Below are 115616 nucleotides of genomic sequence, written 5' to 3' on the forward strand. Positions count from 1 at the left end.
TGATCATTTTTGTGGCCTCCTCTGGACCCCCTCCAACAGGTCTGTGTCTGTCTTGTGCTGGGGACCCCCGAGCTGGATGCAGTGACAGAGGTGGGGTCCCACCAGAGCAGAGTAAAGGGGAAGAATCACCTCCCTCAACCTGGATATTGTATCCTCGACCGGGATACAACTGGTTTTCTGGTCTGCGAGCTCACACTGATGGCTCATGTCCAATTTTTTATCCACCAGAATCCCCAAGTCCTTCTCTGCAGCACTGCTCTCAATCATTCATCCTCCAGTCTGTATGGATACAGGGGAGTGCCCCAACCCAGGTTCTGCGGTTCTTTAATGAAGGCAAAATATGATCCTAAGCAAGGTAAGCATTCTCCATGCATCATGAACCTGACAAACCTGAAAAAGCGTTCACAGTAAAATCATGTGAGCAAGGGTCAGCACAGTAGAGGAACCAGAAAAATCCAGATTTTTCTGTTAGATGATTACTCATGCCTGTAATTTCACTGGCAGTTTGAGTATCAGTTCTAACTCTTCAGAAGTGTATTGTTGTAGCAAGTGTAAATCAGTGAAGCTGCACTGATATCATTAAAACAAACATTTTGCCCCACAAATGGCTGGAACTTAGCTTTCAGGGGTTCTTTCTCCCCCAGCATCCTCAAAAATCAGTATTATTTCAACAGTGTAGGCCTACATTTACACACTAAGCATCTTTCCGTGATTCAATACACACTTCTTTCTGGTTTTTTTTTTTTTTTCTTGTTTTTTTTTTTTTTTCTGGAAGATGAGATGTCTTACAGAAGAAAAACCTCACAATGTTTCTCAGGAGCTTGTTTTTTTGTGTTACACAAAAGGGAGAGCTGGCAAACACTCTTGGAGTGTTGCAAGTCCTCAAATCTATCTATTCAGTTCTAAAATGACAAGCAAAACCCCCCTCCAGTAAACCACCAATACCCTGCAAAAAGCTGTCATGTTCCCCATCAGTACCCAAAAGAGAAAAATATACCTTAGAAAAAGTACTGACAAAGCTAAGAGGTGTGTATGGGGTGGTGGTGTGTATGTGTGAGTGTGTTTACAGATATAAATTATAAATATATGTATACAAATATACGTTATTCTAGTATGTATTATATGTATTGCAGCATATACATTAGAATAATCATGGTATGTTAGACCAAAGATCCATCCAGCCTAGTGTCCTCTCTCGGACAGCACACACCTAGAAACACATGAGAGAAGGGGCAGCACATCATGACATCCCCCAGAGTGTGGGGGTGAGAGATGCTGAGAGAGGCTCAGCTAAACGCTGATGACGCTGCAGATATTACAGCAGTTTCTTTGCAGCAGTTTACAGAAACCTTTGCTAGAGACAGAAAAACGCCCTCTGGCCAGTGAACGATGCCTACTGTTAATGTAGGGCTCTGCTGTTGCCAGTTCAGATGCTTCTGAGCTGCATCGCAGGACCCTGTAGCAAGTCACCTTCCACTCCTCCACAGTCCTTCGCTTTGCAAGAGACTCTTCTCTAACACTCCTTGTTTCTCTCTCTATTCTTGTGACCTAATTCTGCTTGTTTTAATTCCTCTGTGAATCTTAAACGTGTGGCTCTTTCTCTTAGAACCGTGACTCTCCAGAAGCTGCCTGTTAGCATGCTGCAGAGCAAGATTCATTTTTATATACTAAGGTACTGATCTCTAGGAGGCAGGCAGGGAACTTAAGAGCTCTCCTGCTTCTCCCCTTATTAAGGCTGACTTGTGCAGCTGACTTGAATATTTTGTGCCACTGTTACAGTTGTGAGGCTCTTGATCTAATGTGAGCATGGCTGAGAAAATGGGTGGGTAGTAGGAAGGCAAGGTGGATGGCTGTCACTGCTTCTTTGGGATGCATTTCTGTGTGAAGCATCTCTCTGCAGGCTTGAGCACCCAGGGAGGCAGCTTGCTTCTGCCTCTGCTTCCTAAAGTCTGCTATGTCAGCTGGATCCTTCCTGACCTCATCTGGCCCTGGCATCCTCTGTTTCTTTCTCCCATGCACACTGAAAGATGTTTGAGACTAGGCTGAAGTCCTCAGCACTCTTCTTTCCTACTGTAGATGGGCATGTTTGCTGCACCCATTACCTCTAGCGCTGAAAGAGGACTCGCAGAATCCTTCCAATGCTTTCTTTGCCTCAGTCTTTAATGCCAATGATAGACCTTGGGCTGTCTGGTCCTCTGAGTTGGAGGACCACAGCTGTGGGAACAGTGACTTTCCACGTGGACACTGAAATTGTAAGGGACCAGTTGTACCAGCTGAATGTTCATAAGTCTGTGTGGCCTGATGGGATTCATCCCAGAGTACTGAAGGAGTTAGCAGATGTTACAGCAGGGCCCCTCTCAATCATCTGCCAAAGGTCTTGGGGGTCTGGGGACATCCTCACTGACTGGAAGCTGGCCAATATTATTCAAATGTACAAGAAGGGTGTGAGGGAGGACCCACGAACCTGTTAGTCTAACATCAGTACCTGGAAAAATTAGGGAGAAGATCATACTGGGTGCTATTAAAAGGCATCTAAAGAACAATACAATTATTAGGCACAGTCAAAATGGGACCACAAAGTGAACGTCCTAATTAATTTGATATCCTTCTCTGATAAGTGCACCTGCCTAGTGGATGAGAGGAAGGTGGTGAATGTAGTTTTTCTGGGTTTTAGTATGGCTTTTGATACCATCCTTCAGAGCATCCTTCTGGCCAAGTTGTCCAACTGTGAGATGAGCAAGACATGGTGCACTGGGTGAAGATCTGGCTGAAGGGCAGCGCTCAAAGGGCTGTAGTGAAGGGGGCTACATCTGGCTGGTGACCGGCCACCAGCGCTGTGCCTCAGGGCTCAAGCCTAGGGCCAGTGCTGTTTAGCATTTTTATCAATGATCTGGATGCAGGAGTCGAATGCATTAGTAAGTCCTATGATGATATTAAACTGAGAGGTGCTGTTGACTCTCTTGAGGGACGTGAGGCCTTGCAGAGGGATCTAGATAGATGGGAGCATTGGGTAATCACCAATGGCATGAAATTTGACAAAAGCAAAGGCTGGATTCTGCCCCTGGGATGGAGCAATGCTGGGCACAGGTATGAACTGGGAGAGAAGTGGCTTGACAGCAGCCCTGCAGAAAGGGATGCGGGAGTGCTGACTGGCAGCAGGCTCATAGGAGCCAGCAGTGTGCCCTGCACCAAGAGGGCAAACTGCAGCCCTGGGGCATCAAACCCGGTACGACTAGCCGGGCAAGAGAGGCGACTACCCCGCCTTAGGGTGCGGCCTCACCTTGAGCACTGTGTGCAGGTCTGGGCCCCGCAGTGTGAGAATGATGCTCAGGTACTTGAACGTGTCCAGAGGAGGGCAACAAAGCTGATGAAGGGGCTGGAAGGGGGGTCCTATGAGGAGCAGCTGAGGACTATGGGTTTGTCTAGTTTGGTGAAAAAGAGACTGGGGGGCAACTTCATTGCTCTCTGCAGCTTGCTGGGGAGGGGACGTGGAAAGGGAGGTGCTGATCTCCTCTCTCTGGGATCCAGGGACAGGATGCCTGGGAACGGTTCAGAGCTGTGTTGCGGGGGGTTAGACTGGACATAAGGAAGTGTTTCTTTACAGAAAGGGTGGTCAAGCACTGGAACAGGCTTCCTGAAGAGGTGGTTGATGCCCCAAGCCTGGCAGAGTTTAAGAGGCATTTGGACAATGCCCTTAATGCCTCAATGCTTTAGCTTTGGGTCAGCCCTGAAGCGGTCAGGCAGTTGGACTAGATGATCGTTGTAGGTCCCTTCCAAGTGGAACTATTCTATTGTAATATAGAGTAAGAATAATATTTTCTGGTTTCATTACTGTCAAAGGTGAAAGACTCTTCTTAGCACTTTCCCAGGTCTGTCCCATCCAGTGTCCAGATCTGCGCTCAGAGACAACAAATCCAACATCACTCACCTAAGAAACACTGGGACATACAGTGGCTTTAGCATCCTCTGCCACGGCCACGTGACAGGGTGAACAATACGCAACTTTCAGAACCCTGTAATTCTGAGAAATATTATCCCTCACCTACATTACACACAACTACCGGTCTCTTGTTTTACAATTGATTCTTCATTTCTTAAACAAAGAAGCAAAATACCAGGTTTAAGGGTCATTTACAGAAAACCAACACATCTCACAGCACTTGCTTTGTGCCTGAGTAATTTTGTGCATCACAGGTTTTATGTCTCACTCGCACTGTATCCTGTAGCCTTGGAGGCTGAAGTCCTGAGCCTACTGTGCCGCAAACTCACCATTCATTGTAAAAATACCATCTACAAACTTCACCTTCCCTTCTAAAGTAAACAAGGGAAGAATCACATAAATTTTTTAATGCTGCACTTGAAATCCTCAGAACACGTTATGTGGGATTACAATAACAGAATAAAGTAAGAGATTTCTGCATTTGTGATGGGGAGAAGAAAGAGGAGAATAATGAAAGCAAGGCAAAGAGGTTATTTCTTGTGCCTTTCCCATGGGAGGAAGTAGAGAGCTCTTACAAAGAAAGAACTGAAAGCAGGAGGAGGAAAGAGTTTAAGGAATGATTTAAACAGGCTAAAGGAACCTGAAACTGAGGACAAGAAAGAAAGTAAAATCTTGAACCTTCCCATTTTAAATTAGGAAGCTGGCAAAATGAGAGTGGGAAGAAAGGCAGTGAAGTGGCAGAATTCAGACTGTTTATGGGAGTTTCTTAATACCAGTGCAGGAGGTGAAAGAGATCCCAGGAATGTGTAAGGGGTGAGGACTTCGAGGGCTGAGCTTGTAATGGATGAGAAGGGAAAAATGAATCAAGGGTGGAGGACAACACAGCATGAAGAGAATGAGCCAGTGGAGAAGCGTGAGCGATGACTGTGAGCAAAGAGAAAGAGCCAGAAACTGAAAGAAGGGAGAAAGGCTGGCAGGGTGGACATGGTGACAGCAACACTGGAAATCTGAACACAGCACTGCTGTGAAGAGGAAAAGAGGGAAGGAAGCAGAGTAGAGGAAGAGGCAGAAACAGAAAAGCAGCAGTGCAGCATTCCCCTGCAGCCTCACCTGGTTCAAGCAACAAGATCCATCAGTTTAGACTTTGAGAAATGTCAAATAAGGGCATCGAGGACTCTGAAGGACTCAGGACATAGACAGGGAGGCCATGAAGATGCCAGGGACAGGTGCTTTTTTTACAGAGGGCATTTCAGAAACAGCAGGAGAAGGCAAGGTGATAAAATCAGCAACATGACCTGGTAAGGGAGCAGAAAAGATGGAACGAAATACTAATCAAACTAAGGGGGAGTGAAGGAAGTAGCAGCTCTTGCAATAGGGATGAAGGATTTAGATTTATACTTATAATGGGAAAGCAAAAACAAGGCAGAGAAAGGATCTAGCAAAGGTAGTATGAACCACTAACAGATAAGGGTAACAAGATGGAGAATCATAGAATCATCAAGGTTGGAAAAGCCCTTGAAGCTCCTCCAGTCCAACCATGAACCTCACCCTGACCGTTCCCAACTCCACCAGATCCCTCAGTGCTGGGTCAGCCCAACTCTTCAACCCCTCCAGGGATGGGGACTCCCCCCCTGCCCTGGGCAGCCCATTCCAATGCCCAACAACCCCTTCTGCAAAGAAATACTTCCTAAGAGCCAGTCTAAAATTAGCAGCAGCAAGACAGGAGGAATAAAAAAGTATGAATGGCACATAAACAAGAACCCTCCCTCGAAGCATTTGAAAAATGCTGAGCAGATCATTTTCATAGCAGGACCCCAAAGTGCTGTACTGTACCAGACTACCCTGGAGGAAAAGAGCATGACTGCAAGGCAAGGCCTAAAAATGAAGACAGGAACATCTTCCACATGTTTGCAGCGTTCCCTGCTAAGTTATGAACAACAGGAGCCCAAGCTCTCCAGCAGTCCTTAGGACAGGTTAGAGGGACAAGGCCAGAGGGCCATTCTCCACAGTGCAGTGTCACCTCACGCAGAGTTGAGCGATAGGACGAAGGCAAGAAAACCCTGTTGTGCTTCCCTTCCATTTCTAATCAGCGTTTGCTTTACTCTATTGCTCCAAGTCTGGCAGAGGGAGTCCTCTCCTCTTGGGAAGAGCTCCATTCTGGATCTTACTAAGGATTGGTCTCATCCTCCAGCAAGGACTCCTTGCCCATGGGGTGAGAACACACTCCGTTCCTGCAGCCCTTCTCACTGTGACTGGACCGGGAACGCACTGCTCATCAGCTCCTGCGACTGCAAGCTGCCTGGCTGCTCTGCACTGATGGGAGATAATCAAAACCTTCCCTGGTACTGCTTTCTCCACTCAGAATAGAAAGTGCCTCCCTCTCCATTATGAAACCCTTTCCCAGCCCAGAACAAAGGCTAGAAGTTTCTGGCAAGTACAGATCTTACCACAAGAAAGCAGGGGCCAGCATAATTTATATTGTTTCCTCCCTTGCCATCTATGTGTGGGGCCCCAAAGTGATGACATCGTGGCTCAGATGCTATAAACAAGGCCCAATTCACGGACCAGAGACTCCTTGGAGTCTGGCTACATGTCTGTGTTAGGTTACGAGTTCCTGGGAGCAGAGATAATCGCAGGATGAAGCTGACAGAAGGGCAAGTTGCAGAACTGGAGGTTAGGACACTGGAGAGCTACTTTCCCTTTGCTAGTCCTGTTCATCTGAGCCTCCTAGAAAGAAACTGGTGAATGTGATTCTGGTTTTAACATCATGTGGATGAAGAATTCTAATTTGGGGAAAGCAGCACTATGTCTGCTGGCAAACATGGCAATATAATACTGCTGATCCTTGAAACAGCAGGAAATTGGTAAGAAATAATGTCACTTGCCAGAGGAACACAGAAAGCATCACGTACCTGGGACCCTGACAAAATGTACTCACAGTCCAAATACAGATTGGACTTCATTGTCGGGAAGTCCTGTTGTAGTTCCATACTGCTTAGTTTTACAACTGTTTTAAAATGAAAGAGACTCTGTGTCTTCAATCTCTGAATATAGGGGAGACCTCAACCCAGAACTTCCAACTCGTAACCAGAATGGGTTTGAAATGCTGATCCCAGAACACTGACATTATGCCAGTAATTATCATACTAATGAAATATGCATATGGAATACCAACCCTTCTTTGCAGTTGGACTAGATGATTGTTGGTAGGTCCCTTCCAACTCTCCTCTCCTCTCCTCTCCTCTCCTCTCCTCTCCTCTCCTCTCCTCTCCTCTCCTCTCCTCTCCTCTCCTCTCCTCTCCTCTCCTCTCCTCTATTGTCCTTTTTATATGTTCTTCAAAATAGCTTTTGGTCTAGCTATTTCATCAAACTGAGAACTCATATTCTATTGGTCATCTAATGCAATCAATAAATCCTTTAATTCCCGCTTTCCAGGACACAGCCACAATCTGTAACCATGAATAGCTTTGTGGGACTCTCCTAGAAACAATCCTGCTGGCTGACAATCATCCAATGTAAAATACAGCAACAGAGTTTAAATCAAAAGTTGATGAATTACTGCTCAGTGTTTAATCAGCTCTTCATGCACTACTAATAAATGTTTTGCAGAAATCCCTTATCTATCTCTGATGTGCCAAAATTCTTTTTTTTTTCCTCATGCTTCCTCCCTTGGAGGTATGAAATTTGGTCTTATCCCCATTTTACAGATAGGGAATTGAGACAGAGGTTTAGGAGGAAACAATGTAAGAGCCAGATTTTTGAAAGCTTTCAAGTCACCAAAGAAACTAAGAGACAGCCAGTGTATCATTTTTGCATTTGGAGAGAAGAACAAGGCATTTATCTCTAAAATACAAAGGGAGCTCTGAGAGGCTTGAGTTTGCTGATTAAAGCAGCTGGAGGAGCAGCACCCCCATACAACAGGCCCCTAGACACAGGCAGAAAGGCTCCTTTAGAAACTTCCCTCAGTGGAAGTTAAAGGCTCCTATCTTGCTCACATCTCTTTGAAAAAAATCCACACTGGACAATAACTCAAACTGGAGTTTGACCTGTTCAGAGAGCAAAAGCAAATTGAGATGGTGCGATAAGGTCTCTGAATAGCACGGACCTGAGTGTAACCCAGCATAAAGTGCCATCAGAAGTGTCACAGGTGCTTTACCCCAATCCGTGTTTATTCACCAAATGTAGAGAATCACTGAATGTAAATGCAACAGATACATCTGGTAATGTGTTACTTCAAATGGAGAAAGCAGCAGGTAGTACAGGAACTCTGTGGTGGGTAAAGAGATGAAGAGTGCCTCCCACCAAGCAGAGGAAAGGCAGAGTGGGGGTCAGTATCACTCGATGTGAAGCGTATGAGCATCCTCCTGCAAGGAGACAACTTCAAGACATTTTTTTGAAAGTCCTGGTAGTTTTTCCGAAAGAGTTGATCATAGCAGTGCCTAAGGTCAAGCTCTTGTCCTTCAACATGCAATAGACAACATCATTTAATGAAGTTTTGAGTTATTAACAAGGAGATTTTAAAAGACCGCAATATTATGTGGGGATAAAACAGGAAAGCAAACCTGCTGGGATATCAACAAATGTCCACTGGTGGTATTCCAAACAGACATATCATTATCTTGCTCAGAAATGTATGGTGGTTGTATCATTAGCGGCAATCATCACTCCTTCTTACAATGTGTGGTCAACCCTTCCACTATGTTGCCCGGGGCTGTTACTGTATTAAGTGTCCAACAATTTCACAAGACATGTCATTTTCATCCTATAAATATCCGTGCACCGGTAATTCCCCAGGATCCTTTGGTCCAAGATCCCTGCAAAACAAAAACAAAAGAAAAACAAAACCCTACCTCAACATTTTGTCCTCACATCTCCCCAGCTGGTTGTTTTCACCCTCCTTGTTGATTCACAAATCTAGGTCCATTATAGTACCGGTGCAAATGTGATCCCTCCAGGCCAGCACTTCAGCCATATCCTCACCCCAGTTCCCCCTTCTTTACTGCACAGTCTCTACAAGGCAATAAACCAAACTATTTCTTTTATCTTTTAAAAGTCCTCACAACTGTTTCCTGCACTTCCTAACTTCTGTGGCAAGACACAGGATGATTGTTTCTTCTCTCCATTTCCAACATCACTGCCATTAGTATCTAAGGATATCTTCTAAACTTCCTTTCCGTCACTCTTTTTGAAGAAGATATTCCACTGGATGGCACAGAATGAGAAAATCACAGTATCTTCCTTGACAGTGATGGATTTTTTTGAAGATGTTTACATTCTTAACAACGACTAGGGAAGGTGGTTCCTGTGATTGTGTTCAAGGCCAGGTTGAACGGGGCTTTAAGCAAGATGATCTAGTGAAAGATATCCTTGCTCATGGCAGGGGCTGTGGACTAGATGATCTTTAAAGGTCTCCTCCAACCCAAACCATTGTGACACTGTGATTGTTATCTTGTTCTGTTAAACACAGGCTCTTTGATGACACAGTTGTATTTTGCGAAGTATTTAGGTTGTACACTCAAGACTTCCGTGTGCATGTAAGACTTACAAGTTATGTTCTTTATCTCTACATTTTGCTGCACAGGCCTTATCCTGAGGAGGCCTTGCCCTGTCACTGAGGCCTCTCCGTGGTATCACATTACAATAAAATGATTGAGATCTGAGACTCATACCATATGTTCTCCTGGATACAATTCTTACCACACTGTCCTAGACTGGCAGATAAATCCAGCCCTCTACTCTTGCAGTGAGTGGGAGCAACAGGGCAATATCAGTAGCATTAGAACCAAATATTCTGGGTAGCAATATTTTTAAGGCACAGTCCTATTGCTCAGCACAACACAGATCTGTAACCTTCTCATCATTCCTAGAACTGTTTCCCAGGAGCCAGCTGATACAGAGACCGTGCTGCAACTGATAACCTTCAGCATGCATCCAAGTGGTTAAGAAAGCAGAACAGGTACAGGAAAATGCCTGTAGTAGATCAGAAGCACAGATTTTGTGTTGCTGAGTCAGCCCATAGAAAGACCCAAACTTCTTTGGCCCACCTTGAATTGAAGCCAGAGTCCTGATACTGTGGGTACAGAGCACCCTTCTGCAGGAATAGTACCTCCCAGTTTCTCTCTTCTCTGGTGCAGTGGTGCTGGTGTCTCACCTTCCATGTGGGCAGCCTGGCTGTGCTTCTCTCTCTGGAGCACTCCCTGTTATTCATTTGGGGTTCTCTGACGTCAGCTCTGAGGTCAGGCAGGCAGGGCCACGCCTGTCCCTTGCCCGCTCCCAAACACAAAAGACTATAGATAGCTGCTGCAGCAAATGCTTTTCATTACGTCTCCCCTCTCCTCAGACCGCCCGCCCAGTTGGGGGTGGGAGCAGCATGGGGCCCCTAGATGCCTGTGCTGCTCTACTGTGTGTTTTCTGTTATTTGGGGTGAGATGTGCATTCCTCACAAGCTTTGAATGTCGTGCAGAGCCCCAGGGGAATCCTCGGAGGAGTGGGAGGGGAAGGTTGCCTGTGCACACCAGGGAAGAGGCACCCCCTCCCCACGCCAGCCCTGAAGATGTCCAAAGCGGGGGACGTGCCAGGTCTATGACAGCACACACACAGCATCCATCCCCCTCAGAAACTACTGAAAAGCTTTCTACCTCCCACCAGCAGAGCTTGCTTAGCTAGCCTTAGTCTGCCAAAGCACAGACCAAGAGGTGATAAATCTGTCTGCTTGTACACTTGGAGTCAGTGCCAGAAAGGTAAAGGAACAATTTCAGTTTAAAACTGTGAATCAAGACTAAATGGATATAAATTGGCCATTAATACATGTGACAAGAAATCTGGAGGAGATTTCTAGCGATTACAGCAATCAGGCTCCAAAACATCCTTCCAAACTAAGAAGGATATAGAAGCAAAAATCCCATCTGCTTCTAAACTAGAGCCTGATAGAATAGTGATTACAGGTTTTTGAATCTGTGACAGCTAGGGAGTGGACACGCAGACCCCAGAACGGCTGCACACCACCTTCTCACCCCTTACCAAGGAAATGTGACACAGAGACTCCCCTCCCGGAGCACACATGCAGTGCCAAGGGCAGGAAACGAACCTCCCAGCCCCACCCCTGAAAGCCTGTCTGTGTTCTTGTGCTAAACCCAGGTCATGTTTCAGTGTCTTCCCACAGAGTTTGCACAGAAGATTGTTACGCATATAGAAACACAGGACCAGAAAGGACTTCTCGGGACAGCTGGATGCACTGAGTTCAGTGGCCACTCCGCGACTTGCCGCCATGTCTTTTGCTCCATCATCATTCTCAGGACACTGGTATAATTGGAAACCCTGCAGGATCTGAAGGGCCAGCAGGATGGGCTGGCATTCCCTGTCCGTCTGAACCTGACACTAAACCAAAACATCATTTCCACATCCCAGAGATGTGACAAGATCAACAAAATGATGAACAGCTAGGAAAAGGGAACCTGGAGGAAAAGGAAGCCTTGATCTCTGCAGAGACCGGGCACACATCTCGAATACAAACAGGAGCACAGGAGCTACCACAGCATGCTGTATCCTGCGCCAGAGCTGCAGCAGCTGGGGCTGCTACGTCAGCTATGCTGGGAATCACCTAAAAGGCAACACTAATAAAATACACCTCACAGAAAAATTTTCACGTGGCTGTCGATAAAATGCTACCACCAGGCTCAGGATTGAGCTTTACGGGTCCCAGTTAGCAATATGCATACTGACTATTCTCGGTAAAAGTGACATTCTGAGATTGTAACTTATTTAATGCACAATATACTGGTTTGCGGAGTGCGAGATGTGTTGAGACACCGACCATGACAGTCAGTGTAGTACTCGTGACACCTTACACAGCTCAGCTACCACAGCCCCTCTGCAGCCCCTGGGACAAATCCTGACGAGAAACAACAGGGAACAGCCACCTCCTCCACCACAGCGCCCCGCGGCCCGGCCTGTTTCTCCTCAGCTCGGGAGACCCCCGGAGCCGTGACCCGGAACACGCGGCCACCGGGGCTGGCTTCGCTCTCACCTGCAGCGCAGGAACCGAGCACGGGCAGAACCGCTGTGGGCCCCGCTGCAGAGCCCCGCACCCTGCCCCGGGCAGCCCCGCACCCTCCGGGCAGCCCCGCACCCTGCCCCGGGCAGCCCCGCACCCTCCAGGCATCCCCGCACCCTGCCCCGGGCAACCCCGCACCCTCCTCCGGGCAGCCCCGCACCCTCCTCCGGGCAGCCCCGCACCCCGCTCCTGACGCGCCGCTTCTCCTCCCGCCCCGCCGCTCACCGCGCAGAGGCTGCCTGTTGCCATGGCGACGTGCTCCTGGCCCTCCCTCGCTACCGGGCCCGGGCCCGGCACTGCGCTCGCGGGGCAGCGCTGGGACTGGGGCGGCCGGCCTGGGACCCCGGGGGCCGGGACGCCAGGGGCGGCCGGGCCGGGGTCCGCGCGGGGGCAGCCAGGCCGGGCCAGGCCGGTGGTCCGGGGGCGGGCGGGGCCGTCGGGGGGCGGGCCCGGGCCCGCCCGGGGGCGCGCTCCACTGGCAGCTCCCCGCCCCTGACGCTCCCCGGCCGGGCGCGTGGCGTCACTTCCGGCATCCGGCGCGGGACGTCAGTTCTGGCGCGCCGCGCTCGCATTCCCGTGGATGTGGCGCCGCGTCCCGGTGGGCGCAGGATGGGCCGCGGGCGTCCGGATGCCCCGCGCCCCGCCGCCGTGAGTGGCCCCCGGCGGGCACCCCGGGGGCCGCGGGTTGGCTTCGGGGACGGGGGGAAGCAAACGCGGGGTGGCGTGGGCGTGAACGGGCTTCGGCGGCGCTGGCGGGAATTGCCCTTCCCTCCCCTCGGAGCCCCCTCGGCTCTGCCCGGCCCCGCCGTTCCGCCCCGGTAGGGCGGGGCGCGGCTCGGCCCGCGGCCTTGCGCCAGCGCTGTGTCCTTGTTCCGGCAGGTCCAGGGCACCGGCGGCAGCAGCGCCGTCAGCAAGTGCTCGGCGGCGGCGCGGGGCTACATCCAGGACCGGTTCCTGCAGCTCCTGGTGGGGCGGCAGCGGCGGCGAGCCCCGCTTGTCCACCGGTGAGGAGCGGGCGCTGCGCGGGGCCCGCGGCTTCTGTGGCTGCCGAGCCCCGGTCGCTGCGGCACACGTGGGGCCCGCAGCCCCCTCCCCCGGCAGCAGAAGGGGGTCCCCCGGCTGTGCTCCCCGCGCCCCGGGAGCGGGCGCTTCCCTCTGAGGGACAGCTTTTTCAAGCGCGTGTTAAGGAGAGTGCGTGTGGTGGCAGAGTGGTAACTTGCGGAGCGCTGTCTCTCAGCGGTGTGACCTTTTTAGATAGGTGGTATCACTTTACATCGTTTATGGGCAAAAATTTAAAGCTTTGGCCTGAGTAAACTATCTCACCGGACCAGTTCCTAACACCAGTATTCAATGCTGCTGAAAACTACTTTAGATAAGATTTGAAAACTAATGTACTAAAGGTGTTGGCACATCAACAGCTTTCTCATTAATTCTCAAGAACGTTACAACTCCATTAGGGTATTTGGTGGCTCAGGGAAACAATATTGTCCTTTGACTCAGCGGGGTCTGACCACTGGGTCTTCTCTGGAGCTTTGCAGGGCACGAGTGTGAATGTTTTAATGTGTATGTGTGGAAGGTTCTGTGCTGATGTGGTAATTGGAGTTTAGGTAGTATGAGGCTGGAAACTCCTTGCCAAAGGAGTTTCATTCAGGGGAAAAAAAAGAAGTGATGTTCAAGCAGAAGCTTGCAGGCCTATGAAGACAAGTGTTGCTCATCAGGCCAGTGTTGACTTCTCACGTGACATTGGCATGCCAGACTAAATCCACAGAAACAGTTATGGGCTGCCATCACGAATTCTGGGACATCTTAGAACATGTAGTGTGAGGCATGGGGATGGTGACATGCTTGTTAAAGGGGGTGACAGGAACTGGTAAGCCTGGTGGGGCCACGATGGAACTAGCTAGAAGAGAATGCCAAGGAAAAAGAGGCACCAGTCCCTGCCAGACTAGGCAAATGGTAACACTTTCCAGGAGTTAGACTGACTTAGTTCCATTCATTCATTCAAAAACCAGAGAATTAAGTTCCTTTCCTGACTTTGCTTCTCTTCCCTTTTTTGTTCCCCTCTCACTGCATTTGCACACACTTTCATTCCCTTTGTAAGGAAAGGAGTTAAATTCATATTGTTATGGCATGTGATTTGGGGCAGGAACTCAGGTATTGGCCACCCACATTGCAGGGGAGCATCCTAACTGTTTGGATTCATGCTTTTTCATCCAGTGAATGTTTATGCAAAACAGAACAAGTCCAGCTGGGATATCTACATGTTTTCTCTGACTTATCCATAGTCTTGTTAGATAAATACACTGTATTTATTAACAAGCTCTAGGTATGACAAAATCATCAGACATCTCCCAGCGCAGGTATATAAATGTGGGGTTATATATATAAATGGGTAGAAGCTGAGAGAGAAAAAAATCAGTTTTTTGAAACAGAGGATGCCAGTGCTGGAGAAATAGTGTTCCTGGACAGTGAGTACAGCTGAATTTCCTTCCGCAGGGGTTACTACATCCGCGCCCGTGCTGTGGATCACTGTGTTCAAGACTTCCTGCTGAAGACCCAAGGCCACCCGAGGACACAGGTGCATTTTCTTTGTCTGGGTGTACTGGCAGTTCCTACTGTATGTGTGAAAGGTCTTTTTGGCATCTCGGCACTGCGTTATTAGTGCATCTGTCGTGATCCTTTGCTGGAAGAGCACAGGGAATCTGCCTGGCACTGCTGTGACTGTCCATTTGTCACTTCAACAGAGATATCTGGGAGGGGGCAGTACCTACACAAAATTCTTCTACCTCTTGCAGGAGATTGCCTGATTCTGTCACTCTATAGATGATGTTGTTGAATATTTGTCACACCTAGATCCTCAGAATGCTGCTGGAGTGGAGTATAACTTTCTCTGATATTTTCTCTGCAGATCCTGTCTTTAGGTGCTGGCTTTGACTCCTTATACTTCCGTTTGAAGGACGTAGGTCTTCTGCATCACACTGTGGTATATGAGGTGGATTTCCCAAATGTGGCGTGCCAAAAAGCTGCTCTGATCAAAAGAATGAAAGAGTTGTCAGCACTGGTGGGAGATACTGGAGGAGAAAGATTAGGTATGATATTTATGGAAGCTTTTATAGATACTAAATGTTTAGAAGAAGCAAACATAGCTTCAGCCTTTAAAAAGTGAGATATGGTAGGGGAACTAAGAAGTAGATGAAAAGTGTGTTCATTTTCTGAAAAATTTTGGAACAAGTATATCTTTCATAAGCACTGGGAGATGGCAAGAAGATGTATAGCTGCCAGAATGGATTTGTCAGGAGCAGATCGTGTCCAACCAAGTTCGGTTTCTTTCTGTCACAGTTTCTGCAGTGCTGTGTCCAGCCTGGGGCTCACTAGTACAAAGACAGTGGCAAATAGCAGCGTGTCTGCTGAGAGGTCATGGCAGGGATAAGGTAGTGGAGCACATGGCATAGGAGGGAAGGCTGAGAGATCCGGGTTTGCTCAGCCTTAAGAGGAGGAGGTTGGGAGGGAGGAAGGTGAGTCTTAGCCCAGTCTTCAGCTGCATAATGGGAGAGTGTAGAAAAGGCAGAGCCAGACTTTTGATGGTGGCACGAAGCAAACAGTCAAGGGGCAGTGGTTGCAAGCTGCAACAAAGGAAATTCCAGTTATGTATAATGAATTTTTTTTTTTCCTGCCGTGTGAGTAGTTACAAACGGGAACACATTGCCCTGAAAGGTGGTGGAGTCTCCAGTCTTGGAGATAGTTAAGAGTTTGACTGGACAAAGCCTTGAGCAGTCTGATACAGGTAACTCTGCTGTGAGCAAGGAGCTGGACTAGATGACCTTCAAAGACCCCTTTCAACCTAAATTATACTGTGATTTATGGGCTTTATGGGTAGGAGAGAATGTATGACTCTTAGGTGTCTTGACTGTAATAAAACATTAGTTGTTATGTTACCTGACTTTTTTTTCCCCCCTCTCCAAGGCAGGAAAAAACGAGCCTTTTGAAACTGCTGTAGAATATAGGCGGAGCTGAAAGGATTGTTACACCAGCTAAGGGACAGTTCAGTGGCAATATGGAGGAATGTAAAGTATGGGGTTCACTAGAGGTTTCTCCGGCGTCTGATTTCCTTCAATGTTTCCATTAATGTTCTAGATGATACGATATAGAAGGTGAAAATGTAATAAGGTGGCAGGAAACAGGGAGAGTTGCAATATGGTGGATGAGAGTGGGATTTTGACAGTGCATGAATGGTCTGGAAAATGTGGAATGAAATACAATAGGGACATATGTAAGCTGCCATGTTTAGGCTGTAATAATCAATTTAAATACAGCTGGAAGATGGCTGCAGAGCTCGAGTCCCCGGCCCCTGTGAGCAGTTGAACAAGTCTTAGTGAGTAGCTCTTCCATGAGCTTGTTCAGTTTCCTCTTGAATCCATTCACATTTTAAATATTGGCAGCATCCCAAGGCAAAGAATTCTGTCCATACCAATAATCTTCAAGTACTTCAACTAAAAGCGGGGAATACCCTGTTCCCTGTGTTCAGAGGGCAGGAAGTGGTGGCTAGACCAGTTACTTGTTAGAAGAAATGAACAGGGACGCTGAGGTGGGCTTCTGAAGAGGGCCGTCTTGCCTCCACTACGGATGCCTTTGAGAACAGTGTAGATTAACAGTTCTCAGGACAGGTGTAATTGTGGGATTGCTCTGGTACAGAGACATAGAGCAGGTGATTTCTAAAGGTACTTCACAGTTTGCTTTGTTAGATTTGGTTTTGGTTGAAACAGGTAAACAAGGTATAGCGTATGATATTTTTCTGGAGTACAGAGGTATGCCATGATAATGTTTGCAAATCATAAATCTGAACTTATTTGTGAGAACAGCGATCTGTGAGACTAGTCCTGGGGCTTACAGAGAGCTAGCACGTGCTGGTTCAGGATTCAGTGCCATTGCACAGAAATGAAATGTATTGAAAAAACCAACCAACCCCAAAAAGCTTGAGAATGGTTTTACGGTTGTGAGGCAAGCCATTCAAATTCTATCAAAGCAATGGGACTTTCTTAGCCTAAACTGAAAGATCTATAAATGAGAGCCCTTAAGATTTGATTCTGAATTATAGTGGTTCTATAAAAATGTTGTTAAAGGAAATATGGTAAAGCTTTGTTGTTGTAGTAAGTGTAATAATTCTGTGAGAAATCTGTGGGTGAAATTTGCATTAGGAATAATGGAGTTTTAGATCTGCAGTTAATGGCTCGCTTCTTGATGCTGTCCCTTTATGGTTCCTTTAGTGATGGGGATTTTCTTGTACGTGTCCCAAAGAAATGGAGTGGATGGGCACAGCCTTGTGAGCGACTGCCTGTGGGGTTGATTTTCTTCTTTGTCCCTTTTTGTCTCAGTATTGCATCAGCGCTGTAGTGAGATTGTGTCATTTTTGTCTCCTAGGAGTCATTACCTTTTCTGGAGAGGATTATAAATTACTGGGAGTGGATTTATCGGAGCTGTCTGAGCTGGAGAGAGCCCTGGAGGAAGCAGGACTGGACAATGAAATCCCCACCCTCTTCATAGCAGAGGTCGTGCTCACCTACATGGAAAGCAGCAGGTCAGTTGAGTTATCCTCTGTTACCTAAGTGGTTGTGGTGGTTTAGCCCCTGCCGGGGTCTGAGACCACGCGGCCGCTGCCCCTCCCCCACAAAGGGAGTGAAATACAAAGCCCCAAGACTGAAATAAGGAAAGGTTTAATACAACAGTGCAATAGCAACCCAACAAACAACAACAATAACAATAACAGTAATAGTGATAGCAATGAACAGAGCAAAATAGCTACCAAATACAGCAGTTTGAAGCACGATGTACAAAACCACGAGTGCACCGCGCTCCCCGTCAGGAAAAATGTGACCTGCCAGGATGTGATGTCCGCATGGTATCTGAATAACCCGGCTAGAGCTCCCCCCCCACTGCTGGGGAAACTTAACCCTATCCTGGCTAAACCAGGACAGTGGTAAAATGAAAAGAACAAGCTGCGTGGTGTGTCCGTCACCTGGGGCAGGGAGACCTGGGGCCTTATAGCTAAAGCCTCAGGAATTCTGTGGAAGTCCCAAACAGCTCCTTACATCGTAATTGTGATGGGGTAATTGATGTCCCCGTGACATCCTAAAAGGGAGGAAAGACAGAACAACCACCACCTCAAATGAGTAATTCTGATTTTTTTTCTTCTCATTCCCTGAATTCTCTGCACGGACTGGGGAGAAGACGTTTGTAAGTCACCAGCAGAGGATTCTCTTGTGTATTACCTCTGTCAGGATGCACTAACAGCATGCTTGGTGGTGTTGCAGGAAGATATACCGCATCTGCCATGTGATGGGTGGGCCCTCCATGGTTTAATCCTCATGCACAATCTGCCGACAGGTCCGACGCCTTGATTCGGTGGGCAGCAGAGCGTTTCCCTCGGGCGTGCTTTCTGCTGTATGAGCAGATGCGCCCTGGGGACCCCTTCGGACACGTCATGCAGCAGCATTTTAGCCAGCTGAGCTCTGCGCTTCGTTCTTTGGCACAGTACCCTGATTGTGAGGCACAGCAGAGGCGCTTTTTTGAACAGGTAAGTAGCTGCAGCTCTAGGGCACACGTGAAGCGTGGTTACCTGGGGAAGATGGTAACATCAAATCATTTTGTAAGTCATCAGCTGTGTCAGGTTTGGGTTGAAGCAAACGGGGCCAAGGCTGAGATGCTGCCTTCTCTAGTAGCATGATGAGGCACCTGAAGGTCCTTTCAACCAACTGGCGGCCTATTTTCTGGTATGGGATTAAGGCAAGATGGGTTCCTCTGAGGCTTTTGATACAATAAATTAAGTTCTTCAGCGCTTTACAGGTAAGGGATCTGTCTTCACCAGATTCTGGGCTGCTCTTGTTCCAGCTGGACAGTCTTAAAGGCTCATGCAGGTGTTTAATCAGGGGTCTTTGTTTTCTTGTGGGAAGTGAGTGTCTATCTTTTCAGAGGTAATAATTTTGAGGAGTTTCTGTTCTAGGGCTGGACTGAGTGCAGTGTCATGGATATGAATGAGTTTTTCACCTGTTGTACTCCAGAAGATGAGCAGCAGAGAGTGCAGGCTCTGGAGCCGTTTGATGAGTATGAGGTAACCCCCCTGTGAGCTGGCTTTGATATGATAAACTGTCTGCAATCCCTTGTGGTCACAGTTCTGTACAGGAGCTGCTGAGGCGTAGGTGTTAGCATCGGCAGAAAGGATCTTGAATCAGACTTAGTTAATGCAGAGCTCGCAGGAAGCTGCATGTGAAACTGGGGCGAGTAGCGTTGCAAGAAGATTCTCTTTGGTGTTAGAAAAGCCTCTTGTTCTTCCTCAGTGAGTGGTCTCTCAGGGAGACAGTCTTAGCAAACCAGCTGGTGGTGTAACAGAGGTAGACGCTAAAAGTTTGCATGGGTTCAAGGGGCAGTTATTTTGATGAAAGAGAAATCCACTGAGGATTACTGAATACATGAAAATACACCTGACGTGGGGTTCCTGACTGCGAGTGGTTGGGAGCATTCCTGGGGGAAGTAGATGCACTTGTCCTGCTCTCTCGCATTTCCGTAGCCCATTACTGTTTGTCACTGTTGTCACAGGTTACTAGTTTCAGGTATTTTTTGGTCTGATTTGTACAGCCATTCCTATATTAACGATTGAGATTTCGCTATGACTCTGTTCTTTGCCATTTTTGGGTTAACTGCTGGCAAAGTGTGCAACTATTTGAAGTCTAGGAGATAAGTCAAAGATAGCGAGTAACTTTGAGATAAATATCCTGTAGGATACTTACTAGAGGTTTCCCTTTTGATTTTGTGGTTCTCTGTTTATAATTATCTCTAGAAATCTTAACAGCCTGCAGTATGAAAACAGTTTAATGTGCTTGCATTTATTTTGCCAACATGCAGTATCTGCTCTGCTACATGAATGCAAAAGTGAAAAGACTGAAAAATGCCAGCAGATTTGCAAAGTGGTGTAGAAATGTCTACAAGAATTCTTGCAGATCAAGGCGATTGCTCATACAGTGAGAAAGCAAAGGTTTGTCATTTTCCTTATAGAGGAGCTTAACATGTACACAAGTCCAGGCTGAAAAATGTGCATAGGAGTAAGATGTGTGGTAGTAGAGCACTCTGCAATTAACCTTTGAGGGAAAGATAAAGTAAGATCCAGGTCTTGGTGGAAACAAGCTTGATCGAATTAGGTAAGAAATGTGAAATACACAGTGCTGAGAGTGACTGATTTTTAGAATAATTTGCCTCAGGACAAATAGTGGATTCTTCCTTTCTCAGTATTTATATTAGGTTTTGGATATCACTTTTCAAAAGATGCTTTTTTACTTCTGGTAGAAGTTGGGGTGATGATGCTAATATTGTGATTTATTGTGCCTTCCTTTTAAATTCATGTTTATGCCTTTTAGTCACGTAGATGACAGAATATATCCCACCCCATGGGAACAAACCTACTTAATTCCCTAAAGTCTGTAAAAGCCAGGCTGGACTCTGGTATTGCTGCTGACTCCCTGCACAGTCCTCTTGCTTGTGCTTCTGCCTCTGAGGGATTCCAAGGCCAGACTGGAAAACATGCTGATGTGTTACGGGCCGACAGAGACCACGTTGCACCTTTGAATGTTTGTGATTTCTTTGGGATTGCTTATATTCCATGACCTTTAAGAAATATTAATCCCTCTGGGGTACAGCCCTCACTCTTTTCTATGATCAGAACTGGGAAGCATAAAGGGGAGCTGATTCAAAAAAAAAAAAGAAAATTCCTCATGCAACGTATGATTAAGGTATGGAACTCCTTGCCACAGAATGTTACAGATGATAAAAGTTTATGTCAGTTCAAAGAGTGACGGGATATGTTCATAGATGAGAAATCCATCAAGGATTGTTCAAGAAAGACAGAGCTTCTTGCTTAGAAAATCCCTGAGCTGTAAATTTTTGAAGGTTGGGCTGAGGAAGGTAGTTACTCGCTTGCTCTTTCTCAGGTTCAACTTTAGTTTTCTGATTTTGGCCGCTGCTGGATACAGTGCTAGGCTGGGTTGGTCTTTGATTTGATCACCCTGGCCATTCAGAGATCCCTACTACTGCTTGCTCTAAGATTTTGAGGGGGATTGTTTTTGTTTTTTTCTTTGGGCTTGCTACAGGAATGGCACCTGAAATGTTCTCATTACTTTGTCTTGACTGCATCAAAGGGGATGGAACCTTCCTGGACTCCATTGTTATCCAACATGACAGGTACATACTGACTAGGTTTTGTAGTATTCTTTTATCTCATGCAGGCTTCTCTGAGAGCTTTCAGGAGACAGTAAAACCCTGGAAGGAACAGATGGGATGCTGCCGTCCAAGTAGCTTTCTTTCTCCATCCTTCTAACAATGGTGCCGCTGTCCGTAGCGAGGCCAGGGCCACGTCCTGACTCTGGTGGTTCTGATCAGCTTCATTCTTTCAGTTTATCAAACCTTCCAGTCTGGACGGCTCTTCCTTCCGTTCATACATGGGGCCCTCCAGTGCGTGGCTGCATCCCAGTCTACCCTGTTCCTCCTGTTGTTTTGGGGATCCCACAGGCCCTCTTGCCTCCATACATGACTCTCCAAGCCATTCTGTCCTTCCAGCTCCCAAAAGGTGGTTATGTTTTACTTACTGAACTATCAAAGTATTGTCCAGCAGAGCACTCAGGGGCATGTCACGTTTGTTATCCCCTGTGGGTGGAACTGTACGTGTAGCATTTCTGTTTCTGAAATGCTTTTAAATCTGTATGTTGCTTTTTTAGATGGGGGAAAAGCCAAGACCAAGACTGTTTCCGTGATAAAAAGGACTTGGCAGCAGTAGCAGTCCAAGAAATTCCTACTTTTGGCTGCTTGCTTCTTTTTCAAGGTGGAAAGCAGAGGGTTATTTATAACCTGTTTCACATCACTAGTCTTGTTCACAGTATAGCACCACAAGTATTTCTGTCTGCAACTGAAAGTCAAAATCTGTGTTCTAGGGAGCTGGAAAAGGATAAGGCAGGATGGCATTCCTTAAGCCAACAAGGTCACTGACTCCTCTGTGTTGTGTCTTGATTAGATTTGAAAATGTGCAGTGAAATTGCAGCTCAGTGAATTTGGATGTGGTTAAATATACTGTGTGATTGTTAGTGGTCATTATGTTAAACCTTAAGGGCTCCTAAATGTGTAGGATCTATCCTTAAGTTAAAAAAAAAAAATCTGACATTAATACAGTGAAGACACTTCATTCAATAGAGACAGGAATAGAGTCGTTCTGCCACTGTCTCTGTTGTATTCAGAACTGGTAGGAAGAGCCTTTGAAGTCTGGTGAACTGTCCATGCTTGGATATTTTTTACTGGGAATGGCAAAGGTGTGTCTCAGATACCAGTGTGTGCCGGCAGCCATCCTCTCAAATAAATTTGGGTCCCTGTTCAAGGGAGTGAACAGAATGTGGTAAGTATATTTTCTGGAATGAAAAAAACCCTCGTTCTTAGGAAGATCCATCTGTAGAAAGACATTTAAGCCCAAGGAGATGGAATTTTTTACTTCATCAAACAATAGAATGTAGGGTCTTGTACTAAACAACATTCAGTACAGGCAACTTTTCTGGGTGTGGTATACAAAAAGCAGAGGTGCTTCTCCTCCGCCTCATCATCTCCTATAGCACAAGAATAAGGCATTTGTTTAGAACAAAGAAGATGCAAATTCAAAACTGATTAAAAGCAAGCTATTTGTACAATATGTAGGTGGGCTGGAGTCCTGTGCTGAAAGCTTGTTTCATACTAAGGGATATAGTGCATAGAAGAGATAACTGAAAATACTACCTTATAGTAGGACCACTGGAATTGAGATTATTTGTCATGCTTTAGAAATTTATTTTGATGTGTTTGTGAAGGTAGGATCAAAACCTAGCAAGAAACTTTGAAATCCATCTTCCAAGGGTTTGTCCTTTTTCTGCTGTTCTTTGCTATTTAAGTAGCCAAATACTGTCTCCATCGGAAAGGTCCTCCTTTGGAAGGTATTGCAGTGATTCCTGTCTTGCTGCAGGAGTTCAGGACACTGCCGCCTCTTAGCCAGTCTTACCTCCACCCCATGAAAGCTGTCCCAGAACTGTGTCAGGAGCTGAGGGAGCAGCAGGCAGAAGTTGGAAGTGGGCACAGTGGTAGTTTAAACCATTACTGCTTGATTTCTGGGGCGTGTCAGATTGTCTGTGTGCTCTGTCAACTTGCTTCACAACCTTTTCGTGTAAAGCTGAACTTGCTTAATCTCTCGTTTAAAACGTAGTCCTTGGTTCTTGTTTGTGGGTAAGTTCTCGGGTTCTCTTTGGCTTACAGTTCCTCGTCACGATGCTCCTGTCAGGGTGGTTGGGAGTGTCACTGCAGCAGTGTGTGCAAGGCACTCCGAAGTTCCTGGCCTGAGACGTTACGGTCACCACTCCGTTCTTATAAAACCCAACGTGATTCTCACCACTGGAGGCTTTGGGGAGGAGGATGGGCAGCACTGCCGTATGAGAAATTTTCATGTGCTAATTAAGCACATGGGCTGCTGGAAAGCTGGCTGTGTGAAACAGGAAAATCCTGATAAAAGACGGGGTGAGTTTCCATACTGATAGCTAGTATAAGGAAGACGTTTTTGTGCTAACGACAAAGTAGTGTCTAATAGAAAAGTGATGTCACACTGGCAGTCAAAGAGATCTGAAGGTTCTGAACGCTCAGTGCTGGGTCCTGCACTTGGGGCACAACAACCCCCAGCAGCGCCCCAGGCCTGGGGCAGAGCGGCTGGAAAGGTGCCCGGCGGGAAAGGACCGGGGGGGGGGGGGGGGGTTGGTCAACAGCAGCTGAATATGAACCGGCAGTGTGCCCAGGTGGCCAAGAAGGCCAGTGGCATCCTGGCTTGTGTCAGCACTAGCGTGGCCAGCAGGGACAGGGAAGGGATCTTACCCCTGTGCTCAGCACTGGTGAGGCCGCCCCTCGATTCCTGGGTTCAGTTTTGGGCCCCTCACGCCAAGACAGACACTGAGGGGCTGGAGCATGTTCAAAGGGCAACGGAGCTGGTGCAGGGTCTGGAGCCCAGGTGTGATGGGGAGCGGCTGAGGGAACTGGGGGGGTTTAGTGTGGAGAAGAGGAGGCTGAGGGGAGACCTCATGGCCCTCTACAACTCCTTGACGGGAGGTTGGAGCAGGGTGGGGGTCGGTCTCTTTTCCCAAGTAACAAGTGATGGGATGGGAGGAAACGGCCTCAGGTTGAGGCAGGAGAGGTTTAGGTTGGATATTAGGAAAAATTTCTTCACTGAAAGGGTTGTCAAGCACTAGAACAGGCTGCCCAGGGAAGTGGTGGAGTCACTGTCCCTGTATTTAAGACCTGTAGATGTGGTGCTCAGGGACATGGTTTAGTGGTGGCCTTGGCAGTGTGAGGTTCATGGTTGGACTCGATGATCTTAAGGGTCTTTTCCAACCTAAATGATTCTGTGATTCTATAAATTTCATGGGAGAAAGGTTGGTGTGAACCATGATGTTTTGTATCTCTGCAGCTGAGCGGCTGTACCATACTGTGTCCTGTCTCTCAAGCAGTCTGGCCCTGGTGGTAGGAGGACGAACATCCCCGTCAAGTGCAGGCTTGGGAATGTTGTGGCTGAAGTTCCCTGAAACCTGTAACGCCTTGGACCCAGATGACATTACGGTGGAGCTTGTACGTCTGCAGCCTGCTGCTGAACCAGCTGCTCTGCGTTGGAGGCACAGTACGACTGAAGTGATATTCAAAGGTAAGAAGCCTGGAAAGAGTGGAAATGGCTGTAGGTACGCAGAGGTGTAGAAATTTCAGAATATATGGGGCAGTCCTGTCCAGACAGTGAGGTCTAAAAGGCACATTAAGATGTAGCCTTACTTTTTTATGTAGTACAGGCTACATAGTTAATGTTGGTGTGTTATATTCCTTGGTCTGAAACAACAGCTTTTTGCTGAATGTTTTGGAAACAGTATGATCGTGATAGATACATCACCACTTTAGAGAATCCAGTCACATTTCATAAAGATTTTGTTCCAATGGTGATTTTTTTTTTTTACCAGGATTAAAGACTTAAGGCTTGAACTTCATTTGAATGTATTTTTCTTACCGTGTCTACCCAGTTCTTGGTGCGTCTCTTTTTTGTTTGTCAAGTCCAAAGTATTTGTGAGAAGCTTTACTAAATCTGACAAAAGGGGAAGACTGAGCAGTCTCACCTGAGTTTCCTGAACTGAGCAACTGAATTGGTTGATCCAACAATTGAGCAGGATTTCAATTATCTATGCCATTAATACAGGATCGATTTGTTACAGAACCTATACAACAGATACCTTGTGACAATGACGTTTGTTATAGATGACCTTGTTAGTTTTCTAGCTGCAGAGCAGGAATCAAAAGATATCTGTGGTTGTGTGGTGCCAAGAAAATGCTCATAATGCATTGTGAAAGTGCTATAATACATACTTGCAACTGCAAGGTGGTTGGCTCCCCTCTCAAACACGCCCACCCCCAAGTGAAAAGTCTCCTTTTGAGCTGGTCCTGTTTGAGGTGCAGGATGTGGCCAGGCAGGCATCCTGACCAGCCATCTGTTGACATGTGACCAGTCCTTTTTATCCTTTTATGCCCTCAAAGGTGCTCCAGAGTTGTTTGATGGGTTTCACAGCTGGACATCGGGGCTTACAGTTCTCCTGGGACAGCCCTGGGAGGAGCCGGGACAGATGCTCTGTTTCTGTGAGCGTGTTACTGGGGTTCTCTTGCCTGCACACCTCCACTGCCTCTCTGTGCCTCTTGTGCACGGGGAAATGAGCCTTGTATGGCCGAACTGCTCTCCTGGGTCGGGTCTGGAAGTAGCCAAGGCAGGATATTCTTTGGGTTCCCCCACTCTGTTTTGTGTCTGTCTTTCTCTGTGGGTGTGCAGGTGAGCTTTTAGCACGTAACCTCGAACTGCTGGTGAGTGAGGCTTTGTGATGATAAACAGATGCTTACAAGGAAAGCAAAGCAAATGTTAAGAATTCTTAGTGTTAAGAATTACTGGTAATGGAACAAGAACTAGAATGGAGAATATTGTTCTGTCATTATGTCAGTCACAGAGTCACAGAATGGTTTGGGCTAGAAGGGACCTTAAAGCCCATCCAGGCCCACCCCCTGCCCCGGGCAGGGCCACCTTCCACTAGCCCAGGTTGCCCAAAGCCCCGTCCAGCCTGGCCTTGAACCCTTCCAGGGACTGGGGCATTCGTAACTTCTCTGGGCAACATACTCCAGTGTCTCATCACCCTTATAGTAAAGAATTTCTTCCTTATATCTAATCTCAATCTACCCTCTTTTAGTTTAAAACCGTTGCCCCTTGTCCTGTCACTACAGGCCCTGGTAAAAAGTCTCTCAGTTTCTCTCATAAGCCCCCTCTACGTATTGAAAGGCTGCAATAAGGTCTCCCCAAAGCCTTCTCTTCTGCAGACTAAACAATTCCAACTCGTTCAGACTTTCCTCACAGCAGAGGTGTTCCAGCGCCCTGATCATTTTTGTGGCCTCCTCTGGACCCCCTCCAACAGGTCTGTGTCTGTCTTGTGCTGGGGACCCCCGAGCTGGATGCAGTGACAGAGGTGGGGTCTCACCTCTCACCTCCCTCAACCCGCTGGCCACACTTCTTTTTCTGCAGCCCAGGATACAATTGGCTTTCTGGGCTGCAAGTGCACGTTGCCAGCTCGTACATAACTTTTCTTCTACCAGTACCCCAAGTCCTTCTCTGCAGGGCTGCTCTCAGTCCCTTCGCCCTCCAGTCTGTATGGATACAGGGGAGTGCCCTGACCCAGGTGCAGGACCTTGCACTTGGTGTTGCTGAACTTCATGAGGTTCATATTGGCCCAGTTCTCAAGTCTGCTGGTAGAAAAGAAATTAAAAGAGGCTTTGAGATTTCTTCTTGACACTTGAAATGCAAAAATTTCCTCTATCGTATAGCACATAATCCCCTGTGGTAAGTGGAATTGAAACCCGGGGATGTAATGTGTTCTGGAAGACTGGTTCTTTGAGATCATTTATGGCTGAAGTTATTCGTGCTTGATCACATCAGAAAGAAGTTTCAGAACTTCCTCTCTGAAGGATAGTATTGTAATCCTGGAACGTTGTGGAGCAGGATCTCTAGCTCTTTATCCGGGAGAAGTGCCTGGGAAGAGATGTTACCCCTGTAGTAGCAACTGACAAATACTCAGTAGTTCTGAACAGCCTGAATCAGGCCCAGCAGTGCCACACTGAAGGTCTGTCTAGTAAAAGATACTGACTGTAAGGGGCAAAAACTTCAGCAGCTGTTAGCAAGTCAGTGGTGGGACTTGTGGAACTCAGGAGGTGAAAGCTGTCCTTTGTTAAGCTGCTTTGTTCTCTGATTGCTGTCAGGGAACTGTTGAAGGACAGCACCAGGGAATTGTTAGGCAGTTGTTAGTCTGGTTTGGAGCATCCTTTGAGTTTGTGGAGCAGTGTTTAATTAACATCATAATGTAGTTTTTTGCCTTCCAGTCAAAAACTTATATCAAAGAAGCAAATGCTAAATGGGTAAAAACAATTTTATAAATAATAGACTGGCTTTCGTCTTTGTCAGACTGCATTGTGTCATCTTATTTTTGCCTTGATTTTTGCTTTGTAGCTGAGGTATGTGACCAACAGTTGTGTTATTGGCACAGTCCGTTACGAAGAAGTGAGCTGACGGGGTGCAGTGCGGTTAAGGCACAGCCTTGACATCTACCCAGAGTACTTGTGCACCTTTTGTGCCTCCTTTATGAGGCTTTTCCAGATTAATGCCTACAGACTTAAATTATCATTATCTCCCTTTTGTATGAAGAAATACACAGCCTTGTTGTCTTATGAGGACTTAGCTGTTTTCTTGGGATAAATAGATGTCACTGTGTTGCTTATGTACTTAGGGTTTTCTGGTTTTATTAGTTCTCCAGGTGTAATCTTTCCATTGCCTAAATTTTCACTCTGTAAGTCCATTAGGTATAGCAAAAACCATTTTTTCTCTTTTTGGTTTTGAGGCTGTACTGTGTGATTTCCATTTAGACCTTAAACATTCAGAAACTATATGATATAAGTGGATGATGGGGGTCTTCTGAATGACCACAAATATGAAGAATACAGCTTCTTAGTAAAAATATTTAGTCTTCCATGTGTCTTATAAAAAATCTAGATACAAGAGTAATTCCTGTATCTATGAAACAATTTTTTGCATTTATTGCTAAAGCCCGGTAATGTTTGTCCGGTTACAGGATGTCTTACTATAGACAGTATATAAAACCTCTGCCTGACTGCATTAATTTCTATATTTGGTCATCTTCCCTTCTATGCAAACAAATTTTTGCTTTTCTGCCATACCAAATTCTGCCTTCTCTTTTCACCTGGCTGTCTTTTTCTGTAGGCGAGAAGTACCTGTTTCTGTATGGCGGTCGCTCTGCGCTGGAGCCTGTGCTAGGGGATTGGTATTTCCTGCACACTCAAGAACTTTCCTGCAGTGTGGTAAGAACTGAGGGAGGCCCTGGGGAGTAGAAACTGCCTTCGCTTCCCAGGTTCATGCCGCTGTGTGGGAAGCCCGACTAAGTCACAGCGGAGTTGCCGTATTGAAGCAGATGGCATTGGCAGTACTGTCCCACTCTGTGGTGATCAGAGCTAGAGCTAACTTCTAAACACCTTGCTGCTTAGTGGAGTATAGTCTTCACAGAATAATTGAGGTTGGAAAGGATGTCTGGAGATCTAGTCCAGCACCCTTACTTAAAACAGCTCTAACTAGAACAGGTTGCTGAAGATACTGTCCAGTTGGGTTTTGATTATCTCTGCAGATGGCGACTCCCCATGCCAGTGCTTGGCCACCTTCACAGGAAGATGTGAGGGGTTTTGATGTGTAAGTGGGCTTGTTTTGTATTTCGATTTGTGCCCATAGCCTCTTGCCCTGTAGCTGGGTACCCCTGAGAGCTTTCTGTCTCTGTCTTCTTTCACCTCTGCAGTAGGCATTTATACACGTTAAGGTTTTGCCCTGAGTGTGCTCAGTCCCCAAGGTGAGCAGCTCAGGGCCGGCGCGATCCGCCACAGACGCTCCGGTGCAGTGTGCAGGGGCTTTCCTGAACCAGGGAAGCATCAGGGGAGTGCAGGGATGGAGCTGGGAGCAGCCAAGCCTCCCGCACCTGTAAAAGAAGCCCCTGGGGAGCACCGTGACCAGGAGTGGCAGCCAGGCCCTGGTTTGCGGGGAGCCGGCAGCCGTGAGCACACCCGTGGGAGAGGCGCCCAGGGAGGGGAGCTCCTCAGCTTCGTGGCAGAGCTCTGGGAGGGGGTGAGTAGGTTGAGGAGTATCAGGGAGTCTGAGGAGATTGTCTACTGGAATTGCAGCCTGCCTTCCCTGGGCCAGACCTGTCAGGCAGACAGGACACGTGATACGGAGGATTCCCTGTCCTCTCTCCGTCCCACAGAACGTGGTGATTTAAGGGATAGAGGAGAACAGCAACAAGTTCCTGCCCGGTGCAGCAGGCCCATCTCCTCCAGGACTATCTCACCTTCTCAGGTGGCCATGAGGCTCTGGAAGTGGAACCCAGCAATGGTGAGAATGGTGGTCCATCTAGGTTGGAGGTGTTGCCAAGGTTAAGCTGGCCTACGCCCTGCATCAAAACCAGTTCCATTAAGAAAAAAGATGGGTTGTTGTTATAGGAGAGTCTCTTCTGAGGGGAACAGAAGGCCCAGTATGCCGGCCAGACCCACTTGTTAAGGAAGTCTGCTGCCTCCATGGGGCCTGGCTCAAAGGTGTTACAAGAAAACTTCCTATGCTGGTGTGGCCCTCAGATTATCATCTCTTACTGATTTTTCATGTAGGCAGCAATGAAGTTGCAATGAGAAGTCCAAGGGTGATCAAAAGAGACTTCAGGGCCTTGGGACAACTGGTTAAGGGTTCAGGAGCACAAGTAGTGTTTTCCTCTGTCCTTCCAGATGCAGGGAGTGATGTTGGAATAACCAGGAAGACCGAAGTGATCAATACCTGGCTCTGTGACTGGTGTCCCTGGCAGAATGTTGGGGGTTTGATCACAGGTCAGTCTACACGACACCAGGCCTGGTGATAGATGGGGTGCACCTTTCTCAAAGGGGGAAAAGGATCTTGGCACAGGAGTTAGCAGGGCTCATTGGAAGAGCTTTAAACTAGATTTGAAGGGGGAATGGGGTAAAACCAGGCTGGCTAGTGATCAGCCACGGGATGGTACGCTGATGTTTGAGGGACGGTGTGCTAGCGAAGTCCTTCAGTCTGCTGCACAGGGTGCTGAGTGCACTGCAGCACATTTGAAGTGTCTCTGTACTAATGTGCATGGCATGAGGAATAAACTGGCCCAGCGAGAAGCTTCGGCCCAGCCTCGGAGCTACCACGTCACTGGCATAAGAGAAGCCTGGTAGGCTGAGTCCTGTGGCTGGTGTGCTGTGGGGGACGGTTGCAGGCTGTCAGGAGGGACGGGCAGGGCAGGCGAGGCTGGGGGTGGTGCTGTGTTTAAGGGAGGGGTTGGATTGTACGGTGCTTGCAGTGGGTGATGACACAGTTGAGAGCCTCTGGGTAAGGATTACGGGGAAAGTGGATGTTGTTGTGGGGGTCTGCTGTCAACCACCCAGCCGGGGTGACACCACCGATGAACTGTTTTATAAGCAATTAAGGGATCTCTCTAGATCAGCTGCCCTTGTCCTTATCAGTGATTTTAACTTCCCAGACGTCGACTGAGAACATCATACAGTGAAGTCAAACAGGTCCAGGAAATTCCTGAAGCACGTTGAAGATAACTTCTTGGTGCAGGTACTAAAGGAGCCAACTAGGAAAGGTGCCCTCCTAGATTTGTTGTTTGTAAAGAGCAAAGGACTCGTGGGCAAAGTGGTGACTGGTGGCTGTCTTGGTCACAGTGACCATGAAGTAGTTGAGTTCCAAATCGTTGGCGCTAGGAGAAGAACTGCCAGGAAAACTTGGACCCTGGGTGTGGGGACTTTGGGCTGCTGAAGGAACTAGTTAGTAAGGACCGTTAAGAATCTGCTTTTGAAGCATGGAGGTCCATGAATGCTGGTCTCTCTTTAAGAGCACGGGAGCAGGCAGTTCCAAAGTGTCAGTAGTCAAGTAAGCAGGGCAGAAGGCTGGCTTGGCTGAGCGGGGATCTTCTAGAACTTAAGCAGAAGAGGAAAGTGTGTGGACATTGGAAGCAAGGACAGGTGACACAGGAGGGATACAGGGATGCTGTTTGCCACTGTAGGGAGAAAATTCGTGCAGCCAAAGCTGGATTAGAGTTCAAACTGGACAGTACTGTGAAGGACAACGAAAAGGGCTTTTTAAAATTTGTTAACAGCAAAAGGAGGATCAGAGAGAACATTGGTCTGTTACTTGATGAGGTCAGTCGCCTCACAAATAGGGACATAGAAAAAGTGGAGACTTTAACGCTTTCTTCGCGTCTGTCTCTGACAGCAGTAGTGGGCTCTAGGACCCCTGCAGCCCCCTGTTGGAAGGCCATGACTGGGGGAGTGATAAACTCCCAGCTGACTCCAAACTTGTTTGAGACTTGCAGCTCTAGCTGGATGCACATAAATCTGTGGGGCCCGGTGGGATTCATACCAGGGTACTGAAAGAGCTGGCTGATGTTATTGTGGGACCTCTTTGCATTATTTTTCAACAATCTTTGGAGTCTGGAGCGGTCCCAGATGCCTGGAAGCTGGCAAATGTCCCAGTTCTCAGGAAGGATAAGAAGGAAGACCCTGGTAATTACGGGCCTGTCAGTCTCACTTCAGTACCTGGTAAGATTATGGAGAAAGTTGTTCTGGGAGTTACTGAAAAACACTTGAGACAATGCCATCATTGGTCATAGCAAGCCCAGGTTCATCGGAGGAAAGCCCTATTTAACTAACCTAATTGCTTTTTATGACAAGGTCACCCATCTATTTGCCCAAGGGAAGCCAGTAGATGTGGGTGGTTTTGATTTTATCAAAGCTCAGTTGTAGGGCCATTGCTCTTTGATGTTTTTATAAACCATCTGGATGCAGGAGTCAAAAGTACATTAAGTAAGTTTGCTGATGATAGTAAATTAGGAGGAGCTATGGACTCCCTCGAGGGTAGAGAGGCCTTACAGAGAGATCTGGAGAGAGCTGGGCAGTCACCAATCATTTGAAATTTAACAAGAGCAGGTGCCGGATTCTGCACCTAGGATGGAGTAACCTTGGCTGTACATACAAACAGGGACGAGAGGCTGGAGAGCAGCCCCACGGAGGGGTCTGGGGATTTGGGTTGATGGCAAGTTGAACATGAGCCAACAGTGAGCCCTGGCAGCCAGAAGGGCCAACTGTGTCCTGGGGTGCGTCAAACATCATGGCTGGCTGGTTGAGGGAGATGATTGTCCCGCTCTACACCGCACTGGTGCGGCCCCACCTCAAGTACTGTGTGCAGGTTTGGGCGCCTCAATGCAAGGACCTCAAACTATTAGAGTGTGTCCAGAGGAGGGCAACCAAGATGGTGAAAGATGCCGAGGGCAAGAGAAGTGACTGAGGTCGCTTGGTTCAGCTTGGAGAAGAGAAGGCTGAGGGGTGACCTCATTGCAGTCTACAGCTTCCTCAAGGGGGGCAGCGGCGGCAGAGACGCTGATCTCCCCTCTCTGGTGACCAGCGATAGGACGTGAGGAAATGGAATGAATCTGTGTCAGGGGAAGTTCAGATTGGACGTTAGGAAAAGATGGTTCACTGAGAGGGTGGTCGGTCCCTGGAACAGGCTCCCCAGGGCAGTGGTCATGGCACCAAGCTGTCAGAGTTCAGTGAGCACTGGGACAATGCTCTTAGTCCTACAGTGTCCCTGCCCGGGGCAGGGGGTTTGGAACTAGATGATCTTTAAGGTCCCTTCCAACCCAAACCATTCTGTGATCTTACATTTTTTCCTTCCTGTAGTGCTTGCACTAAAGGTTTTCTTTCTGCATATTAGTACTGCAGTTCAGCATTTTATCCTGCTCTGTGGTTTGAGCCACTGGTCACCTGCTTTGCTGGCCACTGCATTAGCCCGTGTGTTTGTAAACTTGTGGTTCTCAGGTGCATGTCTTGAACAGAAAGCAGCATGCAAGAATGCCAATAAAGTTACCTCTAATAAACACGCAGAAATAAAACCCTTTAGAGACTGAATAATATTAAATACACTGAGGGCCAGAGAAATATTGGAGCTAGAGTAAATGGAAACACTACTTAGCCATCCCTAGAGGACCATGGGTGGGTTGGGTTTTTGGTTGTTCCCTATCACACTTGCTCTGTTCCCCTCCAGCAACTGTTCCTGCCCTATGGCAGGGAAGAATGTTCCATCTCACGGGGTGTGCAATGGGGAGAGATCATTTCAGAGCCTGGACATGAAGACGACGCTTAGCTGGGCAAACCTCAGCCTTGGGCTTCTGTTTTCCCAGATTCCCGTGGAGGGCCCAGTACCGGAGGGTCGTCACTCCCACGGTGCCTGTAGCTGGAGAGGAGGAGTTCTCATCGCCGGAGGCCTGGGAGCAGCTGAGCGGCCCTTGGGCTCAGTTTTCTTTCTGAGGGAGCTGGAACACGGCTTTCAGTGGCAGAGGGTGGAGACGCACCCTCTGCTCATACCAAGGTAAGTGGGAGGCGTTCAGCAGTGGATCTGGGGCCTGTCTCTCCCTCTCTTACTAATGGAATTCAGTCTCATTTTGAATTTACAGGTATTCACATACCGCACACGTGCATGAGGGAAAACTTCTGCTTGTCGGTGGCGTGTGGCTTCACTCCTCCTCTGTGCCAGGTGTCACTGTCATTGACCTAATGACCGGTCTCTGCTTGGACTACACGATTAACGTGGTAAGCACCGAATCTTTTCCTCTAGGGTAAACGGTGCTGTGCGAAGGAACGTGGTGACTTTAGGGCTATTCCCTGAAACGGAGTAGGGAATGCAAAGTAGGCAAATTCGTGAGTGGAAGAAATATTCCCTGTTTGAGGCAGAGTATAATTTTGAAATGCTTTTACTAGCCCAGAGAACATAATAGCGTACAGAGAGGGAGAGTCTGAGTGTGCAGAAGATTGGAGGGCAGGGAGCTGCTCTGTTCCAGACAGGGGGAGCAGAACTGAGAGGGGCACAAGCATAGTAATTTCCGGATATCTGTGGAAGAAGAGAACAGATCAAACCAGAGCCTCAGTCACTCTTTATGGAGGTCTGTTGTATAATTTCATGAAGAACTTCACGGTGGAAATTGCTGTGTGCTATAGCTGTGGCCTGAAGTACAAGAAGAACGCAGCGTGGAAATACTGGAAACTTCACTTAAACATAAAACTTTTTCCTGCAAGGATGATTGAACACTGAGCAGTTGCTCAGAGATGCTGTGGTGTCTCCATCACTGGAGATGCTCCAAACCTGACTGGGCAAGGTACTGAGTAACCTGCTGTAGTTGAGGCTGCTTTGAACCAGGGCGGTTGGACTAGATGATACTCAGAGGCCCCTTCCAACCTCAACTATTCTGTGATTGTGTTCCGTGATTCAGTGAAGAACAATCATACGGGTGATGTCACATAGCAGGATTTTGGCATACTCTGGGCAAAACTTAGTGTAAGGTTCAGGGAGTACAAAGACATTCTCACTCATTAAAAATCACGGAATTGCAAGTTCTTGGGTGGGTGGAGTATACTAGAGGAGTTTCCTTGGTCCTGTGTTCTCTAGCTGTCTACTTTTGCCCACATTTGTGGGTGGTATAGTGGACTAAATGGTCCTAGATGGGACCCAGTGTGGCTGTTGTTAACGTTGTAATGAAGGTACCGTATGAAATAGCTCTCCAGCGCTGTATGATGTACACATAGGTTGAAGTCCTGTACGTTCAAAATCTCCTTTCCTTTTTTAGGAGCATCTGGAGTGGCCATTAATGCTACATAATCACAGTAGTGTCTTTCTGCCAGATGAGGAGGAGTTGCTGCTTATTGGCGGTGGTGGGAACTGCTTCTCCTTTGGGACACACCTGAACCCAGAACCTGTCTCGCTGAGCCTCAGCAGCATCCTGACCAGCTGCTGACCGGGACCGGACGGGACGGAACCGTGCTGCTGCGCTGCGGCGACACGTCTGTTTGCTTGCAGGTCCATGAGCAGCAAAATGTTTCCACCAAGTTTTTGTGTCCAGAATGCATTTGTAAAGGTGGGATTAGGAGGGACAGTCGTGACAAGGGGTGGCATGCCTCATCTGTCTTTTTTTGTACTGCCCTTTGCATCGCTGTAAATAAAGTATCTCCAAAGTAGCAGCAGAGCTTAGAGCTGACCTGGGGAACAGCGCTGTGCTCAAAAGGGACGTGGCTGCACAGTGCTCACTTGGGGGTACAGTGAAGTCCCTGAGTCAGAAACCCAGTGGAAGTGTTCAGTCAAGCATAGTTAAGTGAAAGGAAGTGTATTGAGTGTGTTTGTTAGGAGTTGGAATGGGCTGCCCAGGGCCGGGGGGGAGTCCCCATCCCTGGAGGGGTTGAAGAGTCGGGTTGACCCAGCGCTGAGGGATCTGGTGGAGTTGGGAACGGTCAGTGCTGGGTTAACGGTTGGACTGGAGGAGCTTCAAGGTCCTTTCCAACCCAGATGATTCTGTGATTCTGTATCACAGGTCGTACTTGAATGTTTCGAAAGGTCACGTCTAGTGTAGATGTGACAGACTCACGTTCCTCAGCTGCTTGTTGCGGATCGTGCAGCTCAGACCCTGGCAGCTGTAGGTCCTGCTTGTTTCCTGGGAGGGGGTGCTGTACCAGTAAGAGAGGGCGGGGGGAGGGTGTGAGAGATGACTTGTAACTCCCCCAAAACAGGACCTGAGAGAAACAGGCCTGTGAGAAAAAACAGCCTGAGAGAGATAAGGGATGGGGGAAGTGGAGGCCCCCCGCCCACCCCGAGCTGAGGAATGTCTCAAACACTTGCAAGTAGCGAAACTACAGCCCCGGGGTGGGTAATGTGGAGTTGTGGAGTTTGGCGCTGATAAGGCTGCTGGGATGGGCTGGGGGGGCCCTGTGAAGGCAGAACCGTTCTGCTCTGGGGCCTCTTGTGAAGTTTCCAGGGGCATCTGTCCAGTGAGTGACCTTTGCTTCATTATCCACAAAATGCATGTTAAAGTTGACACCCCTGGATATGCTAATAAAGATTAACAAGATCATGCTAATTGCATCCTCCCACGAAGCACCTCACCCCTCCCCAGCCATGGGATATGTAGGTATGGGGGTCGACCTGGGGGACGGACCCAAGGACAGTGGGTATAAATCGAGGGGCGGGGGGGTGAGGAGTGGAAGGGAGAAAGAAAAAAGATGTGAAGCAGACAGATGCATCCCTGACAAACTCGGGTAGGACCAACGCAGGAACCCCGACTGGTGATCTCTGATTCTTTACTTTCTCCATCTCCCCCCTTCCCTGTCCCCCTTTTCCTTCGCTTCCATGAAGCAGTGCAGGGCACACTGCATTGCTTGCCACAACTCGTTATATACTTAGCCAATTATCATGTGTCCAATTAGTACATTGTGGGAAGTTAATACACGTCTGGACTTGGGAGACTCGTCTCACCGTTGTCGACTCTGTTGGGGATTTACGAATCTGAGTCACTTGTTTCCCTCGTCTGAGCGGGACGTGACAGACCGTGTGTGAAATCACGACTCGGCCTCATTGCTGACATTTGACCTCTTCTGTTCCTGGGAAGGTGCCGTGGTGAGGATACTCTGCTCGAACACAGTGTTTGAGCACAAAGTTCACACTGGGGTGACTGTGGTGGGTTGACCCTGACTGGACGGTGGGTGCCCACCAAAGCAGCTCTGTCACTGCCCTCCTCAGCGGGACAGGGGAGGGAATATAATGGGAGGCTTGTGGGTGGAGATGACAGGAGACAACTCACCATCACAGGCAAAAGAGACTCAACTTGGGAAAAGTGATTTATTGCCAAGCAAATCAGTGTAGGGTAATGAGAAATAAACCACCTTCACCCCACCCCTCCCTTCTTCCCAGACTTACCTTTACTCTTGATTTCTCTACCTCCTCCCCCAGGGAACGGGGGTTGTGGTCAGTTCATCACCCCTTGTTTCTGCCGCTCCCTTCTCCTCGGGGGGAGGACTCCTCACGCTCTGCCCTTGCTCCAGCGTGGGTCCCTCCCACGGGGTGCAGTCCCTCAGGCACAGACTGCTCCCACATCGGTCCCCCACAGGGTCACGAGTCCTGCCAGCACACCTGCTCCAGCGTGGGCTCCTCTCTCCACGGGGCCACAGGTCCTGCCAGGAGCCTGCTCCAGCACGGGCTTCCCATGGGGTCCCAGCCTCCTTCAGCCATTCCCCTGCTCTGGGAATGCCCGAAGCAGCCCGGAGCAGAGACCCACCTGCAGCCCGTGGAGGACCCCCTGCTCTGGTGTGGGGTCCTCCCTGGGTGCAGGTGGGTGTCTGCTCCGCCGTTACCCTCCCCGGGTGCGGGTGGGTGTCTGCTCCGCCATTACCCTCTCCGGGTGCACGGCACAGCTGCCTCACCATGGTCTCCACCACGGGCTGCCGGGGAATCTGCCCTGGTGCCTGCAGCACCTCCTCCTTCTTCACTGACCTTGGGGTCTGCAGAGCTGTTTCTCTCACGTGTTCTTACTCTTGTCTCTGGCTGCACTTGAATCTCCCAGTTTTCTTTTCCCCCTTCAATACATTGTCCCAGAGGCGCTGCCACCGTCACTGACGGGCTGGGCACTGACTGCTCCGAGGGGCGGGATGGGGCGATGGCGCTGCCCGGCGGGCAAATGTCGGTACTGCAGCGCGGGGCCGGGAGTGCGGGTCGGCGCGGCTGTTTGCCGTGTTCTGTGCTTCCACCGCGTGGCCACACGCGGGTACTGCAGCCCTGTATGCATTGGTGTTAGTTTTTGGCTCCAGGTCTCTTTTTTACTGTCTCTCTGTCCCTGTTTCCTAATTCTTCCTTCTCTGCCCTGTAACATGTAGCTCTGTGGTTTGTTTTGTGTTCCTCCCCTGCCCTTTCCCTCCATCGTTTGCTGTCCTGACTCCCCATCGCTGTTGCTTTTTCCTCCCCCTGTGCCCTGTTCTTTGTAGCTTTTTTGTCTTTCACCATCTCTCTTGGTCTCGCTCCCCACCCCTACTCTTTTTCCCTCCGTGTCTGTTGTACTGCCCATCCCAGGTTTTTTTCTGCATCTCTGTCCTGCTCCTCATCCTTCTTTGTTGGTCTCTGTCCTGCTCCTTCTTCCTCTTTCTGTTGCCTCTTTTCTTCTCTCCCTGCTGCTTCTTTCTCCATATCTGTGTCAGGCTCCCTGTCCCCATCCTCTCACCGCCCCGTTCCTCGCCTCTTGTTTTCTCGCTACCCCCATACTGGCCATCCGGCTGCCCCTTTTCTCCTGTCTTCTAGTGTCCTGCACCCTGCTCCTCATTTTTGGCAGTCTCCAGCTCTGCCCAGCAGCCCGTTGCTCCAGGAGCCTACTGACTGACTGTCTGTTCCCTGCTGGCCGGAGAAGCATGGCTCTGGGAACAAGCGCCCGGGTGTGCTAGGGGCAGGGGGAGCATTAGGTGCCCTGAGCCCAGGAGCAGACTCCCTTCTGGGACTTGTTATGTGTGTGACTGAATAAACACTTGCTGTCTGCTGGCTGCCTTTTGTGCTTCCTTTGCACCAGGGGAGGGGTGATGATGCCCTGTGGGGGTGGGGGGATGGCCTCCAGCTGTGGGCTGGAGCTGGAGGGGCCCCAGGTGTGGGCAATGAGGCTGATGGCAGCAGCCCCTCCCTGTAAAGGGGTTGCTCCAAGTGGAGGGGTGGGTGCTGCTGTTGAAAGCAGGGAAGCCCTGGGAGGGGTCGGTGTAAACCAAGGGAGGAGCAGAGCAGTTGCTGAGGGTTGCTGGGCTGTGGCTGCACCGAGGGAGAAGGTGAGTGGAGCTGTGCAATCAACTGGGAGCTCCTGTGGAAGGAGCTTGTGGGGAGGATGGTGGTGCCTGCACGGTGGCGGCGGGGGGGCACTGCTCGGTGTTGGAGCCGGTGGTGGGGACACCGTGGGGTAGGGCTGCACCTGGTGAGGCTTCTGGGTGCGTTGGCGGGGTTGGGAGGGGTGAACCATGGTGTCCCTGCAGGGTCGGAAAGTAGGGAAAGCTGCCTCTCCCTACACAGCAGGAGCTGCAGTCCTGGTGTAGGGGGTTTCTGGTCACCCCGTCGGTTCCCTGGGGCACGCTGGGATGGGCGCTCTGCCCGCGCTGGGCTGCAGGCGGCCATGCTGAGTGTGCCAGCGCCTGCCAGGAGCTGCAGGGGGTGCAGACTTGGCTGCCAGGCAGCGGCATCGCTCACGGGCGCGTAGCACGGCCTGGTCCTGGCTGAGACACGGCCCCTGGGCGCAGCTCCAGGGAGAGGTTTGGTGACGCTTTCAGGGGGTTTCCTACGGGATCGGCCCCTGCCCAGTGCGCGGTGGTTGGCCCCGCCCCCGACGCTGCGTGCTGCCTTGGCCCCGCCGCGTTCCTGCTCGTTGCTGTCACCCCGTGGCCATAAGCCGGTACTGCAGCCCGGAGTTCACTCCCCCGCCGCGTTCGTGCCCGTGTTCCTTCAGGCGGAGGACAGCCGGGCGGTGGAGTTTCAGAAGAAGAGGAGGGACAGGAGGGAGGAAGGAGAAAGTAGCGTCTGACCTGTCCAATTCTCCCGGCAGTGCCGAGAGCTGCGGTGAGTCCCAGGCCCCCGGGACCCTCTTGCCCCCCTTACATGTCCCAGTCCCTTCCTGCCCCTCTCTTTCTCATTCTGTGATTTTTTTTTTTTTTCCTTGCTTCTCTATAACTTTTCTTCCTATTCTTCTGTCTTGCTCCCCCTTCCTGTCTCAGTTTCTCTCTCTCGTCCTGCTGCTCCCTTTTCTTTTTCTGTCTGCACTTTTGAGGATGAGTTATTTGACAACCTGGCAAACGGACTAATCAATTATTTAACTTGACAATGAAATAACTTTTGAGTGTCCTGACAGGGAACTGCCTTCATTATAAGACTGAAACCCCTGCCCAGGTTAAGACCCTTTCCCTGAGCATGTGTAGTCGCAGAAGCATTACGTAAGCCATATTATAAATGTATGTTAATCACTAGCAGTCAATACCTAATAGGTGTGTTTGGAAAAGCACTAACCTTTGATTTTTGTGTGTAAAAGAAGCATGAAAACCTGCTGTGGGTGTGCTTGATTTGTGGAATAGTCCCCCAAGCAGCCAGGCCTGAATAAATACACTACCTCTCCTGAGCGTGTTCAGATGGGTTCATTGCATGCCGGGCACAAATCCTCTTTTGGGAGAACAGTTTTTGGGCGACCCAGCGGGGACGGCTGTAATGCCCTGCCTGGAGCGACTTGCTGACTCTTGGCGGGGAGACCCCGCTCTCTGGACACCAGCACGCGGCGACCTCCTGATCAGGGACCCCATGAGTGCTCTCCCCGAGCAGAGTGGGTACGCGACGCGACGGTGCAACGCTCGGTAAAAGAGATGTTGTTTGATTTAAGGTTGCACGTGCTCTTAAGGGGGGATTGTTGGTAAAATAGGTAAATTCATGTACATTTGACAGTGACGACTGGAGGATATATGAAGTGGTGGGTCAGAATGGGCTTTTTGGGTAAAAATATGGGAGCTCAGCCATTTAAAATGTCTCCCTGTTCTCCTCTCGGGCCTATTGTAAAATACTGGGGAAAATACCCCTATCCTTCCAGTGAAAAAACTGCGTGATCCAGGATATAGACTGGCTCAAGATTTAAAAGCAATCAATCACTGGTGGTGGACATCCACCCGGTAGCTCCTAATCCATATCCATTGTTAACAATAACAGACTCAAATGGCTACTTTTCTATTTTAGACTTAAAGGATGTCTTCTTTTGTATACCTTTGGAAGAAAACAGTCAGCAGATTTTTGCTTTTGAATGGGAAGATCCGTCGACTGGAAAAAGAACCCAACTTTGCTGGACGGTGTTACCCCAAGGATTTAAAAACAGCCCGACCATTTTCGGAACAACCGTGGCTAAGAAGCTGGAGCAGGGGCCAGGTAAGGAGAATCAAACAACCCTTCTTCAGCATGTTGGTGATGTCTTGTTGGGGGCAGGTACTGTTGAGACTTGTAAAGAAAAGACCGTCAGCCTCCTGAATTTTCTGGGAACGGCTGGGTACCGAGGGTCAGAAGGGAAGTACAAGCCACAAGACAGACTGTAACCTGTCCTGGGTTTGAGGTTTTCCCACGAAAACTGGGCGATGACAGAAAAGAAGCCGTTTGCAGAATGCCCCCCCCCCCCTCAATCTAAAAGCAAGCTGAGAGGATTTCTAGGAATGGCCGGATGGTGTCGCCTGCGGATTCTGAATTTCGGCCTATTAGCAAAACCCTTGTATGAGGCAACGAAGGGTCCTGAGGAGCTACTAGAATGGACTCCGGAACGCAGGAAATTTTTTATTATATTAACCAGACTTTAATGAAAGCCCCAGCTTTAGGACTACCCACTCTGACTAAACTCTTTGCATTATTCATGAAAAGGGTCACGTAGCGTTGGGAGTTCTAACTCAGCTCTTAGGAGACTGGCAAAGACCCGTGACTTATTTCTCTAAACAATTAGCTCAGGTGAGTTCAGGATGGCCGGGCTGTCTGCGGGCAGTCCCAGCTGCTGTTCTCGTTATGCAAGAAGCCAGAAAATTAACTATGGTGCAGAAGACAACAATGCACGTCCCTCATGCCGTACTGACTGCACGGGAACACAAAGGACGTTATTGGCTTGCTCCAAGTCGTTTGTTACAGTATCAAGCCCTGTTATTGGAGCAAGACGACATCACCTTAGAAAAAAGTACGGTACTAAATCCTGCATCTTTAATGCCGACAGAGAGGAAAAATGACTCTAACCTTGATTGTTTACAAGTGATTGAACAGGCGTATGCCAGCAGACCAGACCTGAGAGATGCTCCCCTCCAAACTCCAGCTGAGGAACTGTATATACTGATGGAAGCAGTTGTGTTGTGAAGGGGATAAGAAAGGCTGGTTGTGCTGTGGTGACACTCACTGAGGATTGGGAAGCTAAAGCATTGCCTCCAAATATCTCTGCACTGTGGGAGGCATTGGCCTGTCAGCCTTGCACAGCCTCTGAGAAATAGCTAGGCTTTGATGAGAAACAGGCCTTGGAAGAAAGATAAACTGCTGACTTGTGCCAAGGTGGCAGGGAAAATCAACGGACAGCTGCAACACTGAGCTGTGGAAAAGTACTGAAGTGTGAGAAGTTACAGGGTGAGCAAGGTGAGCTGTGGGGAAGCGATGGGTAGGTCAATACCCTCAGAAGAAAAGTCAGTGCTTGCACTGATGGAAAGACTGTTAGCTAAATGTGATGCCCATATTAACCCGCATGCCTTGGAGAGACTTTTAAAGTGGGTATCAGCAGAAATACCGGGAGTTGACGTGGTTATTGTTCCGATATGGAATGATGCAGGAGTAAGATTGTGGGACTGTGCAACCCGAGGGAATGAGGTTGCAGCAGAACTCTTAGTGACATGGAGAACTCTTTTTGAGATAATAAAAAGAAAAATAATGAACGCGGCCAGACTGTTAACACAGAGAATGAGAACCCAGAGGGCAAGGACGCATATTTTGAACCCCAGGAGCAAGATTTATATGCTGGGTCTCTAGACTGTGATAATCTTTTAGACCCTGACACTGTAAATCCTAAAAGACAACCTGGGCTCTGTCCTCCCTTAGCTGGGGATGATCGTGGGTAAAAGTGAGGCAAGAAGCCCTGGCGCAAGGGGATATGGACATGGCAAGAAAGATTGTTGCTCCTGTAATTTATGAGCCAGGACGTCAGCCACGTTGTGAAGGACTGCATTTTTCTGTTATTAAAGAACTACAGAAGACCGTTAATGAGGACAGACTTAAACTCATTTACAACAGGTATACTGGAGGCAATCGCTCATGGATGTCAATTGGTCCCATGGGATTGGCTGGCACTTTTAAAAACGGTATTAACGCCGGCACAGTATTCTATCTGGAAAACCGACTGTGTGGATCTCTGTACTCAGCATTCACGCCCCCCCATCCGCAAGTGCGGAGTTGGCAGCGGCGGCCCTGGGCCTCCCCGAGCCCCCCCCTCCCGGCGCGGGGCGACCGCCTGTGGCGGAGCCCGGCACCGCGCTCTCACCACGCCCCCCCCCCCAAACGCCAAAAGTGGCAGTTTTTACAGAAGGTGCTGACACTGGGATGCGGTGTCCCTTGTCTGTCAACGCCACATAATCAACTGGCAATGGTTTTATATATTCTTAATGGTGTTTTGATGTTTGTAGTATTTGTCATTTTATGTTGTGTGAGTGATAAGTGTAAGGGCCCCTTTGTGTGGGTGTGTGACTGTTCTGCGGGTGTGAGACACAGCCCAGCTGCAGCTGTGGAGTGCGGAGTTCTCTGACCCGCAGTTCCGTTATCCCGCGAGGGAGGCGGCTGCAGAGGAACGAAGTGCAGGGCAGGCTCTGTACCGGTGGGAGGTAGTGCAAGGCCAGTGAACATTCCTTAGTACAGAGCACCCTAGTGCCCGCCTGTTGAAAGAACGCAGAGGGAGCCCAGCCATCATTTAATGCACAAAGGCTCAACTTTATTAGTACTCACACTTCTTTTATATCTACAATAATTAGTTCATACATATTGCAAAAAGCGAGCTCCTTATAGGTTGCTAAGGTTAGATACCTTGGTTGCTAAGGTTAAATACCAATCCCACCCCTTATGATTTCTGCAAGGCCTTCTACATAGTCTTGCTTCTGTTCTTTGTTCTTCTTTGATACTTTTCGGTATTTTCCCATCACGTCGTCGTTGTCAGCAGTTCCTCGGTGCTGTGCCCTTTCTCACGTAGCCAGTTGTTAGCAAACTGCTCTACATCTCCCCCGTTTTCTTTTTGCACTTGTGCTAAAAATATTGCAGAGGCAGTCTTCTGCAGGGCCCTTTGCAGAAGACTGACAATACATGGCAACATCAAAAGTACAACCACAATTACCAAGATCACTACCCCTATAGACTTGATCAGAGATATTAACCATCCTGAAAGTCCCCATTCTTTTAACCAGCTTTCAATCCCTAATCCATCCACTTGTTTCAAGCTGTGCAGGCCTTCTTGCAATTTCCTAATCTTTGCATGGACTGAAGAATAATTGTCTGTCAGGTTCATGCAACACATTCCTTCAAATTCCTCACATCCATGGCCTTGTGCTAAAAGCAAAAAATCAATAGCTGCTCTATTTTGTAATACTGCATGGTTAACACTTTCTACATCTGCTGTAAGCCGATCTAAAATTTCAGAAGTGCGATTAAGCTCATCTTTTGCCCAACATCCTATCTGTTTTGCTAAGTTCATGGCTTTATTAGCCGCTCCTCCTGGCAAAATAGTTGCAACTAACACCTGTGTAAATTCTGCCCAGAATCGTGGTTCTCCTATCCCACTACAATCTAGTTCATGTATGGACCGCTGCGTCCTGGTTCTGTTAGTAAGTTTCATCAAGGCAGACATATTTGGGTGAAATAAACTTAGTCGTCCCAGGTAACAGGGACCTCCCTGTGGATGTATCGGTATACCATTCCAGGCTCTGTCACCACATATTAAAAAGATTCCTGTTGGTAGCTCTCTTGCTGTTGTTATGTTGCTACCATTACAGCTTGAATATAGTTGCTCATACACACTACCAGGGTCTAATGCTGAATCTAATGAAGCCCACATCTTCCTGTGTGTATTAAGGTGTTCCTGCCTTTTTGACAGAAAGCTGACCCATTTTCCAGTTCTTTCAGTTGTTATGCTAGCATTTGCACTTCCAAAAAGTTCTAATTCCTCAGGTGGGGATTCTAATGTTGTATTTAGTGATAATATAAGCTCACACTGATGTTTCCCATCATCCTCTGTATAAGCCGCAATGCATAGTGTCTGATTCACAACATAACTACAAAACTCTCCAGGTTTCCACACTGGAAGTCCAACCAAACAAGTACGGAATGGATGGCTGATACTTCCTAAAGCCAAACAGAGTGATGACTGTCCTGTCAAGTTGGCCAACGTTACCCACACATTTTCCCTTGGCTGATTAAACCTCATCAATGCATCTATTGCTCCACTTAGTGTGAGGATGTAAAGACAAATTATACCTCTTTGTTTCATTGTTTTACCTTTTTCCCTATTGTTAGATGTCGTCTCTGCATCTGTCTCCACCTACGGGGAGTAACCTGCATCCATGTAGGGATAGTACTATGTATGAAACACTCAATCTGCAAGTGCACAGATTTTGATTCTTGCACTAGCCGCTGTTCGTGATGCTGTAACCACCAAACAGCCGCTGACAAGTATAATGACTCCTGATTTTCCCACAGATATAGACACTCTTGAGCTGGCTGTCCTGTTAACCTTGCAAGTGCCCTCAGTGGATTCTCATGAATCCATGCATTACGACAATTAATGCACCTTGACCCAAAATATAGCTGTGATTGATGTATCCAATATCTTTTCTCACACCCCCCACAGAATAGTTTTACCCAGGCCTTATGGTCTTGACTCTGGCAGCCTAAGCAAGCGTGACTAACACTTGTCACACTAACATTTAACCATTCAATAATTCTCCAAACGTCTGACAGCGTTGTCCAGTAAAGTGGATGCCCGAGTAGACTCTCAATCCTCGCTAGAACCGGCTGAATCTTCAGTCGCTGTCGATGAGCTTGTCTCTCTTCCGGCGTCATTGGGAGGTGCGGCAGGTTTCGCCCATCTCGCTGGAACCCATGCGGTGCCTTGAAATGACAGGTGAACAGTCTTTCTGGGTCTCGTACTCAGATTCAGTGTTAGCAGGGTCAGGCTTCCTGTGGATCCGAAGCCTTTGTTTCCGCGACTCTCCTCAGTCACTGGTCGTATTGTTTGAGTCACTTGTGGCAGGGGCACCAGCTGTGCAATCCGTTGTCCCTGTGCAATCTTTACTGGTGGATTCAGTGTATATGCCATAATATAGATTTCACCTTCATAATCTGCATCGATAACTCCCGGTAAAACAAATAGTCCACATTGTGATGCCGATGATCTTCCTAATAATAAAGCTCCCATGGCTCTCCCATTAATGATGATAGGTCCTCGTACGTTCGTAGATATTGTTTGAGGATTATTTGTTAACAGGGTAACATCTACTGCTGCTGCCAGGTCCAACCCGAGACTTCCCCGGGTGGCGGGTTGAAGGACTGCGCTGCGGCTGCAACTTTTGTCGTCGCGCGGCGGCCGGCGAACGCGCTCCATGTGGAGTTTCCCGACCGTCTGCGGCAAGCCCCCTCATTATGGGAGTTGGATCGGCAAGTTTGACACCATACATTTCTGGCTGTACAACTCTTTCGTACATGCCCTGGAGCTCCGCATCGGTAACACCGCAGCTGCCCCTTTTGAGGTGTTTGCACTCTAACTGCTGCCGAAGTCTGGAGAGGCGCAAGGGCTGCCATAACCTGACTTTGAGTAGCCTGAGCCTGTTCTTTCATTCCTTCCCCTAATTTCTTTATTGCCTCTACAAGAAAAGCCTGAGGTCCAGTAGGTATCGATGACGCCTTTTCAAGTACCTCCTCTACAGTCCAATTTGCCCCTAATGTATTCAGTAAACTCTTTGTAGCAGGATTGCCATTTTGTAAAATACATTGTTTTAAGAGAGTACCCTGCATGAAGTTAGGTACTCTTGCTTTTTCAATTGCATTTACCAACTTATCTACAAAACTGCCCAAAGTCTCTTCTCTCCCTTGCTTAATCCCCATATACATTGGAACTCCGCCTGGCTCTTTCACTTGCTCTATGGCTTCTCTCACTAACCTCATTGCCTCTCTCACCTTATCCGGACCGAGCAATGCTTGAGCTTCTACTCTAGCATAAGGTCCTAACCCCATTAATTCATCCATTGTGATCCCTTGTAATGGATCTCCTGCTTGCCGCTGTACCGCTACCGATTCTAATACTCTCGCTTGCCAATGCGCATTAAACAACAACCACTGACTAGGAGAGAAAATTAACTTTGCTATACCCCGACAATCTGCAGGCAAAAGAAGTTGAGTGCTCCAGAGATAATCTAACATTTGACGAACCGGTTCACCAGTAACACCATAAGAACTCACTGTAGAGCGCAATTGTGACAAAAGCTTCCAATCTAATGCCGTAACAGTAGCATTTATTCCACCAGCTGGGTTCGGCTGAAACTGAACTGGAAAAGCCATTGCTGTCGCCATCTGAGTCATCGCCTCATCCCCTTTTTCTAACCCCTCTCGTGCCAATGCATTCCAAGCCCGACACCTTTCTTTAGCGATCTCTATCCCCAGCCCATCTTCTGAGCCAGGAGTAGAATTCTCGCTTTCCGGCGTCACAGTGTGGCTGGACGCGTCAGGGCTACTCAGGGCGGGGGCGGGGGGAGCGGTAGGGAGAACTCGTTCTGAGCTTTCCTGTCCCGTCTCTTCGGAACGTAAAGGTGGTAAAACAAGCTCACGAAACGTAGGCGGTAATGGCCATCTAGTTTCCTCCTCCCCATATCTGGTGTTTTTCTCTTTTGCCGCAACTGCGCCCTGTGCAGCTCTTTTTTCAGCCTGATACCTTAGCAATTCATTATGAACCACCCTCCATAACTTTCCCAACTTTTTTGCTGTCTTATCATCGTTCAATGTTAATTCCCATAATTTATCTCCAAATTTTCGCCATTCCGATAACTCATGAACTACATGTGGATTAATAAAACAACCTTGCTCTACCCCATAAGCTAAAAGCCCCTGAAGATCCTTTTTTACATCTATTCCCTCAACCCGGCGTTGTGTCAGCCAGGATGCAAATAAATCATATGCTGCTTGCCTGTCCATACCTGAATTTTTCCGTTGCAGCCTTTCCAGGTCTCGGCAGCACGTATCAGCAGGGTTCACCTCTTATGACACCCAGGGCGCGGGCCTTTTCTCTTATTTCAGTCGCCTTTCGCCGTCCTCGCTGCTTAAGGACCTGAACCACTTTCACTGGTCTTTATCCTTCGTGGCGCCTTATACGTCCTTTGGCACGTATCACGTCGCGGTCACCATTTGTTGAAAGAACGCAGAGGGAGCCCAGCCATCATTTAATGCACAAAGGCTCAACTTTATTAGTACTCACACTTCTTTTATATCTACAATAATTAGTTCATACATATTGCAAAAAGCGAGCTCCTTATAGGTTGCTAAGGTTAGATACCTTGGTTGCTAAGGTTAAATACCAATCCCACCCCTTATGATTTCTGCAAGGCCTTCTACATAGTCTTGCTTCTGTTCTTTGTTCTTCTTTGATACTTTTCGGTATTTTCCCATCACGTCGTCGTTGTCAGCAGTTCCTCGGTGCTGTGCCCTTTCTCACGTAGCCAGTTGTTAGCAAACTGCTCCACACCCGCCCGCTGGGTCACTGGTGCTGCCTGTTTGTTCAGGCTCAGTGTTTGAAGTGTCACAGGTGAAATATCTCCTCTAGCGGGAGGCAGTAATTCTGTGTTAATTGTTGTCTTGAATTGCTGTAACATTTCAAAGCAAAGATCTCATCCATGTAAGGGGCCCAGAAAACTGGGTAGCAACTATTCGTCCATTTATATTGGAAACCCCTATTACATCATGGGATCGTGACTGTATGGCTCGATGGGGAACTCAAATTGGATCAAATTTGTCTTAAGGGCCACTGCAGCGCAACCCACCCTGAAACCCACCCTGAGACTAACCTGGAAAACAGCATCACCTGTGCAGGTGGGTCAGCGCCAAGGGAAAAGTCGTGTCACCTTAATGATTTAGTCAAAGAACAGTTAAGTACAGGACATCTCGCACCTACCACCAGTCCTTGGAACTCCCCGGTGTTTGTTATTTTAAAGAAAAGTGGTAAATGGTGACTTTTACATGATCTGCAATGCATTAATGATGCCATGGACGATATGGGTACGTTACAGCCAGGAATGCCCTCCCCAACAATGATTCCCCGAAACTGGCATCTTGTAATAATTGATCTAAAGGATTGTTTTTTTACCATTCCCTTGCATCCGGATGATGCACCTGAATTTGCCTTTTCTGTTCCCAGTATCAATGTTAGTGAACCTGCAAGACGGTACCACTGGGTTGTTTTACCATAAGGCATAAAAAAATAGTCCCACGATGTGTCAGTGGTTTGTTGCAAAGGCTTTGAGCCCTGTTAGAACGCAGGTCCTCCAGGCTGTTATATATCATTATATGGATGACATCCTCATAGCAGCAGAAACACAGGAGATCATGGAAAAGCCTCTTGCTTTACCCAAAGACTCAGTATCTCAAATGGGGTTGCAAATAGCACCTGAAAAGGTACAGCGATCATCACCGTGGCAGTACCTGGGGTGCAGAATTTGTGAACAGACCATTGTCCCACAACAGGTTGAACTTAAAACTATGTTAAGACTTTAAATGATTTACAGAAACTGTTGGAAGCCATAAATTGGATACGGCCATTGTTGGGCCTAACTAATGATGATCTGCATAGCTTGTTTGATATTTTGCGAGGAGATCCTTCACTGACATCACCCAGAGTACTTACAGAGAAAGTGAAACAAGATCTCCACCATGTAGCTAACGCCATCTCAGAAACACGAGCATCGCGATGTGTGCCCGGCCATCTGTATCAACTGGTATTATTTAACCCTCCAGGGCAGCCCTATGCTCTGCTGTTTCAGTGCGATGAAACACTTAGTGACCCTCTTTTTATTACTGAATGGATTTTTTTGTCACACCAAATGCACAAGACGGTCACTACTTGTCCAGAAATGTTTGCCAGACTGATCACGAAAGGTAGGCAGCGCCTACTATTACTTGCTGGTCAGGAACCTGTGTGTATCATTGTTCCGGTTACTATGCACATGTTACAGTGGCTAATACAAATGTCTTTAGAATTCCAGACAGTGATCTGTGACTCCCCCAGACAGCTTTTAGTACACAGCCCGTCACATAAATTATTACAGCAAAATTTTTTATTATATGCCATGCCAAAGCACAGCGACGTACCATTGCAAGCCTTGACTGTGTTTACTGATGGATCTGGAAAAACAGAAAAGTCAGTCATAGTATGGCAGAGCCTGTGGAGACGTCTGTGCCTCGGTTGCCACACTGCACAAAAGGCTGAAATAATTGCCTCAACCGGGGCTTTGGAATTAGCCAAAGGAAAAAGAGTCAGCATCTATACAGACTCTAAATATGCTTTTGGGGTTGTTCGTGCCCATGGCACAATTTGGAAAGAATGAGGACTTTGATCTGCTAGTGGCACACCTATAAATCACGGAGCAGAGATTTTAAACTTGCTGGAAGCAGTACAGAAGCCGAAGGACTCACCGTGATACATTGTAAAGCACATCAGAGAGGAAATGCGGATGTAATCCAAGGAAATCGGAGGGCAGATGAAGCTGCAAAATGAATGGCACTCAGTGCTCCTTGTGTTCTAATTCCATCAAGGGGAATGTAAGTAGAACCCCCGAGGTCTAAAGAGAAAGAAAATAAATTGGCTGAGTTACTAAAACACAAAAGCCAGTGGAGGGTGGTAGATCACCCCACACGGGCAATGCGTAGTGACTCCTGAAAACGTGAAAAAGTTAACGACTAAAACCCGTGAAGAAACGCCTGTGGGAGCAGAAGCAGCGGTCGGATCAGGAAGATGTTACGCAGTCAGGGTCAAAATGTTGCTCACTGCCAAAAGTGTGAGTAACCCCTGTGAAATTTGTTTTAGAAACAATCCAAAGATACAAGCCCGACGCCCTCCGGGAGAGGTAAGAAAAGGCGTAACTCCTGGTGAGTGTTGGCAAATAGATTTTTCAGAATTGCCAAGGTGTAACCAGTACTGATGTTTATTGGTACTGGTGGATGCCTTCTCTGGTTGGCCCGAAGCTTTCCCATGTCAAACCAGCAAGGCAAAAGAAGTAACAAAGCATTTACTAAAAAAAAATTATTCCAGGGTTTGGGGTTCCTTTACGAATGTCCTCTGACAGAGGTCCACATTTTATAGCTGAGGTTGTCAAGAATATGAGCAAAATACTAGGGATGGGGTGGAACCGACACACCCCCTGGGGGCCCCAATCCAGTGGACATGTAGAAAGAATGAATCAAACACTAAACCGGCAAATTTCTAAATTATGCCAGGAGGTGCAATGAAAATGGGTTGAAGCTTTGCCACTTGCCCTGCTGAGGATTAGAGTGACTTCTAGAACTAGAGGAAGGATAAGCCCGTGTGAAAGTCCGCACGGCAAACCTTCTAACGTCAGTCTGACAGGGAGGCCCCAACACTTGCATCTCGTAGGGGAAAAGGTATGAACAGGATAAGGTGTTGGGTTCCATCCACAAATACGCCCTGTTAAGAGCACCCATACCCCTTGATTTCCCGGCACACTCTGTGTGTGCCAGAGATCAGGTCTGCCTACGGATGGGGAAGGACGATCCCCGTGAGGAACAGCGGAAGGGACCCCATCGAGTGTCACTCACTGCGAGCGCTGCAGTGAAACTGGGAGGAGTGGAAACCTGGATCCCTGACACGAGGGTAAAGGAAACACCTCCTGAGCTGGGGCGTCGGTGCCTGAGGAGCCTTGGAAATTCACTTTAAGATGCAGTTAACGAATTGCACCTGCAATGCTGCTGAAACCTTGGTTCATCCAGGTTGTACAGAAGGAATATCTCTGGTTTGTGTCCTTACAGCTGTGGGGGGAAGAGCCGTATTGATCTGTTTGTACAGAGAATTTGACCTGTGCTAAGGATGGACATCAGAGTTGGAGATGGAAGTCTCGGGAAGTTGATGAGCGCTTCCGTTAGACGGTGTTGAGCGTCAGTTCTTGGTGATTGGAACTTGTCGCTTAATTCCGCGTGTGCCGCTTTGGAGGCGGAAACCCCCGAACAGAGCGGTTTGAGCCCCGCGGTGTGTACAGCAGCGTGAGCCTCCCGGGGGGAATCGCTACCGGGCGCTTTGCACTTGCCCGCGGCCGCGGTTAATCCCGGTGCCGGTCGCTATAGTTACCGGGGGTGGGGGGTGGGGGGGGTGGGGCGTGCGCCGGGCTGGAAAAACCCCCGGGGGGGCAGTGAGGCTGCGGGCAGCGACCCCTCCCTGTCCGGGGCGGTGCTGGAGGAGGAGCCGGTGCGAGCCGAGGGAGCAGCAGAGAGAAGGGGAGCGGGGCCGCGCGGTCGGTCGCCTGGCGGCTGCCGGGTAAAGCCGCGACGGGGCGGGCCGTGCAGTGCAGCGGGACCGGCGGCAGAAGCGCTCCGGGTCGGGGCCGGGTGGCGGCGGCGCTTCCCGGGGCCGCGCGGGGCCGGGTTTCCGGGTGCGTAGGCGGCGTGGCTGGCGCTGTAGTCACGTGAGCGGGGCTTCCGGTCGGCCATGTTGTCTCCCCGGGGCACGCCGGGAGCTGTAGTTTTTGCGCACTCGGCTGCCTGGCAGCTGCGTCGCTCCCGCGCGCGCGCGGCACGGCACAGTCCTCGCTACCGGCGCGGCCCCGCGGCGCAGCGCGAGGGGCGGTTTTGTGGCGGGTTCGTGCGGTTTCCCGCGGGCTGCCCGCGGCTCCCCCAGGACCGGTGTGCCCGTGCCCCAGCAGTGCGCATGCGCGATGGCGGCCCCCGGAAGTGCCGCAATCCCCAAGCGCTTCCCAAACCTGCCCGTGGGTCTCTGGGAGTGCAGGGCTATGGGGTGGCTGCATTTCCCCCTCCCCCTCCCCCCCCCCTCGGCATCGCCCGTGGGGACTGCGGAGGGGGTCAGAGAGCAGACGGGGTGAGCTGTGCTGTGGGCCAGAAATGGAGGCAACGTTTTGCCTTCCTGGGGCTTGAGAACAGACGCGTGTGGCTGATTGAGGGGCTCTGAAACAGACGGAGTTGTGTGGCTTTGGGCTCAGAAACAGAGGTCAAGTCGTGCATTTTTTGGACTTGAGAAGAGGCTCAGCAGGCAGGTTTTTGGGCTCAGAAAGAGGCACTAAGGCAGCTGGTTTGGGGGCCAAAAGCAGAATGCAGTTTGGCTGGTTTTGCAGGCAGGTGAGAGGCGGAGGGTTGTGGGAGGGCCCTGGGGGCTGCGGGGGAAAGGAGGGGGTGGGTGTCGGGGTGGCATGGGACCCCGAAGCTTGGGAGGCCGGCGTGCACCAGGCCAAACTCCACGTCTGCGGTGACTGGCGGCGCTCTGTCTTGCGGGTGATGGAGAGGAACCTGTTGAATGCGGGAGCATCCCAGTGAGATGACGTGCTCCTGATGAGGATGGATTCTGGAGCGTGCTCTCTGAAAGGTAAGTCAAGGGGCAAAAGCCGTGGGTAGGGTGGGGCCAGCAGAGGCTCTGCCATCAGGGCTGTGGAGAGGGCTATTTAGGCTTCCTTAAGTCTGTGGGAAGAGAGCAGGGTCTGTCCCACAGGACGTGCATGTTCTGGCCTGTGTCTGTGTCCTCGTGTCGTTTGTGGTGTCTGTGTTCTGTCTTGTATGCGGTGCCTTCCCCACGTCTCTGTGGTGCCCCGTGGGCTCTCTGCACGGGACACCCACCTTGGTAGGTGTCCATGGGGTCTGTGATGCCTTGCTGCGCGGTGGGAGGTGGAAGGTGGGGCTCCGGCCGCGTGCGATCTACAGCAATAATGGTCAGTGCTGCTTCTTTCCCTCTTCCAGAGGCCGTGCTGAGGCTGCGCTTGTCCGTTCCTGCCCAGGGGTGCTGTTGACTGCGCCCACCTCGGGCTTGTGTGAGGTATCTCTGCCTGGCCTTGCGCTTCTCACGGCACGGGGGCAAAAAGGGACAGGCGGAGCCCTTCCCGGCTGTGGACAGCGGACAGGAGCTGCCGCGGCTGAAGCTGGAGAGACCAGAGAAAGCAGAAGAAAGAGAAAATCAAGACCATCTGTGCAGCACCCGCCTCCCAGTGCAGGAAGAGAGAGCCTGCCTCTCTGCGTGAGGAAGGAGCCCTCTTCACAGTCAGACCGCCAGCGTGCACCCAGGGTCTGCGTGCGTCACCCCAAGCGTGGTACGGCCGTGTAGTGCGCGAGCAAGCGAGGCTGCGTGTGTCGGAAGCCTGGTCTTGTAAGAGGTGAGAGACACCCGCGTATTCTTTGAGGGGGAGGACAGCCAGGCGACTGGATTTTCAGAAGAAGAAGAGGGGCAGGAGGAAGGAAGGAGAAAGAAGCATCTGACCCGTCAAATTCTCCCGGCAGTGCCGAGAACGAGAGCTGGGGTGAGTCCTGGACCTTCAGGGCCCTGTCACACGTCTTGTGCGTCCCGGTCCTTTCCTGCCCGTCACCTGGACCTCTTTTTTCCATGCTGCTGTTATTTCTGCCGCCCCCGCCCCTTTCCTAGACCTCTCCTCTTCTTTATTCTTCTGTCCTGCTCCCCCTTCCTTTCTCACTTTCTCTCTCTTGTCCTACTGCTCCCTTTTCTCATTTCTCTCTGTGCTTTTGTCCTGCCTCTCCCTCCTTTTTTTCATCTTCCATCTCTGCGCTTAGTGTCGTCGCTTTTTAAATTTTCATTCTACGTCTTTTAGTTTGCTGTCGCTATTTCGTGTTTCCTTAGTGCTGCCGCTTTTTAAATTTTCTTTTCTGTGCCTCTGTTCTAGTTCGGTATCCCTGTGTGATCATTTTTTCCTTTATTTCACCAACACCTGTTGCTTTTAAAATGTTCTTTTTCCCTTCAGTGTCTTTTTAGTGAGTTTTTCTCTTTCCTTAGTGCCCTCTCTGTCTTTTTAAATTGTCCCCTCTTTTGTTCGCTGTGGCTACTTCTTAGTTCCAGGGCGTGGTTGGACCAGATGACCTGCAAGAGTTCCCTTCCCACCTCAAACCGTTCTGCAGTTCTGGAGTCACAGCTGTCACATCCAGGGCCGTGAGCTACCACAGGCATGAGAAAGTTGCCCCAGGCTTCAAGGCCATCCCGAGCGCCTGCTGCTTTACTCCGGCCGCAGCGCTCCTGAAGAAGAGGAGAAGGTAATTTTGCAGTGGTCAGGGCTTTTAGGGCTCAGTGGTCGTGCTCAGTGGGTTGCGTGGTTGGGTGGTTTGAAGGGACAGTCCGAGAGGGCATCTGAAATGCCCTTGCAGGGTGGAGGGAGGCAGGAAAGCGGGGGGGGGGGGGGTTAGAGCTGGCAAGGGACTGCCCCGGGCTGGGGGGCGGTGTGCCCGTGGGTGCCAGTACCTCAGCTGCTGTGTCGGCATTGCGGGAGCCGTGGGGGTCGTGGACTTTACTCTGCCTCCCCCCAGAAAGCTCTGGCTGACGAAGTTATGCCACAACAGAGACTGCAGCCGTCAGCACCACGGGATGCTGATAATGACCAGCACAGGCCTCGCTGAACTGTCGTTTTCCCTGCTGCTTGCAATGGATCTGCAGTGGCCTTTGATTCGCGGAAAAAGACTCTACAACTCGAAATGGAGTTATAAAGCAGGTATGTTTTACTCCGGCCGGGGTGCAAGGGGATTTCTCCACAAACCTTGCACACCAACAGCACATTTTACCAAAACATTATAGAGTGTGGATACACTTATTCACTGGATTACATAACACAAACTATCATATGCATGAGTAAGGCTGGGTTAGTTCTAGAGGCTGGTGTTAGCAGTTTATGTTATCTTTGCACCTGTGCATTGCCTCCTGGGGGGCGTCTTCGGGGTCTTTGGGAGGAAGGCTCGTAGTCTTTCTCACCTTGTTTTTTCCCCGGAGCACGCGCAGATTCTCTTAGCCAATTTCTTGAACAACAAAAATGTTTTTCAGCCGGTTTACTCATGCTATCTTATTTAAGGGAAGCAATGAAACTTCTACCATCCGTATATGTCTATCTTTACTCATTACCGAGGCCCAGCTAGTTAGAGCATACCTGTTCCTCGAGGACAAAAACATGATATTTTGCTGAACACTGCAGTTCTTGGTAGATTTTCACAGTAAACTGCTTTGTTTTGATGAACACGGCAGTCCTTGGTAAAATTCCACAGAACAGTCTGGGCAAGCAGGATTCTTAGCAATATTAAAAAATACTATAAGTAGTACTATAACTTGCTAGAAGTAAGTAAATAAGTTGCTAAGCAGCTTTCTATTGCAGGTTTAGAAAAACGACAGATTACCTCCAGAACGAACTCGCCCCCCCCCCCCCAATTTTCCTGTTTGGCCAGTCAGTAAACCAGAGGGGGAGGTGGCGTTGAACAGGCCATTATGGGCATTTAAGTGCTTAAATAGAGCCCCATTGTCAGCGGCAGACCCCAACAATGCAGCCTTAACGACTAGGCTGCAAGTCCCTGCACGTCCTTGGCTGGCAGTGCTACGTGTCAAAGACATGGTTTTTCCCTTAGGGGAAGAAGGCAGAACAAAAATTTGCATTTACATGGGTGGGTAGCCAGCATACCTTTACCAGACTCCCAGAGGGGGGTAGAAACAGCCACAATTTCTAGAGTTTAACTCCCTGAACAGGTAAAACTATATCAGTATATAGACGATATTCTAACTGGAGGACCCTCTCCTAACAGGGTGGGAGAAGCAGCAGCAACAGTTTGGCAAACATTGCATGAAGCAAAAATTGAAATTCTGCCTGAAAAATGTCAGGGACCAAGTAAAGAACTGAAATTTCTGGGCACTTGGTGGATTGCTGGAAGCGCAGCAATTCCACCAGATACGCTGAATAAAACAGAACGATCAGAAATGCCCCAATCTAGAAAAAAAATTACAACAGCTTTGTAATGGGTACTTTAGGATATTGGAGAAAACAGGTACCTGGATTCTCCATTGCCTGTCCACTGTATTCGCTTTTACAAAAAGGAAAACGGTGGAGTTGGCATTCAGAACATGAAGAAGCGATTAAAACTCTGATACTCGAATTAAAAACATATCTAAATTACAAATGCCTGTTAATACTTGACGCACTATCATTACAGCAGCCATTTAAACGTTCACCAATTTTAGATGCACCCCCCCTACCTCTAGCATGGGATGCTAGTGACAACAATGGAGTAAAAGAAACTCAGTACGAGATGGATTTATCCTGTATCCTAAGGGGTAACCTACCTGTTCAGCCTTTCCCCCCCGCCCCGCCCCGAGACAGTTCTCTTTTCTTTCCTTGAAGAACATCGATGGTGTGAAAGCTTATCTGGATGGTCACCACCACCAACAGGACTCGGTCTGATTTTCCTAATTTTAACTTTATTATGTTTACTACTTCTAATAGTATTGTATATTAAGGTTTGGAGGATGGTTAAACAGATCACTCAGTTACAAAAGTATCCCTGTGTGTATACTTCCCTAAAATATTTTTTTTTTAATAGCAGCTAATAAAACACAAAATTCGCTTCAGTCATAATTGGATTATGGCATCCGCTGCTTATAGGCAGAGAGGCAAGAGGCAACCACACCGCCACTCTCTGGACAAGATCAAGTACTGTAGCCCAGGTAATAGACTGTGAGGGCGGGAAAGTCCATGTGGGGGCGCAGCGGCCGCTTGAGGGGAAGGGGGCGGGACCCGCCTGTGGGAAGGGGAAGGGCGGGAAAGTCGCGCGCCGCTGTGAGGGGCGGAGCGGCTGCCTGAGGGGAAGGGGGCGGGTGCAGCCCCGCCAGACGCGGGCAGGAGTCCGGAGCAGAGGAGTGGCGGTCGCAGTCGTCCCTGTGGGAAGCACTGGTGCAGCAACTGGGTGAGTAAAGCCGATCTGTGAGTTTTTGGCGGGGCGGGGCGGGGCGGGGCGGGGGGAGGGGGGGAGGCGCTGAGATTCGGGTGGTGCTGTGGCGAGCTCTGTCCGGGGCCCGGCGACCCTCTCAGACCCGACGGCGTCTTCTTGCCCTTGCAACAGCTGGTGGTGGAGCAGAAAGAAGAGACAAACATCGCGTGCAGAAGGACCCGCAAGACAAGAGAGAGCGGCAGGAGGAGCTGAGGAAGTCTGAGCAACAAGTGCAGGAAAGAGAAGGGCGCTCCGGGCAAAGCGCCGCCGTGAGGGGCGGAGCGGCCACCTGAGGGGAAGGGTAGTGGGACCTGTCTGGGGCGGGGGGGAGCGCCGTCGCCGCGGGGCGGGCGGGGGGTGGTGTGGAGCCGTCTGTGGGGGGGAGCACCGTCGTCGCCTGGGGTGCGGGGAAGCCGCCGCCGGGGGGGGGCGGGGTGGGGGGAAGAGCGCCGTCGCCGTCCGACTCGGGAGGGTCGCAGTCTGGGGCGGGGAGGGAGCAAGGTCGCCGTAAGCGGGGGGGGGAGCGTCGTCGCCGCGGGGCGGGCGGGGGGTGGTGTGGAGCCGTCTGTGGGGGGGAGCACCGTCGCCGTCCGACGCGGGGGGGTCGCAGTCTGGGGTGGGGGGGAGCAACGTCGCCGTCTGAGGCGGTAGCGGGGGGAGCACCGTCGCGGCGGGGAGGGCGGGGGATGGACTGGACCCGCTTGGGGGGGCGAGCACCGTCGCCGCAGGGGCTGAAGAGGGTCCAAGGCCCCGCTGGATGCAGCCAGGAGCCCGGAGCAGATGAGTGGCCGTCGCAGTCGTCCCTGCAGGGAGCATTGAAGCACCAACTGGGTGAGACAAGCTGATCTGTGAGGTTTTCTCGGGGGGGGGGGGGGGGGGGGGGCCGCCTTCCCTCTGTCCTCCCTGTGGGGAAGCTGGCATCTGACCGTACTCTCCTTCCAAGCAGCAGCTCCTGAAGAAGAAAGAAGAGGCATTGTGAGGAGCAGCGGACTGAAGAGAGGAGCGGGGCGAGAGAAGGGAGCTCTGGACAAAGGTGCTTCCCCATTACCGGGGCTGCGGTCGCACAAGACGGTTGCTGGCACCTTTGGTACCCTGGCCGGCGCTGCGCTGGGTGACCTCCCTGTAAGCAGGGCTCGGGTCTCTGGTCTTTTGCCACCTTGCCCCACGGTTTGGCTGCCCGGAGAGAAGGGCGGCCCTGTCAGGAGAGTGAGCGGCGCTGTCTCCGCGCCGAGGGGGAAATGGGGCTCTCCGGACCCCACGCCCGCCCTGTAAGCAGGGGAGGGCTGTTTCCCCGGCCCCGGCGGCTTTCTGGCTGCTGGCGGCCTGGCCAGCGTGACCCCCTGGAGTCGGGGCGTGTCACGGCATTTGTCCCTTGGCCACCCGTGAAGCCCCGCGGCACGTTGAGTCGCTGTGGCCTGCGTGCGTCCTGGGGGGCAGGTCTGGGGCTCTGCTCTCCTGCTCGTGGGAAGGGATGGCTCCCCAGACACTGGCTGCACAGAGCTCGCTCTCTCTTCCGGGAAGTTTTGTTTGTCCCTGTGTGTGTGTGTGTGTGCCTGCCTGTGTCTGTGTGTGTGAGTGAGCGAGCGAATGAGCTTCTCGTTTAGGCCCCTGTTGAAATCACTGCAGTGTACTTAGCTTAAACTTCCCGGGAGGGAAAGAAGGGCTCTGTGCAGCAACAGGGGGTCGGTCCTCTCTGAGCCCGCGAGCGGAGGGCGAGTCCCGGCTTGCCCCTCCTTGCCCCTCCTTTCGAAGGAGAGAGCGAAGCCCCGTGGCCGTAGCGCGGCCAGCGTGCGACCCGCCTGTGTTCAGGGCCCGGGTCTCTGCCTGGGTGGCCGCCTGTCCTGGCTGGCGACCTGCCAGCGTGCCCGCCCTGTACTCGGGGCGAGTGCCACGAGCCGTGGAGCCCTCTGTCCCCAGGAGCTGCTCGGCCGCCCTGTAATCAGGGCTGGGCGGGCTGCCTGCGGTGGGCAGCCAGCAGAGGCTGCCCTGTAAGTCCGGGGCTGGCCAGTGACCTGCAGGCCCGGGTACTCTGCAGTGCCGGCAGCGGCTCGAGCCCCCTGTAAGCAGGGGCGCAGCTTCCTTGGCCGCCGCTTTTGTGTGCCCAGCTCCCCTTTGTCCAGAGTTCCCGACTCCGAGCCCAGCTCCAGCGCCGGCCAGCACTGCACGCGTGGCAGCCCCGGAGCGTCGATTGGGTGAGAAAAGGCGATCTGTGAGGTTTTTTTTGGGGGGGGAGGCGGGGGGTGGTGGTGGTGTTAGGTTATACGGGGTTGCGGGTGGGAGGGCGTCTGGGATTCGGGCGGTGCTGTGGCGAGCTCTGTCCGGGGGCCGGCGTCCCTCTCAGACCTGACGGCGTCCTTCTGCCATTACAGGAGCTGGCGGAGAAGAAGGAAGAGCCAAACATCGCGTGCGGAAAGACCTTCAAAGGCAAGAGAGAGCGGGGGGAGGAGCGGAGGAAGTCTGGGCAACAAGTGGAGGCAAAAGAAGGGCGCTCTGGGCAACAGGACCACCCTGTCACTGGGCTCTGGTCGTGCAAGGGTGTCACCAGGACCTTTGGTGCCCTGGCCGGCATTGTGCCCTGGCCGGCTTTGTGCCGGGTGATCTCCCTGTAAGCGGGGCTCGGGTCTTTGGGTTTTTGCCGGCCTTTTGCCACGTTGCCCCATGGTTCGGCTGCCCGGGCAGGTGGCAAGCGTCTGAGGGGGGTGAGCAGCACCGTCTCCGCAGCCGAGGCGGGAAGCTGGGCTCCTAAAGCCCACCGTGGTGGTGAGCTGCAGTCAGGACGGCCAGCCCATAACTCGGGCGTAGATGGGAGCCTTGAAGTGCACGGGGCTCGTTGAGCGGGCCGAGCCAAGGGAGAACCCCCTGTAAGGAAGGCTGTGAGCATCCCCTGTGCTTAAGGGGAGGTGCTGGGAGGGACGAGGGACCCTCCCCTGTGAGCAGGCCGGTGTCCCTGGCCCCGGCCTTTCAGAGGCGTGGGGCTGAGACGTGCAGGGCTGGGCGTGCCCTGCCCTAGCCCTCTTTCTGTGTGCTGTCAGCCCCAGGAGCATCTTGGGAGGAAGAGAGGCACGGGGGAAGGCAGGAGGCTGCGAGGCAACGGTGCCTGCGAGCCGGGCCCAGGTCCGGCCCGGGCAGGCCTGGCAGTGCTTTGAGCTGGGCCAGCACCCTGGAAGCGGGGCTGGGGCCTCTGCTCCATCCTCTGGGTGGGGGAGCTGGCGCCTGACTGCACTCTCCTTCCAAGCAGTTCCTCTTGGAGAAGAAAGACGAGGCATCGTGAGGAGCGGTGGGCTGAAGAGAGGAGCGGGGCGAGAGAAGGAAGCTCTGGACAAAGGGGACCTCCCTGTTACCGGGGCTGCAGTCGCACGAGAACGTTGCCGGCACTTCTGGTGCCCTGGCCGGCGCTGCGCTGGGTGACCTCCCTGTAAGCAGGGCTCGGGTCTCTGGTCTTTTGCCACCTTGCCCCACGGTTTGGCTGCCCGGAGAGAAGGGCGGCCCTGTCAGGACAGTGAGCGGCGCTGTCTCCGTGCCAAGGGGGAAGTGGGGCTCTCCGGACCCCACGCCCGCCCTGTAAGCAGGGGAGGGCTGTGTCCCCAGCCCCGGCGGCTTTCTGGCTGCTGGCGGCCTGGCCAGCGTGCCCCCCTGGAGTCGGGGCGTGTCACGGCATTTGTCGCTTGGCCACCCCGTGAAGCCCCGCGGCACGTTGAGTCGCTGTGGCCTGCGTGCGTCCTGCGGGGCAGGTCTGGGGCTCTGCTCTCCTGCTCGTGGGAAGGGATGGCTCCCCAGACACTGGCTGCACAGAGCTCGCTCTCTCTTCCGGGAAGTTTTGTTTGTCCCTGTGTGTGTGTGTGTGTGTGTGTGCCTGCCTGTGTCTGTGTGTGTGAGTGAGCGAGCGAATGAGCTTCTCGTTTAGGCCCCTGTTGAAATCGCTGCAGTGTACTTAGCTTAAACTTCCCGGGAGGGAAAGAAGGGCTCTGTGCAGCAACAGGGGGTCGGTCCTCTCTGAGCCCGCGAGCGGAGGGCGAGTCCCGGCTTGCCCCTCCTTGCCCCTCCTTTCGAAGGAGAGAGCGAAGCCCCGTGGCCGTAGCGCGGCCAGCGTGCGACCCGCCTGTGTTCAGGGCCCGGGTCTCTGCCTGGGTGGCCGCCTGTCCTGGCTGGCGACCTGCCAGCGTGCCCGCCCTGTACTCGGGGTGAGTGCCACGAGCCGTGGAGCCCTCTGTCCCCAGGAGCTGCTCGGCCGCCCTGTAATCAGGGCTGGGCGGGCTGCCTGCGGTGGGCAGCCAGCAGAGGCTGCCCTGTAAGTCCGGGGCTGGCCAGTGACCTGCAGGCCCGGGCACTCTGCAGTGCCGGCAGCGGCTCGAGCCCCCTGTAAGCAGGGGCGCAGCTTCCTTGGCCGCCGCTTTTGTGTGCCCAGCTCCCCTTTGTCCAGAGTTCCCAACTCTGAGCCCAGCTCCAGCGCCGGCCGGCACTGCACGCGTGGCAGCCCCGGAGCGTCGATTGGGTGAGAAAAGGCGATCTGTGAGGTTTTTTTTGGGGGGGGAGGTGGGGGGTGGTGGTGTTAGGTTATACGGGGTTGCGGGTGGGAGGGCGTCTGGGATTCAGGTGGTGCTGTGGCGAGCTCTGTCCGGGGGCCGGCGTCCCTCTCAGACCTGACGGCGTCCTTCTGCCATTGCAGCAGCTGGTGGTGAACAAGGAAGAGACGACCATCGCGTGCAGAAGGACCTGCAAAGGTAAGAGCGAGCGGGGGGATGAGCGGCAGTGGGCTGCCGAAGAAGCGAGAGAAAGCAGTCCTCAAGCATCCCTGCCCCTTTGGGGATGTTTTCTGTGCCTCTCAAGCAGGTACTTGGTTCTTGGCAGTTCCCCAGAGTTGTAGAAACTGCTCCAAATCCACCTGAAGTTGACTCGACTCCCTGAAGTTGTCAGGAAACTCCTTTTTTTAGTTTGGTGTGGCCGCACCAGCTGTGCGGAGAGGGAGGGCTCTGCAGCCACCCGAAGTGTCCTTTGAGGCTGTGTGGCATGCCGGGGGAAGAGCAGTCGGGAGCAGGGATTTGGAGGTGGTTTCCCCTGTTCTGAATGCTTCTCTTTCAGCACCTGCACGGTTCTGATGTAAAAAGTGGAAGTGTTGAAGCCTGAGCAGCAGGCCCTGAGCCGAAGCTGCTAACTCAGTATGTAATCATTAGCGAGATACGTATGGAAGACGTAGCTATCTTGAATGTATATTTATCTTTCTTTGTGTGTGGATAAAACAACAGGGTCATGGAGACCGTTGTCTGTCGCTGTGGCCTGATGCGAGACCTTGCGCCTAATGCAATTAGATAAGCCGAGGAACTCCCTTAGCTTCTCCCCTGAGCCCTGGCCAGGCTCTGGGGGAATCTAATGTGAGATTGAAACCAGATATTTCCGCTCAAATCAAAGGTGCCAGCTATTCTGGCTTGCTGATTTTTGGGTATATAAGGCTGGACCCGCTCACAGCGACTTTGGAAGCCTCACCTACGGGTGGACGCACCGCGTAGGACTTCCCACTTGCCGGGAAAGGCTCTCCAAATCCTCGCTGTAACCGGGGCTGCCCAGCGCCTGCGGGTCTGGATGATGGGAACGGGTGCAAGTGGTGATGGGTCTTTCTTAATCGCTATTCCCTCTCTCTCGGGTAGTAATGATTTGATGCATTACCCTGTATTTTCCTGTTTGTTTGAGTGCACTATTCTGTGTTTTCTTACTGTATGTTTTCTGTATTATTCTGTTACGTTATTTAGTTATTTCTAGTAAAAGATGCCTGCGCTTTTCACTCTGGTGTCTGAGTTTAATTGATACCCCTAATCAGCAAAACAGGGGGAGATCAGGTGGCGGTTTCCAGAGACGAGGTTGGTGGTGGGACGGTTTCGCCGTAGGAGCGATTTTATGTTGGTTTGGCTTTGGGCTGAGCTGTAGCCGGCGGGGCGCTAGTTCCTGGCAAGGGGATGGACGGGCGAGCCTTCGGGCCAGCCAGAGCCGCGGCTGCGCGTGTTCCGCACGGGACTGGTGTGCAGAGCAAAGTGGGGAGGGTTTCTGAGAGCGGACAAGGCCCCGGCCCTCCCTGACTGTCTCGGCCTCCATCCTTCTGCATCTCGAGGCTGAGGAGGCCGTCAGTAACTGCAGTGTTCCCATGTCCTTCCGAGAAGCGCTGCAAACCTGCGCCTTAGGAAAGTCAAAAGAAAGCGTCACCGCCGCGAACTTGTGAGTTTGAGTGCCGCTTCCACAGCGAAGGTGTTCGTTGGAGTGGACTGGGGTCAAATTGCTGCCCAGTTGGGGGCAAAAGCAGAAAAGGTTCCTTTTGAGAAATGCAAGGTGCTGCTACCGGTAAAGGTGTAAACGATCGGCACGACCGCTTCACTTCTTAACCTTCTATTTTAATGCCGTTAAAGTTGAGACAGACCCCGGAACGTGCCTGAGCGAGCTGCCAAGAAGTGCAGCACACCCGTGAGCTCCGTGAAGGAAGTGAAGCAGCAGCAGCAGCTGCCACTCCACAACCATGGAGTGTTTTCCTCCACTCCCTCCCTTTCTCCTGAACTTTCTCTAATAAAACTTGAGCGGTTCAGGAAGGGTTTGCCCTGCCTGTGCCCAAACTTGAGGCAACGGAGCCCCGTTGTGCTCATCTGCAGCTCAGAAGTTGTGTTGGCAGGTGAGTGCTGGCGAGTGGGAGTGGAGGTGGCCGGGGGCAGTATCCCCCCTCGGGGGGCAACTCTCAGAGAATGCCCGGGAACCAACGACAATCACGTGTCAGGCTAACGCTTTCTTTCCCTAAAAGGCTGCAGAGCCTGGCTGGCTTTTTTCCTTCTTTCCCGAGAGCCTTGCAGGTGTGAGTGACGGGCCGCTGCCCGAGCACCTCATGATGTCAAACGCAGTGGAGAAGTAGCTTGCACTTCCACCGGGATCAGTCTTTCTCCAAGAGTTTCTTCAGATCTCGTATGTAGCTAAAAATCCCAGGTGAAGACTCAGTTACCCTTCAGAAATACCAATTGCGATTCGTATTGCGGTAGCGCTGAGGAAACCAGTGCCACGTTCCATTTGACATGGACTCACCTACAGAGATCATCCCTGTGCTAAGTCCTTAAAGACATACATGCACGAGACCCAGACAAGGGTCGTTAAACCCTTTTGACAGCTGGGGAGCCAAGGCAGAAAGGCGCGCGTGCTGTTACTAGCGCTCCCGTGGTAAAGGTTACACTGCTCCGACCCGCTCTTCAGTATTCTCTGGTTTCTTCCTCTGCCCCTTGCAGGCGTTCGACAGTGTCCTTTATCCCTGAGGTAACCCCTCGGGTTCCCCATGTTTGTTGTATTTCTGTTTAAGTATTTTCTTAATATGGCCAGTGGTTATCAGCAAGCAGGCTCGAGTTCCCTCTTTTGGCTTTTGCAGGTACAATAGGGCCACCGCGATTCCAGAAGCCAATCCTTCCATGAAATTTGCCGCAGTGTACAAAATAAAGCAAAGAAGTACCGGGAGTGGTACACAGAGGGAAACATATTCCTCTTCTTCCAGCTATGAGGGCCTGTGGTGTGGAATCACGTGAAGCGGTTGTGATGGCTTGAGGTGTATGGTGGTGCAGTTCCAGGCATGGTTATGGTGTTGGGGTGGTCTGCCCCACTGACAGGTGATGGTTAGATAGAGTAGATATTGAATGAGTGTTAGTTTCAGAAGGTGTCTGTCCTTGTATGTGAGGATGTTTTTCATTTCAGGGTATACTGAATGTAGCGAGAGTTAATGCGTCTTTTAAAAACAGTGAAGAAACTGTTGAGCAGGGGGATTTCTTTATCTCCCTGACCTGGTTTATTGTCGCTTAGTCCTGGCTGCTCTGTCAGGTGATGTTCATGGCCAGCGTTTGGGTGGATGTTAGGCTCAGGCCGTGGTGTTCGCAGGCAGGGTGATTTTGGAGGCCTTCGGGAAGCAAGTTCTGAGGAGTGCCGCAGCAATGGGGCAAGGAAGTGTTGTGGGGGTCAGATGGCCGGGTGGGTTTGCTGAGAGCAGGGGGTGGTTAGTGGGGTAGCTGAATGAGTGGTGTGTTTAGAATGTGTTTGCCTGTGCATGACTGCGCAATGTAATGGGTTTTTCTGTTGTAGTTGGTGTTTCTTGAATACTTAGGAAAAAAAATATAGAATAAAAAATGCCAGCGGGGGGATTTTTTTTTTTCCCCCCCTCCGCTGTTTTTTTTTTTTCCCTGGTCCCGGCTGCTCTGTGAGGCGACGATCGTTGCCAATGTTTGGATGCGGAGCGGTGTAGGGACTCAGTTTTTGCAGGCAGGGCGATTTTGGAGGCCCCCGGGAATAGCGTTCCCGAGGAGCCATGCCCCCACGGGGTGAGGGTGTGTTGTGGTTGTCAGGGAGGGGGATGGCTTTGCTGAGAGCAGGGGGTGGTTAGTGGGGTAGCTGAATGCGTGTTGTGTTTACAATGTGTTTGCCTGTGCATGACTGCGTAATGTAATGTGGGTTTTCTTGTTGCAGGTGGTGTTTTTTGAGTAGTTAGGGAAAAAAAAAAAAACCCAACTGGGGGATTTTATTTTTCACCCGGGTCCTAGCCACTCAGCGAGGTGACAGTTGTTGCCCGTGTTTTGACATAGAGCAGTCTAGGGATGGCATTTTTGCAGGCAGGGTGGTTTTGTGTGGTCCTTGGGAATGGTGTTGCTGGAGTCACGTATGTCATAGTCTCTAAACAGTTATGAATCTAGTTAGTAAAGACATGATGCTAATGGTCATGTGTGAAATGACCATAAGTGCTGTGAGAGGTAATAGTGGTAGGTAAAGCACTCATCATGGTTGTAGGGGTTTTGAAGTCCATAAGTTTTTGTGTAAGGTAGGTTCAATAAAGGTGTATTTGCTGTTGGTTCCAAGGTTTAATCAGTATGTAAAAGGTGGTTTGTAATGTGCATGTAGTGAAGGTGCTTGCAGTGCTTGTAAGGTTTCCAAAGTAAATAAAGGGTTTTGATCAATGTAGGCTCAATGAAAGCGTATGTGCTCTTGGTTCTAACTTTTAATAAAGAAGTAAAAGCTGTTTTGTAATGTAGCTTTAATAAAGGTGTGGTTGGGGGGGTTGGCTCCAGTGTGGTTTTTTTGGATGTGTGACTTGGTCTCTCTCTCTACCTCTGTCTGACTCTGCTCCTCTGTCTTACTCCTTGTCTGACTTTGCCCCTCTGTGTCTGACTTTGACTCTCTGTCTGTCTGGGTCTGACTTTTGTCTTGGAGTCTCTCTGCCTTTGACTCTCTTTCTGCCTTAGCCTCTGTCTGGGTGTTTGTCTGTATTTGTCTCTCTCTGTCTCGCTTTGACTCTTTGTCTCTCTCTGTCTCCCTTAGTCCCTCTCTGTTTAGTTAAGTCCCCCTCTATTTAGTTAAGAGGGAATTAACAGCACGGGTTGTGGCCTGGGAGTAATGAAATATATGAAATTTTGATTTTAAAAAATAAAATTGATTACTCCTAGGCATTTTGGCCACATTCTACTGCTGCACCGGCCTTATTATTTTTTTGTTCTTTTCCATACACAACTCTTACACCACTACAAAATGAACCACCCCCAAACAACCCCCCCTTCACAAAACAACTTCACCTCCCTTCACAGCTGAAAAATCACAACCCAAGCACAACGCAACCACACCCCTTCCACCCATTCACCCCCCAGTATCTGCCCCAAGTCACTGTTTCCGCGCGGACCCTATTCTGGGTTGAACCTTGCCGCGGGTCACTGTTTCCGCCCCGACTCTGTTCGGGGTCGCACCTTCCCCGCGCACTGCCGTGCCCGGGGTCATGCTCGGGAAGTGCCGCCCCCACTCCGTGCGCGCTGTCGGCGGGTGCTCGGGGCGCAAAGCGCGGAACGGCAGCGCCGGTGCCGCCCGTGAACAAGTGCCGGGGGCGATCAGCGGCAATAACGGTCAGTGCTGCTGCTCTCTGCCCTCTTCCAGAGGCTGCACTGAGGACACGCTGCCTGGCCTTAATCCCGGTGCTGGTCGCTAGAGTTACCGCGGGGGGGAGGGAGGGAGCGTGGGCCGGGCTGGAGGAGCCCCCGGGGGGGGCAGTGAGGCTGCGGGCAGCGGCCCTTCCCTGTCCGGGGCGGTGCTGGAGGAGGAGCCGGTGCGAGCCGAGGGAGCAGCAGAGAGAAGGGGAGCGGGGCCGCGCGGTCGGTCGCCTGGCGGCTGCCGAGGAGAGCCGCGACGGGGCGGGCCGTGCAGTGCAGCGGGACCGGCGGCAGAAGCCGCTCCGGGTCGGGGCCGGGCGGCGGCGGCGCTTCCCGGGGCCGCGCGGGGCCGGGTTTCCGGGTGCGTAGGCGGCGTGGCTGGCGCTGTAGTCACGTGAGCGGGGCTTCCGGTCGGCCATGTTGTCTCCCCGGGGCACTGTAGTTTTTGCGCACTCGGCTGCCCGGCAGCTGCGTCGCTCCCGCGCGCGCGCGGCACGGCACAGTCCTCGCTACCGGCGCGGCCCCGCGGCGCAGCGCGAGGGGCGGTTTTGTGGCGGGTTCGTGCGGTTTCCCGCGGGCTGCCCGCGGCTCCCCCAGGACCGGTGTGCCCGTGCCCCAGCAGTGCGCATGCGCGATGGCGGCCCCCGGAAGTGCCGCAATCCCCAAGCGCTTCCCAAACCTGCCCGTGGGTCTCTGGGAGTGCAGGGCTATGGGGTGGCTGCATTTCCCCCTCCCCCTCCCCCCCCCCTCGGCATCGCCCGTGGGGACTGCGGAGGGGGTCAGAGAGCAGACGGGGTGAGCTGTGCTGTGGGCCAGAAATGGAGGCAACGTTTTGCCTTCCTGGGGCTTGAGAACAGACGCGTGTGGCTGATTGAGGGGCTCTGAAACAGACGGAGTTGTGTGGCTTTGGGCTCAGAAACAGAGGTCAAGTCGTGCATTTTTTGGACTTGAGAAGAGGCTCAGCAGGCAGGTTTTTGGGCTCAGAAAGAGGCACTAAGGCAGCTGGTTTGGGGGCCAAAAGCAGAATGCAGTTTGGCTGGTTTTGCAGGCAGGTGAGAGGCGGAGGGTTGTGGGAGGGCCCTGGGGGCTGCGGGGGAAAGGAGGGGGTGGGTGTCGGGGTGGCATGGGACCCCGAAGCTTGGGAGGCCGGCGTGCACCAGGCCAAACTCCACGTCTGCGGTGACTGGCGGCGCTCTGTCTTGCGGGTGATGGAGAGGAACCTGTTGAATGCGGGAGCATCCCAGTGAGATGACGTGCTCCTGATGAGGATGGATTCTGGAGCGTGCTCTCTGAAAGGTAAGTCAAGGGGCAAAAGCCGTGGGTAGGGTGGGGCCAGCAGAGGCTCTGCCATCAGGGCTGTGGAGAGGGCTATTTAGGCTTCCTTAAGTCTGTGGGAAGAGAGCAGGGTCTGTCCCACAGGACGTGCATGTTCTGGCCTGTGTCTGTGTCCTCGTGTCGTTTGTGGTGTCTGTGTTCTGTCTTGTATGCGGTGCCTTCCCCACGTCTCTGTGGTGCCTCGTGGGCTCTCTGCACGGCGCATGCACCTTGATAGGTGTCCATGGGGTCTCGGATGCCTTGCTGCTTTGGAAAAGAGCCCGTTGAGCACTCCACATCTTGTGAGTGGTGCTTACAGCGTCTTTTGCATCACAGATGTTTGTGGAGGGTTGCCTTTGTGGAGGAGATCTGGGCCAGAATGACAGCTCTGCTCTTCAGAGTTCTGTTTCCACAGAGGTCCCTCCCGTACAGCACTTCACCCCCCGCCCCGTGTCCTTGTGGTCCTCGGCCTTAAAGCCCGGCTCCTCCCACGTCGGTTGTTCTGGTTGTGTATTGCACTGCAGCACTCGCTGTCGGTTTTGACTACGCCTTGCTTTGCAGGGCTTTGTGTTCTGCAGCTGACGCAGGGCCATCTGGATCCCCAGAGCAAATCCTCGAGCGAGGTTTGCCGGAGTGTACAAACGCAAGCGAAGGAGGAGCGGGAGCGGGGCCCGTTGCGAAACATCTTCCTTGGCTCCCGGTTAGGAAGGCTGACACCGTGGGGGCGTGTGGAGCAGCGACGCTGCCGAGGCGCACGGTGAGGCAGTTCCAGGGGTGGGTTTAGAATGGGGGTGATCTGCCACTGTGGCAGGTGGGCAGTGGAACGGATGTTTGGAGTGAGGGGTGGATCGAGTGGCTGTTGAATGAGCGTCAGTTTCTGAATGTGTCTAACCTTGTGTGTGTGAAGTTTTTTTCATTTCAGGTTGTATTTAATGTTGAGATAGTAAATGTTTTTTTAAAATTGTGTTTAATAAAAAGCCCAGGTGGGGGTTCGATGTCTCTCTTACTCAGACAGAACCCTTCCTCAGGCTTTCTCTGTGCCCCGGAGCTCTCTCACAGTCTTCACTGCTGTCTTGGATGTCTCCATTCAGTCGCTCATCCCCTGGGGACATCTGTACGTTGCTGGAATGCCTTGACTTTTGCACCGTGTCCCAGAGCCGCCCTCTGTCTCTCTTTCAGTCTCAGCACCCTGCTCCTGCTGTCATCACACCTACTGAGGCCAACCTCGTGCCCCACAGCCCCCTTTTGGCACCGTGGCGCACTCTGCACCCTCCTTCCTCCCTGAGACCCTTTCCTGATGCCACCTTTCATCTGCAGAACGCTCGCGTTGTCCTCTGTGATAGCTAGGATACCTACCTGGTCCGCTGAGGACACCTGTAGTTTCTTCAAATCCCCTTCGGAATTCTTCATCATGTCCTTGAGCATACTTTTGGCTGTCCTCCTCTGCCCTCCTGAGACTCCAGGGCCCTCGCTGTGTCTGCAAGGCTTCTTTTCTTACCCTCCTAACTTCTCTACTCTCTACAACGATGTCTTCCGAGTCCTTTTGCGTACTCCACCGCGCTCTTGTGGCACTTCAGCTCCCTTTGGATTTTGGTTTTTGGCACTCTTCAGAGCACTCTTCTCTTACTCTCTGGCGTGTCAGCCTGCACACATATCTGGGTTGGAACTGCCCTGCCTGGGGGCACAGCGATGTCGGTCAGGGGAAGAATAGCACTAAGAGTCTGTAGTTAATGTTGATTTGCCTGGACTGTTTAGGTACAGCCCGTACAGCCCACTTAGAGCAAGCAGCCCTCAGCAGCAGGCAAGGATGTCACGGGGATGACCGGAGCTATCTGGGAGAGGCTGCGGGAGTGGTAGTTGAACAGATGGAATCTCAAAGGTGTTAAGGCTTGTGTGTGTAGGGCTTAATGCTGTTTTGTGTCTATGTTTTTTTTTAATGGCAGGCTGTAATGAGACCCTAGACAGTGTTCCTACATGGAGTCAAGAACTCTGGAATTGTTAAGCTGTCACTCAGCATCCAGGTGACCTGCTTAAAAGTTTTTTTCAGATCCAGAGGGACAATATATGCACCAAAGAGTGACAGAGGCAGCGAGCAGGGCACTGTAAGAAGGTGGGTCAGCGTGTGGTGTCGGAGGAGAAGACGTGACTGGTTGCTACATGACTGGCTTATCGGTTTGGGGTTTTTTTTGTTTTGAAGGTGCAAAGCAGGATATCGGCACCGGAGATGACTCGGGCAAGGTGAGACGCGTGGGCTGAAGTAGCAGTTATTTTTCAGGTGTCGTACTGTTGGTGAAGCTAGAAGCATCTCCTGTTGTCTGTGTCTTACAGGTGGTACCCAGGCCTCGACGTGGCGACCGGTAAATGTCAGAGGCAGGGTGGGTGAGCGGCCAAGGTAACGGGGCAGGAGATGGCAGTCGGTGTGGGCAGGCTGCAGGTTCAGCTTGTGCCTCTCGCTTTGGTTTATGCAGGTGCCACATGTAGGCTGGGAGGGGTGAAGCCACGTGCCGCTGAGCAGTCCAGGACAGCGAGGCGGTTGTCGGCTGGGTCAGGGTTTCTGTGCAGAGAATCACGTGGCAGCTCGATGAAGCATTTCTCTTTGGTTTTGCAGGTGCCGGGCAGGCTGCCTTTGGAATCGGACGAGCGTTTGAGGTGAGCTGGGTAGTAGAGAGCAGGAGCACGGGGCTGGTGATTTCTCGCAAGCACAGTGGTAGCTCTCTGTCTTTTGGTATCGTAGGTGCCACGGGCCACGCTGGCCGCAGCGTCTGACACTGGACTCTGCACAGAGCAGCTGAGCGGAAAGCCCCGTGGCTGTTGAGGTGGAGGGTGTTGTGGCAGAGGTGTGTCAGCTGACGTGATGCTGACTGCTGGCACTGTTGGTTTTTTTTGCAGATGATGAAGAGGAACCTGGCAGCTGCAGGAATGTCCCGGTTAGCTGATGTGGTTTTTGTGGAGGATGGATTCAGACCCCTGGCTCTCTGAAAGTTGAGGGATGAGGGACCGCTGCCCTACAGTGTCTAATCTTGACTTCAGTTAGAAAGAGACTTTACAAAATGGAAACCTTTCTCAAGGAAGTTTCATTTTATGAACTCTCCATCAGAGTGGATCTTCAGAGATGATGTATTTGGCAGTAGTACTCTTGGGTGGTGCAGCTGGCCCGACGTCCCTGCTAATTATGGAACACACCAAACCCGCCCCCCCCCTTGTCAAGTTGTCCGTGTGTATTTTGGAGATAGACAGTCTAATGGTATCAGCTCACAGCTGGGCGAGTTCAGGGAATGCAAAAGGAAAATCAAATACTTACACATCTAATAAAAACACTTCTATAAGCATATGCCCACCTTTACACTAAAGAGTGAAGGACTGAGCTTTATTCTTTATTGTTTGTTTTACCCTTTAAAGTTTTACACTTCACTTCTGATTTTATTGACCCAGCAAGCAGGATGTGCAGCAGCAGCAGCAGCAGCAGCGCAAGGGTCGCGGCGGATCCGTCGGCTGTAGGTTGTGATGACCGTACGACCTCGTCCTGCAGCCTCGCAGGGTTCCCTCCTTGCAGCCCTGCTGTAAGGACAGGATGAGACATTCCGACGCCAGCAAGAGCGTTTGCTTTTATGGGCAGAATGTGCTCGGGATCGTATCGATCGGCCTTGCTGGTGATTTGAGGAGTTGAAATCGCTCCGGCCTTGCCAGGGTGTGTTGTATGTGGAGCTGACCTGTTCACGCAGAGTCTTCCCCGAGCTCCACTGCTATTCCGTCCCTTCTTCTGACAGAACTTTCTTCTGTGTTAGTTTTTCAAGATGCTGGAATAGGATTTGGGGTTTTTGTTTTTCAGGTGTGTTGTTGTCAGCATCTTCTGATGCTCGACAGGTTCCCCCCGGGCCAGGTTTGCCTGGCGGCCGTTAACCCCCTGACCACGGGGCCAGCCCTGTGTCGCTGCCACGGCACAAAAATACCCCAAGCACCCTGATTCAGGGTCTGCAACGGGAGGGAAAAAAACCAGGGTTTTTTTTGAAAAAAAACTTCAATTTGGGGCTCCTGGGAAAGCCAAACCTGCCTGGAGTGGTGCAGCTGGAAAGCAGAAAACCCACCATTTTCATGCACAAGACCAAAAATCACCAATTTTGATGTTGTGGAGAAGTGCTGAAAAAAAATAAAATGGAATATTTTGGAAAAGCAAAAAACCCGATTTTCGTATTGCAGAAAAACAAAAAAAAACCCCAGACCCAATTTGGGGAAAATCTGGGGTGAGATGCCGGCTGTTTGAGGGGCATTGCTGGGGGTTCTCTGGTGTGGATTATCTGGTGAGGGACAGTTCTCCAGAGTGGATCATCTGTTGGGGTTGTCCCAGATGAGTGATCTGCTGTGGGTTATCCCGGGTGGACTCCCTGGTGCGGGTCATCCCCACCCGCGTCCCCCCACGCGCGTTTCTACCCACACGCAGACCCCGCTGCCGTGTCTGCCCCAGGTTCCCCCCCGCCCTGCGTGAGGTTTTTTTCCCCCACAAAAGGTGGGTGTACTGGTTTTTTCTTTTATTAAACTATTTGTATCTCAACCCATGAGTTTTCTCACGTTCCCCTTCCCGTTCTTTCCCTGTCCCGCTGGTGGGGGGTGTGAGTAAGCGGTTGTGTGGTGCTCAGTGTCCAGCTGGGCTCAAACCATGACATGAGGTGAGTTGCCAGCCCTGCCCGGCTGATGCTTTAGTCTCTCCTTGTTACTGCCACCATCCCGATGGGCCGTCCTCGTTCTTCACTGCTGTTTTCTAGTGCCTGTTGCTCTGTAAGCAGCAGTGCTCACGCTGCGCCCGCAGACCCGTCTGCCGACCTCTGGGACGTAACTCTGCCAAAGAGAAAGAGCTAAACGGCCCCGGCACAATCTGCAGCCGTTCTGCTTCTGAAGGGAACCGCCGGCCCTTCTCCTGCCCCTTCCTCTGCCCAGCTGGGCTGGGAAAGTACGGTTGTTGCAGAAGCTGCTACACACCCTGGGGTTCCTTCTTAGGTTCCTTCTGTCAGCTTTGCCCTGTGTCTGGGCTGCCGAGGCCATCGACTGCGTGTGGGACACAGGCAGTCTGGAGAGCTTTAGCCCAAGTCCTTCCTCTCCCCTTTGGGCAGCAGCGGTTCTGCCGCTGCTACAGGCAGCCGCTTTCTCGGGGGCGAGGGGCTGGTACGCCAACAGGCCGCTGCCCGCTCCAGTCAGAGGAAGAGGCTGTTCTCCGGGCACCAGGCGCAGGGCAAGCGGAGGGACGTTCTGCGCTGCCGATGGCTCTTCCCGAGGGAGCTGTGCTCTGGTTTTAGCAGAAAAAGGTGTCGGTCCCAGGCAGCCGCGTATGGCTGTGCACAGCTATTTGGCCGGTGTCTTGCTTGTTCGAGTAAAGGCATATTTCTTGCCTTGCAGTCCTGCTGACAGGTCAGACGTCCGAGTTACAAAAGCCTTTTGCCATCAAAGCAAGATGACCGCTAGATTTCCACCAGCACTGTATGTCAGCTGTGTTGCTAGCTGAAAACAGCTGGCAGGCCAGGAGATAGCTAGAGGGGTCTCAATTAAAGAAAGCGAGGGTTGAAGTGCGTGTTTTAAGGAGGTGAATCAGGCAGCCGAAGGCACTGAGCTGCTCACCTGACCCAGTGGCAGAAGAGCCCCTCCAGCCGACCAAGTATTGCGTGTTGCAGGCAGCAAAGTGCTCGCTGGCGGGAGCGGCAAGGAGCACGGGGCTCCGCGGCTGCCCGGAGCAAAGACGGACCCTCCCGGGCTCTGCGGTCCCCTGCTGAGGACATCTCCCAGCCCAACGGGCCTCTCTGCTTTCCCTGCCGCCCGGCTCGCTGCGCGCTGGAGGGCAGGCTGGGGAGGAACTTTGTGCGGCGTCTCTTCTCGAAGGGACAGGCCCTGCCCAGGGAGCCTCGTGTGGATGCCGGGGGAGGAGAGCAGAGCACCGGTAGCCCAGAGGTGAGGAAAGGTGCAAACAGCCTCGCAGAGCCCGCGGGTCCCCAGGGTGTCATCGCTGCTGTGCAGCTCCGCCGCTGGCACCGGCTCTGCTCGGCCGTGCTGTTTGCTGCTGAGCGCGGCCCACCCCCCGGCACAAAGCAGCTTTCCGTCTGTGCCCTGCTGCCTTCAGCACCCGCTGTGCTGCCGCCGGGGTGAAAACTCTCTCTGCAGTGTCTGCTGCCGGCACTGCCGGGGCCGGGGAACGCGAGCCCTGTCCGCCCGGGAAGCAGTTGCCGCGTTGGGATGGTAGAAGGGGGCTGCTGCGGGCGTCATTTCTGCTGCCGGGAACTGCTCCGAGGGGCGGGATGGGGCGATGGCGCCGCCCGGCGGGTAAATGTCGGTACTGCAGCGCGGGGCCGGGCTGGCGGAGCGGCGCGGCTGTTTGTCGTGTTCTGTGCTGCCACCCTGTGGTTAAAGCCGGGTACTGCAGCCCGGGTACCGCGCCCGCGCACGGCCGTGCCCGGCGTCATGCTCGGGAAGTGCCGCCCCCACTCCGTGCGCGCTGTCGGCGGGTGCTCGGAGCGCAAAGCGCGGAACTGCAGCGCCGGTGCCGCCCGTGAACAAGTGCCGGGGGCGATCTACGGCAATAACGGTCAGTGCTTCTGCCTCTTGCCCTCTTCCAGAGGCTGCACTGAGGACACGCTGCCTGGCCTTAATCCCGGTGCTGGTCGCTAGAGTTACCGCGGGGAGGGGGGGAGCGTGGGCCGGGCTGGAGGAGCCCCCGGGGGGGGCAGTGAGGCTGCGGGCAGCGGCCCTTCCCTGTCCGGGGCGGTGCTGGAGGAGGAGCCGGTGCGAGCCGAGGGAGCAGCAGAGAGAAGGGGAGCGGGGCCGCGCGGTCGGTCGCCAGGCGGCTGCCGGGTAAAGCCGCGACGGGGGGGCCGCGCGGTGCGGCGGGACCGGCGGCAGAAGCCGCTCCGGGTCGGGGCCGGGCGGCGGCGGCGCTTCCCAGGGCCGCGTGGGCCGGGCTTCCGGGTGCGTGGGCGAAGGGCGGGCGCTGTAGTCACGTGAGCGGGGCTTCTGGTCGGCCATGTTGGCTCCCCGGGGGACGCCGGGAGTTGTAGTTTGTCGGCACTCGGCTGCCCGGCAGCTGCGTCGCTGCCGGGGGCGCGCGGCACGGCACAGTCCTCGCTACCGGCGCGGCCCCGCGGCGCAGCGCGAGGGGCGGTTTTGTGGCGGGTTCGTGCGGTTTCCCGCGGGCTGCCCGCGGCTCCCCCAGGACCGGTGTGCCCGTGCCCCAGCAGTGCGCATGCGCGATGGCGGCCCCCGGAAGTGCCGCAATCCCCAAGCGCTTCCCAAACCTGCCCGTGGGTCTCTGGGAGTGCAGGGCTATGGGGTGGCTGCATTTCCCCCTCCCCCTCCCCCCCCCCTCAGCATCGCCCGTGGGGACTGCGGAGGGGGTCAGAGAGCAGACGGGGTGAGCTGTGCCGTGGGCCAGAAATGGAGGCAACGTTTTGCCTTCCTGGGGCTTGAGAACAGACGCGTGTGGCTGATTGAGGGGCTCTGAAACAGACGGAGTTGTGTGGCTTTGGGCTCAGAAACAGAGGTCAAGTCGTGCATTTTTTGGACTTGAGAAGAGGCTCAGCAGGCAGGTTTTTGGGCTCAGAAAGAGGCACTAAGGCAGCTGGTTTGGGGGCCAAAAGCAGAATGCAGTTTGGCTGGTTTTGCAGGCAGGTGAGAGGCGGAGGGTTGTGGGAGGGCCCTGGGGGCTGCGGGGGAAAGGAGGGGGTGGGTGTCGGGGTGGCATGGGACCCCGAAGCTTGGGAGGCCGGCGTGCACCAGGCCAAACTCCACGTCTGCGGTGACTGGCGGCGCTCTGTCTTGCGGGTGATGGAGAGGAACCTGTTGAATGCGGGAGCATCCCAGTGAGATGACGTGCTCCTGATGAGGATGGATTCTGGAGCGTGCTCTCTGAAAGGTAAGTCAAGGGGCAAAAGCCGTGGGTAGGGTGGGGCCAGCAGAGGCTCTGCCATCAGGGCTGTGGAGAGGGCTATTTAGGCTTCCTTAAGTCTGTGGGAAGAGAGCAGGGTCTGTCCCACAGGACGTGCATGTTCTGGCCTGTGTCTGTGTCCTCGTGTCGTTTGTGGTGTCTGTGTTCTGTCTTGTATGCGGTGCCTTCCCCACGTCTCTGTGGTGCCCCGTGGGCTCTCTGCACGGGACACCCACCTTGGTAGGTGTCCATGGGGTCTGTGATGCCTTGCTGCGCGGTGGGAGGTGGAAGGTGGGGCTCCGGCCGCGTGCGATCTACAGCAATAATGGTCAGTGCTGCTTCTTTCCCTCTTCCAGAGGCCGTGCTGAGGCTGCGCTTGTCCGTTCCTGCCCAGGGGTGCTGTTGACTGCGCCCACCTCGGGCTTGTGTGAGGTATCTCTGCCTGGCCTTGCGCTTCTCACGGCACGGGGGCAAAAAGGGACAGGCGGAGCCCTTCCCGGCTGTGGACAGCGGACAGGAGCTGCCGCGGCTGAAGCTGGAGAGACCAGAGAAAGCAGAAGAAAGAGAAAATCAAGACCATCTGTGCAGCACCCGCCTCCCAGTGCAGGAAGAGAGAGCCTGCCTCTCTGCGTGAGGAAGGAGCCCTCTTCACAGTCAGACCGCCAGCGTGCACCCAGGGTCTGCGTGCGTCACCCCAAGCGTGGTACGGCCGTGTAGTGCGCGAGCAAGCGAGGCTGCGTGTGTCGGAAGCCTGGTCTTGTAAGAGGTGAGAGACACCCGCGTATTCTTTGAGGGGGAGGACAGCCAGGCGACTGGATTTTCAGAAGAAGAAGAGGGGCAGGAGGAAGGAAGGAGAAAGAAGCATCTGACCCGTCAAATTCTCCCGGCAGTGCCGAGAACGAGAGCTGGGGTGAGTCCTGGACCTTCAGGGCCCTGTCACACGTCTTGTGCGTCCCGGTCCTTTCCTGCCCGTCACCTGGACCTCTTTTTTCCATGCTGCTGTTATTTCTGCCGCCCCCGCCCCTTTCCTAGACCTCTCCTCTTCTTTATTCTTCTGTCCTGCTCCCCCTTCCTTTCTCACTTTCTCTCTCTTGTCCTACTGCTCCCTTTTCTCATTTCTCTCTGTGCTTTTGTCCTGCCTCTCCCTCCTTTTTTTCATCTTCCATCTCTGCGCTTAGTGTCGTCGCTTTTTAAATTTTCATTCTACGTCTTTTAGTTTGCTGTCGCTATTTCGTGTTTCCTTAGTGCTGCCGCTTTTTAAATTTTCTTTTCTGTGCCTCTGTTCTAGTTCGGTATCCCTGTGTGATCATTTTTTCCTTTATTTCACCAACACCTGTTGCTTTTAAAATGTTCTTTTTCCCTTCAGTGTCTTTTTAGTGAGTTTTTCTCTTTCCTTAGTGCCCTCTCTGTCTTTTTAAATTGTCCCCTCTTTTGTTCGCTGTGGCTACTTCTTAGTTCCAGGGCGTGGTTGGACCAGATGACCTGCAAGAGTTCCCTTCCCACCTCAAACCGTTCTGCAGTTCTGGAGTCACAGCTGTCACATCCAGGGCCGTGAGCTACCACAGGCATGAGAAAGTTGCCCCAGGCTTCAAGGCCATCCCGAGCGCCTGCTGCTTTACTCCGGCCGCAGCGCTCCTGAAGAAGAGGAGAAGGTAATTTTGCAGTGGTCAGGGCTTTTAGGGCTCAGTGGTCGTGCTCAGTGGGTTGCGTGGTTGGGTGGTTTGAAGGGACAGTCCGAGAGGGCATCTGAAATGCCCTTGCAGGGTGGAGGGAGGCAGGAAAGCGGGGGGGGGGGGGGTTAGAGCTGGCAAGGGACTGCCCCGGGCTGGGGGGCGGTGTGCCCGTGGGTGCCAGTACCTCAGCTGCTGTGTCGGCATTGCGGGAGCCGTGGGGGTCGTGGACTTTACTCTGCCTCCCCCCAGAAAGCTCTGGCTGACGAAGTTATGCCACAACAGAGACTGCAGCCGTCAGCACCACGGGATGCTGATAATGACCAGCACAGGCCTCGCTGAACTGTCGTTTTCCCTGCTGCTTGCAATGGATCTGCAGTGGCCTTTGATTCGCGGAAAAAGACTCTACAACTCGAAATGGAGTTATAAAGCAGGTATGTTTTACTCCGGCCGGGGTGCAAGGGGATTTCTCCACAAACCTTGCACACCAACAGCACATTTTACCAAAACATTATAGAGTGTGGATACACTTATTCACTGGATTACATAACACAAACTATCATATGCATGAGTAAGGCTGGGTTAGTTCTAGAGGCTGGTGTTAGCAGTTTATGTTATCTTTGCACCTGTGCATTGCCTCCTGGGGGGCGTCTTCGGGGTCTTTGGGAGGAAGGCTCGTAGTCTTTCTCACCTTGTTTTTTCCCCGGAGCACGCGCAGATTCTCTTAGCCAATTTCTTGAACAACAAAAATGTTTTTCAGCCGGTTTACTCATGCTATCTTATTTAAGGGAAGCAATGAAACTTCTACCATCCGTATATGTCTATCTTTACTCATTACCGAGGCCCAGCTAGTTAGAGCATACCTGTTCCTCGAGGACAAAAACATGATATTTTGCTGAACACTGCAGTTCTTGGTAGATTTTCACAGTAAACTGCTTTGTTTTGATGAACACGGCAGTCCTTGGTAAAATTCCACAGAACAGTCTGGGCAAGCAGGATTCTTAGCAATATTAAAAAATACTATAAGTAGTACTATAACTTGCTAGAAGTAAGTAAATAAGTTGCTAAGCAGCTTTCTATTGCAGATTTAGAAAAACGACAGATTACTTCCAGAACGAACTCGCCCCCCCCCCCCCCCCCCCCCCCCAATTTTCCTGTTTGGCCAGTCAGTAAACCAGAGGGGGAGGTGGCGTTGAACAGGCCATTATGGGCATTTAAGTGCTTAAATAGAGCCCCATTGTCAGCGGCAGACCCCAACAATGCAGCCTTAACGACTAGGCTGCAAGTCCCTGCACGTCCTTGGCTGGCAGTGCTACGTGTCAAAGACATGGTTTTTCCCTTAGGGGAAGAAGGCAGAACAAAAATTTGCATTTACATGGGTGGGTAGCCAGCATACCTTTACCAGACTCCCAGAGGGGGGTAGAAACAATCAGAAATGCCCCAATCTAGAAAAAAAATTACAACAGCTTTGTAATGGGTACTTTAGGATATTGGAGAAAACAGGTACCTGGATTCTCCATTGCCTGTCCACTGTATTCGCTTTTACAAAAAGGAAAACGGTGGAGTTGGCATTCAGAACATGAAGAAGCGATTAAAACTCTGATACTCGAATTAAAAACATATCTAAATTACAAATGCCTATTAATACTTGACGCACTATCATTACAGCAGCCATTTAAACGTTCACCAATTTTAGATGCACCCCCCCTACCTCTAGCATGGGATGCTAGTGACAACAATGGAGTAAAAGAAACTCAGTACGAGATGGATTTATCCTGTATCCTAAGGGGTAACCTACCTGTTCAGCCTTTCCCCCCCGCCCCGCCCCGAGACAGTTCTCTTTTCTTTCCTTGAAGAACATCGATGGTGTGAAAACTTATCTGGATGGTCACCACCACCAACAGGACTGTTCAATTCCATGTTTCACTCGGTCTGATTTTCCTAATTCCAGCTTTAATATGTTTACTACTTCTAATAGTATTGTATATTAAGGCTTGGAGGATGGTTAAACAGATCACTCAGTTACAAAAGCATCCCTGTGTGTATGCTTCCCTAAAATAATTTTTTTTAATAGCAACTAATAAAACACAAACTTGCCTTCCGTTATAATTGGATTATGGCATCCTCTGTTTATAGGCATAGAGGCAAGAGGCAACCACACTGTCGCTTGTGGGAGGCATTGGCCTGTCAGCCTTGCACAGCCTCTGAGAAATAGCTAGGCTTTGATGAAAAACAGGCCTTAGAAGAAAGATAAGAAACTGCTGAGTAGTGCCAAGGTGGCAGGGAAAAACAACAGACAGCTGCAACACCGAACTGTGGAAAAGTACTGAATTGTGAGAAGTTACTGCTGCGAAAACAGCGCGTGAACGAGAGGGTGATTGGTCTGCACAGGGCATGTTAGAGTGGTCTGATGCTGATAGGAGAAAAGGTTGGTAGCTGTCTAATTGCTGATTTGGTAGCTATGAAGTAAGAGCTTTACTGACAGCATCCCAGAGCATAAGTATGTACCATTGTAACAATAAAGTCTCTTTTTTCCTTCTGGACTTCATGGAGAGTCCGTGCCTCAAGTTGCCTCAAATGGTGCCCTGTGTGAGGCGGCGATAGGCGTGATTAGCTTGGATCACTGCGGTGGCAAACCCCACAGGATTTAGGTAGCTGCTGAAAGGAAGCAGGAGCCGGCATCAGTCACCGTTGCAGTGTGAGCAAGGTGAGCTGTGGGGAAGCGATGGGTAGGTCAATACCCTCGGAAGAAAAGTCAGTGCTTGCACTGATGCAAAGACTGTTAGCTAAATATAAGGTGCATATTAATCTGCATGCCTTGAAGAGAATTTTAAAGTGGGTAGCAGCCGCGGTTACTATATTCACTGTTCCGATATGGGATAAAGCAGGAGTAAGACTGTGGGACTGTGCAACCCGAGGGAATGAGGTTGCAGATAATAAAGCAGGTTTTTTTTTTTTTTGAGATCCAGATTTTGAGATAATAAAAAGACAAAATAATGAACGCGACCAGACTGTTAACACAGAGAATGAGAACCCAGAGGGCAAGGACGCATATTTTGAACCCCGGGAGCAAGATTTATATGCTGGGTCTCTAGACTGTGATAATCTTTTAGACCCTGACACTGTAAATCCTAAAAGACAACCTGGGCTCTGTCCTCCCTTAGCTGGGGATGATCGTGGGTAAAAGTGAGGCAAGAAGCCCTGGCGCAAGGGGATATGGACATGGCAAGAAAGATTGTTGCTCCTGTAATTTATGAGCCAGGACGTCAGCCACGTTGTGAAGGACTGCATTTTTCTGTTATTAAAGAACTACAGAAGACCGTTAATGAGGACAGACTTAAACTCATTTACAACAGGTATACTGGAGGCAATCGCTCATGGATGTCAATTGGTCCCATGGGATTGGCTGGCACTTTTAAAAACGGTATTAACGCCGGCACAGTATTCTATCTGGAAAACCGACTGTGTGGATCTCTGTACTCAGCATTCACGCCCCCCCACCTGCAAGCGCCCCGGGCCTCCCTGAGCCCCGCCCCCCCGCCGCGGGGCGACCGCCTGCGGCCAAGCCCGGCACCAGGCCAAGCCCGGCACCCCGCTCTAGGCCCCCGCCCCCCCCACCCCCCGCCAAAAGCGGCAGTTTTTACAGAAGGTGCTGACACTGGGATGCGGTGTCCCTTGTCTGTCAAGACCACATAACCTATAAGCAATGGCTTTATATATTCTTAATATTATATTCATGGCGAGTCCGTGCCTCAGTTGCCACTGCCACTCTATGGACAAGATAAATTGACTTTAGTCACGGGGTGGATTGTGGTGGTGCAATTCTTACCCCTCCCCGCTCCTCCTTGTTGGGCTGCTTGGTGCTAGGTGTGATTCCACCCACATCCCCCCCGAGCTACACACCGATCTGTGGAGATAAAGCAATCACCTCGTCCTCGGTGTCTTTTGCAGGGCTTTTGCGAGCTGTCATTATGCTACTTGTCTGACTTTGGCTCACTGTTTGACATATGATTTCCACTGCACTCGCAACAGTCGTGGCTATGTAATAATGTTCTCTCTTATCTCCTTAACCTGCATTGCTCTAAATTTCCCATCTCCAGGAGTTTTGCTCGCTATTGGTGTGTGTGAAGGTGCCTTTGGCTCTAAAAAGATGCCTGACGTATAATGCTTATATCTCAGAAAGGCCACAAGAAATGAAGTACTGTAGCCCAGGTAATAGACAGTGAGGGCGGAAAAGTCGCTGTGGGGGCGCAGCGGCCGCCTGAGGGAAAGGGGGCGGGACCCGCCTGTGGGAAGGGGAAGGGCGGGAAAGTCGCGCGCCGCTGTGAGGGGCGGAGCGGCCGCCTGAGGGGAAGGGGGCGGGTCCCGCCCCGCCAGACGCGGGCAGGAGTCCGGAGCAGAGGAGTGGCGGTCGCAGTCGTCTCTGCGGGAAGCACTGGCGCAGCAACTGGGTGAGAAAAGCCGATCTGTGAGTTTTTGGCGGGGCGGGGCGGGGCGGGGCGGGGGAGGCGCTGAGATTCGGGTGGTGCTGTGGCGAGCTCTGTCCGGGGCCCGGCGACCCTCTCAGACCCGACGGCGTCTTCTTGCCCTTGCAACAGCTGGTGGTGGAGCAGAAAGAAGAGACAAACATCGCGTGCAGAAGGACCCGCAAGACAAGAGAGAGCGGCAGGAGGAGCTGAGGAAGTCTGAGCAACAAGTGCAGGAAAGAGAAGGGCGCTCCGGGCAAAGCGCCGCCGTGAGGGGCGGAGCGGCCACCTGAGGGGAAGGGTAGTGGGACCTGTCTGGGGCGGGGGGGAGCGCCGTCGCCGCGGGGCGGGCGGGGGGTGGTGTGGAGCCGTCTGTGGGGGGGAGCACCGTCGTCGCCTGGGGTGCGGGGAAGCCGCCGCCGGGGGGGGGCGGGGAGCGCCGTCGTCGCCGCGGGGGGGAGGGGTGGGGGGAAGAGCGCCGTCGCCGTCCGACGCGGGGGGGGTCGCAGTCTGGAACGGGGGGCAGCGACGTCGCCGTAGGCGGGGGGGAGCGTCGTCGCCGCGGGGCGGGCGGGGGGTGGTGTGGAGCCGTCTGTGGGGGGGAGCACCGTCGCCGCCTGGGGTGGGGGGAGCGCCGTCGCCGCCGGGGGGGGGCGGGGTGGGGGGAAGAGCGCCGTCGCCGTCCGACGCGGGGGGCGTCGCAGTCTGGAACGGGGGGCAGCGACGTCGCCGTCTGAGGCGGTAGCGGGGGGAGCACCGTCGCCGCGGGCGGGCGGGGAGTGGACTGGACCCGCTTGGGGGGGTGGGCGCCGTCGCCTCAGGGGCTGAGGAGGGTCCAAGGCCCCGCTGGATGCAGCCAGGAGCCCGCAGCAGATGAGTGGCCATCGCAGTCGTCCCTGCAGGAAGCACTGAGGCATCAATTGGCTGAGACAAGGTGATCTGTGAGGTTTTCTCGGGGGGGGGGAGGAGGGGGGGGTGTTGGGGTATGGGCAGGGGGGGGGCCGGCTTCGCTCTGTCCTCCCTGTGGGGGAGCTGGCATCTGACCGTACTGTCCTTCCAAGCAGCACCTCCTGAAGAAGAAAGAAGAGGCATTGTGAGGAGCAGCGGACTGAAGAGAGGAGCGGGGCGAGAGAAGGGAGCTCTGGACAAAGGTGCTTCCCCGTTACCGGGGCTGCGGTCGCACAAGACGGTTGCTGGCACCTTTGGTGCCCTGGCCGGCGCTGCGCTGGGTGACCTCCCTGTAAGCAGGGCTCGGGTCTCTGGTCTTTTGCCACCTTGCCCCACGGTTTGGCTGCCCGGAGAGATGGGCAGCCCTGTCAGGAGAGTGAGCGGCGCTGTCTCCGCGCCGAGGGGGAAATGGGGCTCTCCGGACCCCACGCCCGCCCTGTAAGCAGGGGAGGGCCGTTTCCCCGGCCCCGGGGCTTTCTGGCTGCTGGCGGCCTGGCCAGCGTGCCCCCCTGGAGTCGGGGCGTGTCACGGCATTTGTCCCTTGGCCACCCCGTGAAGCCCCGCGGCACGTTGAGTCGCTGTGGCCTGCGTGCGTCCTGCGGGGCAGGTCTGGGGCTCTGCTCTCCTGCTCGTGGGAAGGGATGGCTCCCCAGACACTGGCTGCACAGAGCTCGCTCTCTCTTCCGGGAAGTTTTGTTTGTCCCTGTGTGTGTGTGTGTGTGTCTGTGTCTCTGTCTCTGTCTCTGTCTCTGTCTGTGGGTGTGAGTGAGCGAGCGAATGAGCTTCTCGTTTAGGCCCCTGTTGAAATCGCTGCAGTGTACTTAGCTTAAACTTCCCGGGAGGGAAAGAAGGGCTCTGTGCAGCAACAGGGGGTCGGTCCCCTCTGAGCCCGCGAGCGGAGGGCGAGTTCCGGCTTGCCCCTCCTTGCCCCTCCTTTCGAAGGAGAGAGCGAAGCCCCGTGGCCGTAGCGCGGCCAGCGTGCGACCCGCCTGTGTTCGGGGCCCGGGTCTCTGCCTGGGTGGCCGCCTGTCCTGCTGGCGACCTGCCAGCGTGCCCGCCCTGTACTCGGGGTGAGTGCCACGAGCCGTGGAGCCCTCTGTCCCCAGGAGCCGCTCGGCCGCCCTGTAATCAGGGCTGGGCGGGCTGCCTGCGGTGGGCAGCCAGCAGAGGCTGCCCTGTAAGTCCGGGGCTGGCCAGTGACCTGCAGGCCCGGGCACTCTGCAGTGCCGGCAGCGGCTCGAGCCCCCTGTAAGCAGGGGTGCAGCCACTTTGGCCGCCGCTTTGTGTGCCCAGCTCCCCTTTGTCCAGAGTTCCCGACTCTGAGCCCAGCTCCAGCGCCAGTCGGGACTGCATGCGTGGCAACCCCGGAGCGCCGATTGAGTGAGAAAAGCTGATCAGTGAGTTTCTTTTCGGGGTGGGGGGGGGGGGGGAAGCGCTCTGGGGACCTCCCTCCAGAGGCCGGCTTCCCTCTGTCCTCCCTGTGGGGGAGCTGGCGCCTGACTGAACTTTCCTTCCAAGCAGCACCTTGGAAGCTGCAGCGCCACGGGATGCTGATAATGACCAGCACAGGCCTCGCTGTACTGTCGTTTTCCCTGCTGCTTGCAGTGGATCTGCAGTGGCCTTTGATTCGCGGAAAAAGACTCTACAACTCGAAATGGGAGTTATAAAGCAGGTATGTTTTACTCCGGCCGGGGTGCAAGGGGATTTCTCCACAAAGCTTGCACACCAACAGCACATTTTACCAAAACGTTACAGAGTGTGGATACACTTATTCACTGGATTACATAACACAAACTATCATATGCATGAGTAAGGCTGGGTTAGTTCTAGAGGCTGGTGTCAGCAGTTTATGTTATCTTTGCACCTGTGCATTGCCTCCTGGGGGGCGTCTTCGGGGTCTTTGGGAGGAAGGCTCGTAGTCTTTCTCACCTTGTTTTTTCCCCGGAGCACGCGCAGATTCTCTTAGCCAATTTTTTGAACAACAAAAATGTTTTTCAGCCGGTTTACTCATGCTATCTTATTTAAGGGAAGCAATGAAACTTCTACCATCCGTATATGGCTATCTTTACTCATTACCGAGGCCCAACTAGTTAGAGCATACCTGTTCCTCGAGGACAAAAACATGATATTTTGCTGAACACTGCAGTTCTTGGTAGATTTTCACAGTAAACTGCTTTGTTTTGATGAACATGGCAGTCCTTGGTAAAATTCCACAGAACAGTCTGGGCAAGCAGGATTCTTAGCAATATTAAAAAATACTATAAGTAGTACTATAACTTGCTAGAAGTAAGTAAATAAGTTGCTAAGCAGCTTTCTATTGCAGGTTTAGAAAAACGACAGATTACCTCCAGAACGAACTCGCCCCCCCCCCCCCAATTTTCCTGTTTGGCCAGTCAGTAAACCAGAGGGGGAGGTGGCGTTGAACAGGCCATTATGGGCATTTAAGTGCTTAAATAGAGCCCCATTGTCAGCGGCAGACCCCAACAATGCAGCCTTAACGACTAGGCTGCAAGTCCCTGCACGTCCTTGGCTGGCAGTGCTACATGTCAAAGACATGGTTTTTCCCTTAGGGGAAGAAGGCAGAACAAAAATTTGCATTTACATGGGTGGGTAGCCAGCATACCTTTACCAGACTCCCAGAGGGGGGTAGAAACAGCCACAATTTCTAGAGTTTAACTCCCTGAACAGGTAAAACTATATCAGTATATAGACGATATTCTAACTGGAGGACCCTCTCCTAACAGGGTGGGAGAAGCAGCAGCAACAGTTTGGCAAACATTGCATGAAGCAAAAATTGAAATTCTGCCTGAAAAATGTCAGGGACCAAGTAAAGAACTGAAATTTCTGGGCACTTGGTGGATTGCTGGAAGCGCAGCAATTCCACCAGATACGCTGAATAAAACAGAACGATCAGAAATGCCCCAATCTAGAAAAAAAATTACAACAGCTTTGTAATGGGTACTTTAGGATATTGGAGAAAACAGGTACCTGGATTCTCCATTGCCTGTCCACTGTATTCGCTTTTACAAAAAGGAAAACGGTGGAGTTGGCATTCAGAACATGAAGAAGCGATTAAAACTCTGATACTCGAATTAAAAACATATCTAAATTACAAATGCCTGTTAATACTTGACGCACTATCATTACAGCAGCCATTTAAACGTTCACCAATTTTAGATGCACCCCCCCTACCTCTAGCATGGGATGCTAGTGACAACAATGGAGTAAAAGAAACTCAGTACGAGATGGATTTATCCTGTATCCTAAGGGGTAACCTACCTGTTCAGCCTTTCCCCCCCGCCCCGCCCCGAGACAGTTCTCTTTTCTTTCCTTGAAGAACATCGATGGTGTGAAAGCTTATCTGGATGGTCACCACCACCAACAGGACTCGGTCTGATTTTCCTAATTTTAACTTTATTATGTTTACTACTTCTAATAGTATTGTATATTAAGGTTTGGAGGATGGTTAAACAGATCACTCAGTTACAAAAGTATCCCTGTGTGTATACTTCCCTAAAATATTTTTTTTTTAATAGCAGCTAATAAAACACAAAATTCGCTTCAGTCATAATTGGATTATGGCATCCGCTGCTTATAGGCAGAGAGGCAAGAGGCAACCACACCGCCACTCTCTGGACAAGATCAAGTACTGTAGCCCAGGTAATAGACTGTGAGGGCGGGAAAGTCCATGTGGGGGCGCAGCGGCCGCTTGAGGGGAAGGGGGCGGGACCCGCCTGTGGGAAGGGGAAGGGCGGGAAAGTCGCGCGCCGCTGTGAGGGGCGGAGCGGCTGCCTGAGGGGAAGGGGGCGGGTGCAGCCCCGCCAGACGCGGGCAGGAGTCCGGAGCAGAGGAGTGGCGGTCGCAGTCGTCCCTGTGGGAAGCACTGGTGCAGCAACTGGGTGAGTAAAGCCGATCTGTGAGTTTTTGGCGGGGCGGGGCGGGGCGGGGCGGGGGGAGGGGGGGAGGCGCTGAGATTCGGGTGGTGCTGTGGCGAGCTCTGTCCGGGGCCCGGCGACCCTCTCAGACCCGACGGCGTCTTCTTGCCCTTGCAACAGCTGGTGGTGGAGCAGAAAGAAGAGACAAACATCGCGTGCAGAAGGACCCGCAAGACAAGAGAGAGCGGCAGGAGGAGCTGAGGAAGTCTGAGCAACAAGTGCAGGAAAGAGAAGGGCGCTCCGGGCAAAGCGCCGCCGTGAGGGGCGGAGCGGCCACCTGAGGGGAAGGGTAGTGGGACCTGTCTGGGGCGGGGGGGAGCGCCGTCGCCGCGGGGCGGGCGGGGGGTGGTGTGGAGCCGTCTGTGGGGGGGAGCACCGTCGTCGCCTGGGGTGCGGGGAAGCCGCCGCCGGGGGGGGGCGGGGTGGGGGGAAGAGCGCCGTCGCCGTCCGACTCGGGAGGGTCGCAGTCTGGGGCGGGGAGGGAGCAAGGTCGCCGTAAGCGGGGGGGGGAGCGTCGTCGCCGCGGGGCGGGCGGGGGGTGGTGTGGAGCCGTCTGTGGGGGGGAGCACCGTCGCCGTCCGACGCGGGGGGGTCGCAGTCTGGGGTGGGGGGGAGCAACGTCGCCGTCTGAGGCGGGTAGCGGGGGGAGCACCGTCGCGGCGGGGAGGGCGGGGGATGGACTGGACCCGCTTGGGGGGGCGAGCACCGTCGCCGCAGGGGCTGAAGAGGGTCCAAGGCCCCGCTGGATGCAGCCAGGAGCCCGGAGCAGATGAGTGGCCGTCGCAGTCGTCCCTGCAGGGAGCATTGAAGCACCAACTGGGTGAGACAAGCTGATCTGTGAGGTTTTCTCGGGGGGGGGGGGGGGGGGGGGGGGCCGCCTTCCCTCTGTCCTCCCTGTGGGGAAGCTGGCATCTGACCGTACTCTCCTTCCAAGCAGCAGCTCCTGAAGAAGAAAGAAGAGGCATTGTGAGGAGCAGCGGACTGAAGAGAGGAGCGGGGCGAGAGAAGGGAGCTCTGGACAAAGGTGCTTCCCCATTACCGGGGCTGCGGTCGCACAAGACGGTTGCTGGCACCTTTGGTACCCTGGCCGGCGCTGCGCTGGGTGACCTCCCTGTAAGCAGGGCTCGGGTCTCTGGTCTTTTGCCACCTTGCCCCACGGTTTGGCTGCCCGGAGAGAAGGGCGGCCCTGTCAGGAGAGTGAGCGGCGCTGTCTCCGCGCCGAGGGGGAAATGGGGCTCTCCGGACCCCACGCCCGCCCTGTAAGCAGGGGAGGGCTGTTTCCCCGGCCCCGGCGGCTTTCTGGCTGCTGGCGGCCTGGCCAGCGTGACCCCCTGGAGTCGGGGCGTGTCACGGCATTTGTCCCTTGGCCACCCGTGAAGCCCCGCGGCACGTTGAGTCGCTGTGGCCTGCGTGCGTCCTGGGGGGCAGGTCTGGGGCTCTGCTCTCCTGCTCGTGGGAAGGGATGGCTCCCCAGACACTGGCTGCACAGAGCTCGCTCTCTCTTCCGGGAAGTTTTGTTTGTCCCTGTGTGTGTGTGTGTGTGTGTGTGTGTGTCTGTGTGTGTGTGCCTGCCTGTGTCTGTGTCTGTGTCTGTGGGTGTGAGTGAGCGAGCGAATGAGCTTCTCGTTTAGGCCCCTGTTGAAATCACTGCAGCGTACTTAGCTTAAACTTCCCGGGAGGGAAAGAAGGGCTCTGTGCAGCAACAGGGGGTCGGTCCCCTCTGAGCCCGCGAGCGGAGGGCGAGTCCCGGCTTGCCCCTCCTTGCCTCTCCTTTCGAAGGAGAGAGCGAAGCCCCGTGGCCGTAGCGCGGCCAGCGTGCGACCCGCCTGTGTTCAGGGCCCGGGTCTCTGCCTGGGTGGCCGCTTGTCCTGGTTGGCGACCTGCCAGCGTGCCCGCCCTGTACTCGGGGCGAGTGCCACGAGCCGTGGAGCCCTCTGTCCCCAGGAGCCGCTCGGCCGCCCTGTAATCGGGGCTGGGCAGGCTGCCTGCGGTGGGCAGCCAGCAGAGGCTGCCTTGTAAGTCCGGGGCTGGCCAGTGACCTGCAGGCCCGGGCACTCTGCAGTGCCGGCAGCGGCTCGAGCCCCCTGTAAGCAGGGGCGCAGCTTCCTTGGCCGCCGCTTTTGTGTGCCCAGCTCCCCTTTGTCCAGAGTTCCCAACTCCGAGCCCAGCTCCAGCGCCGCCCGGCACTGCACGCGTGGCAGCCCCGGAGCGTCGATTGGGTGAGAAAAGCCGATCTGTGAGGGTTTTTTTTGGGGGGGGGGGGGGGGGAGTGGTGGTGTTAGGTTATACGGGGTTGCGGGTGGGAGGGCGTCTGGGATTCGGGCGGTGCTGTGGCGAGCTCTGTCCGGGGGCCGGTGTCCCTCTCAGACCTGACGGCGTCCTTCTGCCATTACAGGAGCTGGCGGAGAAGAAGGAAGAGCCAAACATCGCGTGGGGAAAGACCTTCAAAGGCAAGAGAGAGCGGGGGGAGGAGCGGAGGAAGTCTGGGCAACAAGTGGAGGCAAAAGAAGGGCGCTCTGGGCAACAGGACCACCCTGTCACTGGGCTCTGGTCGCGCAAGGGTGTCACCAGGACCTTTGGTGCCCTGGCCGGCTTTGTGCCCTGGCCGGCTTTGTGCCGGGTGATCTCCCTGTAAGCGGGGCTCGGGTCTTTGTTTTTTTGCCGGCCTTTTGCCACGTTGCCCCATGGTTCGGCTGCCCGGGCAGGTGGCAAGCGTCTGAGGGGGGTGAGCAGCACCGTCTCCGCAGCCGAGGCGGGAAGCGGGGCTCCTAAAGCCCACCGCGGTGGTGAGCTGCAGTCAGGACGGCCAGCCCATAACTCGGGCGTAGATGGGAGCCTTGAAGTGCACGGGGCTCGTTGAGCGTGCCGAGCCAAGGGAGAACCCCCTGTAAGGAAGGCCGTGAGCATCCCCTGTGCTTAAGGGGAGGTGCTGGGAGGGACGAGGGACCCTCCCCTGTGAGCAGGCCGGTGTCCCTGGCCCCGGCCTTTCAGAGGCGTGGGGCTGAGACGTGCAGGGCTGGGCGTGCCCTGCCCTAGCCCTAGCCCTCTTTCTGTGTGCTGTCAGCCCCAGGAGCAGCTTGGGAGGAAGAGAGGCACGGGGGAAGGCAGGAGGCTGCGAGGCAACGGTGCCTGCGAGCCGGGCCCAGGTCCGGCCCGGGCAGGCCTGGCAGTGCTTTGAGCTGGGCCAGCACCCTGGAAGCAGGGCTGGGGCCTCTGCTCCATCCTCCGGGTGGGGGAGCTGGCGCCTGACCGTGCCCCCCTTCCAAGCAGCAGCTCCTGGAGAAGAAAGACGAGGCATCGTGAGGAGCGACGGGCTGAAGAGAGGAGTGGGGCGAGAGAAGGAAGCTCTGGACAAAGGGGACCTCCCTGTTAGCGGGGCTGCGGTCGCACGAGACCGTTGCCGGCACTTCTGGTGCCCTGGCCGGCGCTGCGCTGGGTGACCTCCCTGTAAGCAGGGCTCGGGTCTCTGGTCTTTTGCCACCTTGCCCCACGGTTTGGCTGCCCGGAGAGAAGGGCGGCCCTGTCAGGAGAGTGAGCGGCGCTGTCTCCGCGCCGAGGGGGAAATGGGGCTCTCCGGACCCCACGCCCGCCCTGTAAGCAGGGGAGGGCTGTTTCCCCGGCCCCGGCGGCTTTCTGGCTGCTGGCGGCCTGGCCAGCGTGACCCCCTGGAGTCGGGGCGTGTCACGGCATTTGTCCCTTGGCCACCCGTGAAGCCCCGTGGCACGTTGAGTCGCTGTGGCCTGCGTGCGTCCTGGGGGGCAGGTCTGGGGCTCTGCTCTCCTGCTCGTGGGAAGGGATGGCTCCCCAGACACTGGCTGCACAGAGCTCGCTCTCTCTTCCGGGAAGTTTTGTTTGTCCCTGTGTGTGTGTGTGTGTGTGTGTGTGTCTGTGTGTGTGTGCCTGCCTGTGTCTGTGTCTCTGTCTGTGGGTGTGAGTGAGCGAGCGAATGAGCTTCTCGTTTAGGCCCCTGTTGAAATCACTGCAGCGTACTTAGCTTAAACTTCCCGGGAGGGAAAGAAGGGCTCTGTGCAGCAACAGGGGGTCGGTCCCCTCTGAGCCCGCGAGCGGAGGGCGAGTCCCGGCTTGCCCCTCCTTGCCCCTCCTTTCGAAGGAGAGAGCGAAGCCCCGTGGCCGTAGCGCGGCCAGCGTGCGACCCGCCTGTGTTCAGGGCCCGGGTCTCTGCCCGGGTGGCCGCTTGTCCTGGTTGGCGACCTGCCAGCGTGCCCGCCCTGTACTCGGGGCGAGTGCCACGAGCCGTGGAGCCCTCTGTCCCCAGGAGCCGCTCGGCCGCCCTGTAATCAGGGCTGGGCAGGCTGCCTGCGGTGGGCAGCCAGCAGAGGCTGCCTTGTAAGTCCGGGGCTGGCCAGTGACCTGCAGGCCCGGGCACTCTGCAGTGCCGGCAGCGGCTCGAGCCCCCTGTAAGCAGGGGCGCAGCTTCCTTGGCCGCCGCTTTTGTGTGCCCAGCTCCCCTTTGTCCAGAGTTCCCAACTCCGAGCCCAGCTCCAGCGCCGGCCGGCACTGCACGCGTGGCAGCCCCGGAGCGTCGATTGGGTGAGAAAAGCCGATCTGTGAGGTTTTTTTTTGGGGGGGGGGGGGGAGTGGTGGTGTTAGGTTATACGGGGTTGCGGGTGGGAGGGCGTCTGGGATTCGGGCGGTGCTGTGGCGAGCTCTGTCCGGGGGCCGGTGTCCCTCTCAGACCTGACGGCGTCCTTCTGCCATTACAGGAGCTGGCGGAGAAGAAGGAAGAGCCAAACATCGCGTGCGGAAAGACCTTCAAAGGCAAGAGAGAGCGGGGGGAGGAGCGGAGGAAGTCTGGGCAACAAGTGGAGGCAAAAGAAGGGCGCTCTGGGCAACAGGACCACCCTGTCACTGGGCTCTGGTCGCGCAAGGGTGTCACCAGGACCTTTGGTGCCCTGGCCGGCTTTGTGCCCTGGCCGGCTTTGTGCCGGGTGATCTCCCTGTAAGCGGGGCTCGGGTCTTTGTTTTTTTGCCGGCCTTTTGCCACGTTGCCCCATGGTTCGGCTGCCCGGGCAGGTGGCAAGCGTCTGAGGGGGGTGAGCAGCACCGTCTCCGCAGCCGAGGCGGGAAGCGGGGCTCCTAAAGCCCACCGCGGTGGTGAGCTGCAGTCAGGACGGCCAGCCCATAACTCGGGCGTAGATGGGAGCCTTGAAGTGCACGGGGCTCGTTGAGCGTGCCGAGCCAAGGGAGAACCCCCTGTAAGGAAGGCCGTGAGCATCCCCTGTGCTTAAGGGGAGGTGCTGGGAGGGACGAGGGACCCTCCCCTGTGAGCAGGCCGGTGTCCCTGGCCCCGGCCTTTCAGAGGCGTGGGGCTGAGACGTGCAGGGCTGGGCGTGCCCTGCCCTAGCCCTAGCCCTCTTTCTGTGTGCTGTCAGCCCCAGGAGCAGCTTGGGAGGAAGAGAGGCACGGGGGAAGGCAGGAGGCTGCGAGGCAACGGTGCCTGCGAGCCGGGCCCAGGTCCGGCCCGGGCAGGCCTGGCAGTGCTTTGAGCTGGGCCAGCACCCTGGAAGCAGGGCTGGGGCCTCTGCTCCATCCTCCGGGTGGGGGAGCTGGCGCCTGACCGTGCCCCCCTTCCAAGCAGCAGCTCCTGGAGAAGAAAGACGAGGCATCGTGAGGAGCGACGGGCTGAAGAGAGGAGTGGGGCGAGAGAAGGAAGCTCTGGACAAAGGGGACCTCCCTGTTAGCGGGGCTGCGGTCGCACGAGACCGTTGCCGGCACTTCTGGTGCCCTGGCCGGCGCTGCGCTGGGTGACCTCCCTGTAAGCAGGGCTCGGGTCTCTGGTCTTTTGCCACCTTGCCCCACGGTTTGGCTGCCCGGAGAGAAGGGCGGCCCTGTCAGGAGAGTGAGCGGCGCTGTCTCCGCGCCGAGGGGGAAATGGGGCTCTCCGGACCCCACGCCCGCCCTGTAAGCAGGGGAGGGCTGTTTCCCCGGCCCCGGCGGCTTTCTGGCTGCTGGCGGCCTGGCCAGAGTGACCCCCTGGAGTCGGGGCGTGTCACGGCATTTGTCCCTTGGCCACCCGTGAAGCCCCGTGGCACGTTGAGTCGCTGTGGCCTGCGTGCGTCCTGGGGGGCAGGTCTGGGGCTCTGCTCTCCTGCTCGTGGGAACAGATGGCTCCCCAGACACTGGCTGCACAGAGCTCGCTCTCTCTTCCGGGAAGTTTTGTTTGTCCCTGTGTGTGTGTGTGTCTGTGTGTGTGTCTGTGTGTGTGTGCCTGCCTGTGTCTGTGTCTCTGTCTGTGGGTGTGAGTGAGCGAGCGAATGAGCTTCTCGTTTAGGCCCCTGTTGAAATCACTGCAGCGTACTTAGCTTAAACTTCCCGGGAGGGAAAGAAGGGCTCTGTGCAGCAACAGGGGGTCGGTCCCCTCTGAGCCCGCGAGCGGAGGGCGAGTCCCGGCTTGCCCCTCCTTGCCTCTCCTTTCGAAGGAGAGAGCGAAGCCCCGTGGCCGTAGCGCGGCCAGCGTGCGACCCGCCTGTGTTCAGGGCCCGGGTCTCTGCCTGGGTGGCCGCTTGTCCTGGTTGGCGACCTGCCAGCGTGCCCGCCCTGTACTCGGGGCGAGTGCCACGAGCCGTGGAGCCCTCTGTCCCCAGGAGCCGCTCGGCCGCCCTGTAATCGGGGCTGGGCAGGCTGCCTGCGGTGGGCAGCCAGCAGAGGCTGCCTTGTAAGTCCGGGGCTGGCCAGTGACCTGCAGGCCCGGGCACTCTGCAGTGCCGGCAGCGGCTCGAGCCCCCTGTAAGCAGGGGCGCAGCTTCCTTGGCCGCCGCTTTTGTGTGCCCAGCTCCCCTTTGTCCAGAGTTCCCAACTCTGAGCCCAGCTCCAGCGCCGGCCGGCACTGCACGCGTGGCAGCCCCGGAGCGTCGATTGGGTGAGAAAAGCCGATCTGTGAGGTTTTTTTTTGGGGGGGGGGGGGGAGTGGTGGTGTTAGGTTATACGGGGTTGCGGGTGGGAGGGCGTCTGGGATTCGGGCGGTGCTGTGGCGAGCTCTGTCCGGGGGCCGGTGTCCCTCTCAGACCTGACGGCGTCCTTCTGCCATTACAGGAGCTGGCGGAGAAGAAGGAAGAGCCAAACATCGCGTGGGGAAAGACCTTCAAAGGCAAGAGAGAGCGGGGGGAGGAGCGGAGGAAGTCTGGGCAACAAGTGGAGGCAAAAGAAGGGCGCTCTGGGCAACAGGACCACCCTGTCACTGGGCTCTGGTCGCGCAAGGGTGTCACCAGGACCTTTGGTGCCCTGGCCGGCTTTGTGCCCTGGCCGGCTTTGTGCCGGGTGATCTCCCTGTAAGCGGGGCTCGGGTCTTTGTTTTTTTGCCGGCCTTTTGCCACGTTGCCCCATGGTTCGGCTGCCCGGGCAGGTGGCAAGCGTCTGAGGGGGGTGAGCAGCACCGTCTCCGCAGCCGAGGCGGGAAGCGGGGCTCCTAAAGCCCACCGCGGTGGTGAGCTGCAGTCAGGACGGCCAGCCCATAACTCGGGCGTAGATGGGAGCCTTGAAGTGCACGGGGCTCGTTGAGCGTGCCGAGCCAAGGGAGAACCCCCTGTAAGGAAGGCTGTGAGCATCCCCTGTGCTTAAGGGGAGGTGCTGGGAGGGACGAGGGACCCTCCCCTGTGAGCAGGCCGGTGTCCCTGGCCCCGGCCTTTCAGAGGCGTGGGGCTGAGACGTGCAGGGCTGGGCGTGCCCTGCCCTAGCCCTAGCCCTCTTTCTGTGTGCTGTCAGCCCCAGGAGCAGCTTGGGAGGAAGAGAGGCACGGGGGAAGGCAGGAGGCTGCGAGGCAACGGTGCCTGCGAGCCGGGCCCAGGTCCGGCCCGGGCAGGCCTGGCAGTGCTTTGAGCTGGGCCAGCACCCTGGAAGCAGGGCTGGGGCCTCTGCTCCATCCTCCGGGTGGGGGAGCTGGCGCCTGACCGTGCCCCCCTTCCAAGCAGCAGCTCCTGGAGAAGAAAGACGAGGCATCGTGAGGAGCGACGGGCTGAAGAGAGGAGTGGGGCGAGAGAAGGAAGCTCTGGACAAAGGGGACCTCCCTGTTAGCGGGGCTGCGGTCGCACGAGACCGTTGCCGGCACTTCTGGTGCCCTGGCCGGCGCTGCGCTGGGTGACCTCCCTGTAAGCAGGGCTCGGGTCTCTGGTCTTTTGCCACCTTGCCCCACGGTTTGGCTGCCCGGAGAGAAGGGCGGCCCTGTCAGGAGAGTGAGCGGCGCTGTCTCCGCGCCGAGGGGGAAATGGGGCTCTCCGGACCCCACGCCCGCCCTGTAAGCAGGGGAGGGCTGTTTCCCCGGCCCCGGCGGCTTTCTGGCTGCTGGCGGCCTGGCCAGCGTGACCCCCTGGAGTCGGGGCGTGTCACGGCATTTGTCCCTTGGCCACCCGTGAAGCCCCGTGGCACGTTGAGTCGCTGTGGCCTGCGTGCGTCCTGGGGGGCAGGTCTGGGGCTCTGCTCTCCTGCTCGTGGGAAGGGATGGCTCCCCAGACACTGGCTGCACAGAGCTCGCTCTCTCTTCCGGGAAGTTTTGTTTGTCCCTGTGTGTGTGTGTGTGTGTGTGTGTGTCTGTGTGTGTGTGCCTGCCTGTGTCTGTGTCTCTGTCTGTGGGTGTGAGTGAGCGAGCGAATGAGCTTCTCGTTTAGGCCCCTGTTGAAATCACTGCAGCGTACTTAGCTTAAACTTCCCGGGAGGGAAAGAAGGGCTCTGTGCAGCAACAGGGGGTCGGTCCCCTCTGAGCCCGCGAGCGGAGGGCGAGTCCCGGCTTGCCCCTCCTTGCCCCTCCTTTCGAAGGAGAGAGCGAAGCCCCGTGGCCGTAGCGCGGCCAGCGTGCGACCCGCCTGTGTTCAGGGCCCGGGTCTCTGCCTGGGTGGCCGCTTGTCCTGGTTGGCGACCTGCCAGCGTGCCCGCCCTGTACTCGGGGCGAGTGCCACGAGCCGTGGAGCCCTCTGTCCCCAGGAGCCGCTCGGCCGCCCTGTAATCAGGGCTGGGCAGGCTGCCTGCGGTGGGCAGCCAGCAGAGGCTGCCTTGTAAGTCCGGGGCTGGCCAGTGACCTGCAGGCCCGGGCACTCTGCAGTGCCGGCAGCGGCTCGAGCCCCCTGTAAGCAGGGGCGCAGCTTCCTTGGCCGCCGCTTTTGTGTGCCCAGCTCCCCTTTGTCCAGAGTTCCCAACTCCGAGCCCAGCTCCAGCGCCGGCCGGCACTGCACGCGTGGCAGCCCCGGAGCGTCGATTGGGTGAGAAAAGCCGATCTGTGAGGTTTTTTTTGGGGGGGGGGGGGGGAGTGGTGGTGTTAGGTTATACGGGGTTGCGGGTGGGAGGGCGTCTGGGATTCGGGCGGTGCTGTGGCGAGCTCTGTCCGGGGGCCGGTGTCCCTCTCAGACCTGACGGCGTCCTTCTGCCATTACAGGAGCTGGCGGAGAAGAAGGAAGAGCCAAACATCGCGTGGGGAAAGACCTTCAAAGGCAAGAGAGAGCGGGGGGAGGAGCGGAGGAAGTCTGGGCAACAAGTGGAGGCAAAAGAAGGGCGCTCTGGGCAACAGGACCACCCTGTCACTGGGCTCTGGTCGCGCAAGGGTGTCACCAGGACCTTTGGTGCCCTGGCCGGCTTTGTGCCCTGGCCGGCTTTGTGCCGGGTGATCTCCCTGTAAGCGGGGCTCGGGTCTTTGTTTTTTTGCCGGCCTTTTGCCACGTTGCCCCATGGTTCGGCTGCCCGGGCAGGTGGCAAGCGTCTGAGGGGGGTGAGCAGCACCGTCTCCGCAGCCGAGGCGGGAAGCGGGGCTCCTAAAGCCCACCGCGGTGGTGAGCTGCAGTCAGGACGGCCAGCCCATAACTCGGGCGTAGATGGGAGCCTTGAAGTGCACGGGGCTCGTTGAGCGTGCCGAGCCAAGGGAGAACCCCCTGTAAGGAAGGCCGTGAGCATCCCCTGTGCTTAAGGGGAGGTGCTGGGAGGGACGAGGGACCCTCCCCTGTGAGCAGGCCGGTGTCCCTGGCCCCGGCCTTTCAGAGGCGTGGGGCTGAGACGTGCAGGGCTGGGCGTGCCCTGCCCTAGCCCTAGCCCTCTTTCTGTGTGCTGTCAGCCCCAGGAGCAGCTTGGGAGGAAGAGAGGCACGGGGGAAGGCAGGAGGCTGCGAGGCAACGGTGCCTGCGAGCCGGGCCCAGGTCCGGCCCGGGCAGGCCTGGCAGTGCTTTGAGCTGGGCCAGCACCCTGGAAGCAGGGCTGGGGCCTCTGCTCCATCCTCCGGGTGGGGGAGCTGGCGCCTGACCGTGCCCCCCTTCCAAGCAGCAGCTCCTGGAGAAGAAAGACGAGGCATCGTGAGGAGCGACGGGCTGAAGAGAGGAGTGGGGCGAGAGAAGGAAGCTCTGGACAAAGGGGACCTCCCTGTTAGCGGGGCTGCGGTCGCACGAGACCGTTGCCGGCACTTCTGGTGCCCTGGCCGGCGCTGCGCTGGGTGACCTCCCTGTAAGCAGGGCTCGGGTCTCTGGTCTTTTGCCACCTTGCCCCACGGTTTGGCTGCCCGGAGAGAAGGGCGGCCCTGTCAGGAGAGTGAGCGGCGCTGTCTCCGCGCCGAGGGGGAAATGGGGCTCTCCGGACCCCACGCCCGCCCTGTAAGCAGGGGAGGGCTGTTTCCCCGGCCCCGGCGGCTTTCTGGCTGCTGGCGGCCTGGCCAGCGTGACCCCCTGGAGTCGGGGCGTGTCACGGCATTTGTCCCTTGGCCACCCGTGAAGCCCCGTGGCACGTTGAGTCGCTGTGGCCTGCGTGCGTCCTGGGGGGCAGGTCTGGGGCTCTGCTCTCCTGCTCGTGGGAAGGGATGGCTCCCCAGACACTGGCTGCACAGAGCTCGCTCTCTCTTCCGGGAAGTTTTGTTTGTCCCTGTGTGTGTGTGTGTGTGTGTGTGTGTCTGTGTGTGTGTGCCTGCCTGTGTCTGTGTCTCTGTCTGTGGGTGTGAGTGAGCGAGCGAATGAGCTTCTCGTTTAGGCCCCTGTTGAAATCACTGCAGCGTACTTAGCTTAAACTTCCCGGGAGGGAAAGAAGGGCTCTGTGCAGCAACAGGGGGTCGGTCCCCTCTGAGCCCGCGAGCGGAGGGCGAGTCCCGGCTTGCCCCTCCTTGCCCCTCCTTTCGAAGGAGAGAGCGAAGCCCCGTGGCCGTAGCGCGGCCAGCGTGCGACCCGCCTGTGTTCAGGGCCCGGGTCTCTGCCTGGGTGGCCGCTTGTCCTGGCTGGCGACCTGCCAGCGTGCCCGCCCTGTACTCGGGGCGAGTGCCACGAGCCGTGGAGCCCTCTGTCCCCAGGAGCCGCTCGGCCGCCCTGTAATCGGGGCTGGGCAGGCTGCCTGCGGTGGGCAGCCAGCAGAGGCTGCCTTGTAAGTCCGGGGCTGGCCAGTGACCTGCAGGCCCGGGCACTCTGCAGTGCCGGCAGCGGCTCGAGCCCCCTGTAAGCAGGGGCGCAGCTTCCTTGGCCGCCGCTTTTGTGTGCCCAGCTCCCCTTTGTCCAGAGTTCCCAACTCCGAGCCCAGCTCCAGCGCCGGCCGGCACTGCACGCGTGGCAGCCCCGGAGCGTCGATTGGGTGAGAAAAGCCGATCTGTGAGGTTTTTTTTTGGGGGGGGGGGGGGAGTGGTGGTGTTAGGTTATACGGGGTTGCGGGTGGGAGGGCGTCTGGGATTCGGGCGGTGCTGTGGCGAGCTCTGTCCGGGGGCCGGTGTCCCTCTCAGACCTGACGGCGTCCTTCTGCCATTACAGGAGCTGGCGGAGAAGAAGGAAGAGCCAAACATCGCGTGCGGAAAGACCTTCAAAGGCAAGAGAGAGCGGGGGGAGGAGCGGAGGAAGTCTGGGCAACAAGTGGAGGCAAAAGAAGGGCGCTCTGGGCAACAGGACCACCCTGTCACTGGGCTCTGGTCGCGCAAGGGTGTCACCAGGACCTTTGGTGCCCTGGCCGGCTTTGTGCCCTGGCCGGCTTTGTGCCGGGTGATCTCCCTGTAAGCGGGGCTCGGGTCTTTGTTTTTTTGCCGGCCTTTTGCCACGTTGCCCCATGGTTCGGCTGCCCGGGCAGGTGGCAAGCGTCTGAGGGGGGTGAGCAGCACCGTCTCCGCAGCCGAGGCGGGAAGCGGGGCTCCTAAAGCCCACCGCGGTGGTGAGCTGCAGTCAGGACGGCCAGCCCATAACTCGGGCGTAGATGGGAGCCTTGAAGTGCACGGGGCTCGTTGAGCGTGCCGAGCCAAGGGAGAACCCCCTGTAAGGAAGGCCGTGAGCATCCCCTGTGCTTAAGGGGAGGTGCTGGGAGGGACGAGGGACCCTCCCCTGTGAGCAGGCCGGTGTCCCTGGCCCCGGCCTTTCAGAGGCGTGGGGCTGAGACGTGCAGGGCTGGGCGTGCCCTGCCCTAGCCCTAGCCCTCTTTCTGTGTGCTGTCAGCCCCAGGAGCAGCTTGGGAGGAAGAGAGGCACGGGGGAAGGCAGGAGGCTGCGAGGCAACGGTGCCTGCGAGCCGGGCCCAGGTCCGGCCCGGGCAGGCCTGGCAGTGCTTTGAGCTGGGCCAGCACCCTGGAAGCAGGGCTGGGGCCTCTGCTCCATCCTCCGGGTGGGGGAGCTGGCGCCTGACCGTGCCCCCCTTCCAAGCAGCAGCTCCTGGAGAAGAAAGACGAGGCATCGTGAGGAGCGACGGGCTGAAGAGAGGAGTGGGGCGAGAGAAGGAAGCTCTGGACAAAGGGGACCTCCCTGTTAGCGGGGCTGCGGTCGCACGAGACCGTTGCCGGCACTTCTGGTGCCCTGGCCGGCGCTGCGCTGGGTGACCTCCCTGTAAGCAGGGCTCGGGTCTCTGGTCTTTTGCCACCTTGCCCCACGGTTTGGCTGCCCGGAGAGAAGGGCGGCCCTGTCAGGAGAGTGAGCGGCGCTGTCTCCGCGCCGAGGGGGAAATGGGGCTCTCCGGACCCCACGCCCGCCCTGTAAGCAGGGGAGGGCTGTTTCCCCGGCCCCGGCGGCTTTCTGGCTGCTGGCGGCCTGGCCAGAGTGACCCCCTGGAGTCGGGGCGTGTCACGGCATTTGTCCCTTGGCCACCCGTGAAGCCCCGTGGCACGTTGAGTCGCTGTGGCCTGCGTGCGTCCTGGGGGGCAGGTCTGGGGCTCTGCTCTCCTGCTCGTGGGAAGGGATGGCTCCCCAGACACTGGCTGCACAGAGCTCGCTCTCTCTTCCGGGAAGTTTTGTTTGTCCCTGTGTGTGTGTGTGTCTGTGTGTGTGTCTGTGTGTGTGTGCCTGCCTGTGTCTGTGTCTCTGTCTGTGGGTGTGAGTGAGCGAGCGAATGAGCTTCTCGTTTAGGCCCCTGTTGAAATCACTGCAGCGTACTTAGCTTAAACTTCCCGGGAGGGAAAGAAGGGCTCTGTGCAGCAACAGGGGGTCGGTCCCCTCTGAGCCCGCGAGCGGAGGGCGAGTCCCGGCTTGCCCCTCCTTGCCTCTCCTTTCGAAGGAGAGAGCGAAGCCCCGTGGCCGTAGCGCGGCCAGCGTGCGACCCGCCTGTGTTCAGGGCCCGGGTCTCTGCCTGGGTGGCCGCTTGTCCTGGTTGGCGACCTGCCAGCGTGCCCGCCCTGTACTCGGGGCGAGTGCCACGAGCCGTGGAGCCCTCTGTCCCCAGGAGCCGCTCGGCCGCCCTGTAATCGGGGCTGGGCAGGCTGCCTGCGGTGGGCAGCCAGCAGAGGCTGCCTTGTAAGTCCGGGGCTGGCCAGTGACCTGCAGGCCCGGGCACTCTGCAGTGCCGGCAGCGGCTCGAGCCCCCTGTAAGCAGGGGCGCAGCTTCCTTGGCCGCCGCTTTTGTGTGCCCAGCTCCCCTTTGTCCAGAGTTCCCAACTCTGAGCCCAGCTCCAGCGCCGCCCGGCACTGCACGCGTGGCAGCCCCGGAGCGTCGATTGGGTGAGAAAAGCCGATCTGTGAGGTTTTTTTTTGGGGGGGGGGGGGGGAGTGGTGGTGTTAGGTTATACGGGGTTGCGGGTGGGAGGGCGTCTGGGATTCGGGCGGTGCTGTGGCGAGCTCTGTCCGGGGGCCGGTGTCCCTCTCAGACCTGACGGCGTCCTTCTGCCATTACAGGAGCTGGCGGAGAAGAAGGAAGAGCCAAACATCGCGTGCGGAAAGACCTTCAAAGGCAAGAGAGAGCGGGGGGAGGAGCGGAGGAAGTCTGGGCAACAAGTGGAGGCAAAAGAAGGGCGCTCTGGGCAACAGGACCACCCTGTCACTGGGCTCTGGTCGCGCAAGGGTGTCACCAGGACCTTTGGTGCCCTGGCCGGCTTTGTGCCCTGGCCGGCTTTGTGCCGGGTGATCTCCCTGTAAGCGGGGCTCGGGTCTTTGTTTTTTTGCCGGCCTTTTGCCACGTTGCCCCATGGTTCGGCTGCCCGGGCAGGTGGCAAGCGTCTGAGGGGGGTGAGCAGCACCGTCTCCGCAGCCGAGGCGGGAAGCGGGGCTCCTAAAGCCCACCGCGGTGGTGAGCTGCAGTCAGGACGGCCAGCCCATAACTCGGGCGTAGATGGGAGCCTTGAAGTGCACGGGGCTCGTTGAGCGTGCCGAGCCAAGGGAGAACCCCCTGTAAGGAAGGCTGTGAGCATCCCCTGTGCTTAAGGGGAGGTGCTGGGAGGGACGAGGGACCCTCCCCTGTGAGCAGGCCGGTGTCCCTGGCCCCGGCCTTTCAGAGGCGTGGGGCTGAGACGTGCAGGGCTGGGCGTGCCCTGCCCTAGCCCTAGCCCTCTTTCTGTGTGCTGTCAGCCCCAGGAGCAGCTTGGGAGGAAGAGAGGCACGGGGGAAGGCAGGAGGCTGCGAGGCAACGGTGCCTGCGAGCCGGGCCCAGGTCCGGCCCGGGCAGGCCTGGCAGTGCTTTGAGCTGGGCCAGCACCCTGGAAGCAGGGCTGGGGCCTCTGCTCCATCCTCCGGGTGGGGGAGCTGGCGCCTGACCGTGCCCCCCTTCCAAGCAGCAGCTCCTGGAGAAGAAAGACGAGGCATCGTGAGGAGCGACGGGCTGAAGAGAGGAGTGGGGCGAGAGAAGGAAGCTCTGGACAAAGGGGACCTCCCTGTTAGCGGGGCTGCGGTCGCACGAGACCGTTGCCGGCACTTCTGGTGCCCTGGCCGGCGCTGCGCTGGGTGACCTCCCTGTAAGCAGGGCTCGGGTCTCTGGTCTTTTGCCACCTTGCCCCACGGTTTGGCTGCCCGGAGAGAAGGGCGGCCCTGTCAGGAGAGTGAGCGGCGCTGTCTCCGCGCCGAGGGGGAAATGGGGCTCTCCGGACCCCACGCCCGCCCTGTAAGCAGGGGAGGGCTGTTTCCCCGGCCCCGGCGGCTTTCTGGCTGCTGGCGGCCTGGCCAGCGTGACCCCCTGGAGTCGGGGCGTGTCACGGCATTTGTCCCTTGGCCACCCGTGAAGCCCCGTGGCACGTTGAGTCGCTGTGGCCTGCGTGCGTCCTGGGGGGCAGGTCTGGGGCTCTGCTCTCCTGCTCGTGGGAAGGGATGGCTCCCCAGACACTGGCTGCACAGAGCTCGCTCTCTCTTCCGGGAAGTTTTGTTTGTCCCTGTGTGTGTGTGTGTGTGTGTGTGTGTCTGTGTGTGTGTGCCTGCCTGTGTCTGTGTCTCTGTCTGTGGGTGTGAGTGAGCGAGCGAATGAGCTTCTCGTTTAGGCCCCTGTTGAAATCACTGCAGCGTACTTAGCTTAAACTTCCCGGGAGGGAAAGAAGGGCTCTGTGCAGCAACAGGGGGTCGGTCCCCTCTGAGCCCGCGAGCGGAGGGCGAGTCCCGGCTTGCCCCTCCTTGCCCCTCCTTTCGAAGGAGAGAGCGAAGCCCCGTGGCCGTAGCGCGGCCAGCGTGCGACCCGCCTGTGTTCAGGGCCCGGGTCTCTGCCTGGGTGGCCGCTTGTCCTGGTTGGCGACCTGCCAGCGTGCCCGCCCTGTACTCGGGGCGAGTGCCACGAGCCGTGGAGCCCTCTGTCCCCAGGAGCCGCTCGGCCGCCCTGTAATCAGGGCTGGGCAGGCTGCCTGCGGTGGGCAGCCAGCAGAGGCTGCCTTGTAAGTCCGGGGCTGGCCAGTGACCTGCAGGCCCGGGCACTCTGCAGTGCCGGCAGCGGCTCGAGCCCCCTGTAAGCAGGGGCGCAGCTTCCTTGGCCGCCGCTTTTGTGTGCCCAGCTCCCCTTTGTCCAGAGTTCCCAACTCCGAGCCCAGCTCCAGCGCCGGCCGGCACTGCACGCGTGGCAGCCCCGGAGCGTCGATTGGGTGAGAAAAGCCGATCTGTGAGGTTTTTTTTTGGGGGGGGGGGGGGAGTGGTGGTGTTAGGTTATACGGGGTTGCGGGTGGGAGGGCGTCTGGGATTCGGGCGGTGCTGTGGCGAGCTCTGTCCGGGGGCCGGTGTCCCTCTCAGACCTGACGGCGTCCTTCTGCCATTACAGGAGCTGGCGGAGAAGAAGGAAGAGCCAAACATCGCGTGGGGAAAGACCTTCAAAGGCAAGAGAGAGCGGGGGGAGGAGCGGAGGAAGTCTGGGCAACAAGTGGAGGCAAAAGAAGGGCGCTCTGGGCAACAGGACCACCCTGTCACTGGGCTCTGGTCGCGCAAGGGTGTCACCAGGACCTTTGGTGCCCTGGCCGGCTTTGTGCCCTGGCCGGCTTTGTGCCGGGTGATCTCCCTGTAAGCGGGGCTCGGGTCTTTGTTTTTTTGCCGGCCTTTTGCCACGTTGCCCCATGGTTCGGCTGCCCGGGCAGGTGGCAAGCGTCTGAGGGGGGTGAGCAGCACCGTCTCCGCAGCCGAGGCGGGAAGCGGGGCTCCTAAAGCCCACCGCGGTGGTGAGCTGCAGTCAGGACGGCCAGCCCATAACTCGGGCGTAGATGGGAGCCTTGAAGTGCACGGGGCTCGTTGAGCGTGCCGAGCCAAGGGAGAACCCCCTGTAAGGAAGGCCGTGAGCATCCCCTGTGCTTAAGGGGAGGTGCTGGGAGGGACGAGGGACCCTCCCCTGTGAGCAGGCCGGTGTCCCTGGCCCCGGCCTTTCAGAGGCGTGGGGCTGAGACGTGCAGGGCTGGGCGTGCCCTGCCCTAGCCCTAGCCCTCTTTCTGTGTGCTGTCAGCCCCAGGAGCAGCTTGGGAGGAAGAGAGGCACGGGGGAAGGCAGGAGGCTGCGAGGCAACGGTGCCTGCGAGCCGGGCCCAGGTCCGGCCCGGGCAGGCCTGGCAGTGCTTTGAGCTGGGCCAGCACCCTGGAAGCAGGGCTGGGGCCTCTGCTCCATCCTCCGGGTGGGGGAGCTGGCGCCTGACCGTGCCCCCCTTCCAAGCAGCAGCTCCTGGAGAAGAAAGACGAGGCATCGTGAGGAGCGACGGGCTGAAGAGAGGAGTGGGGCGAGAGAAGGAAGCTCTGGACAAAGGGGACCTCCCTGTTAGCGGGGCTGCGGTCGCACGAGACCGTTGCCGGCACTTCTGGTGCCCTGGCCGGCGCTGCGCTGGGTGACCTCCCTGTAAGCAGGGCTCGGGTCTCTGGTCTTTTGCCACCTTGCCCCACGGTTTGGCTGCCCGGAGAGAAGGGCGGCCCTGTCAGGAGAGTGAGCGGCGCTGTCTCCGCGCCGAGGGGGAAATGGGGCTCTCCGGACCCCACGCCCGCCCTGTAAGCAGGGGAGGGCTGTTTCCCCGGCCCCGGCGGCTTTCTGGCTGCTGGCGGCCTGGCCAGAGTGACCCCCTGGAGTCGGGGCGTGTCACGGCATTTGTCCCTTGGCCACCCGTGAAGCCCCGTGGCACGTTGAGTCGCTGTGGCCTGCGTGCGTCCTGGGGGGCAGGTCTGGGGCTCTGCTCTCCTGCTCGTGGGAAGGGATGGCTCCCCAGACACTGGCTGCACAGAGCTCGCTCTCTCTTCCGGGAAGTTTTGTTTGTCCCTGTGTGTGTGTGTGTCTGTGTGTGTGTCTGTGTGTGTGTGCCTGCCTGTGTCTGTGTCTCTGTCTGTGGGTGTGAGTGAGCGAGCGAATGAGCTTCTCGTTTAGGCCCCTGTTGAAATCACTGCAGCGTACTTAGCTTAAACTTCCCGGGAGGGAAAGAAGGGCTCTGTGCAGCAACAGGGGGTCGGTCCCCTCTGAGCCCGCGAGCGGAGGGCGAGTCCCGGCTTGCCCCTCCTTGCCTCTCCTTTCGAAGGAGAGAGCGAAGCCCCGTGGCCGTAGCGCGGCCAGCGTGCGACCCGCCTGTGTTCAGGGCCCGGGTCTCTGCCTGGGTGGCCGCTTGTCCTGGTTGGCGACCTGCCAGCGTGCCCGCCCTGTACTCGGGGCGAGTGCCACGAGCCGTGGAGCCCTCTGTCCCCAGGAGCCGCTCGGCCGCCCTGTAATCGGGGCTGGGCAGGCTGCCTGCGGTGGGCAGCCAGCAGAGGCTGCCTTGTAAGTCCGGGGCTGGCCAGTGACCTGCAGGCCCGGGCACTCTGCAGTGCCGGCAGCGGCTCGAGCCCCCTGTAAGCAGGGGCGCAGCTTCCTTGGCCGCCGCTTTTGTGTGCCCAGCTCCCCTTTGTCCAGAGTTCCCAACTCTGAGCCCAGCTCCAGCGCCGCCCGGCACTGCACGCGTGGCAGCCCCGGAGCGTCGATTGGGTGAGAAAAGCCGATCTGTGAGGTTTTTTTTTGGGGGGGGGGGGGGGGAGTGGTGGTGTTAGGTTATACGGGGTTGCGGGTGGGAGGGCGTCTGGGATTCGGGCGGTGCTGTGGCGAGCTCTGTCCGGGGGCCGGTGTCCCTCTCAGACCTGACGGCGTCCTTCTGCCATTACAGGAGCTGGCGGAGAAGAAGGAAGAGCCAAACATCGCGTGCGGAAAGACCTTCAAAGGCAAGAGAGAGCGGGGGGAGGAGCGGAGGAAGTCTGGGCAACAAGTGGAGGCAAAAGAAGGGCGCTCTGGGCAACAGGACCACCCTGTCACTGGGCTCTGGTCGCGCAAGGGTGTCACCAGGACCTTTGGTGCCCTGGCCGGCTTTGTGCCCTGGCCGGCTTTGTGCCGGGTGATCTCCCTGTAAGCGGGGCTCGGGTCTTTGTTTTTTTGCCGGCCTTTTGCCACGTTGCCCCATGGTTCGGCTGCCCGGGCAGGTGGCAAGCGTCTGAGGGGGGTGAGCAGCACCGTCTCCGCAGCCGAGGCGGGAAGCGGGGCTCCTAAAGCCCACCGCGGTGGTGAGCTGCAGTCAGGACGGCCAGCCCATAACTCGGGCGTAGATGGGAGCCTTGAAGTGCACGGGGCTCGTTGAGCGTGCCGAGCCAAGGGAGAACCCCCTGTAAGGAAGGCCGTGAGCATCCCCTGTGCTTAAGGGGAGGTGCTGGGAGGGACGAGGGACCCTCCCCTGTGAGCAGGCCGGTGTCCCTGGCCCCGGCCTTTCAGAGGCGTGGGGCTGAGACGTGCAGGGCTGGGCGTGCCCTGCCCTAGCCCTAGCCCTCTTTCTGTGTGCTGTCAGCCCCAGGAGCAGCTTGGGAGGAAGAGAGGCACGGGGGAAGGCAGGAGGCTGCGAGGCAACGGTGCCTGCGAGCCGGGCCCAGGTCCGGCCCGGGCAGGCCTGGCAGTGCTTTGAGCTGGGCCAGCACCCTGGAAGCAGGGCTGGGGCCTCTGCTCCATCCTCCGGGTGGGGGAGCTGGCGCCTGACCGTGCCCCCCTTCCAAGCAGCAGCTCCTGGAGAAGAAAGACGAGGCATCGTGAGGAGCGACGGGCTGAAGAGAGGAGTGGGGCGAGAGAAGGAAGCTCTGGACAAAGGGGACCTCCCTGTTAGCGGGGCTGCGGTCGCACGAGACCGTTGCCGGCACTTCTGGTGCCCTGGCCGGCGCTGCGCTGGGTGACCTCCCTGTAAGCAGGGCTCGGGTCTCTGGTCTTTTGCCACCTTGCCCCACGGTTTGGCTGCCCGGAGAGAAGGGCGGCCCTGTCAGGAGAGTGAGCGGCGCTGTCTCCGCGCCGAGGGGGAAATGGGGCTCTCCGGACCCCACGCCCGCCCTGTAAGCAGGGGAGGGCTGTTTCCCCGGCCCCGGCGGCTTTCTGGCTGCTGGCGGCCTGGCCAGCGTGACCCCCTGGAGTCGGGGCGTGTCACGGCATTTGTCCCTTGGCCACCCGTGAAGCCCCGTGGCACGTTGAGTCGCTGTGGCCTGCGTGCGTCCTGGGGGGCAGGTCTGGGGCTCTGCTCTCCTGCTCGTGGGAAGGGATGGCTCCCCAGACACTGGCTGCACAGAGCTCGCTCTCTCTTCCGGGAAGTTTTGTTTGTCCCTGTGTGTGTGTGTGTGTGTGTGTGTGTCTGTGTGTGTGTGCCTGCCTGTGTCTGTGTCTCTGTCTGTGGGTGTGAGTGAGCGAGCGAATGAGCTTCTCGTTTAGGCCCCTGTTGAAATCACTGCAGCGTACTTAGCTTAAACTTCCCGGGAGGGAAAGAAGGGCTCTGTGCAGCAACAGGGGGTCGGTCCCCTCTGAGCCCGCGAGCGGAGGGCGAGTCCCGGCTTGCCCCTCCTTGCCCCTCCTTTCGAAGGAGAGAGCGAAGCCCCGTGGCCGTAGCGCGGCCAGCGTGCGACCCGCCTGTGTTCAGGGCCCGGGTCTCTGCCTGGGTGGCCGCTTGTCCTGGCTGGCGACCTGCCAGCGTGCCCGCCCTGTACTCGGGGCGAGTGCCACGAGCCGTGGAGCCCTCTGTCCCCAGGAGCCGCTCGGCCGCCCTGTAATCGGGGCTGGGCAGGCTGCCTGCGGTGGGCAGCCAGCAGAGGCTGCCTTGTAAGTCCGGGGCTGGCCAGTGACCTGCAGGCCCGGGCACTCTGCAGTGCCGGCAGCGGCTCGAGCCCCCTGTAAGCAGGGGCGCAGCTTCCTTGGCCGCCGCTTTTGTGTGCCCAGCTCCCCTTTGTCCAGAGTTCCCAACTCCGAGCCCAGCTCCAGCGCCGGCCGGCACTGCACGCGTGGCAGCCCCGGAGCGTCGATTGGGTGAGAAAAGCCGATCTGTGAGGTTTTTTTTGGGGGGGGGGGGGGGAGTGGTGGTGTTAGGTTATACGGGGTTGCGGGTGGGAGGGCGTCTGGGATTCGGGCGGTGCTGTGGCGAGCTCTGTCCGGGGGCCGGTGTCCCTCTCAGACCTGACGGCGTCCTTCTGCCATTACAGGAGCTGGCGGAGAAGAAGGAAGAGCCAAACATCGCGTGGGGAAAGACCTTCAAAGGCAAGAGAGAGCGGGGGGAGGAGCGGAGGAAGTCTGGGCAACAAGTGGAGGCAAAAGAAGGGCGCTCTGGGCAACAGGACCACCCTGTCACTGGGCTCTGGTCGCGCAAGGGTGTCACCAGGACCTTTGGTGCCCTGGCCGGCTTTGTGCCCTGGCCGGCTTTGTGCCGGGTGATCTCCCTGTAAGCGGGGCTCGGGTCTTTGTTTTTTTGCCGGCCTTTTGCCACGTTGCCCCATGGTTCGGCTGCCCGGGCAGGTGGCAAGCGTCTGAGGGGGGTGAGCAGCACCGTCTCCGCAGCCGAGGCGGGAAGCGGGGCTCCTAAAGCCCACCGCGGTGGTGAGCTGCAGTCAGGACGGCCAGCCCATAACTCGGGCGTAGATGGGAGCCTTGAAGTGCACGGGGCTCGTTGAGCGTGCCGAGCCAAGGGAGAACCCCCTGTAAGGAAGGCCGTGAGCATCCCCTGTGCTTAAGGGGAGGTGCTGGGAGGGACGAGGGACCCTCCCCTGTGAGCAGGCCGGTGTCCCTGGCCCCGGCCTTTCAGAGGCGTGGGGCTGAGACGTGCAGGGCTGGGCGTGCCCTGCCCTAGCCCTAGCCCTCTTTCTGTGTGCTGTCAGCCCCAGGAGCAGCTTGGGAGGAAGAGAGGCACGGGGGAAGGCAGGAGGCTGCGAGGCAACGGTGCCTGCGAGCCGGGCCCAGGTCCGGCCCGGGCAGGCCTGGCAGTGCTTTGAGCTGGGCCAGCACCCTGGAAGCAGGGCTGGGGCCTCTGCTCCATCCTCCGGGTGGGGGAGCTGGCGCCTGACCGTGCCCCCCTTCCAAGCAGCAGCTCCTGGAGAAGAAAGACGAGGCATCGTGAGGAGCGACGGGCTGAAGAGAGGAGTGGGGCGAGAGAAGGAAGCTCTGGACAAAGGGGACCTCCCTGTTAGCGGGGCTGCGGTCGCACGAGACCGTTGCCGGCACTTCTGGTGCCCTGGCCGGCGCTGCGCTGGGTGACCTCCCTGTAAGCAGGGCTCGGGTCTCTGGTCTTTTGCCACCTTGCCCCACGGTTTGGCTGCCCGGAGAGAAGGGCGGCCCTGTCAGGAGAGTGAGCGGCGCTGTCTCCGCGCCGAGGGGGAAATGGGGCTCTCCGGACCCCACGCCCGCCCTGTAAGCAGGGGAGGGCTGTTTCCCCGGCCCCGGCGGCTTTCTGGCTGCTGGCGGCCTGGCCAGCGTGACCCCCTGGAGTCGGGGCGTGTCACGGCATTTGTCCCTTGGCCACCCGTGAAGCCCCGTGGCACGTTGAGTCGCTGTGGCCTGCGTGCGTCCTGGGGGGCAGGTCTGGGGCTCTGCTCTCCTGCTCGTGGGAAGGGATGGCTCCCCAGACACTGGCTGCACAGAGCTCGCTCTCTCTTCCGGGAAGTTTTGTTTGTCCCTGTGTGTGTGTGTGTGTGTGTGTGTGTCTGTGTGTGTGTGCCTGCCTGTGTCTGTGTCTCTGTCTGTGGGTGTGAGTGAGCGAGCGAATGAGCTTCTCGTTTAGGCCCCTGTTGAAATCACTGCAGCGTACTTAGCTTAAACTTCCCGGGAGGGAAAGAAGGGCTCTGTGCAGCAACAGGGGGTCGGTCCCCTCTGAGCCCGCGAGCGGAGGGCGAGTCCCGGCTTGCCCCTCCTTGCCCCTCCTTTCGAAGGAGAGAGCGAAGCCCCGTGGCCGTAGCGCGGCCAGCGTGCGACCCGCCTGTGTTCAGGGCCCGGGTCTCTGCCTGGGTGGCCGCTTGTCCTGGCTGGCGACCTGCCAGCGTGCCCGCCCTGTACTCGGGGCGAGTGCCACGAGCCGTGGAGCCCTCTGTCCCCAGGAGCCGCTCGGCCGCCCTGTAATCAGGGCTGGGCAGGCTGCCTGCGGTGGGCAGCCAGCAGAGGCTGCCTTGTAAGTCCGGGGCTGGCCAGTGACCTGCAGGCCCGGGCACTCTGCAGTGCCGGCAGCGGCTCGAGCCCCCTGTAAGCAGGGGCGCAGCTTCCTTGGCCGCCGCTTTTGTGTGCCCAGCTCCCCTTTGTCCAGAGTTCCCAACTCCGAGCCCAGCTCCAGCGCCGGCCGGCACTGCACGCGTGGCAGCCCCGGAGCGTCGATTGGGTGAGAAAAGCCGATCTGTGAGGTTTTTTTTGGGGGGGGGGGGGGGAGTGGTGGTGTTAGGTTATACGGGGTTGCGGGTGGGAGGGCGTCTGGGATTCGGGCGGTGCTGTGGCGAGCTCTGTCCGGGGGCCGGTGTCCCTCTCAGACCTGACGGCGTCCTTCTGCCATTACAGGAGCTGGCGGAGAAGAAGGAAGAGCCAAACATCGCGTGGGGAAAGACCTTCAAAGGCAAGAGAGAGCGGGGGGAGGAGCGGAGGAAGTCTGGGCAACAAGTGGAGGCAAAAGAAGGGCGCTCTGGGCAACAGGACCACCCTGTCACTGGGCTCTGGTCGCGCAAGGGTGTCACCAGGACCTTTGGTGCCCTGGCCGGCTTTGTGCCCTGGCCGGCTTTGTGCCGGGTGATCTCCCTGTAAGCGGGGCTCGGGTCTTTGTTTTTTTGCCGGCCTTTTGCCACGTTGCCCCATGGTTCGGCTGCCCGGGCAGGTGGCAAGCGTCTGAGGGGGGTGAGCAGCACCGTCTCCGCAGCCGAGGCGGGAAGCGGGGCTCCTAAAGCCCACCGCGGTGGTGAGCTGCAGTCAGGACGGCCAGCCCATAACTCGGGCGTAGATGGGAGCCTTGAAGTGCACGGGGCTCGTTGAGCGTGCCGAGCCAAGGGAGAACCCCCTGTAAGGAAGGCCGTGAGCATCCCCTGTGCTTAAGGGGAGGTGCTGGGAGGGACGAGGGACCCTCCCCTGTGAGCAGGCCGGTGTCCCTGGCCCCGGCCTTTCAGAGGCGTGGGGCTGAGACGTGCAGGGCTGGGCGTGCCCTGCCCTAGCCCTAGCCCTCTTTCTGTGTGCTGTCAGCCCCAGGAGCAGCTTGGGAGGAAGAGAGGCACGGGGGAAGGCAGGAGGCTGCGAGGCAACGGTGCCTGCGAGCCGGGCCCAGGTCCGGCCCGGGCAGGCCTGGCAGTGCTTTGAGCTGGGCCAGCACCCTGGAAGCAGGGCTGGGGCCTCTGCTCCATCCTCCGGGTGGGGGAGCTGGCGCCTGACCGTGCCCCCCTTCCAAGCAGCAGCTCCTGGAGAAGAAAGACGAGGCATCGTGAGGAGCGACGGGCTGAAGAGAGGAGTGGGGCGAGAGAAGGAAGCTCTGGACAAAGGGGACCTCCCTGTTAGCGGGGCTGCGGTCGCACGAGACCGTTGCCGGCACTTCTGGTGCCCTGGCCGGCGCTGCGCTGGGTGACCTCCCTGTAAGCAGGGCTCGGGTCTCTGGTCTTTTGCCACCTTGCCCCACGGTTTGGCTGCCCGGAGAGAAGGGCGGCCCTGTCAGGAGAGTGAGCGGCGCTGTCTCCGCGCCGAGGGGGAAATGGGGCTCTCCGGACCCCACGCCCGCCCTGTAAGCAGGGGAGGGCTGTTTCCCCGGCCCCGGCGGCTTTCTGGCTGCTGGCGGCCTGGCCAGCGTGACCCCCTGGAGTCGGGGCGTGTCACGGCATTTGTCCCTTGGTCACCCGTGAAGCCCCGTGGCACGTTGAGTCGCTGTGGCCTGCGTGCGTCCTGGGGGGCAGGTCTGGGGCTCTGCTCTCCTGCTCGTGGGAAGGGATGGCTCCCCAGACACTGGCTGCACAGAGCTCGCTCTCTCTTCCGGGAAGTTTTGTTTGTCCCTGTGTGTGTGTGTGTGTGTGTGTGTGTGTCTGTGTGTGTGTGCCTGCCTGTGTCTGTGTCTCTGTCTGTGGGTGTGAGTGAGCGAGCGAATGAGCTTCTCGTTTAGGCCCCTGTTGAAATCACTGCAGCGTACTTAGCTTAAACTTCCCGGGAGGGAAAGAAGGGCTCTGTGCAGCAACAGGGGGTCGGTCCCCTCTGAGCCCGCGAGCGGAGGGCGAGTCCCGGCTTGCCCCTCCTTGCCCCTCCTTTCGAAGGAGAGAGCGAAGCCCCGTGGCCGTAGCGCGGCCAGCGTGCGACCCGCCTGTGTTCAGGGCCCGGGTCTCTGCCTGGGTGGCCGCTTGTCCTGGTTGGCGACCTGCCAGCGTGCCCGCCCTGTACTCGGGGCGAGTGCCACGAGCCGTGGAGCCCTCTGTCCCCAGGAGCCGCTCGGCCGCCCTGTAATCGGGGCTGGGCAGGCTGCCTGCGGTGGGCAGCCAGCAGAGGCTGCCTTGTAAGTCCGGGGCTGGCCAGTGACCTGCAGGCCCGGGCACTCTGCAGTGCCGGCAGCGGCTCGAGCCCCCTGTAAGCAGGGGCGCAGCTTCCTTGGCCGCCGCTTTTGTGTGCCCAGCTCCCCTTTGTCCAGAGTTCCCAACTCCGAGCCCAGCTCCAGCGCCGGCCGGCACTGCACGCGTGGCAGCCCCGGAGCGTCGATTGGGTGAGAAAAGCCGATCTGTGAGGTTTTTTTTGGGGGGGGGGGGGGGAGTGGTGGTGTTAGGTTATACGGGGTTGCGGGTGGGAGGGCGTCTGGGATTCGGGCGGTGCTGTGGCGAGCTCTGTCCGGGGGCCGGTGTCCCTCTCAGACCTGACGGCGTCCTTCTGCCATTACAGGAGCTGGCGGAGAAGAAGGAAGAGCCAAACATCGCGTGGGGAAAGACCTTCAAAGGCAAGAGAGAGCGGGGGGAGGAGCGGAGGAAGTCTGGGCAACAAGTGGAGGCAAAAGAAGGGCGCTCTGGGCAACAGGACCACCCTGTCACTGGGCTCTGGTCGCGCAAGGGTGTCACCAGGACCTTTGGTGCCCTGGCCGGCTTTGTGCCCTGGCCGGCTTTGTGCCGGGTGATCTCCCTGTAAGCGGGGCTCGGGTCTTTGTTTTTTTGCCGGCCTTTTGCCACGTTGCCCCATGGTTCGGCTGCCCGGGCAGGTGGCAAGCGTCTGAGGGGGGTGAGCAGCACCGTCTCCGCAGCCGAGGCGGGAAGCGGGGCTCCTAAAGCCCACCGCGGTGGTGAGCTGCAGTCAGGACGGCCAGCCCATAACTCGGGCGTAGATGGGAGCCTTGAAGTGCACGGGGCTCGTTGAGCGTGCCGAGCCAAGGGAGAACCCCCTGTAAGGAAGGCCGTGAGCATCCCCTGTGCTTAAGGGGAGGTGCTGGGAGGGACGAGGGACCCTCCCCTGTGAGCAGGCCGGTGTCCCTGGCCCCGGCCTTTCAGAGGCGTGGGGCTGAGACGTGCAGGGCTGGGCGTGCCCTGCCCTAGCCCTAGCCCTCTTTCTGTGTGCTGTCAGCCCCAGGAGCAGCTTGGGAGGAAGAGAGGCACGGGGGAAGGCAGGAGGCTGCGAGGCAACGGTGCCTGCGAGCCGGGCCCAGGTCCGGCCCGGGCAGGCCTGGCAGTGCTTTGAGCTGGGCCAGCACCCTGGAAGCAGGGCTGGGGCCTCTGCTCCATCCTCCGGGTGGGGGAGCTGGCGCCTGACCGTGCCCCCCTTCCAAGCAGCAGCTCCTGGAGAAGAAAGACGAGGCATCGTGAGGAGCGACGGGCTGAAGAGAGGAGTGGGGCGAGAGAAGGAAGCTCTGGACAAAGGGGACCTCCCTGTTAGCGGGGCTGCGGTCGCACGAGACCGTTGCCGGCACTTCTGGTGCCCTGGCCGGCGCTGCGCTGGGTGACCTCCCTGTAAGCAGGGCTCGGGTCTCTGGTCTTTTGCCACCTTGCCCCACGGTTTGGCTGCCCGGAGAGAAGGGCGGCCCTGTCAGGAGAGTGAGCGGCGCTGTCTCCGCGCCGAGGGGGAAATGGGGCTCTCCGGACCCCACGCCCGCCCTGTAAGCAGGGGAGGGCTGTTTCCCCGGCCCCGGCGGCTTTCTGGCTGCTGGCGGCCTGGCCAGCGTGACCCCCTGGAGTCGGGGCGTGTCACGGCATTTGTCCCTTGGCCACCCGTGAAGCCCCGTGGCACGTTGAGTCGCTGTGGCCTGCGTGCGTCCTGGGGGGCAGGTCTGGGGCTCTGCTCTCCTGCTCGTGGGAAGGGATGGCTCCCCAGACACTGGCTGCACAGAGCTCGCTCTCTCTTCCGGGAAGTTTTGTTTGTCCCTGTGTGTGTGTGTGTGTGTGTGTGTGTCTGTGTGTGTGTGCCTGCCTGTGTCTGTGTCTCTGTCTGTGGGTGTGAGTGAGCGAGCGAATGAGCTTCTCGTTTAGGCCCCTGTTGAAATCACTGCAGCGTACTTAGCTTAAACTTCCCGGGAGGGAAAGAAGGGCTCTGTGCAGCAACAGGGGGTCGGTCCCCTCTGAGCCCGCGAGCGGAGGGCGAGTCCCGGCTTGCCCCTCCTTGCCCCTCCTTTCGAAGGAGAGAGCGAAGCCCCGTGGCCGTAGCGCGGCCAGCGTGCGACCCGCCTGTGTTCAGGGCCCGGGTCTCTGCCTGGGTGGCCGCTTGTCCTGGTTGGCGACCTGCCAGCGTGCCCGCCCTGTACTCGGGGCGAGTGCCACGAGCCGTGGAGCCCTCTGTCCCCAGGAGCCGCTCGGCCGCCCTGTAATCAGGGCTGGGCAGGCTGCCTGCGGTGGGCAGCCAGCAGAGGCTGCCTTGTAAGTCCGGGGCTGGCCAGTGACCTGCAGGCCCGGGCACTCTGCAGTGCCGGCAGCGGCTCGAGCCCCCTGTAAGCAGGGGCGCAGCTTCCTTGGCCGCCGCTTTTGTGTGCCCAGCTCCCCTTTGTCCAGAGTTCCCAACTCCGAGCCCAGCTCCAGCGCCGGCCGGCACTGCACGCGTGGCAGCCCCGGAGCGTCGATTGGGTGAGAAAAGCCGATCTGTGAGGTTTTTTTTGGGGGGGGGGGGGGGAGTGGTGGTGTTAGGTTATACGGGGTTGCGGGTGGGAGGGCGTCTGGGATTCGGGCGGTGCTGTGGCGAG

General features: G+C 55.4%; 3 protein-coding genes and 2 long non-coding RNA genes across 16 annotated transcripts; 3 read left to right on the forward strand and 2 right to left on the reverse strand.

The window, feature by feature from the left end:
* Positions 1-8088: 8088 nt before the first annotated feature.
* Positions 8089-12442, reverse strand: LOC141939964 (uncharacterized). Its single transcript, XR_012627811.1, has 2 exons — positions 12219-12442; positions 8089-8754 (listed from the first exon to the last, which is right to left on the reverse strand). It is a non-coding gene; the product is annotated as an uncharacterized LOC141939964 (long non-coding RNA).
* Positions 12443-12524: 82 nt separating this feature from the next.
* Positions 12525-35210, forward strand: LCMT2 (leucine carboxyl methyltransferase 2). Of its 11 annotated transcripts, none has more exons than XR_012627815.1 (16): positions 12525-12641; positions 12873-12997; positions 14490-14571; positions 14902-15082; positions 17412-17568; positions 18375-18564; positions 18991-19098; positions 21128-21218; positions 23301-23558; positions 24496-24726; positions 28369-28466; positions 28787-28848; positions 29331-29538; positions 29922-30020; positions 30642-30765; positions 33383-33573. XR_012627815.1 is itself a non-coding variant. In XM_074860728.1 (16 exons), the coding sequence occupies exons 1-16, from the start codon at positions 12603-12605 to the stop codon at positions 34988-34990; spliced, it is 2322 nt and encodes a 773-aa protein (XP_074716829.1). In that variant the 5' UTR covers positions 12525-12602; the 3' UTR covers positions 34991-35210. The 11 variants fall into 11 exon arrangements, 6 of the variants coding, with proteins under 6 accessions (XP_074716829.1, XP_074716831.1, XP_074716832.1 ...); XR_012627814.1 differs by having other exon boundaries at positions 30683-30765; XM_074860728.1 differs by lacking the exons at positions 29922-30020; positions 30642-30765 and adding exons at positions 33656-33791; positions 34823-35210 and having other exon boundaries at positions 33383-33570.
* Positions 35211-47984: 12774 nt separating this feature from the next.
* On the reverse strand, positions 47985-53146 carry LOC141939972 (uncharacterized). Of its 2 annotated transcripts, none has more exons than XR_012627857.1 (2): positions 51633-53146; positions 47985-50381 (listed from the first exon to the last, which is right to left on the reverse strand). It is a non-coding gene; the product is annotated as an uncharacterized LOC141939972 (long non-coding RNA). The 2 variants fall into 2 exon arrangements; XR_012627856.1 differs by having other exon boundaries at positions 51515-53146.
* A 262-nt stretch (positions 53147-53408) lies between these two features.
* Positions 53409-72085, forward strand: LOC141940044 (uncharacterized). Its single transcript, XM_074860811.1, has 14 exons — positions 53409-53449; positions 53553-53585; positions 53798-53861; positions 53952-54068; positions 54620-54810; positions 55081-55262; positions 58460-58546; positions 59619-59705; positions 59883-59937; positions 60752-62005; positions 64898-68717; positions 69297-69492; positions 70679-70973; positions 71064-72085. Exons 1-10 carry the CDS (start codon positions 53409-53411, stop codon positions 60930-60932), a joined length of 1038 nt encoding a protein of 345 aa, XP_074716912.1. The 3' UTR covers positions 60933-62005; positions 64898-68717; positions 69297-69492; positions 70679-70973; positions 71064-72085.
* A 4800-nt stretch (positions 72086-76885) lies between these two features.
* On the forward strand, positions 76886-93832 carry LOC141940045 (uncharacterized). The gene is made up of 10 exons (XM_074860813.1): positions 76886-76926; positions 77030-77062; positions 77275-77338; positions 77429-77545; positions 78091-78287; positions 85325-85391; positions 87256-87379; positions 88592-89873; positions 92379-92433; positions 93254-93832. The coding sequence occupies exons 1-8, from the start codon at positions 76886-76888 to the stop codon at positions 88915-88917; spliced, it is 969 nt and encodes a 322-aa protein (XP_074716914.1). The 3' UTR covers positions 88918-89873; positions 92379-92433; positions 93254-93832.
* The last annotated feature ends 21784 nt before the right edge of the window (positions 93833-115616 follow it).

This window comes from Strix uralensis, chromosome 2 (genome assembly GCF_047716275.1).
Source record: "Strix uralensis isolate ZFMK-TIS-50842 chromosome 2, bStrUra1, whole genome shotgun sequence".
Taxonomy (NCBI): Eukaryota; Metazoa; Chordata; class Aves; order Strigiformes; family Strigidae; genus Strix; species Strix uralensis.

Bases quoted from the DNA above. Each gene is read 5' to 3' on its own strand.
- LCMT2 (XM_074860728.1), top strand. From the start codon at position 12,603: ATGGGCCGCGGGCGTCCGGATGCCCCGCGCCCCGCCGCC. The intron at 12,642-12,872 runs GTGAGTGGCCCC...TTGTTCCGGCAG, and splicing joins ATGCCCCGCGCCCCGCCGCC to GTCCAGGGCACCGGCGGCAG. The intron at 29,539-33,382 runs GTGAGAATGGTG...CTGTTTTCCCAG, and splicing joins GGAAGTGGAACCCAGCAATG to ATTCCCGTGGAGGGCCCAGT.
- LOC141940044 (XM_074860811.1), top strand. From the start codon at position 53,409: ATGGGGTCTGTGATGCCTTGCTGCGCGGTGGGAGGTGGAAG. The intron at 55,263-58,459 runs GTATGTTTTACT...CCTTCCAAGCAG, and splicing joins GAAATGGAGTTATAAAGCAG to CAGCTCCTGAAGAAGAAAGA. The intron at 59,706-59,882 runs GTGAGAAAAGGC...CTGCCATTACAG, and splicing joins AGCCCCGGAGCGTCGATTGG to GAGCTGGCGGAGAAGAAGGA.
- LOC141940045 (XM_074860813.1), top strand. From the start codon at position 76,886: ATGGGGTCTGTGATGCCTTGCTGCGCGGTGGGAGGTGGAAG. The intron at 78,288-85,324 runs GTAATTTTGCAG...TGCTGCTTGCAG, and splicing joins CTCCTGAAGAAGAGGAGAAG to TGGATCTGCAGTGGCCTTTG. The intron at 85,392-87,255 runs GTATGTTTTACT...TTTTTTTAATAG, and splicing joins AAATGGGAGTTATAAAGCAG to CAGCTAATAAAACACAAAAT.